The following is a 121896-nucleotide window of genomic DNA, read 5'->3' as shown; positions in this document are numbered from 1 at the left end:
GGTGCATTAAACATTTGTCACATAGAAGCTTATAGTATGGACACACTGCACTCATATTGTGTGTACTGGCATCCCATCTCGCCTTAATGTACTGTACCGATTCCTTACGTATTATTTCCTCGTCATATGAAGGCGGGAGGTCTGTGTATATGAATTACTTGCACGTCTATACAAGAAGAGCCTCTGAATGTCCCATGCAGTGGGTTGTGGACCGAGTGGGGCCTCTGGAATCGACGGCTTTAGAAGAAAAAATAAATAAAAAACGTACAGGAGTGGCGTGGATCGGTTATGTCGAAGCAACGTGTCCTTTTGGAAACGCCGCCAGCAAACCACCTGGCCTCGGTCCAACCGGTCACCGTACACTTCCACACGCTATACCTAGCCACAGACGTAGGGTCAGTTTCCCCCCCATAACCTTTGTACTTAATACACACCCACTGGCGGGTTTCAGAAATGTCTGACCGTAGATCAGTGGCTAGAGATAGTCAATATTATGTTCCATCATCGACAATAATGATACCACTTAAAAGTGTCACAATTACACTGTGTTGTACTAAGAAGCGCACTTTGAAGGAGTCACTGACTCCTTCCAAGTAGTATGAAAGTGTGGATAATGGAATAATCGCCAACCTCCACATTTTCTGACCCCCCCCTTCCCCATGGCTTTGCCCCCCCCCCCCCCTTTAGTTCAGAAGCTCCTCCTCCTCTTCTTCTTTGTTTTTTTGCTACTCCCTCCTCTTCCTCACTGCAGCTGCTTCATCCTGTTGAGGGCGGAACCTGCCTGGAACCATTCAATCTGTCCCTCGTTGAAGGTGTGGTTGAGCTGCATGGGCTCCTCGCTGCCATCAGTGTGTTTTATTACTGCGGTCAGAGGCTGTGGAGCACAGGAGAGCAGAAACAGAACAGAATCAGAACGGGAACCGAATCAGAACAGAATGGGAACTAGGGATGTCCGATATCATCAGCCTACCGATATTATCGGCCGATATTGGCATTCAAATGTAATATCGGAAATGATCGGTACCCACCCTTATTTACCCAGGCAAGCAAGTAAGGACAAATTCTTATTTAAATTATTGTCAAAAGTATGCATAATGTTGTGTTAATTCCACAACAAGAGATATGTAATGTTAATTACCTGAAATTATTCAGTTTTTTGGGGGGGGAAACCCAGCATATATCGGTAGATCGCTAATTAAGAGTTGGACAATATCGGTATATCGGATATCGGTAAAAAAAACAACATCGAACATCCCTAATGGGAACCGAATCAGAACAGAATGAGAATCCGAGAACAGAATCAGAACAGAATGAGAATCCGAGAACAGAATGTGAATCTGACAAACAGTGGGAATCTGAGAAGAGATTCAGAGAACAGAATGAGAATCAGAGAAGAGATTCAGAGAACAGAATGATAATCGGAGAACAGAATCAGAACAGAATGATAATCGGAGAACAGAATGAGAATTGGAGAACAGAATGAGAATCGGACACCCAACACTTGTGCACCAAGAACACAACCACAGTTGAGTGATATTACTTTGTACTAAAGTACATTAATATTACACGGTATTATCCCAGTGTCAGGAATATTATTAATTAATTAATATAATATATCATTACGATTTCTCATAGCCGGGATAGAAGCTTCTCCAGCCGTTATGAAACAGGATATGGTTTACATGCACCAACAGCTGAATATCCCCAATAATAATATGAACGTGAACCTGTGGTTTCCACTTCTACCCCCTTTTGTCAATGGAGTCACGAGAGGAGGACTGGAGCACCTCCTGACCTCCAGTTTCCTTACCGTTCCTGGAGTGAAGGTCTTGAGTCCTTGGATGGAGATCTTGTCGTCTGGGCGGATCTTGTCGTAGTCTGCCGGGTTGTCGAAGGTGAGCGGCAGCATACCCTGCTTCTTCAGATTCGTCTCTGAGAGCAGGTAGAGCAGAGACGACTGGTAAGTAGAGGTCTACAAGGCTTCAACTGTTAAGTAAACGTCTACAAGGCTTCTACTGTTAAGTAAAAGGCTTTCTCCACTCCTCTCTGGTGTTCAGGCCGTACCGTGGATTCTGGCGAAGCTCTTGACGAGGATGACCCTGCCTCCTAGATGCCGGGGCTCCAGCGCAGCATGCTCTCTACTGGAGCCCTCGCCATAGTTGTCGTCTCCTACCACCACCCAATACAGACCGTTGGCCTAAAGACAGAAAGGACGGTTAGAGAGGAATATTCAAAGTGTTCCCATGAAACATCATGCCCATCATCATCATCATCATTAGGTGGCTTCTTCGTTCCGAAGGTTGCCTATCACTCTCCAACCCATCCTGTCCCCACTTCTTCTCTCCAACTCCGTGACTCCGCCTCTCACTCCGCTCCAATCACAGATATAGTCTACCCAGCCTCTTCTTGGTCTTCCACTTCCTCTCTTTCCATCCACCTTCCCCATCACCACCCCCCCCATCACTATCGTGCAATGCCACTGGTTTTTCACAACAATGCAAAACTTTATAGCAATTTTATATTTTATAGATTCATATGTGGATGGCCGCACTGTGAACGTATAATTTTCAAAGAAGGTGGCCCCTTAGGAGTGAGGACTTATCTAGACTTAGAATATTGCATTGTCATCCCAAAATGAGTTTGAAGTTCGTTAGTATAGTTTTGATGCCCCCAGAAAATCTCCCTCTTTTTCACAGTCTAACGTCGGTAGGTGCGAGTGTTACAAAAATATAAATCAGCCGGGGACAGCGTTTGGATCCCGTCCTCACCTTGTAGTGACGGGCCACGTCCGGCACTCCCCCGAACTCCCCCGTCAGCTGGTTCTTGATCTTGTTGACGGCGTCGTTCTCGATGTTGATGGCGCCGATGAGCATGTTGTTGGAGATGTTGTCGAGGTGACCGCGGAACTTCAACCAGGGCCCGGCGGCGCTGATGTGGTCTGTGGTGCACTTGCCCTTCACCTGGAGGGGGGAGACGAGGGCGATTTTTGAGAGTGTTGGGTTGTGTCAAAATAAAAAAACGACTGCGATGTAATTTTAGTCATTTAGTAATTTTTCTGACACAAAGTCAGCAGGAAGGGTAAAACTCTGGCAGCTAAAAGTAAGATTGTTCATCAAACAGTGTCGGACTTGAGCGCTACAGTATTGAGTGCATAGTAGTAAAGACATATTAGCATAGTAGTATAGGGATATTAGCATAGTAGGTAGTAGTATAGACATATTAGCATAGTAGTATAGGGATATTAGCATAGTAGGTAGTAGTATAGACATATTAGCATAGTAGGTAGGATATTCGTTCCACCATTGTGGAGCGAGGACAGAGAATAACCTGCTTCTCTTTGATGACCCCCCAGGAGCCCGGATAGGAGTGGGTCTGAGGCGGACAGAAGATGCAGAGCGTAGGGGTCTTGAGGGTGTGTAGCGTCACTAATTCACTCACATTTAGCCAATCTGCCCCTAGTGGCGGCTCACAAGATGGTGCTTTGTTCCAATCTATGTGAGAACGAGTCGCATCTATGTACTCGTTTCTCCATGAGTGAGCAGTAGTCCACCCACCTCATCCGCTCTCTTCACTTAGAAAGTGAAAAAGAAGAGGGGATTCCAGGCAACGAAAGATCCCAGACTAGTCATCAACCTTTATTTATACTCAAAAAGACAATTGAGGTCACCCTCATTTTCAATGTCGTCGAGACTTTACAGACATGTCAATGCACACATTTCTACAATATAACATATAGTCAACGTGGTAGAACTGTATACCAGCCCACACATTCAAACAAGGGTGTCTCCCTCTCCCCTCTCTCCCCAGTCAAACGCCACCACTGACCTTGATGAGGACCTGCAGGCCTTCCAGATCTCCTCCGGCCCACTTATCGAAGGGCTCCAGCAGCTGCAAGCGGTTGCTCTCGGGGTTGACGTCCACCCGGAGGGCGCTGCCGTCGGGTGGGGGGTGCTGGTAAGTGTCCTGGCCCGGGTCAAAGTCCTTGGCGGGCAGCTCGTCACCGTGGGGGGGGTCCAGCAAGAACTTCTCACCGTTGGCGGCTGTGAGGTAGTCGGTCTCCGGGTTGAAGTCCAGCGTGCCGGCGATGGCCATGGCAGTGACGATCTGGGGAGGAAGAGGAGGTGGTTAATATGAGACCCTGTGTGATAAGAGTGGTTCTGTAAGTGGGGTTCGGGGACCCCTAGGGGTCCTTGGGGTGTAGTGTGGACTAGAAGTCGAGCCCAATGAGAAGAATGACTATCTCCACTATTACCTCACCATTACCTCCTCACATACAGTATAGACAGCTATGGTATTCTGGACCTTCTTGAATTCCTAATCTTCTAATATCCAACAACAAAGATCTTCTCAGATTCCCGAGATTACATTTTATGAAATGGGGTGTCTGCAGCCCATCAATTTGGGGGTCCCCGACAAGAAATGGTTTGAGAATGCATTCCATTACTGGAAACCCAAAGGCTGCCTTCAGTTTATTCAACGTGGGGCAGCAGTTCAACGGCCACTCACACTTTGTGTAGATGTGTAGCGTACAGACATCTCTATATGTAGATGTGTAGCGTACAGACATCTCTATATGTAGATGTGTAGCGTACAGACATCTCTATATGTAGATGTGTAGCGTACAGACATCTCTATATGTAGATGTGTAGCGTACAGACATCTCTATATGTAGATGTGTAGCGTACAGACATCTCTATATGTAGATGTGTAGCGTACAGACATCTCTATATGTAGATGTGTAGCGTACAGACATCTCTATATGTAGATGTGTAGCGTACAGACATCTCTATATGTAGATGTGTAGCGTACAGACATCTCTATATGTAGATGTGTAGCGTACAGACATCTCTATATGTAGATGTGTAGCGTACAGACATCTCTATATGTAGATGTGTAGCGTACAGACATCTCTATGTGTAGATGTGTAGCGTACAGACATCTCTATATGTAGATGTGTAGCGTACAGACATCTCTATATGTAGATGTGTAGCGTACAGACATCTCTATATGTAGATGTGTAGCGTACAGACATCTCTATGTGTAGATGTGTAGCGTACAGACATCTCTATATGTAGATGTGTAGCGTACAGACATCTCTATATGTAGATGTGTAGCGTACAGACATCTCTATATGTAGATGTGTAGCGTACAGACATCTCTATATGTAGATGCTTAGCATACAGATATCTGTGTAGATGCGTAGTGTATATATTTCTATGTAGTTGCGAAGCGTACATATATTTCTGTGTAGCGTACATATATTTCTATGTGTAGATGCGAAGCGTACATATATTTCTATGTGTAGATGCGTAGCGTACATATATTTCTATGTGTAGATGCGTAGCGTACATATATTTCTATGTGTAGATGCGTAGCGTACATATATTTCTATGTGTAGATGCGTAGCGTACATATATTTGTGTAGATGCGTAGTGTGCGAAGCGTACATATATTTCTATGTGTAGATGCATAGAGTACATATAGTTCTGTGTAGCGTACATATATTTCTGTGTAGATGCGAAGCGTACATACATTTCTATGTGTAGATGCGTAGCGTACATATATTTCTATGTGTAGATGCGTACCTCAGGGGAGGTTACAAAGGCGTGTGTGGCAGGATTGGCATCGTTTCTGGCGGTGAAGTTCCTGTTGAAGGATGTGACGATGGTGTTCTTCTCTCCCTTCTTCACGTCCCGCCTGAGACACACACACAGACAGAGAATCAGATATTCTCATCTATATAAAAACGCCTATATTACTTCTAATTGAGTTAATGTGCTGCAAGTGGTACTTCTCCATTAAAATAAGTAGCTCTACATTCCGACGGTCATGTGTTTGGTCAGTAACATAGGTTTCCTAGTAACTCTGCAGTAACTTTCCTGGTATCCTGTTCCCACTTTCTCCAATCAGGAGAGAGAACCCTAGATTGTAGATTCTATTTTTTTTCTTTTTAATACTTATTTCAAGAAATCTTGCCAAGCCAAATTAGCTGTTAATTATTTTACATGTTTCAAGCACATAATTGCTTAAAACTCTTTTATTAAGAGCATTTTTGCAGCGTGGAGTTCTCTCTTCTGTTAGTTTACTGTAGACCACTTATTTTAACAAAGAAAATACCACTTCCAGCACTTTTAAGAAGCTGCATGAACAGCGAGTGGCATGTTGGTAGCCTACCTGTCCCACTGTCCAATGCAGGGTCCACAGGCGTTGGCAAGCACCACTCCTCCAACGTCACTGAAGATCTTCGACTACAAGACGACACAAACCGATTTCCATTAAAATGTATTGACAATGACATCATACAGCACAACGAAAAGAAGTTTGGCATCCAACCAGAGTGCAAATGCTTTTGTTATTGTTTGTTTGTATTCATTGCATGTTCGAAATAAAGATTTCAAATAAAAAATGTAACAGTAAAGTGCAATAGTAATATACAATGTACATGTAATTAAACTGGGTATAAATTATTACTACCGAGTATAGTGCTAATCAGATTTATGTACAGAGTTGTAATGCCAATATGTACAGTGATACAGGTATGAAGACACTGTGGTAGTAAGTCATACTGGCCAGCAGCGCAACTAGTAAGAGTAGGTAAGGGTATGTACAGATATACATATAGTATCTACAGATAATGTAAAAAGGATTAAATGCAGGTATGTACAGACGGATGTACAGTAAGAATAAATATATATTTACGGTATATAGAGCATTATAGTGCTGACCCCTATTAGTCGAATAGTCGACTAATCGATCGAAAGGAGCCTGTAGTCGACTGCCAACCTCTTAGTCGAGAGATTTTTTTTTTTTTTAAATATTAGAATTTTTTAGGGATGCCCCGATCGATCGGCCAGTGATCGGTATCGGCCGATATTCAGTATAAATATGAGATCGGTGAATTCCGATAATGCTTTATTTTCGCCGATCGTGAAAACCGATCGAAAAACATGATCCAATTCTTAGCGGAGATCTCACCGCTGACTTCTGTCTCAGACACACAGAGCTGCAAACTGCCGCTCCTCCTCCTCCCCTGCCCCTTCCTTACCCGTGTAAACACAGAGGCTCCTATTGCCTCGGGCAATAGTCTGCTCTAGTCTAGTGCATGGGACCGTGAGCTAACGTTAGCTACCTAGCTATCGTTACTGTTTAAACAAAATTACCCAGTCAACTATTCACTTTTAGTTTAATACATGAGGCATTGTCTAACGGTATCTAGCCGGCTAGCTACTGATAGCTCCTGATATCAACAAATGCTCCAGCAATAGTCTAGTAGTGCTGTTGATACCTCCGTTAGCTCACGTTAGCTCACTGTTCAAAACTAAATATCCCATTAAACTAAATAGTTCACTGAGGCGTTGTCTTAACGTTATCTAGCCGGCTAGCAGTAGCTACAGATAGCTCCTGATATCAATGTCTTATAACATTGATTCGATGCGTATTCAAGCCCCGGCTTGCATCGCAGTCACGAACGGGGCTAGCTGAGGGAGTAGGGTATATCTGCAGAGCCGCAGATACCCTGCTGAGGGCATGCTGAATGTGATTTTACCAAAGCAGAGTATACACACAGACAGTGGAGATAGCGGGCATTTTGACTTGTTGCGTGGTGGCGATGTTGCGTGGTGGCGATGTCTCGCAGATAATACAACTACAAGTATAATTATATAATATATATATTTTATAAAAAAATATATATATATATTTCTTTTTAAAGATTTTTTTTTATATAAAACCAAAAACGATCGGTATCGGTCGATATGGCTCAAGACGATCGGTATCGGTGGCAAAAAACGTGATCGGGGCATCCCTAGAATTTTTTATTTCTCTTTTTTTTATCATTCTTTCCAAAAGAAAAGAGGCCTAGAAGTGTGGCTAACGCTAATGGCACGCATACCAGAGGCTAACTGCCTAAGAAAACAGGCACAGAGGCACTGAAAGAGAATTTCACCTGTCTAATGAACACACTAGACTAGACAAATATCAAGATGTATCCATCAGTGGACCAATTGCATGCTTTTGCAGAGGACAAGAAGCCTTCCATCGACTCCTTCAGACATTAACTCTTTCAGTGCCACGCCTGGTTTTCCGTTTTACCGCTTGAATGCCACCATCGGCGCCAATGTTAACGTTAATATCGCCTAATCTATGTTTTAAATTATGGCTATGTGTCTAATCTGCCCATCGCATTATCAAAGACTATTTTCCAGTCAGTGCTGTGAAGGCAGATTGTTTTTTTATCGCGTCGTTTCCGTTTCAGAGCAGTTAGAAAAGCCCCCGTTTTGATATAAAAAACAGCTCATTCTGGAGCATTCTATGAAAATCGTCTTTTAGTGGAATATTCCACAACGTTGATATTCGTCGGCCTTTTTATGAATCGTTTTCAAATAAACGCTAGATGATCAATATTATACGTGCACGCAAGCACATTACGGCCGCGCACTGATAATCGCTCCATTGATTTCCTCACAGACTTTTACAGTGAAAGAAGACATTTCACAAAACAGCTTATAACTTCATCAAACTTACTCCGATTATCCTACCACTGATAACATTGAGTCCTTACCTGACATCAGATGGTATCCAACTGGTATATTCCAATTCCTGATCACCATTCGAAAAAATCGATACGTGTATGGATCCAACGCGACACTGTAGATCTCCATGATCCGCGGGGATCTGAGGCTCCAGAATGAACTGTGGTAACCCCGGCTGGATCAGTGAACTGGAAAATGTGGAGTACCGGATTTTTTTCCCCATTCATTTTCATTGAGTCCATTCCAAAATCACTTATGTCATCTGGGAGACGACAGGGGGCGCTTTTTTCCACAGTGATCACCGGCGCAGCTCGGCTATACTCGGGTAGGCTCGGGTGATGCAATAATTTTTCAGATCGCAAAAAAAAAAAAAAAAAAATCAGAGAAATCTCGTGAGTGGCACGCAACCACCTATAAAAAAAAACGAGAAATCTCGTGAGTGGCACTGAAAGAGTTAAGCACCCCCACAGCCCAAATGGAATGATACAAAAAAAATAATTTAAAAAATATATATATATATAATTTCTTTTTTTTTAAAAACTGTCGACTATCGGCTAATTTCGGACAATCATAGTCGACTATCCAAATCCTTAGTCTGGGACAGCCCTACAGCATTATTGTACATGCCATCATACAGAGTTATAGCAGGTGTATAAGTAGGTATATAGAAGGATTATATTCAGGTATACTCAGACATATATATATATATATGTGGTAAATATAAATGTATATACAGCACTATTGTTCATGGTATCATACAGCATTATGGTAGATGGGTAGACTATAATATGACGTAGGTATTTACATATTGGTCGGGAGGAAATGGAAACACTTTCTACCAATTAAACTAAAAGCACAAAAAGCACTGGCACAGGAAGGGTATTGGGTAAAGGGGCGCTGGCACACTCACATATCCGTCTCTCTCGATGGTGGCGCGGATCTGCTCCGAGCCGGGCGTGATGGTGAACTGGGCCTTGCACTTCAGACCCTTGTCCAGAGCCTGCTTGGCCAGAGAGGCTGATCTGCCCATGTCCTCGTAGCTGGAGTTGGTACAGCTGCCGATCAGTCCTGCAGGGGGAGGGGAGGAGCAAGAGCTTAGGAGAAAATTAATTTAGAAGTTTACAAAAAAAACAAACTTGGATGGATATAAATGGTAAATGGTGCAGATTGCGTCAGATTCACACATTCACACACCGACGGCAGAGGCAACCATGCAAGATGGCAACCTGCACATCGGGAGCAGTTAGGGGTTAAGTGTCTTGCTCAAGGACACTTGGACGCGCTGCCTCCTGAGCCACTGACGGATATAAACTCGTGGCTCAAACGATTTGTGTAGATACACCACAAACATACACATGCAAATCAAGGCTCATGGTTACGCCGTTGTATCTTTCACCTCTGTATATATACCCTATACATATATTTATTCTTACCGTCTATCTATCCACATCCGTCTGTGCACACTTGTACATATTAATACTACAATTCTGTAGATACATCAACAATATTTTGCCGAACCACTGCTGCCTGGGCGCAGTGATTTCATCACCTCAAAAGTCCCATTTTTCAAAAAGCAATAGGGCTTTTGAAGCGATGAAATCACTGCGCCCAGGCAGCAGTGGTTCGGCAAAAAATTTAGTATATATCTGCATAGAAAACGAAAATGTCTAATTATTTTTATTCATTTCTCCATGTGGTAAATACACAGGTCACAACATATTTAAAGGAAAGTTTTGGAGTTGTATTTCGTGACTGTTGGGAACTAGGCTACACTGGCACACCTACTTCCAGTGAATGAGGCTAAGCTAGGCTAACGGTGCGGCTGTTTCCTAAGCCTAATGTATGCACAGAGAAGAAAAGGGTATGCATCTGCTTGTCTAACTCCAGGATAGATGGCAAATAAGCTAATTTCCCAAAAAGTTGCCATGTTCCTTTAATCACCTGTACATTGTATATTACAATGCACTTTACTGTTACATTTGCACTCTGGTTGGATGCCCAACTTCTTTTCATTGTGCTGTACAATGACAATACATCCCTGTGATCTAAACTCACTAAAGCTACAGCGTATGGGTTCGAGTCCCTGTGATCTAAAATCACTAAAGCTACAGCGTATGGGTTCGAGTCCCTGTGGTCTAAAATCACTAAAGCTACAGCGTATGGGTTCGAGTCCCTGTGATCTAAAATCACTAAAGCTACAGCATATGGGTTCGAGTCCCTGTGATCTAAAATCACTAAAGCTACAGCGTATGGGTTCGAGTCCCTGTGATCTAAAATCACTAAAGCTACAGCATATGGGTTCGAGTCCCTGTGATCTAAAATCACTAAAGCTACAGCGTATGGGTTTGAGTCCCTGTGATCTAAAATCACTAAAGCTACACAGCGTATGGGTTCGAGTCCCTGTGATCTAAAATCACTAAAGCTACAGTATGGGTTCGAGTCCCTGTGATCTAATATCACTAAAGCTACAGCATATGGGTTCGAGTCCCTGTGATCTAAAATCACTAAAGCTACAGCTTATGGGTTCGAGTCCCTGTGATCTAAAATCACTAAAGCTACAGTATGGGTTCGAGTGCATGTGATCTAAAATCACTAAAGCTACAGCACTAACTATTGCACTATTTTGCTAATCTTTTATAGTTTTAAAATGTTCTATATTATGTGTGATGATCGAGCCATAAACAGGGAGGCCTGTTGGGATGTTGGATCCTAATGTGAAGAACTGTGACTTGTTGGGATGTTGGATCCTAATGTGAAAAACTGATTTTATGTCTGCTCATTTTACCCTTGCTATTATTTTACTTATATCTCTACACCCCACTATCCACTGGGTGCATACTCTGACCTTTATCATGTTTTGTAACAGATTACAGAAGCCTATTGGAACGTGAGGTTCTGATATGATTTGATTAATATATCTGCATTATTTATCTATGTCACAGATACTAATAAACTACTTAGGTAGATTCTCTTGTAGTAAACTGCACAACACAAATACACAAAAGTTTGAGCCAGCCAATGGGCTGCACTTACCAACTTTGACCTCCAGGGGCCAGCCACTCTTCGCGGCCACAGCGCCAATCTCAGACACTGGGTGGGCCAGGTCAGGGGTGAAGGGTCCGTTGATGTGGGGCTTCAGCTGGAGAGTGGACAAAGAGCCTAAATGTCACTCAATATAGTGCAAGGAAATCTATTAAGGACATTTAAAAATGACTAGATGCAGTTATTTGGCAGGCGGGGCTGAAGAACCCAATTTCAGAGAATACCGTCCTCCCCCCACATTCGCTGGTCAGAAACACACTCTGGTTATTGTGTACATTATGTTCCGAGCCAACCTCTCATAATCTACAGAAATCTCACAAAGTCAGAATTTCTATCATAGCAGAGAAATGCTTATTAAGGAATGTGTCGTAATCATGTTATTCTTTTTGTCTTTTGTTCTTTTATTTTTATATTTTATTTTTTTATTCTTTTTTAAACAAACACATAAACATAAAATTAGATATACAAGCATTAATTAACAGTGCACATCCAATGAAATCACCATTTAAATAAATGTATTATACAAGATATACACCTAATACTTGCCATCTAATACCCTACACACATATGCTCTCGCTCGCTCCCCCCCCCCCCGGGCCCCCCCTTGGATAATCCATCCATTATCATTCGCTCCTAACCAGGCACTACAATTCATATGCTAGCTTTTATTCTCTCCACCACTTCTAACCACATTGTAATTTTGGATTCACTGAGACCCAAAATACTTGCTGTAGATATTTCTAGATAAATCACATCAAGATATGTAAGAATCCAGACCTTCCGGCACATTTTTTCCGGTTGAAACCATCGTGATGCTATCAGCTTTTTAGCCGCTGTGATACCAGATAAAACCAATCTCTTTAGCTGTAGGGACTGCGAACTCAAAAACATCATTCAACAGTAATACAGAGGGGTGTACAGGTATATTCAGAGTTAAGAGATTTGATAATTGCTGGGTCACTTCTTTCCAGAATATCTTAACTGGTGGGCAGTCCCAGTACATGTGCATAAATGTACCCTCATCCCCATTTGTACATAAGGAGCATCTGGAGTCTTGTTTAAGACCCATTCTGTTCAGTCTTATAGGAGTCAGGTATGTCCTATGAATATAGTTAAGAATGATTTGTTGATGGTCCGGGTTACGTGACGCAAGTCGAACATTTGCCCAGGCTTCTTGCCAATCAAAATGTATTTCCAGGTCTGGTATATCCCTCCTCCAGACTGAGTCTAGGTGGAGGATTTCATACGAGGATGTTAGTAATTGATGATAAAAGTCTGATACAAAACCTCTCGACGTCTCTCTTTCATAGAAGAATTTGTGGTATCTGTGGTGTACAATTGGTGTCCTTAATGGGACACCATGAGCCTTCAAACATAACAATAACTGTGCTTAAAAATAATATGTGGAACTGGTGAGATTAAATTTTTTGTGTATTTCCTCATAACTACAAAAACCCTTTTTGTTGAAAACATCTCCTAATGTGTGTATGCCCTGCTTTTCCCATCTAGGGAATCTTATAGGTCGTTTTCCAATCAGGAGTGCATTGTTATTGAATAAGGGAGTATGATTATGCCATTTATGTGGGTTAGAATATTTTTTTTGTGTTTCACGCCATATCCGGATCGCATGAGTAATAATGGGGCCAAATTTCAGTTCGCATTGCTTAATTGATAATTTGGTGTATACTATGTCCTGCAGTCTATGTGGTGCTACTATATTTACTTCTAAATTTCTCCAGGATACTGATGCTTGGGGATCAAACCAGGTTGTCAGTGGTCTTAAAGTGTACGCCTTAAAATAGTGGGAAAAATCTGGAAATGCCATACCTCCGTCGGCTTTGTTTCTCTGTGCGGTGGATCTTTTTATACACGGTGGTTTGTTATTCCAAATAAATCTGTATGCGGAAGAGTGTAATTTTTTCCAGTAACCATCTGGAGGGGGTAACGGTAGCATTGAGCTGATGAAGTTGATTCTAGGTAGGACATCCATCTTAACTATTGATACCCGTGCCTGTACTGAGTTTTTAAGTTTTGACCACCTGTCAAAGTCGTATTTGAATTTATTTTGGATTTTTATGTAATTGTGCTTCACCGTTTGGCTTATGGTAGGGAATACTTCAACTCCCAAACATCTAAAGTGTTTAACCATTGGTATTTCTTCTGGGAGGAGTATATTTTTTTTGCAGGGGCGTTAAGTGGAAGAAAAGCCGACTTTGGCCAATTTATTTTAAATCCTGATAGATCGCCAAAGTCATCAATCAACTTGAGAAGATGAGGCATTGCGGTGTTAGGGTTTTGCATGAACAGCATTACGTCGTCCTCATATAAACTAATTTTATGTTGTGTGCCCTTGATTACGATTGGTTCTATGGATTGGGATTGTCTTATATATTGTGCTAAAGGCTCTAATGATAAATCGAATAGTCCGGGACTAAGTCAAGTCAAGTCAAGAGTTTTATTTGTCACGGCATACAAGTATACAATGAAATGCGGGTGGTCTTGCCCGCAACGATGTGCAATACAGTGGTACAACATGTAATAGAATCAAATAAAAAACAACATTGTGCAATAAACAGGTAACAGGTAACATGGTGGGACATCTCGGTATCTGTACATAGTTATTTACAGGGCATATAGGACATGCTAGGTAGCTTAGGTAGTGCAATACACTGTTAATGTTGTTATACTAATATTAAAGTGACCTTTCCTTTTTGGCCATAAGTGTGGGCGTGTGCGGCATGAGTGTGTGTCTGCTCATGTTAAAGTGTTAAAGTGGCTGCTGGTGTGTGAGCGTGCGCAGCGTGCGTGTCGTGTGTGCTCATGTGTGCTTGTGTGTGGATAGATCAGTGTTCTGTGGCACTCAGTGTTCATTGGTCAAGGCTCCGATGGCCTGGGGGAAGAAGCTGAGCCTAAGCCTCTCTGTCCTAGTAGCTGGGGTTCGCAGGCGTCTGCCTGACCTCAGCAGAGGGCAACCCTGTCTAGAAGAGCGTGATACCGGAAAGATTTCGGAGGTGATACCTGTTGTAATCATGGCCGATGGGTCTTTGTATAATACTTTAATCATATCAATGAATCCTTTTCCTAACCCCATCCTTTCTAATACTGCCCATAGATACGACCATTCCAACCTATCAAAAGCTTTCATCGCATCCAGGGACAGCATCGCCTTAGGTGTGGTGTCGTCCTTGCTGGCATCTAGTACGTGTAGTAATCGTCTTATGTTATCCGTGATCAAGCGGCCTCTTATGAAGCCAGTCTGATCCGGATGAACTAAAGACATCATATGCTTTTGAAGTCTGATGGCTAATACCTTAGAGTACAGTTTGATATCGGTTCCGAGGAGGCTTAAGGGTCTATAACTACCGCACTCGGTGGGGTCTTTGTCTTTTTTAAGGAGGACTGTTATGAGTGCAATATTGTCGTTCTTATGGAAGTTCCCCTCCTTGACTGAGTATAAAATCATATTAAGTAATAGGGGTCCAATTATGTCCCAACATGAGAGGTACATTTCTGGTGGGATACCGTCTCTTCCTGGAGCCCTACCACTTTGCATTTCGGATATGGCATGGTAATCATGTTATTCTATATTGCTACAGTGTATAACAGTGAGGTTATATATAAAAAGGCGATGGGTATTGAAAAGGTGAGCAAAGGGCTTCATCGTTCTGCAGGACTGACCTCGTCCAGGTTGAGCTCGATGACCTGGTCGTACTCACAGCCCTCATCAGGAACCAGCAGGTGGGAGAACTCGTCAGCGAGGATACCGATCTCTGAGCAGAGCAGGGGAACAGAGGCGTTGAGCCAAACAGATACTCTATGGACCTTTAGTCTTTTAGACTGTTAGCTGTAAACTTTATTTTCGGACCACTAGAGGGCAGAAATGGGCACGTAAACAGAACTCCTTTCTCCCAAAAAAAAAAAGCCTCATCATAATATTGTTGTAACAGATTTACTGAAACAAATAGATCTTTGTGCATGGATTATTTACTAGAGTCCAACTACAATACATACAACTTTCTCCTGGGCATTTCCTCAATGTTAAAACAGGTAGGTAAATACTCTACTATAAAACATAATACAGTTCCGACAGCACAATATTGATGTAATTAAGAGATTTGCTGAAAGATACTGTTTAAATACTTACCAAGTATTTAATAATCTACTAGTGCAGTAACCTAATTAGTTTGTCAAGATGTCTTGAAATAAGTTAATAAAAAAAAAATATATCTAGGGTTCTCTCTCCTGATTGGATAAAGTGGGAACGGGATACCAAGAAATGTAATTTTCTGTTTACTGCAGAGCGGAGGGACTGGGAGACCCATGTTACTGACCATATGATCTATATCAGCGATGGCTGTCGGAATGTAGAGCTATTTAACACTTTTAACAAAAATATACCACTTAAGTTACAGCTCCTTTAATATTTGGCACCTCCGTTTTGTATCCATACAAATAAAACCTATAGGGGAGTATGTTTTCCCCAGACAGAAGTCCAATGAAATACAATGAAATGTTGATTCCTAAGGTCCAGGACGTACCTCCACGCCCAGTCTTATCCAGGTACGTCTTCATGCGGTGGTTGTAGGGGAACACTGAGGTTGTGGCTCCAATCTCTGCTCCCATGTTGCAGATGGTGGCCATTCCTGAAACACAACCAACAAACACAGTGGAGTCAGTGGGAGGGATTACCTTGTTAAGATCTGATCTGAGACCATGTGCTGTAGCAAGAAGACTGGAGACATGTACAGTATAACCAGTTAAGATCTGAACTGAGACCATGTGCTGTAGCAAGAAGACTGGAGACATCTACAGTGTAACCTGTTAAGATCTGAACTGAGACCATGTGCAATCAATCAATCTGTAGCAAGAAGACTGGAGATATCTACATTGTAACCCGTTAAGATCTGATCTGGGACCATGTGCTGTAGAAATACTGGAGACATGTACAGTATAACCTGTTAAGATCTGATCCGAGACCATGTGCTGTAGAAATACTGGAGACATGTACAGTATAACCTGTTAAGATCTGATCCGAGACCATGTGCTGTAGAAAATACTGGAGACATGTACAGTATAACCTGTTAAGATCTGATCTGAGACCATGTGCTGTAGCAAGAAGACTGGAGACATCTAGAGTGTAACCTGTTAAGATCTGATCTGTTCAAACCATGATGGCATGTTGAAGCAATATAGGATAACATGTATATAAAAATACTGGTTAGATCAGTTGAAAAGTAAGCCGCGGCTAGTTGCTTTACACCAAAATGACAAGTCTTGCACAGTGGGCGGGGCAATACACTGGAGGTGTTGGGAGTAAACTGTGGTTGCTTGATTTGATGGTAGGGTAGAAAGGCAAGAGCCAAGTAGTGCCTGAAGACATTCACATGAAGCCAGCTGTCATCATGTAGTGATATCACTCTAACAGACGACCTGTAGAGCAGACTGGGGAGGGTACAAAGAAAAGTTGCGTTTCAAGAGGATTAAGACTTAACATTTAGCTGACGCTTTTATCCAAAGCGACTTACAAGTTCTGTACGACAAGTCATCAGGAAGGGCACACCTCTATCAGCTGAGTAACAATGTTCATCAAAGTGTTGAGTGCTACAGTGTAGGTTAGTATATTAGGACAAGTGCATGACAGTAAGGTTAGATTATTATTTCTTTAACTTAAAACAGTGGTAGAATCTGTAATGCCGTCAAACAGCGACTCTTAATGGCAAAAGTGCCCCTCTTGGTATTGCACTTTGTTTGCGATTTCTCATTTTGGTCTGATGTGTGGGTCGGAGTCGAGTGGGGACAGTGGTGGGGTTGTTATTGCTGGACACACCTCAGCAATGGCAAGAGAAATCTGGAGAAAATACTATATGGTATAGTATAAGCCATATATTATACAATATATATAGTTATAATTAGGGCTGTCAGTTTATCGCGTTAATTAAATTAATTAATTACACAGTAAATTATCACGTTATGAAAATTAACTCAAAATTAATCACACACAAAAAAAAAAGAAGCATTTTTTTAAATCTCATTCATTCCATAATAACGTAGAATACACATTTACAGACTTTTTTTTTTATATGGTCCATTTGCATGTTCTTAGTATCTGATTCTAGGGACATCTATGGATCTCAGGGAATGTATTCCCAGTGTCAGAAATACTGTGTCTGTTACTAGGCTTGAGTAAATTGTAATGAACCAAATGAGAATATCAATAATATTTTTTTTTTTATCTTCGACTGTGAATAACACTATGCTCAAATTGACCAGACCTGAAAAATCTAAGCAAATTAATAGATGGAAGATGATTAAACACAAGGTTTGGTAGATACAGTACTGAATTCTGCCATCCAGACACATGTAATTTTAAATATGATTATAGAATATAGAATATCAGGCATAAAATGGTTATGCGATTAAAATGTGATTAATTAATTACAAATCCTGTAATTAATTAGATACATTTTTTTTAATCGCCTGACAGCACTAGTTATAATGTAATATAATATATATATATTACATATATTAGTAATATAATATATATATAGTGTGCAGAAACATGGAACGTTTTGCAATGCACCTAAAAACTCAATAGTATCTACTGGTCAGTTTAAATCTTATTAATGGCAAACCATTTTACCACAGTCTACAGTTGTTTAAGTATTTTAAATGTTTAATTGATTGACTGTTTCTATATCGGTTTATTTTTTTGTACTTATGAGTTGTATTTCTCAACGTCAATGTAAATGAGCTTGCTCTCAATAATCCTTCCAGCTTAAAGATTGAATGAATATATATAGCTATAATGAAATATATATTATAATAATAGATATAGTGTAATAAATATGTATACAGACGGATATATAGATATCTTACTGACCAGTGCAAGAGATTGAGTCAACTCCAGGTCCAAAGTACTCCACGATGGCTCCAGTGCCTCCCTTCACAGTCAGGATACCAGCCACCTTTAGGATGATGTCCTTAGGAGACGTCCAGCCAGACAGTCTGCCAGTCAGCTTCACTCCAATCACCTGAGAAGAGACCCAGGTAGGGAAGCTTGTTGGTTTAGTGAATAGTTTACAAAATGTTGTAATTTCTTAAGATTTGTGCATTCTTCAGGACAGCGGGAAAGGAGGGCAGGGGGGAAAATGTGGGAAAGAGGGTGTGTGTGCGTGTGAACTCTAGAAGGCCAACAGTCGCATGGATGTCAATCATGTAAATACAATGTAAACAAGGTGTGTTCCTCACATTGGGGCACTTGAGCTCCCAGGGGATCCCGGCCATGACGTCCACGGCGTCGGCTCCTCCCACTCCGATGCAGATGGAGCCCAGTCCGCCGCCGTTGGGCGTGTGGGAGTCTGTGCCAATTAGCATCACTCCTGGGTAGGCATAGTTCTCCAGGATAATCTTATTTGGGGGGAAATTTGCCACGTTAGCATAAAAAACAGCACTTTTACCTACAGTGACTGCGGAGCAAAAAATAAAAAAGAGAAAATGTGTTGTACCTGATGGATAATCCCAGAGCCTGGTTTCCAGAAACCCACGCCATACTTTGCTCCAGCGCTGGCCAAGAAGTTGTAGACCTCCTGGTTGACTTCCTAGAGTAAAATACCACGACAACTCAGTTAAACAGTCCAGAGTTTTTGTTGACCCATCTAAACATTTTTAGTATACGCAAGTTCTCGAAGAGCTCGACTTGTAATGGACGATACGTTTTACGATACAAGTTCTTAACCCGCTTTTTTACCCCAATGTTTACAAACATTTCACGTGTAAACAAAATAGTAAACCGTGCAATTTCATGTTTAGCTTTCATATACGGTCAGTCCCTGTATCAGGGGCTTAGGTATTCCATTTGAGAACTTCCTCCAATACAGAATTTCTTTTAGTAGAAGAGCTACCTTTATATTCATGTTTGGATTGAGTTTTAAGTCAAATTCAAATGAATGTCACAGCTATAGATTATGTATATCTTAACTCAATGAGCGCCTAGAGGTCGCTGTTTACCGTCTGGTAAGAAGGCCAGCGCTGTAATGCAATGGGGATAATGCCGGTGTTTGCGAGTGCTAAAACTATATTAAATATTATAGCTATGGATCTAATAAAAACGTCGATTGTCAGTGAGTTTCTTCCGGTCAACATGCAAAAAAAAACAGATAATTTTCTCATACATACATTTCCGTTTTATACCGTGGTGAATATGAGTATAGTTTTAGAGTAGGGATGCTCGATATTGGCTTTTTTACCGATACCGATATTGTCCAACTCTTAATTTCCGATACAGATATCAACAGATATATGCAGGGTCCCCCCCCCCCCCCCAAAAAACTGAATAATTTCAGGTAATTAACCCTTTCTCTGCCACGCTTATATCCATCCTTATACCGTCCTCTGCCAGCTCTATTTGTCTATGGAGATGTTCCCCTTCTTTGCAGGGCTATAACTTTTTAAATTGTATTGCTAAATTGACATTACTATGGCCCATTCAACGTCAAGTATCTATCGTTTAGGATGTAGCAACGTTCTACTTTTTCATTCACATATTCATACTAAAATACGGTCTAAAGTATAAATATGTTTTTATCGTTTTCTGCAGCATTCTGCAGAACGTGAGTTATAGCCCTAAATACATATATTAGATCATCAAATGTAGTTTGATACCGATTGACGTCAGATAAAAAATATTCAATTGTACAAGGTCCTACACGTCATGCCTCATCATCTGCTGGTGACCGGAGGGGGGGGGGTTTATAAGTCCATGGCCGACGTTAAATCATTTATTTAGTATGGGTGATATGTTGATCGGAGCAGTGTGTATGTTTAATAATAATCAAACACGCTGAAACTCACCGCAGCTTCCTCGTAGCGTTGGGCGATCAGCGTGGAGCAGAAAGTTCGCTATTATGGGATGTTGATATATGCGATCCATTTCCAGGTTGTATAATACTATATACGTCCAAATCATGTTGTTTATCGAGTTGTTGGCAACGGATCGCTATCCAGTGTATCAAGCTGGAGTCCCGCTAGCGATAGTGAGTGGCCGGACGAAATATGGGTGAGCACCACTTCCGGCGTGTCACTTCCGGTTTTGGCGATTCGCCGATCGGCCACCAGATGGCGGTCTTGAACCGTTGGAGAGTTGAGAGGAGATCAACAGCAAGTCTCAAGTCTCCGTGGGTGAAATATGATTGCCATGACAGATTTTTGAAATATTGATCTCAAAGACGCTGTACGACATCATTGGCAGATTACGCATGGCGAGGAATGACGTCTAAAGTCGTCCTTGGCGATTAAAGGGTTAACATTACATATCTCTTGTTGTGGAATTAACACAACATTATGCATACTTTTGACAATAAATTAAATCAGAATTTGTTCTTACTTGCCTGGGTAAATAAAGGTTATAGAAATGTAAAAAAAAAAAAAATACAGATATTTTCCGATATCACATTTTAATGCCAAAATCGGCCAATAATATCGGTGGGCCGATAATATCGGACATCCCTAATTAAGACGTAACTAACATAATTGCTAGCATTATCTGTTGTAATGGAGTTCCACAAATCATGTCCAACCCAGATTCGGCTCAAACAAGGGACTAAACACGTTCTGCCACATCAATGTGGAACGCCCTACCCACAGCCGTAAACATTTTTTAATCTCAAACTCAAAGGGCACCTACGGCAGACTGCAATTCGAAACGGGCCCTGTAAATGTCTGAACCACCCACCCATCCCCTCCTAATGTACAGTTCCCTCCCCCTCGTATGTATATATTTACTGTTAGGATCTGTTTAACAGTACTGTATATTTACATATCTTGTATGTCACAAATGTCATGATTAGATTATTACCGGTATATCTGTATGTTGTGTATGTCATAAATGTCATTATGAATTGAAAATGGGGGACCCTGATGTAAACAAGACAGAAGTCTTTCTCTGGTCTGCATCCACTTAACAATTGTGTGTATTGAGTTGTACTGTACTCTACCCATTGTGCAATCTCTTAATTAAAGTTTTCAATCAATTGGGATGGAGGAGATAGCAGCAAACAGGTCTCGCCCACGCAGAGGGGAACACATTCTATCCTCTGGACTGGGCAGGATATTCCTGGGTAAATAAAGGTTATAGAAATGTTAAAAAATATATATATATATTTTTAAACCGATACCGATATTTTCCGATATCACATTTTAATGCAGATATCGGCCGATAATATCGGTAGGCCGATAATATCGGACATCCCTATTTTAGAGTGATCCTGTCTAATCCCAATAAACTCCAGCAACCGGCGCTTCAATGCATTTCCTTAGAAATCGTGCCATTTGTCGCTTGATTTATGAATCGTTCTGAAATAAACGCTAGATTATCTGTATTATATGTTTAATCATGCGCGCATGGAAGCGGGGGCTGAAAAGTCGCCGCTCCGTGCTTTGGTCGGCGCCAACAGCACGCACACACACACGCACGTTGTGATCGTTACGAAAGAAACATCGGATTAACCCAAGATTGGTAACATAGAGTCCTTACCTCACATCTGATGTACTGCAAAAAGATTCATCCAATTCCTGATCGCACTTCCAAATATTGATCGTGTTTATTGATCCAACGTTTCTCAACCAAAACACATGAATCCACGCTGCTCCAGTGTCCCCCAATCCGTGTGTTATAACGTTACTCTTGCCCGAGAAGGAAAACCTGGACCTTCTTAGATCGATGCACAGCCCCAGCCAGAGGGATTCCAATGATGTGCAATACCGGCCGCAAGGCGTTAGGCGGCGGTATTGGCCTTTTGCGAGCTCAGACCCATTCCTAATGATAACATCAGGCTGGATGGATGGATGAAAAATTAATAGATATAGCGAATAAAATAAATAACGATTAAAACCCAACTTTTCTCGTGATTGTCGGTCAACCGCTGGCGAGATAACCCGACTTTTTTCATGATTGGCACAATCTGTAATGCCATTAAACAGAGACCTCTAGGGAAAAATAGTCCCACTTGGTATTGCACTTTGCTTACATTTGATGTGTGGGTTGGAGTTTAGTAACTTATTACACAGCATCGCATTCCACTGCATTTCTCCAGACCTCTCTTGGTAGAGCCTGAGGTGTGGCCTTACACACACAAATTGTGCAATACCAAGCCAGGCTCTTTTGCCTAGACGTCGCTGTTTGATGGCATTACAGATTAAAGGTCAAATGAGACTTACCCTTTAAAGGTTAAAGGTGACATGCATTATAAATGTCTTTTTTGAGTCTCTAGCATTGTATTATAGTAATAGGAGTTAGTATCAATGTGTTTTTGTCTCTAAATACCATATTGGCGGATTGCCGTCATTCAGGTCATTCATTTCCTGGTCCATTTTAATCAGGTCGTTCTGATTTGACACGCATGGTGACGTCACGTGGCGCTGGGGAAGCGGATAGTGATTCGATTGGCTCTGTGGTTGGAGCCAATGCCCGCCCACAACCTAGGCAGCCCACACAGCCCTCCCTCCCTCCCCCTCCCTCTCCCCCTCTCTTTCCCTCTCTCTCTCTCTCTCTTTTCCTCTCCCCCCTCTCTCTCTCTTTCCCTCTCCCCCCTCTCTCTCTCTATCCCACCCCCTCTATCTCTCTCTGTCTACCAGTCGCAGACTGTGTGGATGACTGTCACTCAGTGCTTATGGGCGGAGCCAGGCCATCACAGCCTGAAATACTGATGCTGTGAAATTAGGCTTTTGAGTACTTTATAAGAAATATAAAACAATGAATTTTTTTTTTTAAACCTTACAGATGTCTTCAATAGACTCATGAATTGTGTAAAGTTGCCCAAATGGTGCTAGGAATAGCAATGCAGGTCCCCTTTAATAAAGATTTTTTTTTTTTTTTTTACCAGGTCAAAATCATTGAAGTGGTATTCGTGACAAGTCATTTCCTGAGTCTACATGTTAAAATAATAGCTCTACATTTCGACAGCCACCACTGATAGTGTTTGGTCAGTAACATGGGTCCGCTCTGCATTAAAAGACAAAATAAATGTTCTGGTATCCCGTTCCAACTTCATCCAATCAGGAGACAGAACTCCACACAATGCGCTGACAAAAATAAGAAATAAAAACTAATTTTAAGCAAATATGTGAAACAAGTGTGAAATATGCTTGAAACAAGTCAAATAATCTGCCAGTGTAGTAGATTCCAGGATTTCTTAAAATAAGTGAAAAATATTCTCTCTCCTGATTGGATAAAGTTGGAATGAGCCATGTTACTGACCAAACACTACATCAGTGATGTCCGTCAGAATGTAGAGCTATTTAACACTTATTTTAACAAAAGATACCACTTACAGCACCATTATATTTAAATTAATAAAGGGCTAGTCACCTTTGCCCTGGCGAGGTCATTGGGCCCGCCGGCCTGGGCCTCGATCAGGTGGTCACAGTGGATGGTGGAGGGCACGGCCACCTTTGGAAGCCCGCTGCTGATGAACTGCAGCATGGCCATCTGGGCCGTGGCGTCCTGCATGGCCACACGGTCGGGCCGCAGACGCAGGTAGGTGCGCCCACGGCCAATCTCCTGGTTGTGGGGGTCATCGAGGTGGCCGTAGACGATCTTCTCTGACAGGGTGAGAGGGCGATTCAGCCTGGAGGGAGGCGAGGAAAGAGGATTATGATATATAATACAATACCTTTGTATTAGTTTTCAAACCCAAGTAGGCTTGGAATTCTGTGAGGTCCCTGGTGATTCTCATTCCAAACGCTAGTGGATCCCTTTCGTAGGACACCGAGCTGCCGGGGACGCCCGACTGAGTGAGTGAAATAGTAGGGGATTACCTCAGCTGTTCATCTTTCCATGTTGTGCAATTATAACAAGTCTACGAGGCAAGCTTAAAATAAGCATTGGGCAGTGAATGCCACACACACACAAACAAACACACAAATGTAATTTGAAGCACGGGGTAGGAAGCTAGTCAGACTGGGGTTTTGGCAAAGCCCATCGGGAGAATATAAACTACCTTCACTACCATATCGAAAAGCAAATACGAATAAATTGCGTGGGCGAAATCTAACACCGTAGAACAAACGGCGAGATAAGCGAGCGCGTGGAACAGCGTGGTGATAAGAGCCAGTGTAAACACAGTGAGGGGGGCAGATTTAAGCGGAGCTGACCTTTTCCGTACGATGTCGATGTTTTCCTGCAGCTTGTTGTAGTTTACGTAGTCGGTGGGTTCAAAGCGGCTCATGGACACCTTAGCCTTGGCGTTGAAGGCTGCGGAGACATGGAGGCGCCGTGCGCCGTGGCCCAGGGCGAGCTGGAGGAGGAGCGGCACATGAGTTTAGCACAAGGATCACAAGAGAAAAGAGGAAATGATTCATATCTCAGTGTGTATACGGGGTAAACAAGGACGACTGAGGAGGAGGAGAGATGGGGAGTTCATGGAGGGGTCCTACAAGGATTCTATACGTTTAGTCAATAATCTGAGCTAGCAAGTCATTCACTGAAGTCATGGGTGGTAAACAGTTGAATCAACTAGGGCTGTCCGTGACCAAAGACATTGATAGTCAAGATTTTGCAGACTAATTGTTAGTCGATTTAAAATCGACAAATCTGTAAAATTGTGATTCCCACATGCAGTCATGTAACTGTACCGGTAGTACTTAGAGATGTGCTTATCGTTTTTCAGGTTAAAACTCATTTTAACCTGAGCAGGTGTGGTGGTGGGGGGGGGGGGGGGGGAGCAGCTACAGCTACAGGCGACCCTGGGCAGCTAGCTAACCCTTCAAGCAGCCAACAGGAAGATCAGTTGCCCGGCCACCCCTCCAAGAAGCCCCTGCAGGCTGCTGCAGGCTGCGGCAGGATACATGGTGTGGGGATGGCTCATTTAAGCAGCTACACCTGCCCTGGGTCAATTAGACCTGGGAACAGGGGTGGCTGCGCACCCGTTGTGCATTGAGGTAATCAATGTGCACAGGTTAAATCTGCCACCCACACATGGGAGAGCCTTTGTCATGACAATATTCTGTCTGTTCCTGGCTCGTTACATCTTGCTTGTTGCTGCCACTCTCTTCAATGAAGAGGTTTGTTGTTGTCATCATAATCGACTGTGTCCCTGTGTCAGAGAGCCCCTAGTAAAGCCACTGAAGTGGTGTGTGGCAGGTACAATTACAATTACCCTTTATGATGTCACACCAAGGACAGATTTGGGAGGATGCAAGCAATACATTAGCTGTCATTAATCAATTAGCTGCGCTTTTTGGAGCCAGGAACTAGGGATGCCACGTTCGATCTACAGATATGCAGTATGAATATGAGATGGGGGAATTCTGATTAAGAAAATGATCGATGGTGGAAAAACAAGAGCCAATTCGCAGCAGAGTTTATATGTCATTGTCTCATGCTAACTAACCTAAAACATGTGGGTGGAGTGGAACTATAACAAAGTGTCTGAAATGGATGTAACAAATGCCATCTGCAGTGTAAACTGACCTATAATACTGCTATACCAGTTGCTATGACAAAACAAAAAGACTTAATTTGGTATCAGCCAATTTGGCTCATTAGACAATAGTCATCAGTGGCAAAAATAATACATCAGGGTATCCCTATCAGGGACACTGCATACCTAATGTACTGCCCAGTTTGTAAATTTTTTATTTATTTTTTACTTTTGGGAGTGGGGTAGCCAGGCAGGGGAGGAAATTTACTCATTTAAAGTGTGCTGTGTTGCTGCACCCACCAAAAGTGTTCAATACAATGGAAGAAAGAGGGTCTGGAAAATAAATAGGCAAATTCAAATTTGATTTAGACAAGTTTCTTCACAACAAACATGTTCCACAGATTCAAGGAACTTGTATAAAATTGTTGAAAAGATACATAATATGTCCCCTTTAAAGTTCTTTCAGACCACTGGGGCCTTCGTCAGGTCTAAAATCCACACATTAGCTGAAAAATACATTAAATAATTGGCAGGTGTGGTTACTTTCAGTCGAGGAAAACATAGTTATCATTTAAACTTAGTAACTAAGGTTTCAACTTAGTGACCATAATATTGCAAGGTAAACATTTGAAATCTACCCTAAAAATAGAAATCACATGCTATTTCTATGACCTTGGGATGTTGTCTTAATTAAGACAAGTACACATCTCTCTCATAAAGCTAGACAAGAGAGACCTAATGATGTCATCAATAGAAACAATGTGGAGTTGCTCCATTGACGGTGAACAGGAAGCTTGAGACACTGACTTTGTGGACTCATAAACTGTCTGAGCTTTTACTGTCTGTCATGTGAGCTTTACATTTTTTATTTTTTTTTTTACAGTCATTAGTACTTGGGAAATACACCAATATCCCTGTAAAATAGCCAAGTGCGTCAACAAGTCATTCTCACATTTATAGTTAGTGGGGGTGAAAGCTTGGTCTTGTGATGACCTCTCAAGAGTCTTGCCTTGGCTTTAACAGAGACTTGTTGTCCCATGTTGACAAATAAGGACTGAACAGAAATACCAATATAACAATGTGAAATGGCTTTTTTAGTAAGTCTAAATAATTCAAGACTGTATTCGTTACACTTACTTTTCAGATCTCTACAAATAGGACAAAATAAGAAATCCTTATTAACCATTAGTCCATAGTGTTTTTCAAGGAAGACCTTTAGGTCTAGGGATTAGTGACTGTGGTGCAGCCTGCCAGCGCCCAGTGTGGTTGCTATGCGTCCTAACCTTGCGTTAACCTTGCAAATAAAATACATATCTCCGGTTTAAAGCACACATAGATATGAGTTATACATAAACAAGGACAATAATTTTCAACAGTGACAATTAATAATTTGATGACCTTATCCCTTATTTGCGATGCGATTACAAACTTGATCCCCATCATCAGCGACGGAGTTACCTCGGGACACGATGACCTGCCCGGTCGGCAAGCATTTGATCGCTCTCATCTATCGACAAACAAGTCCAACACTTTTCGCCATTTCAGACAGACGCGAGTCTATTCTTCAATAAACTCATCTTGTGGGATGGCAATATGTTTAATGGACACTCATCTGCTAATTTGTCACTTACCTGAAGCCGGGCGACAGTCAGACAGTAGGTTGCCATTTTGTTCACTGACAAAGATGTGTCGTCGCGCACTGTTGACGTCTGTTTTGTTAACCGTTAACGTCACGGTGTCCTAACAGGGGGAAAAAGACACGTGCGAGTTATATTTTATTTGAGATCACTTGTGAAAATCTATAAAAAAAATGTGATTCAGATATTGTCACTAAATATCATATCTTAATTTTCCCAGTAAAAGTTGTGCCACGTATAAACGAATTTATTTGTATAATTCATTATTTTATATAAAGCTGAAAGGACTAGCTACGTTTCAGCGACATTTAATTTAGAGTTTTAAATTATTATTTTCCTAGTTATGGTAGAATTCATCCATATCTATTTTCATAGCACAGTCATTTTCAATCAGAAAGGGAAATTAATGATATACCCTTAATATAAACAAAAAATAATAAAAGGTAAAAGTTGAAACGGTTTGGGGTCAAAGGTGAAAGTTGAACAGCCACCGCTCACCAGTGCTCGCTCTACGTTTGCTAGCAGCAATGGCAAAGCATCATCCAGATTTGATTTTTTGCAGAAAACAAGCGGGTGTCGGTATGTTTCATTCACATTGATATGTTTTGTATATCAGTTAATTGTTTTGCATTCATCAGAAGCGCATCCGTCAAGCTTATGCTTGTAGATATTCCGTCTTAGCTATAATGCTAATGATGCTATCACATGCTATTCATTCATAGCCAAGCCTGGACGGCTAGCCCAGGAACTACTAGCTTTAGCTTGTGTTTATTGTTGTCATTATGTTATTCTTTATTTATTGTGCTTTCTATGCAATAACAAAGCTAGATAAAATAGTAAATTAAAACATATTCAAATCTAACGTTAGCTCAACATCCCATAAAAGGGACAAACAATCAAGCCCAGTGCTTAGAAGTAGTATCCAATATGAACACAGTATTAGTGCTAACTAGCTACAAACTGCACTAGAACCATGACGACAACATTACAGAGCAGTAAACTGAGCAGTAAACTAGACTATCATGGAACAGTGACATTTAACTACGTTTAAGAGTGCAATGTATATCTAGAGCATGTGGTATAAACTAGCTCCTATCCGAAGAGCACATACCTAATCATTTCTTTGTTTTGTTTTTCAGCTATTGGAAGACTTTGTGAGAAATGTGAGTAACTTATGTCTCTTAACTTATCGTAATTGTGTATATGCTTTTTCACCAACCTAAACTGTAATGTACGCCACACCACTGCCTTCTACTATGTCAACAGTATGTGTCTGCATGGTACTCTGTAATATCAGTCTAAACTTCTGTTGTATACTATTTGCACCTCTCCCTTTGCTTCTTCCTCCCCCTATCCCCCCCCCCTTCCTCTCAGGTGATGGAAAGTGTGTCATCTGTGATTCCTACGTGAGGCCTTGCACACTAGTCCGGATTTGTGACGAATGCAACTATGGGTCATACCAGGGACGCTGTGTGATCTGCGGAGGACCAGGCGTATCCGATGCCTACTACTGTAAAGAATGCACCATCCAGGAGAAAGACGTATGTTTCCTCCGCTGTCCTCTCATACTCTGCTGTTAGGCCCAGAGGGGAGTGGATAGTCTGGTCTGATATAGCATGCCAGGGCTGGGTTAGCTGGTTGTTGAAATAGTCCAACTTCTCAAAATTTCAATGGAAAGTGTCTGTTTACTGGGGGCTGCCATGATGAATCGAATGCGACTTGGAGTGAAAATAACGTCAACCCCCCCCCCCCCCCCCTGCTCCCATAGGGTAACACTTGTTATTCTGGCAGGTGATCCATTGTTTTGTATGACCACATCGATGGGTGTAACCTATGTTTTCTCATAAATGAAGAACAACTGAACCTGTTCGATTCACTGCATACATGCCTGACAAAGAGGCTGTTGTATTGTCTAATGTAATAAAGCTAAACGGGATATATTCTGTATCTTTTCAACTATTTTATGACTTCCTTCAATCTGTGGAACATGTTTGTTAAAGATCCCCTCCACTCAAAAACAAGTTCTATGTGTATGGTTATTGGTTAACCTTTTAAGCCCTAACCGCAGGGCTGTACGTAAACTTTTTAGGCTAACCCCATTTTCTGAAAATCCACCTAAAAATACATACCTAAGTAAATGGAAGATTGCTCCACTTCTACAAGGTCCATTTGCATGTTCTTGGTATCTAGGGAGTAGGGACATCTATGGATCTCAGGGAATGTATTCCCAGTGTCAGAAATATTGTGTCTGTTACTAGGCTTGAGTAAATCGTGATCGTGAGAATATACATTTTTTATTTTTTATTTGTGCCCCCATCTTTGACAGTGAATAACAACATGCTAACAATGACCAGACATGAAAGAGTGCCACTGAGCTCATTCAGCACCTTCTTGAGATCACGTGTACAAAAAATCTAAGCAAATGAATAAAGGAAAGATGATTAAACAGGAGATTTTGTAGAGATGGTACTGAATTCTGCCATCCGGACAATTTGAAATATGATTATAGAATATCAGGCCTATAAATGACCTTATTATGGCCAAGTTACACATCTATGTATCGGGCCAAATCTCCCCTTTCCAATGGCAGAGTTCAATCTGGATGTAGTATCATCAGGCGTGATTCACAAACCGTGAATGAAATCTATTGTAAGTACAGTAACTTTTTTATAATGTAAATTTCTCTGCCATTTTTCATCAGATTGCAACGCTGTTTTTTGCTAGACGTTCACAGAAAGGTAGAGCAACTAACTGTTCTGTTTTATGGCAATAACGTTCAGATTTGTGGCATATGATTGATATGATCCTGAAAAATAAGAGAAATTAAGTAAATCCAGAAGTCAGATGATTGACAGGGGCTGGCATGAATGGTAAATGGCTGCTTTTTAAATCCGCTTTTATCCAAAGCGCTTTACAATTTGTTACTCACATTTTACCCATTCATTCACACATTCACTCACACATTCACACACCGATGGCGGAGGCAACCATGCAAGGTGCCAACCTGCTCATCGGGAGCAATTAGGGGTTAAGTGTCTTGCTCAAGGACACATCGACATGCTGCCCGGGAGGAGCGGGAATCGAACCGGGAACCTCCGGATTGCCAGACGACTGCTCTACCTCCCGAGCCACTGTCGCCCCTAAAGTGAGCCAGGAAGTGTTGTTTTTTTTATTTATTCGAAAGTCCTGTAGTACAAACAAAATTGCGGCATTTCCTCAAGTCAATTGTCTTTTTCCGACTAGATTTCTATAACTCATATTTAACTAATAACACTTTAAACCATTGGTAAATAAACGTATTGCTGAAGTGAACATTTACACTTTAACTGCTGTTTTGACAGGGTTAGGGTCTTTACTCTTGTCTATATTTGGGGGGGGAAACGCAATTAATTCATACATTCTGTAGAGATGGATTTATGGCGTGATGTCATTGTCGGTCCAGTACCGGACCACTAGGGCTTAAGAGGTCAACTCCTCTTGGAGGCATGACTTTTGACTATACAGATTGTAATTCATGGTTAACTCCTCTTGAATGCATGGTTTTGACTATACAGATTGTTATTGGTGTAAAACCTTTTTTTAGCTTCTTCCCCTGAAGAGAGAGCTTCTCTGTACTTCCCTGAAATCTGAGTCCCATGTATGATGTTACGTATAGGTTGAACCTCTCATGGTTCAATATGTGGTAACTTGACACCTGTTGGCTTCAGCGAACACAGAAAGCTGAGTAGGTACTAACGTAAACGGCTGACTTGGTAAATATCCGTGGGTGCTAGTTTACCATTTGCATTTCCAATTTTTCCATAGATTCTGCTAAGACATTTTGATGGATCCTTTCATTCTTAATGGAGATAAAGGTGTAGAGATGCTGCTAAGACATTTTCAGTAGTTGGGACAAAACCTTTATACAAAGTCTTATTCAATGCAGAACATTTTTAAGGGTTTAAAATGCATCTGGAGGGGATATTTTTTTAATCTTTTTTGGCAAGAAACTAGTCTAAATCCAGCACATTTATTCCCTTGTTGTACTGAACATGTTGATTGGTGGGTGAGGCACACCACATTTGAACCATTTCCCTGTTCCTATTTTTTTTACGAACTGGGCAGTACATTAGGTAGCCAGTACATTAGGTAGGCAGTCTTTCTGGCTCCAAAAAGCACAGCACAATTGATTAATTAAAGCTAATTTATAGTTTGTGCCCCCCTAGCACAGGGCTGTACACTGCGACGAGATGATCGCAAATTGCCCCTTAATTTGGCCGGTGCGAGTGGAAAATTATATCTGGGGGCAAGCTTGCGAGTAGTGATTTCAACCCTTCATTTGCATTTCACTCCTAAATTAATCCATACAAATTGGATAAAAAAAATAGTAAAACATTAGCCTACAACCAGGGCTGTACTGTACAGTGCGACACAATGTCGTGGTGCTATGAAAGAATCTGTCGGCAACAGCGATAGCCTGTGTGGAAAAAATATTTGCGTGTGGAGTGAATCTGGGCCACTTGGTAGTTGTAGTCTATCATGCGATAAAATCCATGTCCCTGTCTGCGTAGAGTCTATATACATCCAACACCAAATCCCATAATTCCTAGCGAACAATCAAATCGAAACTGAATGTGGCATCTTCCTTTCAATAAGTTTAAGGCACTAATTTTGCTCTGCAAGAAGAACGGAGTGGATATCAGTCCATCTTATGACAACCACGTCCGATGTGGAGAGATGATAAGATGATGATGATTGACGTGATGATGTGATGATTGATTGACACGGACACTTCTAACGTTCAGGTTCAGCCATGCATTAGGTGAGTAGTAGTAGCCCACTTGTAACTCCTTCAAGCACTGCAGACACAAGTGGTTTCCTTTCGACGGGTTTATTAAAGGCTTGGTCCTCCAATCCACCGTGAAAACTTAAACAGAAACATATACGTTGCGTCAGGTCAACACAAACAATAATATACACGATATGAAAACAATACATCAGAAAAGCAAAATACAAATAAACATTAATTACCTCGTTGGCTGCATGCTACATAAAAAAGGGGTCTTGTTCTTCTGTTCTTGGTAACAGTCTTAGTGGTACACTACACATAGTCGTACACTCTTCGAATCTAGAGAGCCTGTACAACTCGTCTCACCATTCCTGCCGCTGCAGGTGTCTTAATGAGTCCCAGTCTCCCAACATCCCTGCCGCTTGCTCGCAGGTGTCTTAATCAGACCCAAATGTAACAACACAACAGCAGCCTAACGGGACACCATATATGACCAGACGTCAAAATGAATATATTATAAATTGTAGCAAATTAAATAATAAAGAAAATAAGAAATGAAACATAAATACATTCTCAAATATTACACTTACAAACTGAAATAACATAAATGATGAAACCATATAATGGCCACAGTTACACTCCCACCAAATCGCACACACGTGGGATTTCTCTGAACATAATTTGGTTATCTTCTAAATTAAATATTTCTTGTGGTCATTCAGCCGCTAGTTGTGCCCCTCCTGGGGACCTGTACAGAACTTGTAAGTCGCCCTGTATAAAAGAGTCAGCTAAATGACTAAATGTAAATATCATCATTAACATAAGTTTTAGGCAAAACATTAAATTAGTCTGCTTCGAGTAGCGTTATAACCTTCTGTACAGGTATCAAGGAACACTTTTAGTTATAGGTTTACCTTTTAAGGTGGTGTCACTCACCCGCAATTTCAATTTTCTCACCCTACCATCTGACCCCGTGTATGGCCCTTAAACATAGCCAGGTAAGTAAGAGATCATATATTTTGAGATCCTTCCTTCCTTCCACATAGATCGGATCAAAGCAGTCTATGCCAGCGTAAGTGAAGGGTGGAGTTGCTTCCGATCTTGTGGTAAGTCACCCCCTCTTTGTCCTTCAGTACATCTTCTGTACTTTCTACACTTGACACATTCCGAGAATCTCTGTAGGCGATCCAATGATGATCTGTTTTCCTTTGCTTTAGTGTTGCACACAAAAGCCTTGTGGAGTTCAGGATCATCTTCCTTAATTTCTCCCACCTTGAGTTCTCTGACAGGTCGTTTTTTCTTCTTTTTTCTTTTTCCTTTTCTTTTCTTTTCCTTTTCTTTGAATGGTAACGGCATGTCGTAGTGACCATTGTTCTTTTGCGTGATGGTCTCTCAACTTCGACAGGCACTTGATATGTTCTTGAGACACAGGGTCATGTTCTCCAGTTCTTTCTGAGAAGTCTGGTTCAAGAACTCTTATGTCTGAGGGAGTCATTTCTTTTACTTGGGTTCGGCTCACACAGTGTACTTCAGTTTTGAGATTAACAGAACGTTTCACACCTGCTGTTACTCGTCTCAATACTATGCGATGGCTGATTCCGATGTCTACACAGGGATTCCCATGGCCAACAATACTCCATCCAAGGTCTGTACGCTGTGCATAAGGCTGACTTTCTTCGCCAGACACAACTTCCCTTGGAAGCAGGGCTTGTGAGCAGTCGTACACCAATGAGCAGACCTACTTTACAGTCCTGCATAGGTGCAATCTTTCCTTGGAGGTGCTCTAGATGGGACCACGCTTTTGCAGTTCCATCTGTTGGTATGTGTGTTCTGTTGGCTGGAATGAAATCCCGAGTATAGACTGGTGGTAACAATATCTTCTTACCAGAGTAAAAGCCACGGATTTGTAAGTTGTCTATTCTTTCAGAGCTTACTACTGTCGTTCTTGAGGTCATAGTAGAGAGCTTGACTTTGACCTTGACTTTGGTTGCTTCCAACGCTTCTGCTACTTCCCTTATAACAAAGGTTGTGTCGCTTTGAGAATCCAACAGAGCGTAAACAAGGACTTCTTGTGTTGGTTGATCTGTGGATGAAAGCCAGACAGGAATTATTGCAGTCGTTTGTGTGTTAGCTTCATGAAGTATTACTCTATGTGAAGTAGAGTTTGTGGTTGTTTCTTTGCATTGTGTCGATTGAGGTCTTTCTTTGTACCATTGTTGACTTGTACTTGGCTTTTCTTCATTTAGCTTTAGCTTGGCTTGTGGTGGTCTTTGTCCTTCTTTGGCTCGCTCCTCATGCAGACATGTAGGATGTTGCTTGTGGCACACGTCGCACACATTCCTACTGTTGCAGCTCTTTGAGTAGTGACCAGACTTGAGACAACCAAAGCATAGCTTTCCAGCTTGAACAAACTTGACTCTGTCTGAAACAGTTTTCTCCATGAACGTCCTGCATTTATGCAAAGTATGCCCTGACTTCTCACAGAAAATACATGTTATGACAGTCTTTTCATTGGAACATGTGGTCAGTGCCTTTGCTTCAAAGCTTTGATATCTTGGGCATTTTGGTTTTTCAGTCTCACCTTGTTTTAGTGACTGTAGTGATGTAACAGGGTTGCAGGCAATTTTCGCTTCTCTTGTCAGAAACTTTACAAATTGGCTGAAGGAGGGGAATTGGTTACGCTCTTCTTCTTCTTGGATAACCATCCTGTTCCATCTCGCTGTTAGCCAATCAGGCAACTTTAAAAGAATTTTCCTGTTTTCATTACAGTCATTTAAAATGTCCAATGCCTTGATGTTGACCATGGCAGCCTCACAACTCCTGAGAAAGTCTGCAAACTCTCTGAGCTCAAAGCTGTCCTTAGATCCCATCTTGGGCCATGCTTGGAGCTTGTCTCTGTATGCTTTTGCTATTGTAAATGGATTACCATATCTCTCCTCCAAAGTCTTCCATGCTGCAACATAGGCAGATTTGGTTCCGAGTAAGAAATAGCCATCAAGTGCTTTCTTAGCTTGTCCACTTACATACCTACGGAGGTAGTATATCTTCTCCTTGTCTTCAATGCTCTTCTGATCAATCAGTATTTCAAAGGAAAGTTTCCAGTCATTGTATTTCAATGGGTCCCCACTGAATGATGAAGGATCAGGAATTGGAATTCTGTTGACACTCAAAGCACCTGCCAGCATCTTAACAAGCTCTGCTGTACTGTCATTTGAGGAGGTGGTCACAACTTGTGGTACGGGAGACGTATACAGGGACAGAGGACTTGTGGGAGCAGGCACTTTGTTGTCTGCTACCCTCTCATGTTCTAGTACGTCTTTCCGCTCTTCTGTGGCCTCCACTTGATCGTACACAAGAATTCTTGCTCGTGCTGCATTAAGACCTTTCACTGCCTCCAAATGCTGTATCTTTCTCCGCTTTTCCTCCAGAGTCCTTTGTATAGCTCCATGTTCTTCTTCCAGTTGAGCTTTAATTTTAGCTTCCTCTTCCTCTCTCTTTATTCTTCGTTCAACCTCTTCTGTTTCTCTTTCTAAACGTTCTGCTTCTCGTTCTAAACGACGCTTTATGCCTGCTGCCTCTTGCTCAGCTATCTTCTTTTTAGCTTCTGCTTCTAGGCACTGCATTTCCAATTGTTCTTTTTCTTGTTCTTTTAACACTTCCAGAACAGCTTGGCTTGCAGCAGCATCAGCGACAGCATCTCGTCGCTTTACAGAAGAACTGCTTGAATGCACTGAGGTGCCTTTTCTGGAAGAAGTGGCAGAACCAGATTTATAAGCACTTTTCCTGGAAGAAGTGGCAGAACCAGATTTATAGGTGCTTGAGTCAAAGAGAGAGCCTGCTTCTGGCCACTCTTTCTCTCCTTCTTCTAACACACTTCCCCCCAGTCTAAATGTGGCTCTGGACACAATTATCTCAGAAATCCCTGCACACAGATCCACTCTTAGACGCGTGTCCTGGTCTGGAGTTGAGATGTCACGTAGTTGATCATAAATATGCTGCACATCATTAGAAAGACCTGTGACATCTGTAATGATATCAGTAAGCAGCTCATTAGACAAATGTTCTGTTGATTGTGATAACGGACCTTTAGAAGATTTAACTTGTGTCCTCCATTTATTGTAAATGTAATTAAATCTTTGTTGTAGCGCTTTGATCTTATCCTCCTCCATTGCTTTACCCTTCTCTGTTAGAGTTTTGGTTCTTTGAGATCGTTTTGGTACCTCTTGCTGGGCTTCAGCACCTTCTTCCTGACCTTCTTCAGGTCGGTCTTGGGAATTTGCACTATCCCTAACACTGTCCCCTACTTCAATTGCAGGCCTAATTGGCTCTGTCATTGTAAATCACTACTTTAAATTTACCAAAATTTGTAAAGAAAAAATAGTAAATACACCTTTAAACCTTTAGCCTGTTTTGTACTCAAATTTGAATTAAATGCAGTACTCTCCGAGCAAATCAAATTGCTTAATTCAATTGGCTTTCAAAATAACCTCCACATATATATTAAGCGCTTCAGAACGCTTAGGAACATAAATATTAGATGCCAATAATAGCCTTCACCTATAAATTATACGTGCCTTTTATAGGTTATAATTTCCAAAACACACTTTAAATTAGAAGTTAATTCAATCAGAAAACATATTTATACTTTAACGTTGACACCTTAATGTGTGTACAAATGGTTAGCGTCAGTTAAATTATATAGGCAAATAAGTCAAAACGTTTTTGCACGCACACCACAGTAATTAGAATTCGCAGTCAAATATATTATAGAAACGTTTACAAAGCACTCTTCTTGACCTGACCACTCTTAACTTATAATGTCCAAGTCCTTTATGGCTTTATCTTGAAACGCTTCTCATTATACTGTGTGCATCTTCTTACTTCTTGTGTTTATGCGTGTATTGTTTGTGACTCATCTGTCCTTTGATGACGGCGCGCCGGCAGCGCAGCAAACAATTGTCGGGGAAGATCCGCTGGACGCCGGCCTTAAACTTGGACTTGCTTCATCGCCCACTTGCATCGATGAACAGTCGAGTTTTCACTGTAACTCCTTCAAGCACTGCAGACACAAGTGGTTTCCTTTCGACGGGTTTATTAAAGGCTTGGTCCTCCAATCCACCGTGAAAACTTAAACAGAAACATATACGTTGCGTCAGGTCAACACAAACAATAATATACACGATATGAAAACAATACATCAGAAAAGCAAAATACAAATAAACATTAATTACCTCGTTGGCTGCATGCTACATAAAAAAGGGGTCTTGTTCTTCTGTTCTTGGTAACAGTCTTAGTGGTACACTACACATAGTCGTACACTCTTCGAATCTAGAGAGCCTGTACAACTCGTCTCACCATTCCTGCCGCTGCAGGTGTCTTAATGAGTCCCAGTCTCCCAACATCCCTGCCGCTTGCTCGCAGGTGTCTTAATCAGACCCAAATGTAACAACACAACAGCAGCCTAACGGGACACCACATATGACCAGACGTCAAAATGAATATATTATAAATTGTAGCAAATTAAATAATAAAGAAAATAAGAAATGAAACATAAATACATTCTCAAATATTACACTTACAAACTGAAATAACATAAATGATGAAACCATATAATGGCCACAGTTACACCACTATTAGGACGTGAAATACTGTCTACTTAAATTTCCCTCCGGGGATCAATAAAGTATCAACCTATCTATCTAATAATGAGACAATATGCAAATAAGATAATACTAATAATTGTCACGGTTCCCCGTATATGAAATGAAAGTGGCTTGCAACTATACTGCTGGTAAAATCACTGTTTATTGCTCGTTTTGCATAGTATTACATTCCACTTCTATAAACAATCAAAGTCCTACCGTAAGAGCCTCATACGGGTCAATTAAACCTTTTTGATTAGAGTCTTCCTTTGAGCTAAGTTGGACTGAACATTTCACTGTCAAAAGCGCAAATGTAAATAAGGTTGCGTCGCAACACGGTTTTCAAAATAAAGGTCACATATACAAATACCTCTCAATTCTTATACAAAAAAGTCCCGGATATACATAAACATTAATTGACATAGATCTCTATAAACGGCCCAACACATTGATCACTTTAGGCACACACTGAAACCAGTAACATCACAAATATGAAGCAGGTAATTACCCATAAAATAATAAACCTTTCATGGGGTTATTTACAATAATAATAATTCATTTGATTTCTAAAGCACTTTTCATTGTGAAACAAATGTATGCAGAGTTTCTTGTCGTCCTGATTAATGCAATGGTGATCTCGCACACAGTTTGTTGTTTTTGTTCTATTAGTGATTTACACACTTTCTCAGTTGGTTCATTATAAAAGATACAAACCTGAAAACAAACGCACTTAAATGTTAAATAAAAGGACCACAGTAATGAGGCAGGAGGAACATATTTTTTTAATAATGGTAAAATTGTTATTTAAAAATGTGCCCCTAAAAAATATTCTTTGCCCCTAAATTTCTCATTTAGGGGCAAGTGTGCCCCTAGTGAAAAAGCTTAGTGTACAGCCCTGCCCTAGCAACATCACAATGACCAATAATTTTCAACAGCTGGTTGAGGTTTATCAAGTGTTCATTTTTATTAATCCACTTGGGGAAATTCAAGTGTCATAGCAGCATGGGTTGGGGGGGTACAGGGCCCCGTTCCATGTACCTGGATAACTGAGTTAGCCGGATAACTTTAGCTGGATAACTGGGTTAGCCGGACTTTCCGGTTTCATGTACGTGGATTTTCCAGATCACCATGCCAACAGATCCAAAAGTTTGAGCCTGCTCGAAAGCAGAGTTCAAGTTCAAGTTAGCCCGATCACGCAGAGCCACGCCCCCGCAAAGAAGTGACAGCTCGTTTCCTGAAACTATTCCCACAGTCTACGATCTGCATTATACCATTCTGAATTACGTTTTTGTGCTCCATTCTTCCAGAGGGGGCTTTTGAAATGTAAAATAGACCCAAAATGCTGATATTAAATTCACTTTGTCCTAAATAATGCACGTTATATATACCGTGGCGACGGTGGCGCTCGCTCGTGCGATGTACACAAAAATGTGGTTATTTTAATTGTAACTGGGATTAAGATGTCTGATGAGATGCGCTGTTTGACGGATTTGAGAAATTGAATGAGCCGTTGACGTCACATGAATGAATGAGGATAAAGAAATAAAACTTCATTCAAAATAAGGAATATTCTAAACACGGGTCTCTCGTTCATTAATGTATAAACAATGAATTTATCCCATCTGGCACAGTGGCCCAGCGGTAGTGCTCAAGCCTGCCAACCTTGCGACCCGGGTTCAAATCCCGGTGTTTCCAATATGATTTTTTTGAATATAATATTAATGATTATACCAGGGTTTCCGTTAGAAAAAATTGTTGCCGGTCTCCGTGACCTGCAAGATTTCAATCTACCGGACAAATGAGATTAATTCCGGTCATAGTTTATTGAGTTTTAAAACAATTGATAGGCAGGCTATATAAAGAATGTCATCCTCAAGGCATGTAGATTTATAATATTATTACTTAAAACTAGGCTACTTTTGCGTATACAGTCATTAATTAATATATTCCAAATAAAATAAGTCCCTCGATACTCCGTGCTGCTGCTGACTTGAAATAAAATAGACCGCGTATCTGTGGGCAGTCGGTCCGACACTAAACAGCAGTCTGTTATAATCACATTTTTATGAGCTAACGAATTCCGTTATATTGGACATTTGTATTAATTATATCAAGCGAAGAACTGAGAAAGCAGAGAGACGGCAACATTATCGTGGTTTGCGTGACGACTCTCTCCACCTCGCAACGACTTATTTGCAAAGAGTATGGCGCTGCAGAGAAGCTGATTTAGCTGTTATTGGCTCTTTTCTGGGAACCGCACAGCAGCGCCCCCCACCCAACATTGGCTGAAAATGGCTGAATTGGAGTACTGCTGGAATACTGCATTGTGCTGTTGCCTCTCTGGCTCTGCAGCTTCACATGCACTCGCACACCCAGCACTAAGCTCTCGCTGACGACGTCGTTGTCATTATTAGAAGCAACGAGGAAACAAATGTAATGATCGTTTCGTTCATCGCATAGGCTATTTAATTTTAGCCTATTTTAATACAATTCAAATAATCAAATTGTGCTTAGACTCAGGGAATTATTTTCACCGGACATTAAGACCGGAGATATTAAATATGTCTGACTTAAACAGATTTTGGCGGTCAAATACCGGTAATTACCGGCTAACGGAAACGCTGGATTATACGCCAAAGTAGCCTGGTTTTAAGTTAAAATATTATAAATCTACATGCATTGAGGATGTCATTCTTTATATAGCTCTCAACGTGCACCAAATTGAATTATTCCTATATTGCAAAAAAAAGGAGACAACTAGGGTCTTGAACCCCGGTCGTCCGTGTGAAAGTCAAAAGAACAACCCGTTAGACCACATTGGAGATAAGTTAAAGATTGACTATACATCAATCAATGGCCAAGAGGGCCGTATCGTAATTCTGTATAACAGTTAACTAGTTATTTTCGCTAGCAAGATCTCATTTGATTATTCAATCCAGCAGGCAAGTTTAAAGAAATATAATCTGATTGATTGAGGTAATGAGGGACTTAGAATTAGCCTATAGATAACGCATTTAACTTGTCGGCGAGGCGATTGAGCCGTATTGCAATCTGTCAAAGTCTTAAATCAATTAATCAATCAATGCCGTTGAGAATCAGGGTCTCTGCCATCGATACGTGCTGGCTTTTCACCTAAAACGGCCGCGCGCATTTAGCCTGACTCGCAAGTCTGGCTTGAGTTAACGAGACTGAATCCACCTTTGTGAAACAGGAAAATCCCGGCTTCGAACATCGGGTTAACTGAAGCTGGATAATGGACATCTTGATCGACTTAGTTGAACCACGTACATGAAACAGGGCCCAGGTAGGATAGGTAGTCATAATAATAATAGAAGTTCAAGTTTGTTTATTATTTGTCATAATAAAATACAGAATTCACTCCTTTGTAATGTGTCTGGATGCCTCTGGGGAGTGAGTTTACTTGCAGTACCGCTTAACGTCCACAGTCACTTCACTACACTGTCCATCGTGACTGGGGATAGACACGCGGTACCTCTGTTGTGTGTGTGTGTGTATATATATTAAAGGGGCTATGTACTGCTATTCCTAGCACTATTTGGGCAACTTTACACAATTCCTGTATTGAAAACATTTGTAAGGTTTAAAAAAAAAAAAAAAAAAAAAAATGCATTTTATATTTCTAATCAAGTACTCAACCATAATTTTTCAGCCTCAAGATTTCAGGCTGTTATGGCCTGGCTCCGCCCATAAGCACTTTGAGTGACAGTCAGTCCACACAGTCTGCACTGGTAGACAGAGAGGGTGGGGGAGAGAGGGAGGGAGGGGGTGGGAGGGAGGGGGTGGGAGAGAGAGAGAGAGAGACCGTTATTGACAAGGCCCCCTCTCTCCCTCCCTCCCTCTCTCTTCCTTTCTCTCCCTCTCGGTGATGAGAGTCCGCGCGGCAGCTTGTGGTTTTTTTCTTTTTTCTTTGTTTCAATCTCCCGTTTGCGGGTGTGCGGCAGGCCCCCCCCCCCCCCAAGTCAGTCTAGGTAGAATGTGGGCGGGCATTAGCTACAACCACAGAGCCAATCACATCACTGTCTGCTACCCAGCGTCCGAATGACGTGACTCAGCCGTTCAAATCAAAATGGCCTGATTTACTGGAGGAGGAAAGGGGCTGAGCTGAATCAGAGCAATCCGCCAATATGGTATTTAGACACTAAAACACATTGATACAAACTCCTATTACTATAATACAATGCTAGAGACTGAAAAATGACATTTATAGTACATGTCACCTTTAAGGCGGTCAAAGTTAACGCGGTATTAACGCGTTATCGCCTGATTCTATTAACGCCACTATTTTTTTAAACTCACGATTAACTAAAAAAAAATATATATAATAATAAAAAAAAAAAATCTAGACTTCACTCGGGTGTATCATTGATACTATGTTTGTTTCTGAAGTGTGTGTGAGAGATATATATATAGAGAGAGGGGGGTGAGAGAGATGAGGAAGAGAGCTGGGAGAGTGTGTGAGAGAGGGGGGGGGGGGTGATTACTCAGCCCTTGTGTGGGTGAATGTAACAAGTTCCTAATTTTCTTTCCGCTATTATTTCATGCACACTTTATTCATTGTTTTAAATTATTTTCTTAAGTTATTTTGTGCATCACTCTGTTTTGAATTTGATGCAAATTTGCAATGCATGAGGGTCATCCTTTTGTGTTAAATAGCTGCATAAAGCAAGCATTTGTTGACTCATGTTGATAAGAGTATTACAACTTGGAACTTGAAAAAGATCTGTTTAAGGTAGAAAAAAAATGCGATTAATTTGCGATTAATCACGAGTTAACTATGGACAATCATGCGATTAATCGAGTTAAATATTTTAATCGATTGGCAGCACTAATATATATATATTGACTACTTAAAGTCAAGATTGTGAACAAGAGAAATGTACATTTTGGAAGGGATGCATCAAGATAAATCCAAGTACTGATCCAATCCATTACAGAGTTGGATCATTTGTTTTTGGTAACTGGGGGGAAATGGTTAGACATAATCTATTTTCTCAACTAGAGAGCTGGCATTTGTTTGTGGGGGGGGGGGGGGGGGAGGAGAGAGGAGTCAGAAAATCAAGTCACTTTGGAAATTAGATTTGGAAAATTCTCACGTATCATATCTAATGTTAGCCTGGTTATCAGCCCAATATCCACTACTACTGTGTATTGGTTAACATCTAATACTTGAGGTTTGAGTCAAGTCCTTGTAAGATTGTCTTTCAGTTGGAATTGGGTCTAACATGTTCCCATCCCTTGTATTCTCTGGGTTTCTCAACAGCGAGATGGCTGCCCTAAGATCGTGAACCTGGGCAGCTCAAAAACGGACCTGTTCTACGAGAGGAAGAAGTATGGCTTCAAGAAGAGGTGAAGCCACAACGACCGACGGTCATCTACTGCTTTACTGCAGTTTTCTATCCAACCCATTTTTTATGACTTTTTTTTGATGTTTCAATAAATCTGTATTTTATATTGTGTTCTGTGTAACTTCTTACCAGTCTTTTGAATATGTCTACGTTCACACACTGCAGACGAAATTGGACCAAATCTTTATTTTTTTCACAACAGTGAACAGCACAAATCGCATGGATTCTGATCTTTTCAATTATGATTTGGGCCACTTTCATATGTGATCCTAAATCAGATACCGGTCTGAAATCATTTTTTTTTTTTGCAATGAGACCTCAGTCTGAACAGTCATGCGATTTTCATGCAACTTTTACGTCACTCTAGAATAGATTGACATTTGTCACAATTTCTTACATCTTCTTTATTGTTAATTTGCGCATTCGGATCAAGTTCAGGAGCGTGACCAGTAGGGGTGGGAATCGCCAGAGATCTCACGATACGACACTATCGCGATACTTGCGTCACGATGCGATAGTATCGCGATACGCTGAGTATTGCGATATTAATATCGTAAAAAAAATCACATTCATTTACCTTTTTTCAACTGCAAAGTAAAACTGTCAACATGTTTTATCTAATAAAATCTGTTCATCTCACTTCAATCATTTTTATTGCAGAACATGGTATTTTCTCAAGCAGACAGATGTAAACACTGTAATCTGTGTTGCATGTACCTGACAAACTGAACTGTTTGTATTAGTCATATTCCAATTTAACTGAATGTGTGTGTGTGGACTACTGTACTATTACAGGTATTGAAATGAACAATGCAACTTCCTTATACAAAAAAATATATAAAGATAAATAAAAAAAAATTATGAATAATTACCGGTAAATATCGATATTTGGCGTCCCTGTATCAATACAGTATCGCCACGCAAGTATCGCGATACTACTACGTATAGATTTTTTCCCCACCCCTAGTGACCAGTTCACACTGGAATCTGATATTGGCAGTGTAAAAAAATTTATTAAATAAAAATCTGATTTGAGCAATAAATCAGAATTGAGCACAGGCTTGCAGTGTGAACGTAGCCTATTACTCATATTTGCTATGGCATAAGCCTGTTATTTTTCACAATGATGTAGTTTCCTAGTTCCTACAGAAGAAAATGACTTTGTCAAATGAACCATCAGTTGCAGAAATATTCCTGCACTGTTTATGAATCTATGGCCCTGCAAAATGTCATCTGGCCATTTAGACTTGTTTTAACTACTTCAAAAGAGTCAATATTTTCAGTAATTGCACCTGAGGAAGGTCACTTTCTTATAAAGCGGGCATCTCTACAAGCAGGAGTGGGGAGAGCTCACCTGTATCGAGGGAAATGTACACGCTTTCTGTCATTTGACCACAAATTTAGGAGGAACCCATCATTTTACTCGGGCAATGATGGAGGGACCATGTCAGAGAAGTGTTTTAAAAACACATTGCACTTTAAAGTAATTTTTTTTTTACATGTAAAAAAAATTCTGATGTAAAGACCCTTGTGTCAACACAAAATCTGCAACATTTGAAAAGATATAGCAGACATGTGTTGATGAACTACCAAGGTAACTAATTACCAAGTGTTTTATTTTATTTTGTATTACTCTATAGGGCAATTGCTTCCAAAATGGTGGCTGTGGGGTAAAATGAGCCAGTGGTTCAATCTATGATACAGAGAGGACAAGAGCATCAATATGACTTAAAGAAGCAGTTTGCTGGTCATGTTAAACAGCTATACTCCCATCTTACATCTAAGAAATGCAGTGAGATTATACTTTTAACATAGTTAAAAGTAAAAATGTCAAGACTTTTTAGAAAATTAAGGCGAATGTGCTACTCAGTTGTATTTGATAAAGCAAAGATAATTAAGAAAGGAAAGATGTCCAGATTTTGGAAAAGTCAGTTTACATACGTTTTCTCAATTTACCCCTAGCCTGAATCAACTGACCCCTAGCCTGGATTAATTTACCCATAGCCTGAATTAACTGACCCCTAGTCTGGATCAATTTACCCCTAGCCTGGGGCTAGTTGAGCCAGAAGACCAGAAGTCATATTTTTTCATACCTCTTTAATACATATGGATTCTTATCGGTCTTCATTTTTTCTTGCCGAGGTTATTGTATGTAACTGATAAAATAAGATAATCCTTTACATGGGCTATGGCGTCCTCCGTGGACCTGTTGGGGCGATATGAAAATTGCAGGGGATCCAGGTTGATGGGGAGGGAGGAACAGATGTAGCCCTTCACTAGCTTCTCAAAGCACTTCATGGCTATGGAGGTGACAGCTACAGGGCGGTAGTCGTTGAGGCAAGCGGGCTTGGATTTTTTGGGTACAGGGATAATGGTGGACTTCTTCAGACAGGTGGGGATGACAGCCTGTTCTAAGGTCAGGTTAAATATGTCAGTGAATACCGGAGCCAGTTGGTCGGCACAGACTTTTAGGACGCGGCCGGGGATACCGTCCGGTCCTGCTGCCTTCCTGATATTCATTTTCTTAAAGGTCCTCCTCACCTCATGTTCTGTTATCCTGAACACTGAGTCTCCATCGGCAGTGCCCACGCCTCGCATAGAAGGTATTGAGATCATTTGCTAATGAGATGTATAAAGACAATACAATTACGTTACAAAAAATATAGGCAACTGGCTCATCTAACCCCACTCTCCCCACAGTAATAAATCAATACCCTGTTATATAATTTCACAATGTATCACTCCTGATACACTTCCATGTCAACTTCTTGTAGCTGAAACGGGTCCATACACACTTCCTCCACCAGAGGGCCACGCTTCTTCACACTCTCTGTGCGACCTTGTGTGTGAACGTTACACATCACATGACATGGCCAGAATTCTCCTCCAGATTGAGCCGAGCTCACGTTGTGTCCCTGTGTGATTACTCACCGTTTTAAATTGTTTTGGGGGCAGCGGTGGCCTAATGGTTAGAGAAGCGGGTTTGTGACCGGAAGGTCGCCGGTTCAATCCCCGGGACCGGCAGGAAAAATCTGCCGCTGAAGTGCCCTTGAGCAAGGCACTTAACCCCCAACTGCTCCAGTGGAGTTGCTCAGTGGCCAATGGTGTCAGACTGTGGTTGTACTGGGCAGCTCCCAGGTGTGAATGGAACTGTGTGAATGTGAAGCAGGGCGTAGCTGAAAAAGAGCATCTGTGCTCAGCGAACCTACCCTGGGTAAATAAAGGTTAAACAAAAAGTATTTCCGTCGGGTTAGCAATAGATTACGTAAAGGGAATATTGATGCAGACTGTGTTAGAGCTGTGACTCAACAAAGACGTCTGGCTGAAAGAAAACACCAGACTGGCCTCGATTAGTCAACAATACTTTATTATAACTATACTATATACAAGTCGGGACACAAAAGGTAGACACAGAAACCCCATGTACATCGTTTGTTTGTGTTGTTTGTGTGGGGCCTGCTGAAAAATACAAAGATGAACAATATACAAGATTTCAAACCATCCCCTCAAAGAAAAGGAAAAGCGATGCACCAGCCGAAGGGCACGTGGAATCTGCAGAGAAACCAAAAAGCAAGGAAGCGTGCGTCTTGATTGATTGAAAATTGTATTAACAGATTGCAGAATGGGTACAATACAGTACGTCGCTTTTTGAGGTAGATCGGGCACTCTTATCCCAACCGGTAATTCTTGATTGATTGATTGAAAACTTTTAACAGATTGCAGAATGGGTACAATACAGTACAGCTCAATACACACAATTGTTAAGGATGCAGCCCAGAGAAAGATTTTCGTCTTGTTTACATCAGGGTCCCCCATTTTCAATTCATCATAACATATATGACATACATGACATACAGATAGACAGTAATGCTACATCTAGACATTTATGACATACCAGGTGGAGTGGGGAAACTGTACATTGGAGGTGGTTGGGTGGGGTTGGCTAGGCGGGGTGGGGGGGAACTGTACATTGGAGGGGGTTGGGTTTAGACATTTACAGGGGCCAGTTTAGAATTGCAGTCTCCCGTAGGTGCTCTTTGAGAGTGGTTTTGAAAGTGGGTAGTGATTCACATTCATTTACAGCTGTACTGGGTAGGGCGTTCCACATTGATGTGGCATAATTGCGAAACGTGTTTAGTCCCTTGTTTGAGCCGAATCTGGGTTTAACATGATTTGTGGAGCTCCCTCTGGTGTTGTGGTCGTGGCATTCACTGACCTTTGGGAAGTATTTTGTCATGTACATGGGTACCTAACCTTAGTGGTGTAGTGTATCTTGTAGACCAGGCCCATTGCAAGTTGCTGTACTCTGTCGTCTACTCTAAGCCATCCTAGGTTGTCAAAGTGGGCAGGGGTGAGGTGGGTTCTAGGTGTAAGGTCAAGCAGTAGTCTGACCAGTTTGTTTTGTGATGTTTGTAATTTTGTTTTTAGCGCCTTTGAGGTGCTTTGGTACCATGAGGTGCAAGCATAGTCGTAGTACCCTTGAATGAGTGCTCCTGCCAGAGTCTTCAGGGTATTCTTGTTTACCAGAGAGGAGATCCGGTACAGGAATCTAGTTCGTTGGTTGACTTTTTTTTATTACATTGGATGCCATTTTGTCACAGGAAAGATTTGCCTCTAGGATGGAACCCAGGTATGTAATTTCATCTTTCCTTGTGACAATATTGTCACCCACTGTAACTGAGAAGCCGTCGGTCTTGCTGAGTTTGTTATTTGAAACGAAGAGAATGGACTCTGTTTTACCCAGGTGTAATGATAGTTTGTTATCAGCGAGCCAGGTGCAGATTCTGCCTAGTTCCGAGCTTTTTGTCCACTTTTTCTCCTCCTTTTTTCTATTTTTCTCCCATCCCAATTTAGCCGTGCCAATTCTTCCCTCCCCTGTCTTGATCGTTGCTCGCATGTGCCCCCCACTGGTCGGTTGTAGGGAGGATAGAAGCCCATCACATGTCCCCTCCGATACATGTGGAGGCAGCCAGTCACATCTTTTCACCTGCCAGCGCAGACTCTCATTTGGTGAGGAATAACGTGTAGGAGGCTCACACTGCCCCCACCATTTTCTTGTCTTTGCTGTGCAGGCTCTCCAACCGACCTGTAGGAGTCGCTGTTCACAACGACCAGACTACCACCCATCGACTTCCCTCCCGCAAAATCTGCCAATTGAGTCAGTATGACGGCCGGCCCAAGCCGGAGGCAACGCTGACAGCCGGATTCGATACCGGTGTCTCTTGCGTTGGTGACGAGCGCAATGTCCGCTGCGCCACCCAGCCGCATTGTCTATATATCTTGTCTATATATAGTCAACATTATTCTTACTTGGTCTGTCTATTCGTTCAAAGTTCCACTACAAAATGTCTAGTGATTTATTCATTTGAACGGGGGGGGGGTCAGTAGTAAACATTGTAAGGCTAGGAGCGCTTCAGAAACGTAGCGTCCCCAGAGAGAACCCAAAGGACTTAGCTGAAACTACACAACCATTACTGTAAAATAAAAGGTCTCCCGGTCTTTTAATTTCAACAGTAGATTTAGGGCCAGTCCCAATAACCCCACCTCGCGAGATGCCTAGTTGCCATGCAACCAGTAGCCAGCCTAGCCAGCTTTCAACAAGCTGGCATTCTTAACTTGACTGTTTAGCCCAGGGGGTGCAGTTTTACCCTTCTTACCCAACCTTAACACCACAACGGTGTGGTGTTGTAGGTTGGTTGCTACCGGACTAAATATACTAGAACAAATGCATTTACACCTCAACAACTTTGAGAATCCCTCCAAACAGTGTTTTCAGATGCTGATCCGAAACAGAGGGGTAGAAGGGAGGACGTAAAGGACTTAGGTTTTCAGTTTCCCTTTGAGGAAATACACTGGATCTCACACGGCATATTCTCAGGTTGGGATTCCTTTCCACCCTGTTCCAACCCATAAGAGCAAAATGGCCACCGTGCGAATACAATCAATAGGCACAAGGTCACTTTAAAGGGTTGTGCTCCGTGTAGAGCTGTAAAATAAGTCACCACCTCAGCTGTCAAGAGGGGTCAAAGTTCACATACATGGCTCCAGGTTGTAGAAGGTTCCATATATATTTGTGAACAATTCTCAAAAGCAGTTTGGGTAAACAAGTAAAGATAGGTGATTATCAAAGTTTGGTTTGGAGAACATATTTTATTAACTAAAATTAACTAAACTATAACTAAATATTTATTAGTTATTACACCAGATGTACAAACCTGGTTTTATTGTGTTATTTTGTACCGTATAATTTGTAAAATGACTAAACAAATTTAGAAAATATTATTCTGCGAGTATTTACATACGTCAGTGCATTCTACACACAGGACATTTCCAAACGCATTGTGGACAACAAGGGACATGTCATTTGACAACCTGGGCAAAATTCAGGTTAATTCGTCATTAACATGACTCAACTACCATCACAGACTAACACCAGACAAGAGCGACAGTGAGACAGAAAATGTGAGAAACACATAGAACTATATACAATATTACAGAGCGTCATGTACAATTGACCTATCTCAAGCCCCCCCCCCCTCCTTTCTTGATCCTCCAATCACAACTGTCGCTTCCCTAGATCAATTCACACTCCTACACAGAGCTGTCATATCACAGCCCTGCAAATAACCCCAAATCAAGCTTGTCTCAACATTTATGAGTTAGGCACTAATAGGCAGGGATTTAATTATCATAAAAGTAAACAGACTATAGTTCTATTTGTTTTATGCATAAAAAATATGTCCGGGGACCAATAATATAATATTATTTATTCAATATGGGTTTTCTTTATTTAGTTTTTGGTAGATTTTTACTTGTTTGTACTACCGGGCAGTCCGGTAGAGAGAGAGAGAGGAGGAGGGGGAGACAGAGCGGGGGGGAAGACAATAGGACGCCGGGTCCGGGAATCGAACCCGGGTCGGCCGCTTCGCGACGCAGCACGTTACATGGGTCGCCACTTGGGTGCCCAATATTTATTCAATATGTGAATTGAGTTTATAACGTGCATAAAAAGGTAGCACCGGTTAGTTTACTTCCTGTTTGGGCAGAGATGTTTTGACAGTGGAACGTCGTCCCAACTCTCCATAGGAGAATGAGGTCAATTCGGGATCATCCCTATGTTCCCCGGGTTCTATGTTCCCCGCTTTGATTGATTAATAGATTGAACATTTTATAAATATTTATTATTTTATTAATTATTAATGTCCGCCTTGTTTCGAACGGTTAAGATTAGGCCCTCTTTCGAACTGGTTAAGGTTAGAGTTTGGAATCAGGGCTGGTGGTCTAAAATGTTCAATCAATCAATCAATCAAAGCGGGGAACATAGAACCCGGGGGAACATAGGACCCGGGGAACATAGACATGCTCCCGTCAATTCTGAGCCGCCACTGGCGAGGAGCGCTTGTACAACAAGAGCAGCGTGTATGATGGTTCTATTGTCAGTGTTGCTATGTTGCTGTAATTACCTGAAGAAGTTTAAATGATCGGAATCTGACTCATCACAGTCAAGAGAATCTTTTTCAGGACAGAAGTTGTACACACCATCATCACCACTCACACTTCCTCTTCGTCCTCGTCGTCTTCGTCATCTGATCGTTCTGCCGTTGCCTTCACGTACCAATCTGGCCGTTTGATTAGATTTATTTGCTCCATTTCACCATCCAAAAATTAAATCAATCAAATGAATGAGACGTCTACTCGTCGTCCGGTAGCCCGCTTGAAAAGAGGAGAAAGAAAATGAGGATGAGTCACGAAGGAAGGAGGGAGGGAGGGAAGGGTAACATGAAGCAGCAGGGGGAAGTTAAGGTTAGTCACTATATCAAGATATTCATCTCCTCTTATGTCACATGTCAAACTCAAGGCCCGCAGCCCAAATATATTTTCACCCGGCCTCTTATCAATTAATTTTGGCCCGTTGTCTCTCCTAGGCACATTTCAACTGGCCTGTGATGGAAATCAAGCGCATCTCTGTCCCCCTGCGCGGCAATACAAATCACTTTTGCTTTTGTCCTACCATGCTCTGTAAATAACTCATGTACAGATACCGATATGCCCTACTTTGTTTACTTGTTTATTGCACAATGTCGCTCTATTGGTTGGATTCTTATTATATATTATTACTATTGTATTATGCACATCGTTGCGGGCAAGACCCCCCGCATTTCACTGTATACCTGTATGCCGTGACAAATAAAACTCTTGTATCTTGTATCTTTTAAAAGCTCGTCAGTCATCCGTTTTCACTCGGCTCAAGCCGCGGTATTATTCGGTTGCATCCAATTTTACTTTATCAAGTGGATTATTGCTAATTCATCATATCTACTCTGAAATCAAATTATTGGTTTTGTGCAAGATAAATGGTGAGAGATTTTTTCTGTGTGTTGACTGTGTATGTTCCACAATGCGTGGAGAATCGTGTGTGGAGAATCGTGTGCGCATTGCCTGGAGTTGCCTTTTCGGACATGTAGCACACAGTTTGTTATTCTCCGGGGCAGACATGTTTGGTGGACATATGGAAATACTGTGCTTGGTTTAAGCGAGGGGTGGCGCCCAGGTAGAGAGGGCATGACGCAGAAAGCCTCTGCCTGTGTACGGAAGAAACATTTATTTGAATGGCATGTAACTCGACATCTCCAAGTCCAAGGCAATTATCCATAAATGATGCCTCCTTAGTCCTTACCGATTTTTTTTTTTTTATTATCTTTTTCCCCCCTCCTTTTTCCGATTTTTCTCCCATCCCACTGTTAGTCGTTATGCCAATTCCCAATCCCCTTCCTGGTTGTTGCGCACTCCCCCCTACTGTTGGTCCGGGAGGCCGGAGACTGTCACATGCTTTCCTCCGACACATGTGCAGCCAGCCGGCAGCCAGCCTGGCAGCGCAGATTCTCACCGGGAGAGTGTAACGTGTGGAAGGTCACACTACCTCCCTCCAGATCCTACCCTCGCTGTGCAGGCGCCCCGACCAAACTGTAGTGGTCGCTGTCCACAACGCCCAGGACCCACCCATCAGCTTTCCCACCCCTAACACTGCCAATTGTGTTAGTATGAACGACCAGCCAAGCTGATAGCAACGCCGAGAGTTGGATTCGAACCCAGCGTCTCCAGCGTTGATGGCGAGCGCCTTGCCCACTACACCACCTAGCCGCCCTACCGATTTTTTTAAACAGCCCTCATTGTATTCCTTGAGATGCAGAATGAACAGAAGTGCATTTACAACAACATATTGAGCATAATGCATATTGAGCTATGAATACCTTGTTGTTGTTGAACTGATGCGATGTTGACTGCAGTAGGAATGGGCAGTTTCCCTGTGCGTGTGTTAGGGATGGGCACGAGTAATGCTTTCCCAGATCGAGTACTCAGTCAATTTGGAAATGCACAAAGACGAACCTCTGTTTTTATCTTTTAGATAACGCTAACAATCTGTTTGCGGTAATGTTAAGTGTACTACTATCCATGCTCCACAGCTTTCAACTTCCTGCAACAACTCACGCCTTGCAGTGATTTCAAAGCGAGTTTTCTGTTTCATTGGTACTAACAGGCACTTTTGGGGAACGTATTTAGTGGTAACCAAATAAAATACATACATAAAAAAGAAAAACGAGCGTCCTCAAAAACGACTCAAGTTTAGTTGAAACAGTGAGTACTCAAGTAATCTATGACTCACACCCATCTCTAGTGTGTATGTGCGTGTGTTTTCTTTTGTCCCTTACAGTGGTCCGTATTTGTCCTCGTAGCGTGTTGTGATATTCTTGTAGCGGCCGAAGTCCTTCCGTAGCTCTGCGACCTCCGTTCGCAGCGCCACGTTCTCGCGCTCGAGAAACGCCGCCCGGACTGTGATCTGGTTCTCCTTCAGCCGCCTGGCGTCACGGGAGCGTTTAGCCGCTACATTGTTCTTGCTCCTCCTCTGCCAGTACTTTGCATCCTGGAGAGGTGAGGAAGCAGGTAGGCGAGAGAGGAAAAACAATCATTAAAGAATTACCTCCAGAACATTATGTTCTCCAGCCAATGTGAAAGTAAAGGCTTCTACCAAAATAACTGAATAACACACACAACATATTTTAACCCTAGACTAGAGCATATGGCGTGGGTCAAAATGTATGTTGTGTTGTTCCTAAAATAAAACAAAACAAAAAAACGTGTTTGTGACCCCCATCAATGTACATTTCTTATTAATCTCTTAAACCTTTTGAGAAATTGAAAAGATAAGATCAGATATTCCTTTATTGATCCCCTTGGGGAAATGCGGGCGCCATAATATAAAAATATGAGAAAAACAGTATACACAAGGTGCAGGTGAGGGTCTGTACCCTAACTGGCATTATATACGTCATACGTTATAGTAATTATATGATCATTTTGTATCACATTATTATTTTTTTTGTTTTCTGCAGTTTATTCCATTTGTACGGAAAACACAATGCAAGTCCCACTTTTTCATATAAAACACAATGGTGAGTGAGAAAGGCATCTCTAGTGATAAAACACAGTGCACTGTGATACACAGCGTCCAGGGGTTGCAAGGTGCAGGGAGAGGCATGCATGTACAGAATGTCACCGTAATCAAATACAGACGGAATTGTTGATTGTACAATGGTCTCCATCAGGGGCGGATTTAGGATTGTAGGAGATCCGGGGCTTAGCCCAGATAGGTGCCCGCTTTTTTTTTTTTTTTTTTTATTATTATTTATTTTTTGGCAGGCAAGGGGTTGTTTGGAGGGGGTCAGGCACGACCCCCTCCACGGCAGTTTATTTTTTTAATTTAATGAACCTGTACGTGCAATTTCCTGCAATATAGAGCCTTCAATCTTGACCAATAAAGCTGCTCTTTTCACTATAAAACTCAGTTAACCATAACGTAGTTATGGTTAGATTTATATATTGGGGGCGGATATATCATATTTTTCATATGATCAAAAAGTGGTGGAGCAAGAGCATACCTTTGCTCCCCCAAGTTCAATAGTGGGAGAGCAGAGATGCTCCGAATGCTCTTATGGCCAGGCGTCTATGATTCACTGATACAAAGTAAAATAGTGCAGTGCAATAAAATAGTTAGGAAAATAGAATAAAATAGAATAAAATAATGCAATAGTGCATTGCAATAAAATAGTTATCATCGTATTCTTTCGGGAGGCCGGTAAGGAGTGCATTACAGTAGTCGAGTTGGCTTGAGATAAAGGCATGGATCTGGTTTTCAGCGTCCTTTTGATTTATAAATGGCCGTACTTTAACTATGTTTCTAAGGTGGAAGAATTAAGTTTTTGTCAACTTGTTGATTGTGATTTAAAGCTTAGGTCTGAGTCTACCATAACACCAAGACTTAACTCACTCAAATACAGTTAGCAGCTGGATAGACCACAGATGGAAATTAGCTTCTGCTAAATCTGGTGCAAACATATTTTCATGTAACAATGATGAATAGTCAAAAAGAAAATAATAATTTTTTTTTTATTTATAAATAGATTCTGGGCTTTTCAGAAAACATTCAGGGCTTGAGCCCAAGTAGCCACCCCCTAGCCCCGCCCCTGGTCTCCATACTGGTGGGAGAAAAGCACGATTTATTTCTATACAATAATCTCATTTTTAGACAGGTGTTCCACATGGGTGTACAAAGAAAGTCCTTAAGTAGTTTTATACTACTGTTAGTTCCGACCAAGTCCTTTGATTGGAAAAGAGGCATTTTATATTTTTTATATTATATGATATTCAGTATAACAGCATTGGGACTTTTGACTATATGTATCTGAGCGTACGTGGTGTTGAAGTGACATAGAGCATATAGCCAAGGGATACAGTATTAACAACTTGTTGATTCATAGAGCATACAGCTAATGGATACAGTATTAACAACTTGTTAATTCATAGAGCATACAGCTAATGGATACAGTATTAAACAACTTGTAAATTCATAGAGCATTTATGCTCATTTTATAGCCTATACTATTTTATGTTCATTTATGTCTACTTTACTGCTGTGAAGCACTTTGGGCTACAATTCTTTGGGCTACAAATAAAGTTTATTATATTATCACACACAGGTGTTAATAATTAGGCAAAATGAATGGTCGTTATAAATATCAGATTGTAACAAACTTGCAGAGTATCAAAAAGCAGGGTAGTGTTAGAACTTATGAGCGCGGTCTAACTTGACTATAACAAACTTGCAGAGCAAAGATGGATATATTTTCACAAATAACATTTGAGTTAAATTACGAGTGGTCGTCAGGAGAGGACGAAGGCCTACTTCAGTGCAAACCTGCAGGTGTGCTGATACTATGACACCAGCCAACCTGGACGCATCTATTCGAATCCTAACACATGTATGCTTCCGCGTCCGCGTTTTGCGCTCTGATTGGCCACTGACGTTTCTGGTCGCGCCAATCGTGTGACGGCAAGTTCTTTCGCCGGTTAAGCTTAGGCACTCTTTCGAAGTTGGTTAAGGTTAGAGTTTGTCTTAGAGCAGGGCGATAGAACGCCAGCCCGGATTCCAAACTCTAACCTTAACCAACTTCGAAAGAGTCGCCTAAGCTTAACCAGTGATAAACTAGGCGTTAGGTAGTTTGCTGCTGGTCGAGGCGGAAATGGGCGCGTCACGCAATTGGGCGCACATGTCACATGACCAGAAACGTCAGTGGCCAATCAGATCGCACCAGAAACGGCAGTGGCCAATCAGATTCGCAAAACGCGAACGCGGAAGCATACATGCGTTAGGATTCGAATAGACGCGACCTGCACAAACTAGAGGAGAGCAGAAATGAAGCTAACACCGTGAGGCAAACAACACAGGCTTTGAACTGCCTTCAGACACGCTACCTCTCAGAAATATGAATAATCAACATTCACAGAAGATCGAGCTGAATACAGTCTTGAGGATCCATCCAAATGACTAAAGGGGAGCGCTATGGCATTAGCAGCTACCATGGGCTTCAGGCAGGTTTAGACTGCTATATCAACGAGCCTTCGCTTAGCCGTTCAGGTCTAAACCCTGACTGCTGTGGTCGGTTGTGAAATCATATAAGCATCCATAAATCCTTAAATTTACTATGGGAATTGTAACAGAAGCCATCATTACTAGTCCACTTCTCCTCGTCAGCCCATCCTCACCTTCTGCTCATTGGGCACATACACCTTCTTGGCCTTCTTGATCATGGGCTGCGGCTTGAGTTCCTCATCAGAGAACTTGTGCTTGCGTGGGTCAAACAGCTCTCCTCCGGGCACGCTGGACAATACCAGGTCGGTGGGATCTGGCTCGAAGTTCACCTCCACCTCAATTTCGTCAGGGTTGGTGGGTTCAGGGGTCACTCTGTCTGTCTCTGTCGTCACCTCTGTAGTGAAAGAACGGAGACTGTTGTGAAGGGCCAGATTAACACTGAGAATCTACGTTTATTGTTTTATATAACTTGTATATTATTTATATATATAAGCTATATCCCTTTAAGCCTCCGTTTGAATCATAGCATTATTCGCTTTCCTCATTGGATAATGCCCTTGACGTTCGCGGCGCCAAGGACCGCGCCCCTGAGACAGGTTCAAAGGCGAGTCTGGACAAGTTGGGACATGCCTGGTGCCAGCGCATTGATTCCAGACAAGAGCTGAGGCTGGGCACTAGAAAGCCCTCTAAGTATATATATCGTGGAAGGCGCGAACAGTAGCAGTTCGGTGAAACAGTGTGTTCGTCTAAGTAGCAGTTGTATGAAGTAACGTGAAGTTCGTCCGGAGTAATGCAACAGCAGTAGCTGCACCTAGCGTATAGCAGAGTCAAGTTCGACCTAACTTAATGTGAAGAAAAGAGTCGTCATTTAGTGTGCATCGTATTACAGCAGTTCGTTCGGTGTGCAGCATTAACAAGCAGTTTGTTCGTTTAGTAACTAGCGTGAACCTTAGCAAGTGTGTGTGGACTTAAAGTAATTAGTGCCAGCACACGAGGTGGGCCTAGTAGCAGAACTATTGGACATGTGCGCATTGGAACCTACCGCGGCGATATTGTAGAACCATTATTGGTTGGATTATAGTGATTGTGGAAACGTAGTACCGTGGAGAAGAGCATAGTTAATACCCACTGTCGTTTGGATTTAACTACCCTGAGGATTACATCGGGCTAGCTTCGGGGATGAAGCTGGCTGGCTATCATCATTGCTATCGGGCATTGGATTACAGCTATTACCTTGCTACTGAGCACTTGGATTATAAAGACCGGATCCGTATGAGAACCCCTTTTCTTCAAGTGAACAGCCTGAGTATCCGTACCTTCTTCCTTCCTCTGGAGCTTACAACTCTGGGAGGATATCACCTGTCTCCAGCGGTACCCTCGTTTGCCCCCCTATATTGCCATCCCACGCCAGGCGGCGTTTGGTCTAGTATACCTAGCTTAGGAATTATTCATTCCCACTGACTTTGCTACTCGCTGACTTTCTAATATCATTCGCCATAAAAGAGCGACCAAGTCATTCCCATTTGTATATTGGCTGCATAATAATAAATACTGTAAATGATATCTCCTTGTCACCGTGCCGTCTATTCTGAGTGTCTGCCATATTTAACTGTACTGTCTGGCAAGTAATAATAATAATATGTAGTAGTGGTTTAATCTATCACAATCTTTAATACAGTCAGGGTTTTGTAACCCCTCAGTTACAGAGACAAAAGACTTTAGTGGATTGTCTAAAATTGTGGCTCTCAAAATCTTTCGGTTTATGGTCCCTAAAAACAGATACAATAAAATTAATAAAATAGATTTGCCCCCTCCCCCTCGACATGGTCAAGAAACTTTGACACTGAAGAATGATTTTCATCTTCCCTGTTCAGGCTATGTAACTTGACTAATGATTAGAGGACTTGAAATATTAATTATATCACAAGAAGAAAGCATCCATACTATTAGATATAAACACCATAATGCATTTGTATATGTTTTTGCCATCCCCCAAAATGATCTTGCGACCCTCCTTACTAATTAATTTCTTCCCCTAACCCTCTGAGACACACATACATGTAATCATTTCACCAGGGGGCCATAGAGCAGGATAGGCCATTTCACCAGGGCGTATTTAGAGCAGGATAGGGCCATTATGTTGTACGAGCACACTGCAGGTTTAAGGGTAGCCTTTGCTCAAGCTTTCCCCCCCTTTTTCCTTGAATTCTTCATATATTTGTGTAAATAGGAATTCCAAATTAGCATGATTCTCACAGTCAGTATTTCACAAATAATCCGTTGGATTTTCCTTGATGAAGCAGAAATGGCTAAGAAATGGCTGTTTATAAAACAGGCCCATCGGCTTACTGCCCATCAGCAAATTGTTCACACAATTAAATAAATGAGTGGTACTGTCTGTAATTGTCTCACTCTAAAGTAAATAATCATTCCTGGAAGAACCAATAGGGTAATCAATGAGGCTGCTGGCTGTGGATAAAGTAGTTGGCCTCAAGGTGACAAACATGAACTTAAACCCAAATAATACAGTTTATTTGACTATGACACACAGACAACTTGTTGACAAGCCAATAGTAAACAATTCTCACCTCATAGCACTGGCCTCCAAGAGCAGGGTCTATTTTTGCCACACCAACTATTCCTACACGGGGCACATACGTGAGACGAGTGACATGCAAAAGACTTCAGTGCAGGTCATGTGGACCTGCTACCCGTGACAGAAGAACCAAATTAACTCAAATTGTGATCTAGTATCAGTATAGTATTTGGGGTTATAGTCTTTGGCAAGTCTTTGACTAGATGTTCAAACCGATTAAGTGTACTAGACTATCTCTACAGCCCCACACAGGAGACACAGGATCAAATTACAGACTGAAGCCTCAAACCCCAAATCGCTCCTACTTGGTAATGGCAGTGTAAGCAGAGACCTTTCAAAGGGAGACTAACCACGTCCTTTTTCAGACCAAACCTTCCTGAGGACTCCCTGAGAGGAACTATCCACTGGGGAGCTCCCCCGAGAACTACATATCGTTCAGACTTTTTTTCTGTTTGCATTTGCACGGCTCTCGTCACTTCCTGTATGGCAGCAGCATTGGTGGGCTTACTGGTAAATGGACTACATTTATATAGCGCTTTTATCCAAAGTGCTTTACAAGTTATGCCTCACATTCACACACCGACGGCAGAGGCGACCATGTAAAGTGCCAACCTGATCATCGGGAACATTTAGGGGTTAAGTGTCTTGAAGTGCTCAAGGACACTTCTACATGTCCTTGAGCACGTCAGGAGACAAGAGCGGACACAGGCTCCGTTCACCTCAATAACAGATGTTGAGGTTTTGGCAGATTGTGGCAATTCTTTTTTTGCTTTACCATAGAAGCCAAGGAAAATATTGGACTGTATCCTACAAGTTGAAGGTGTTCCAAACATTTTGACACTGCGGCACGGTGGTGTAGTGGTTAACACTGTCGCCTCACAGCTAGAAGGTCCAGGGTTTGATTCCCGCTTGGGGACCAGGTTTCCGTGTTGCCAGGTACCCAGGTGGGGTATCTCCCAGGCCTTTCTGCGTGGAGTTTGCATGTTCTCCCCGTGCTCGCAAGGGTCCCCCCCCCCCAATAAGAGAAACCCAATGGAAAAACATGCACAACAGATCGCTAACTAGGACTGTACCGAATGTAATTTTTTTTACATTAGAAGCTTCTATTTTATGACGTAATCCAATTTTTTGTTTGTTTGTTTGTTCTCAAACTAAATCCTCAATTTGAATAAAGTGATTCATCTGATTAAATTAGTCTTTTCTTTAATTAAATGAACTTTCTTTAATGAATATAACTCATCAGTTTCATCAACATAAATAATCCAATAAGGGCACGGTTGGTACGAAAGTGATGGTGACGTCTTAATGGAGCGCCGAGTGCCAAGTGGATGCAGATAGGCTACATCATTTATGATAAATGTTTTATTTAAATTTTTATGACAAGTCATATACTATAATAGTATAATACTATAATATTAGTGTAGCCTAATTTTTATCTGCAACTGTGAAGAAAAACCCCATTGGTTTTAACAGAATGAATAGACACATACAAAATATATATAAAAAATCTTTTTTATAGACATTTGTATTAAAAATAAAAAAATTTAATGTTGATTTAGAATTCGAATGTCAACATTATGAACGAAGCTTCGAACTATTCGGTACAGCCCTATCGCTAACGCTGTCACGTCCCTGACGAAGACGGACAGGAGCACTCGGATTGGTCCCCGGGGCGTGGCCCCACGTCACAGCCCCTATCTGCTCCCGGCTGACCTTGGGGGGGAAGGACGACGGGATGGGTCAAGTGCAGAGACTCAATCCCATCGGCGACCCAACTAACATGCATGTGTGTGTGTGTTCCTGTGTGTGTGCCGCCCATCGCATGTGTGTCTGCCTGCATGCCAAATAAAGACTTCTCCAAAGTCCAGTTTTTAAATTAAATGTTTCTGACCTGTAAACCCAGCATGAAACAAGTTTGTTTGAGTCCAGTGATGTCGCAGTTTTAACGACCATTTTGGCTCAGCTGTGGAAGGCGACCATCTTCCTTCATTGGAGTATCTTTGGTGTAACTACCTGTCCTCCCCTCCTACCACCCCTTTGCTCTCCACTCACCTGTGCTGACATCAGCGCTGATGTCCGATTGGTCGACGGTGATGGTGACCACGTCTTCTCGACACTGGTCCAGCTCCAGAATAGGCAGCAGAGACACCGGACTGGCGGGCTTCTCTGCCCGGGCAGGTGGAGTAGCTGTCGCTTTCCCATCCTTTTGAGCGTCTCCTCTGTCCATGGTCTTCTGGGAGTCCTCGTCGGAGGTGGTGGGAATGCCGTTTTCTATGAGGAACTCCTCCAGGTCCATATACTCCAGGTGGAAGGTCTCGCCATTGTAGGGGATGGTCTTGTCCCAGATAGCCGGGGTCAGGGCCGCCGACGGGCCCATCCCGCTGCCCCCACTCCCCATGTCCACATTGTCCCACTGCAACTGTTTCTCCTTGTCCGTTTCTGAAAAGACAGCAAATGCATGAATGCTTACACACACACTCGCTCTGCGTTGTGTGTAGATTCGACCCCTGGGATCGCCCTGAGTGGGAATTGAACCCCGGTCTCCCGCGCCACGGGCGACATCGCAGACCACTATACCAAGAAGTGAATTCACTCCTTGGTAATGTGTCTGGATGCCTCTGGGGAGTGAGTTTACTTGCAGTACTGCTAACGTCCACAGTCACTTCACAACACTTTGAAGTCCATCGTGACTGTGGAGTCTGGATATACTCGTGGTACCTCCGTTACACACACGCACTGAGTTTAGTCTATATTTGAAGTTCCATGGTGAGGGATTTTCATGGACATTGAGAAGGTTATGTGGCATAAATGGTAGGCTAAACGGTGCATTTATATAGCGCTTTTATCCCAAGCGCTTTACAATTTGTTCCTCACATTTTTACCCATTCACACACCGAAGGTGCCAACCTGCTCATTGGGAGCCGTATGGGATAAGTGTCTTGCTCAAGGACACTTCGACACGCTGCCCGGGAGGAGCGGGAATCAAACCGGGAACCTCCGGATTACCAGACAACTGCTCTACCTCCCGAGCCACTGTCGCCCCACATAGTGACTTAAGCCAGAAGTCATTGGAGTCCAGAGCAGAGGTGAGAGGTTTTCATGGGCATAATATAGGTGACATGGAGCAAGAAGTTCTTTGTGAACACCAGAGCCTCCAGAGGAGCATATAGGACAGCTAGTTCAGTAACATATTTTGTACTTTTATGTGTCTTGTTTTTTTTATTACATTTCGCCTCTTACCTTTTTGTATTAATTTCATACTACTGGCGTTTTAAAGTAATTTTTTCCCTCACCTCCTCATAATCTTTTGGGCTTCCCTGCTAATCAATGTTTTTTATTATTTTGTATGATACTCTCACTGTTTTGGATGAGTGTTTATTATAACAATGTTATTATTATTATTATTATTATTATTATTATTATTATTATTATTATTATTATTATTATTATTATTATTATTATTATTGGCACCAATGTAAGGGGGGAATTCACATCATAGATCAGGCATAGTCTTTGCAAGGTAGATAACCCATGATTGTTTGTAGTTGTAGCCTACTAAAACCTCCTTCCTCCAAAGTATTTTATTGTAAAATATATATAGTACAATATATAATATATTCCAATTCATCCACTGTTTATATATTTTTTTCAGAATTCCAGAACTAAACCAAAAGCTCATGTTCTAAAGACTAGAGTTTTACAACTGTTCTGTCAGTGCCTTAGCAAGCACTTTCGTGTTTTGTTTTGGGGGGGTTTCGCGGTAAAAATACAATATATATAAAAGTCATTACTCTACAAGTCACTCGTCCACACGCGAAGCTGCTGGACTTACTTACCATCGTCGCCCTCCAGCAAATTCAGCGGGGGGATTTCCATTATTTTCTTCAAAACCACGGGGATGCCGCCCGGGCTGCCCGTAGTTGTTTCCAGCGTAATGGTTATTGGTTCTCCAGACATTTTGTCACGTTGGAATCACGGAATCATAAAACACTTCCACAGTAATCCTGTTTGGCCAACGACGAGCGCAGACTAGTATCCAGTTTATTTCACTGTTGATGGAAAAAGGTCCGCCAAGATCCAGTAGAGATAAATATCGTTCAAGTATTCAACAAATCATCTCCGACTGAGCTGGCCGAATTCTCTAAATATAATACACAAACGTCTTGCTATTGATAATAAGTAAGCGCACCTCTTTAAAGACGTGCTACACGCTGACCGGACCGGTGTTGATAGGTAGCTCTCGTGTCATGAATATTAAGTTACCCAGTGCAAAAGAGGCGGGGCATCTATAGGGGAACCAATGGCTATCGGTCTCCAAAGCAGAGAGCCCATTGGTTGAACTGAATTGGTTGTTATATCTCGAAGACACTCGGACGTCACGAGACCGCCGCCATCTTGGTATTGGGGAAACAAACGGATTTCTACGATCAAATAATGCGTTGAGCTCCGTTTTTATTACATATTTGTATCACATTCTTGTTAATGTCATAACCTTTTCATATAATTTGTTTTGAAAATATTGAGGTCAACATGGCATTTCACTATTTCAGCCTTTCTGGTGATTCTAAGTGCATGTTTCCCCCAAGCCATAGACATGCACGTAGACAGAAAGTTTTGATTGAATTGATTGAAAAGTTTATTAACAGATTGCAGAATGGGTACAGTACAGTACAGCTCAATACATACAATTGTTAAGAGGATGCAGACCTGAGAAAGACCTTCGTCTTGTTTCCATCAGGGTCCCCCATTTTCAATTCATCAAAAAAGTTAAAAAGACAGGAAGTTGACTTCGAGGACATTACATTACGTTACAGAAAAAGAGAATGAAAAACAGTCTAAACAGATTCTACTCAGATCCTCGATGGAAGAAAGTATTTTACCTCGACAGGTATGCAGTTTTTTTTGGCACAGATTTTTTATTTTTTTTGCCTTGAAATAGAGAAGCTGAAAAAGGTAGCAGCGTATGAAACTTTTGTATCACAAACAGTACTGTATTTGCAAATCTGGTATATGTCATAAATGTATAGATGTAGCAGTATACTGTCTATCTGTATGTCGTGTTCTATAAATACCTCCACATCACCATCATCAGTAGATGCCTATTGCAGTTTTATGCTATTTGAGAAATATCCGCAAATAATTAGTTTAATGCCTCAAGGTCACTTAAATTTGCCCAAGTATCCTATTGCTCCCATTATATCACATGTCCCCAATTTCCTCACATGGCACAACATGTGCTGTATCTGTTGCTGTTCATATGTGTGCACGCACTAGCCAATGGGGCTGCAGCGCCACGGTTGATGCAAGGCGTTATTTGTCAGATTTTGGTCAAGCTGCAATGCCGCAAGTCGTTATAATTTTAACCTTAAGTGTTGTTATTATGAACATATACCAGGGGTGTAAAAAGTACCCAGAAATTATACTTAAGTGAAAGTATGGGTACTGTCTCAAAATCTGACTCAAGTAAAAGTCAGAGTATCTGGCTAAAAACACACTTGAGTAAAAGTCAAAAAGTCCTACTTTTAAATGTACTTAAGTACTAAAAAGTAAAAGTAATTTTTAATTTTTTTTAAAGGATTCCATCATCGGCCAAGTTTTCATTTTAACTATACATTGCACCAGGTGAGTTAGTTGAAGAGGTGAGCCAATTAGTGAAATCATCAGCTGGTGTTTAGGCAAGGCTGGAATGAAACCAAGCATACACTCTGCCCACAATGGAATGTGTTCTGCGATAGACAATGCTGAAATGAAAGAACAGAGGACATTTAATTTAATAATGTCATTTATCAGCTATCTGTGATAGGAGTGCACTCCCTGCAAGAAGAATCACATATTAGTTGTTTCTCATGAGTGGGATTCATCCAAAAACTGAGATAAGAGTGTTCTTCATTACTGGAAAAGATTCACTCGGAGGCGCTTTAACAATGGTCACTAGAAGGCTTGCCAGGGGCAAGGTCATCTCTTTAGACTGAGGAATTTAACAGTCAGTTTTCCAAACACCCCACCCCACACATCAATCCCCACCACATCCCCATCCAAGACACACACCCAGACTTGTCACTGACTCTATTCTTCTGATAGCAGGTGTTTAATCAAAGATCCCCGCTTTCTAGTCTTGCACAAGGACCAATCAGCATGGGTATGGGCGGGTTCATTTTCCATTGATGGGGATTTGATTGGCTGTTTACCTGCGGTCGCAGGATTAATAACGTTAGTTTGACCAGATAAACAATTCAAAAATACTCATTAAAATGGTTGGACCTGCAAGATTTGTACTTTGTACTTTGTAGGTCTGCATTTTAAATGTAAGGAGTAAAAAGTATGTTTTTTTTCTCTGAAATGTAATGGAGTAAAAGTACAAAGTATACAAACCTAATAATACTCGAGTAAAGAACAAATCCCCCGAAACAGTACTTAAGTATTGTAACGAAGTACAATTACTCAAGTACTTTACACCCCTGACATATACCCTAATCACTCCCAGTACCTAAAATGTTAAATAAATGTAAACATTTTCTTCTGTCATCTAGCATCTACCATGCGATAAAAAAGCGTGCTGCGCTCACATGTAGCCAGGCCATGATGAGAGTCCCACCCGCTGGCGGCAGAGATGCATAGTGTGGACGACAGGTGGAGCAGGATCTCTTGTCTCTTTTACTCATGCACCTACCGCTACCGCCTACCGGTATCATCACTGACCAGGACACGCTCACTACCTGCTGCATATAAACAGGGACTGTTTATTTACTCTCCATTCCAAGTCAATTTCCTGTCGAAAAGGACAATAGTCCTATGTAGAGTCTATTAGAATAGACTGGAGGAAAGCCAGAACCGAACCCAGAGCTCCAGGTTCCTGGCCTCACGTTACTCCTGGAAGATGTGACACTTAATTCCCTGCGTAACGGTTAACCGTGGTGGTGGGTGGAGCAGGTGCCCTTACGGATAGTATTGATCACAGAGGAGTCAGTTACATCTATCCTCTCCAAATTTGGCCTTGGCTTCCAGCATCCAAGCCACCAGTCTCTGCCAGGAGGATGGAATGCCGTGCTGTGCGGTTTGGATAGGCACAATCTATAGACCACCAGAACAGAGTGGCTTTTATGACACACTTGATGGGTGCTTAACTGGGGTGGAGGGCGTAGAAAAAATCCTTATTGGGGACTGGAACACGGATATGCTACGTAAAGCAGCACCCGTCTTCAAGGCCTTCAGTAGATTTTCTGATCTGCACGGTTTCAGCCAGCTAATCACCCAACCCACAAGGGTGTGTGAATCAACCCAGACTACCATTGACCTCATCCTGACCTCCGACAAGTCCATGATCTCCAATAAAGGGGTGATAGCATGCAGGTTAAGTGATCATTATATGATATTCTGTTCCCGCAAAAAGCTAAAGCAAAAGGCTGGCTGTCACAAAATGGTCACATCTAGAGACCTCAAAACGTACTCTAGCGAGGCCTTTAACCTTGAACTGAAGAGCCTGGACTGGTCAGATGAACTCAATGGTACACTGGTTGAAGAAACCTGGCTTGGCTTCAAAACCAAATTCTCAACAATACTAAACAACATGGCCCCCCTAAGAACCACCAGGGTAAAAAATCGCGCTGAGCCGTGGATGCACACTGAAATACTGACCGCTATGAAAGCCAGAGACAAAAAATGCTCTGAATTTCATAAAAGTCAGTCAAAGCTTACCAAAAGCACGAGCAGTGAACTCCAAGCCCACGTGACTGAACTCAAACTAGAAAGAAACAGACTAAGAAATGACGTAAACTCCATGATAAAAACTGCAAAAAAAAATTTCATCAATGACAAAACTGAGGAAAACAAAAATAAACCACGTGAACTTTGGAAATTACTCAATAATCAACTAGGCTGCAGTAAAAAACGTAAAACCAGGTTCTCAAACATAAACATAAAGACGGACAACACGCTCATCACAGACAAACTGGATGTAGCCAATTACTTAAACACTTTCTTCACAAACATAGCCACAACACTGGTAAACAAACTACCCTCCCACTCAGGGCAGTATGGGGTAGAACACATAGTAGCATACTACAAGAACCTAGGCGTCCACAAAGACGATTTCAAACTGGAAATGGTAACTACAGATGAGGTACTCAATAAACTGAGCGCCCTCCAACCGAACAAGGCCACTGGCCATGACAACATCCCCTCCAAATTCCTCAGAGACTCAGCAGCCGCCATCACCCCAGTCATCACACACATAATAAACCTCTCCATAAAACAGGGACACGTCCCCAAGGACTTCAAAATAGCGAGAGTAACACCCCTGCACAAAAAGGGCAGCAAATTAGACCCAGGCAACTACCGCCCTGTTTCTATCCTTACATCCATCTCGAAGGTCATGGAAAAAATAGTATACGAACAGGTCGAAAAGTACCTTACGGATAAAAATCTAATCTACGAATTCCAATCTGGCTTCAGAACATCCCACTCCACTGACACATGCCTTCTCTATTTGAACGACCACATCAAGCAAGAGGTGGACGCAGGCAAATACTGCGGCATGGTCATGCTAGACCTACAAAAGGCCTTCGACACTGTCAATCACACCATTCTGATTGACAAGCTAAAAGCAATTGGTTTTGATAGTTTCAACACGTTTCGCAATTATGCCACAACAATGTGGAACGCCCTACCCAAAGCTGTAAAGGAATGTAAATCACTACCCACCTTCAAAAACACTCTCAAAGAACACCTACGGGAGACTGCAATTCAAAACTGGCCCCTACAAATGTCCTAACCCAGTTGTACAATAAAGACCAAGCATGGCTTTGTCAGTATTCCAATGTACAGCCCCACCCAACCCCACCCCACCTACCCAACCTCCTCCAATGTACAGTTTCCATGTCAAATGTATGTCAGTATTCCAATGTACAGTGTCGTCCCCCCCTACCCAACCTCCCCCAATGCACAGTTTCTATGTCAAATGTATATACTCTTCTTCTGGATTTTTTTAGTATCACAAACAGTACTGTATTTGAAAATCTGGTATGTCATAAATGTATAGATGTAGCAGTACTGTCTATCTGTATGTCATGTGTGTCATATGATGAATTGAAAATGGGGGACCCTGATGGAAACAAGACGAAAGTCTTTCTCAGGTCTGCATCCTCTTAACAATTGTATGTATTGAGCTGTACTGTACTGTACCCATTCTGCAATCTGTTAATAAACTTTTCAATCAATCAATCAATCAATCAATCAATGGAAAGGCCTATGTTTCTATGCTCAATATTGATTTCGATGGACAATTTGAGCCAGTATTCGGGAACACGCACCGCTCTCCTAAAGCTTAGATATTAGAGATTTCTGAATTACGAAGTCAAATCTGGGAGTGCTCCATAGAAAATTAACGAAGTCATAAAATGTCTCTCAAATTTCGAAGTCATAAAATAGCTCTCAAATTTCACCCAAATTACGTTTTTGATTCTGGCTCAGACCTTCTAGCAATGTGAGAATATAAACCTAATTTGGGTGTAAGAGCTCATAAAAATTGTATGACCTCATAAAGTCATAGCACAGGCTAGCCCCTTCCGTGACTGCGATGTGCAAGCCAGGGGCTTTTGAATCCGCAGTCACTCGCAGCTATATAGCTCATTTGGACCACCAAGCACTGCTTATAAGCTCGGGGTGGGTCAAAAATATATCAGATATGAATTTCAACGGTACCCAGCGTACAATTAGGGTTTCACACACCGACGCGCTGGGGTCTGAAAGCTCGAAGTTGCTAATAAACATTTAAAATCATTTTTATAAAACGAGTGGTACTCAGAGCGAGCCGTGTATTTCCGTATTTGGCTGCCTGGTGCGCCTGCGCTGTGATGTGATCAGCGCAGGCGCACCAGGCAGCCAAATACAATCAATCAATCTGCATGGTGATTGATTGAATGAACATTTTATTAACAGATTGCAGAATGGGTACAATACAGTACGGCTCAATACACACAATTGTTAAGGGGATGCAGACCAGAGAGAGACTTTCGTCTTGTTTACATCAGGGTCCCCCATTTTCAATTCATAATGAATTGTAAGTAAGGGTGCAATTTGCTCCGTGCATTTGTGTGGAATTGAGATTAGAGATCTGATCTTGTAATTCTTCCCAGTATGGGAGTTGTAACTGAGGGGTACAATTCCCTGACTGTATTGATAAGTATGGTATCATTAAACCACTACCGCTTTATGTACTTTAACTTCTGGCCATACAGTACACGATATCTAAATATGATGAACACTTTCCCACAATGAAATCGGGTCCACACAAAGGTAATAATCAAATATTTAATATATAGCAAAAGGTACATATAATAGTTACTATTACATTTATGATTTGAATGCACTTGTAAGGCAAATGAGTACTCGTAGGCAAATCAACACTGAATGTCCAATCTCTGGTTACGCAGGAAGCAAGTATACAACCTGGCTCTTAGGGAATTAGATCTATGGTACTCTTAATGATATAGCAGGATATTCTGGAAGGGGTCCTCCCGGTTGTAGGCCGGTAGGGGGGGTAGGAGAGCCGTCGGTAGTAGACCGTCTGGTCAACGATGTCTAGGGAGACTTCAAGTACAGAAGACAGTGCAGTAGACTCTTGATCCGCAGATGAATACACCTTGGTTCTCTCGTAGGCTGTAGCTCCACAGTGAAGAAGAAGCTAGGCGACCTCAGTCTCTGAGCGCCGACTCAACTTGACTCCTCTCGGGGGTAAATCCAACACTCACAGGCGTCGGCGATTATCCGCTCCACAAATCACAGTACCAAAGCAAATATATTCCAGCCGCATAGGGCTCAGCAGTCGTCGGGTAGGTAATCCAGTGTACATGTCCCTCGGTCCTCGTCTAGATCTCCTCGGAAGAAAGCGCCATGTGTGGTCGGCCCCAGCCTGGATAAGACTCTAGATAACACGAGGAAGCGTTGGAGATGCTGGTCACTTTAGAACTCTAACCGCACGATGCACCATACACGATAGACTATTATTACTTAATAGAAATACGTCGCACTCGACGGTACAGTGCCAAACTCTGACAATTCAGCTATTAATTCGCACGAGGTCTCAATGCTATTCTAAGGCCAAACAGGCCATACTACACCGCACGCGGTATCGTGGGTGAGGCTTCACGTTCTGTTACTTAGTTGGGTAGAAGGGTAAAGGACTAAGGGTCTTCTACATTTACTTGCGCCATATTTATATGCACGGTGAACAAATAGTGCCACTCTCTTTTCGGTAGCCGTATTCCTGCGCAGAGCCGGGGCTAGTAGAGACATGTATCGTCGGTACCATTGAACTTGGCTCCAAGGGGCTTGTCCCCTGGCGCCAGGTCCTTGTCCAATAAGAGAATGAACTATTATGGGCTATAGTAGGCTAAAGGGATATTCCGTGTATATGTACAAGGAATATACAAGGGATATCAAACGATATACAAATACTATTCAATATATATCCATAAATAAATATATATATTCGGTTTAATCTGATCCTTCGTAACAGCCGCCCCCTAATTAGTCCCACCTAATTAGCTAAGCAGAGACAGATTAACCGCACTGTCCACTACTCAATGTCCGCTGTGAGGGTCAGTCAGTTCACAAAGTCATGGGGTCATGGTCGTCATCGATAGTATCGGGGAGCCTTGGCAGTTCTATTAGCCTCGCCACGGGTCGGGTGTAGGTCCGCCCTTGGACGAGCACTTCAGCTGCTCGGACCTTTCCATCGGCACCGGTGATCACTTTGCTTACGCGGCCAGCCGGCCACATAGCTCGGGGTAGTGACTGGTCGATAATCATGACGACTGTTCCTTCTGTCAAATTGTCTCTCTCTTTCACCCACTTCTGGCGGGTCTGTAGAGACGGTAGGTAGTGGAGTAGGAAGCTGTTCCAAAACTTGTCAGCCAGTACTTGACTGTACCTCCACATTCTTCGGCCGTTCGCTTCTTCAGGCCTGTACATTGTCTGTGGTAGCGTGGGGTCCAGCCGCCCCATCAAGAGTGTGTTGGGGGTGACTGGGTCGACATCTGCTACATCACTTGAGACGTAACCGAGGGGCTTTGAGTTCAATACTCCCTCGATCTCCGTGAGGACTGTCATTAAGACTTCTTCCGCCACGGTCTGGGCCCCAAGCACGGCGTACAGGGCTGTCTTTATGGAACGTACTTCTCGTTCCCAAGTTCCACCGAAGTGAGGTGCGTTCGGGGGATTAAACTGGAAGTCAATCTGGGATGGAGCGAGGTGGGTCTTAAGTTCTGGGCCCATAGCTTGGAAGCTCTCTCTCAGCTCTCTTTCTCCGCCTTTGAAGTTTGTCCCGTGATCAGACAATAATGTAGACGGTTTTCCTTTCCGTGATGTGAATCTTCGGAAGGCCATAAGGAATGAGTCTGTGCTCATGGTTGGGAGGAGTTCGATATGTATCGCTCTGGTGGTCATGCATTTGAATACAATACCCCACCGCTTCTCGGTTCCTCTTCCTTTCTTTATATACAGCGGGCCGAAACAGTCCATACCGGTGGAGTGAAAAGGCTTGTCGCCGAGTCGGAGGCGACAGGGAGGTAGGTCAGCCATCCGGGGTATACTGGGCTGGGCTCGCCACTTACGACAGTCTAGACAGGTTCGCTGGAAGCGCCGCACTGCTTCTCTCCCTTGCAGTATCCAATAACGACGTCTGATCTCCGCGAAGACTCTCTCTGCCCCTGCGTGGTGCACATCCTCGTCGTATTTCTTTATGATCAGCTCTGTGACCTTGTGTCGGCTGTTCAAGACTATCGGGTACTTGACGTCATCTGGTAAGTCTGGGGCTCTCCGCAGACGACCACCCACTCTGATGAGATTATGGGCGTCGCTCTCGGGGGCTAGGTGGAGCAGTCTGCTGTCTGATGGGACGGGCTTTGCTCCCTGTAGACAGGCTAGCTCATCGGGGAACGAGTCTCTCTGGGCTCGTTGTAGTAGAAGAAGTTCTGCTTCTTCGTAGTCAGCTGCTGAAATGTCAGTTGTGGGCTGAATCTCTGGGTGGTGCCACAGAAATGTCTTTAGCTGCGCACTCTGTAGGGTGAGGCAATCGTCTATGTCGGGGTCTGTGGAGACAAGTGTGTTCAATCCACAGAACATAGGTTTCTTGTTTTCGGCCTCCTCTTTACTCGCCTCCCGTGGGGTGGGTGTAGGCCACTCTTCTTCGGGGAGCTTGAGAAACTCTGGTCCGTCACTGTAGAGGTTGTGACGGGTGAGGTCATCCAGGGACATTCCCCGGGTGATGATGTCAGCTGGGTTGTGTTTGGTGTCCACATACCTCCAGCTCGCTACTTCTGTTAACTCTTGAATCTCGGTGACTCTGACTCCCACGAAGACCTTGTATCTGCACGAATCAGACCGGATCCATGTGAGTACGGTCGTGGAGTCTGACCACAAGATTGTTCTTTGCACCGGGATGGTGAGTTCACGTTGGATTAACGTGGCGAGCTGCGCTCCTGCTAGGGCTGCGCAGAGCTCTAGACGCGGGATAGATTGTTGCTTTCGTGGGGCTATTCTTGAGCGAGCCAGGATGAAAGCAGTATGTATTTCTCCTCCCTCCTCTCGGGCACGCAAGTAGGCCACCGAACCGTAAGCTACTTCGGAGGCGTCGCTGAATACGTGCAGGTCGATCTTGCATGTCTCTGGCCTCACTGTGGGTGGGAAGTAGCTGCGGCGTATATTAACACCTGGGAGTGAGCGGAGTTCCGTCTCCCACTCTCTCCATGTGGATGCAAGGTGTTCGGGTATGGGATCGTCCCAGCCCTGGTCCTTGTCCCATAGCGCTCTTACAATCATCTTTGCCCTGGTGGTGTAAGGTAGAATACATCCCAACGGGTCATATTGTCTGGCGAGTGTTCTGTATACACTCCGTCTGGTGGTCGGTATTGCCGTCGACCTTCCCTGCTCCTTGGTCAGGGGTTTGTGTCTATAATGGAGCGAGTCTGTTTTGAAGCGCCAGACTAGTCCTAGTGTCATTTCTTGGGCTTCTCCTGGGATGGTCGCCATCCAGGTGTCGCTGCTCGCTGCCTTGTCCTCTGGGGAGAGGCTGCGCAATACTGGGGGGTCGCTGCTGGCCCGCTGCCGGAGATCAAAGCCGTCTTTGATCAGGGAGGCGCGGAGCAGCGCACGACGTCGCCAGTCAATTTTCTTTATGTGTCCCGCTGTGATTAGCTTGTTAATCTCAGCGCGGTACACAGCCTCTTGAGCGGGGTCTTTGGCTAGGCGCCGCTCTGTGTTCAATAGATACCGCTCCGTCGCTTCCTTTGTGGCGTGAAAGGTGGGCATTCCCTCTCGCCTCAGGAGTGGAGTTGCGTATCTCATCACTCCGTTGACTGTGACTCTCTTTGTCCCTTGCTCGAGGAGGGCTATAGCGTAAATATCTTCCTTAGAACGAATGTCTTTCTTTTCGTTCTTAAAGGGCATTGTCTCTAGTGTCCATAGCCTCTCGACATGCTGCAGGAGTGTGGTGTCTTCTTCTGTCGCTCCGGAGTGGAGGCAGCCAGTGGCTGCTGTTCGGTTAAGAGACTTGGCGAGGGGGCCTTGTAATGTCCATCCTAGGCGGGTCTCGACTGCTGCAGGACAACCTCTGGGTCCTGTATGGACCTGGTCTATCGGGACTATGAGGTCTGCATGGTCGGAGCCTATCAGCAGGGTCGGGGTGGCACCGTCTATGAGCGGGATAGGGAGTTGACGCAGGTGCACATATTTATCCATCAGCTTGGCGATGGGGTAGGTGTACTGCGATAGTCCTATTTCTTGGCTGGTGAAAGCATTAGTAATCCTATACCGTCTCTCGGGCTGCCCGCTTGCTGCGATAGTGAAGGAGACATTCTCGCCCTTTATCGTCTTTAGATCTCTTCTTATTGTCCGAATCGTCATCTGGTTCTCGCTCCCCCGCAGCCCCAGCTGGGCCGCAGCGAACGCGAGGAGAAGGGTCTTCTCTGACCCGTCATCAAGGACGGCGTAAGTGTCCATGACCTTATCTTGGTAACTCAGTGTTACGTGGACCACCTTTAGGAGCACCTGGGCGCCGCTGCTGCTAGCGGGGTCAATGTACATAACACTTGCCTTTGTGCTGCTGGATGGTGCAGGCTTTCTTCTGTTACTGTCGTGTAGGACATCTAGGTGGGCTCCGTCACACCGACTACACCTCTTCTTGAGGCGGCACTCGGCTGCCATGTGACTGCGCGCACATCGGTAACAGCGCCTGTTGGACTTTATCCAGTGACTCACTTCTTCAGCGGTCATCTTCTTGAACAGGTCACATTGTGACAACCAGTGTTCCTTCTCGCAGTACGGGCACACCATCTTCCACTTCTCTTTCATCGAGGGGGTACTGTGGTTCTTGCTGCTCGGTACTGATTCTGATTGGTGCATGACAGTCACCGATCTTCGGCCATCGTTTGCTCTCCTAGGTCCCTCTCTGGAGCTTGGTGTGCTCCGCACGAACGTATCCAGCCGTAGGCTGCTGACTTCTCTCGCCAGGAAGTCGGCTAGGTCTAGGAGGGATGGCTCGGGATCGTTAGGATCACGGTGGTCTCTTTGCCGCCTGAAGCGCTCCTGTCGGGCGGGCGGCAGCTTCTCTAAAATCCTCTCGACGTTCGAGTTTGCGTATAGTTCGTGCATACCCTTTTCTCGTTGCGCCCCCAGCATCGCTACCAGGGATTGTACTTTGATAGACAGGTCGTCTAATGAGCGATTGTCTGTTGCTGGGGGTAGGCGGTCAATATGCCTTATCTCTTGTATTACGTAATCCCATATACGTCCATATCTTTGGTCTAGTGCTGCTAGAGCCGCTGTGTATGGGGTAGTAGAGGTGGCATAGGCCAGCGCTATGTTGTGCGCTCTGGGCACTTTCAGGTGCTTCAATAGGATAGCATACTTGTGGCGTTCATCAGCTACATCCACCATCATTGTCTCTAAGCACATCCGTAGCTCCGTGTACTGTGCTCGGTTCTCATGGGTGAAGTCTGGAAACGTCGGTGTGCCAATGTATGACGCCATGGATGGCTGGCACATCGGTGAGCGTTGGAAGAGAGGCCTCCTGGGCGAGTCTCCTCTTACGCCTCTCGGTGGGCTGGTACCGGCAGGGTACCATGGCCCGCTGGTCCAGGTACTATTTCTCGGGACTGGTCGTGCGTCATGCTCACCCGTGAATAGAGTCGGGGGTCTGTAGCGCAGAGCCGCGGGGGTATAGCCTGGGCTGTACTGGACCTCCTGGTCCTGTGGAGTAATGTGCTGCTGTCGGGCTTGACTCTCCTCTTCTCCCTCTTCTTCCTCTGCCAGGTCTTCTAGATCCTGTAGTCGTCTATTTAGCCTCTCCGCGGTGTCCGCCGTTCCTTCCTTGTAGCTGGGTCTCACTTGGACCGGTCGGGGAAGGAGTTCGGAGGGGGGTGTAGGCTCTCTCTGGTGGTCGGGCTCAGGGTCGCTTAATCGGTTAGGGGAGGGTGCCCTTGACCCGTGTCTTGACGAGGCCCTGGAACCCCTTGTGGAGGGAGGGGGTGTTGCCCTGGTGATCAGCTGCTCCATTAGCTGCGCTTGTAGTCTGTCGCGCTCGGCTTGTAGTCTGTCGCGCTCGGCTTCGCGCTTGGTGAGATCTGCTTCTCTTTGGGCACCGGCAGCGGCACGCTGGGTGTCGGCCCGGTCTCTTGCCATATTCTCTTCCGTCTGAAGGCGTCTCAGCTCCAGACGTATGCGCTCTTCTTCGCTCCGTTGCTGCGCTTGGAGGCATTCTCTTTCAATGGTAGAATGTTCGCGCTCGCTAAGCGTCTGTGCTTGGAGTCGATCACGCTCCGTAGAGGCTGCTAGGCTGGCGAGGAACGCCTGTGCCAGCATCCTCTCCGCCTCGCTGGGGGAAGACGCAGGTTGAGGTGATCCGCGCCTGGCAGTACCCGTTGGGGATGCGTTCCCCTGCGGGGAGTCCTGGGGCTCTATCTCCTCGGCGCTCTCCTCATCTTGTTCCGTGCAGAGTTCCATCTCTGGAGGGTTGTCTTCCTCCCGGAGCTCTTCAGGGACTACTTCTTCGGTCTTGGCGGGGGGTAAAGTCGTGTCAGTTCCCTCCTGGTCCCCACCGTGAGCTTGGTCAGTTACATTAGAACCCACTAGGGCCTCTGTGGTCGGGGTATCCTGGTTGATAGGGTCGGACATAATTTTACTTTCTACTTTTACCGCGTTTACCGTTTGTAGAAGACTAGGTAGTATACTGGCAGCGTAATCCTCTAAGTACTGAGGTGGCTGCCGTCTACGCTGCGGGCGATCTACTTTAGGAGGACCATTTCGTGGAGTGTTCATCATAGGCCATTTCAATATTAATACCACTATATTAATATTACACTAATTACCCTCCGGCTCGAAGGACCAATTGTAACTGAGGGGTACAATTCCCTGACTGTATTGATAAGTATGGTATCATTAAACCACTACCGCTTTATGTACTTTAACTTCTGGCCATACAGTACACGATATCTAAATATGATGAACACTTTCCCACAATGAAATCGGGTCCACACAAAGGTAATAATCAAATATTTAATATATAGCAAAAGGTACATATAATAGTTACTATTACATTTATGATTTGAATGCACTTGTAAGGCAAATGAGTACTCGTAGGCAAATCAACACTGAATGTCCAATCTCTGGTTACGCAGGAAGCAAGTATACAACCTGGCTCTTAGGGAATTCGATCTATGGTACTCTTAATGATATAGCAGGATATTCTGGAAGGGGTCCTCCCGGTTGTAGGCCGGTAGGGGGGGTAGGAGAGCCGTCGGTAGTAGACCGTCTGGTCAGCGATGTCTAGGGAGACTTCAAGTACAGAAGACAGTGCAGTAGACTCTTGATCCGCAGATGAATACACCTTGGTTCTCTCGTAGGCTGTAGCTCCACAGTGAAGAAGAAGCTAGGCGACCTCAGTCTCTGAGCGCCGACTCAACTTGACTCCTCTCGGGGGTAAATCCAACACTCACAGGCATCGGCGATTATCCGCTCCACAAATCACAGTACCAAAGCAAATATATTCCAGCCGCATAGGGCTCAGCAGTCGTCGGGTAGGTAATCCAGTGTACATGTCCCTCGGTCCTCGTCTAGATCTCCTCGGAAGAAAGCGCCATGTGTGGTCGGCCCCAGCCTGGATAAGACTCTAGATAACACGAGGAAGCGTTGGAGATGCTGGTCACTTTAGAACTCTAACCGCACGATGCACCATACACGATAGACTATTATTACTTAATAGAAATACGTCGCACTCGACGGTACAGTGCCAAACTCTGACAATTCAGCTATTAATTCGCACGAGGTCTCAATGCTATTCTAAGGCCAAACAGGCCATACTACACCGCACGCGGTATCGTGGGTGAGGCTTCACGTTCTGTTACTTAGTTGGGTAGAAGGGTAAAGGACTAAGGGTCTTCTACATTTACTTGCGCCATATTTATATGCACGGTGAACAAATAGTGCCACTCTCTTTTCGGTAGCCGTATTCCTGCGCAGAGCCGGGGCTAGTAGAGACATGTCTCGTCGGTACCATTGAACTTGGCTCCAAGGGGCTTGTCCCCTGGCGCCAGGTCCTTGTCCAATAAGAGAATTAACTATTATGGGCTATAGTAGGCTAAAGGGATATTCCGTGTATATGTACAAGGAATATACAAGGGATATCAAACGATATACAAATACTATTCAATATATATCCATAAATAAATATATATATTCGGTTTAATCTGATCCTTCGTAACAGGAGTCATAGAATGTGTTTGTTTTGACCATGTGGCTACAAGATATGCATGCTCTATGGGAAGCTTCCATAAATAAAAGGCTCTGGCCTTGAATATGAGTCCGCTCTAACGAGGCGGCCCCTCAGGTTAGTAGACCTTTTATGCATGAAAGGGTTAACCATTTGTCGTGTGACAGTGAAAGGGTTAACCCTTTGTTGTGTGGAAGTGAAAGGGTTAACCTTCTGTATTGTCGCAGTGAAAAGGTTAACCCTTTGTCGTGTGGCAGTGAAAGGGTTAACCTTCTGTATTGTCGCAGTGAAAGGGTTAACCATGTGGTAGTGAAAGGGTTAAGTTGCAAGTGAGTGGAAGAGTTGTGTTCTCTGTATACTCAACACACAGAAACCAGGTTGTTTTGTGAATGTGTTTTTGGAATAACAGTACGCCTGCAGAGCAACGTCTCCGACGGCCTTCAAGGTCAGCCGTGAGTGTGAGAGCGTTCGTGTGGATAATTGGTTTCACAATCTTTCTACACCACTAACCAAAGCGCCTTGTGTAAACCGTTTAACGCTAAACACTAATTTAATGATGCACCCGTCCCATTAACACAAATGAGAGAAACCCACTGCATAACATTCCCTTATGATTGCGCCTTGCATTAAATGTCAGCCGTCATTACGTATTATTATCATTACTTAGCCTACACGTCAAGAGATGGAATAACGTCACCGCAAACCGTACAATACACAAAACCGCACCTGTAATGTGCACTCAGTACACATCTTAAAACCTCACCTGTAATGTGCACTCAGTACACATCTTAAAACCGCACCTGTAATGTGCACTCAGTACACATCTTAAAACCTCACCTGTAATGTGCACTCAGTACACATCTTAAAACCTCACCTGTAATGTGCACTCAGTACACATCTTAAAACCTCCCCTGTAATGTGCACTCAGTACACATCTTAAAACCTCACCTGTAATGTGCACTCAGTACACATCTTAAAACCATACAATACACAAAACCTCACCTGCTGTAATGTGCACTCAGTACACATCTTACATACAATACACAAAATCTTAAAATGTAAAACCTTTCCTCCATAGAGCTCCATTATACTTCTAGTCAGGGGAGTGCCATGGTTTCTCCATAGAGCTCCATTATACTTCTAGTCAGTGGAATGCCATGGTTTCTCCATAGAACTCCATTATACGTCTAAATAAATAAACAACTCACTGTAAACAACTGACTGTAGCACCCACTTTACACACTTTAGACACTAACACACTTTATATTTATTGGCAACTTATACCTCATTGCACATAGCCAAGCCTTGCACCTTACCACCACAAGCAACCCCATACCATTTATATTGTATTGTAACTACTCTGCATTGTATATTGTACATTATGTATATTGAACATTTTTGTCTTGTTTACACTTGTTTAAGTACTGACTTTCTATTTTTATACTTATTTTATCTATTTTTACCTAGCACACTCTCAGGAGCAAAACAGAAAGAAGCATTTCATACAAAAGTATCCTGTATTTCTGTATGACAACTAATAAAGAAACTTGAAACTTCTAGTCAGTGGAGTGCCATGGTTTCTCCATAGAGCTCCATTATACTTCTAGTCAGTGGAGTGCCATGGTTTCTCCATAGAGCCCCGTTGTACCTTTTCAGCGCCGCAGCTCAACACAGGTAGGGGGCAACTCAGTCGCGTGATACAGCGGGTATTGCCGATTGGCTCGAACATAGTGTGTTTACAAACAAGAAAACCCCCATCTATAAGAATGTGTTCTTTCTTAGTCAACAAAATTGTGTCCTGGGTCCCTGGTCTCTCTGTAATATGATTAATCTTTAGCCTCTAAATTACCTGAGGCCTCTCGCACCCACTTCATATTTTTGGAGTTCCTACAAGGGGGACGGACCCCAGGTTGGGAGTCACAGTCCTGTAGTGTTTTGGACATGCTGTCTTGCCTGAGCTCCCCCGTAACATTCCGGTACACACAAGGCTGGTGTTGATATTAGACTGGTGTCAGTGGGTGAGGGGCGGGTCAAATCTATATACGTAGGCCGGATACTATGTATAGCTGGTGAGAGAACCCTGTAAAAACCAATGTCCCGACCAAGCTGACGTACACCTCACGCACGTCTATCTTGCTTTAAAAGAAGTCAATATCAGAAATTGTTCACAATACCAAATTAGATGAAGTGGGAGACATACTTGCATATATTCAATAGTAATACAAGCAGCTGCAATAGAATCTACATCCGTTTGACATAGCAGCCACATAAATTGTCTATAGACCGTAAGCAGACCCTCCAGTCATTTTCAGGATAGCCGTGATATACATCATGTGGTATACATTATGACGGTGATAGTGGCTCAGGAGGTAGAGCGGTTGTCTGGTAATCGGAAGGTTCCCAGTTCGATTCCCGCTCCTCCCAGGCAGTGTGTCGAAGTGTCCTTGAGCGAGACACTTGACGCCTAATTGCTTCCGATGAGCAGGTTGGCACTTTGCATGGTTGCCTCTGCCATCGGTGTGTGAATGTGAGGAACAAAATTGGAAAGCACTATATAAATGCACCACTTGGGAGTGGAAATATTCCCCACCATAAGACAAACGGTGAAGCACAATTACACAAAAATCCAAAACAAAATCAAAGACGACCTTGATAGGTGGGCAAAACTTAAAAACTCAGTACAGGCACGGATATCAATAGTTAAGATGGACGTACTACCTAGAATCAACTTCTTCAGTTCAATGCTACGGTTACCCCCTCCAGAGGGTTACTGGAAAAGATTACACTCCTCCACATACAAATTTATTTGGAATAACAAACCACCACGTATAAAAAGATCCACCGCACAGAGAAATAAAGCAGACGGTGGCATGGCATTTCCAGATTTTTTCCACTATTTTAAGGCGTACACATTAAGACCATTGACAACATGGTTTGATCCCCAAGCATTAGTATCCTGGAGAAAATTAGAAGAAAACATAGTAGCCCCACATAGACTGAAGGACATAGCATACACTAAACTACCAATCAAGCATTGTGAACGGAAATTTGGCCCCATAATTACTCATGCGATCCGGATATGGCGTGAAACACAAAAGAAATATCCTAACCCACATAAATGGCACAATCATACTCCCTTATTCAATAACAATGCACTCTTGATTGAAAAACGACCTATAAGATTCCCTATATGGGAAAAGCAAGGCATACACTCATTAGGGGATGTTTTTAACAAACAGGGTTTCTGTAGTTATGAAGAATGTTACATCCCAATGTATATATTCCCCAGTGTGTGTCTCCATGTGTGTGTGTTCTCCATTTTTCTTTCCTCCCTCCAGCCATTGTTCCCTCCACCATTGGTCCCTGCCAGGCCTGCCCTTCCATTACCCAGCACAGCACCGATTGGTGGATGGTTTTCCAGACTCCAACACTCAATCAACACCACCCAATCATGGATCACCACACACCTGTTAAAACATGGCTTCTCCCTTCAGTCTTTCTCTCTCTCTGGCATGAGGCTAGGCCTAGTGTTATTTTGTGGCATTGTACTTTGATAATATCCCTTTTTGTTTATAGGCCTTTGTAATAGTGAAAGTGCCTTTGTGATTGTATGGCCGCAGAGAGAGCATTGTTACCTATAGATTGTTTTATGTTTCCATTTTGTTGTATGTATCATTAATGTGTTTTTCTCTCTTTCTCAGGAAGCACAGATGGGGTGAGCTGCCATTTCCTTTGGATATTGTTTTCTCCTGTTTTGGTTAGGTAAGAGTAGTTTACAGTAGGTAATGTAATTTCTTTTACCATAGATTAGATTGGGTTTATTTGGAGTATAGTGGTGCTTGTTTGTTGTTTTGGCCTGGGCTCACCCCTGAGCTACATGTGCTTCCTTTGCATCTCTCAATAAATATCATTGTTGTTTACAAACGTGGTCCATCTTTTCTGTCAACCAACTGTTATGTTACAGCCCTTAGACACACAGGGGTCGTAACAAAGAAATACAGAAGAAATGTAATCTCACCAAGTCCACACATCTTTTCTACTTACAGTTATTGTTATGTTTGAAGACTCAAGGTGTTCCATTAACTAAACCAATTGAACACCACAGATACCACAAATTCTTCTATGAAAGAGAGGCATCAAGAGGTTTTGTTTCAGATTTTTATCATCAATTACTAACGTCCTCATATGAAACCCTCCACCTAGACTCTGTCTGGAGGAGGGATATACCAGACCTGGAAAGTGATTTTGATTGGCAAGAAGCCGACTCACATCAAGGAACCCGGACCATCAACAAATCAATCTTAACTATATTCACAGGACATACTTGACTCCTATAAGACTGAAAAGAAATGGGTCTTATACAAGACTCCAAATGCTCTTTATGTACAAATGGTGACGAGGGGACATTTATGCACATGTACTGGGACTACCCACCAGTTAAGATATTCTGGAAAGAGGTGACCCAGCAATTATCAAATCTCGTAACTTGGAATATACCTGTACACCCCACTGTATCACTGCTGAATGATGTTTTTGAGTGTGCAGTACATCCACAGCTAAAGAGATTGGTTTTATCCGGTATCACAGTGGCTAAAAAGCTGATAGCATCACGATGGTTCCAACCGGAAAAAATGTGCCGAAAGGTCTGGATTATTACATATCTCGATGTGATCTATCAAGAAATATCTACAGCAAGAATTTTGGGTCTCAATGAATCCAAAATGACATTGTGGTTAGAAGTGGTGGAGAAAATAAAAGCTAGCATATAATGGTAATGTCTGGTTAGGAGCGAGGGAAAATGGATGGATTATCCAATGGGGGGTCCGGGAGGGGGGGGTACGAGCTGGAGCATATGTGTGTAGGTTTTTATATAACAGGTATTAAGGGTATATCCTATATATGACAATTAACTAAAATGTGATTTCATTGGATGTGCACTGTCAACTAATGCTTGTGTATCTTATCGTGTGTTGTCATGTTTGTTTAAGTGTTTGTTTAAAAAATAATAAAAAAATAAAATACAAATAAATGCACCATTTACCATTATGATATGCAGAGCCTTACATTTAGGGTGTGGTTGGTTGGAGGTTTGACTGATTATTTGGTATGGTACATAATGGTACTAACTATTGATGTTGCAGTCAATTTCAAAGAAATTTTATTGGAATAAATTGTCTGTTAAGCTTCATATTCCATGGAATGTAATCCACAAGTAATCAGAGCACATTACTGAGTTGGTGTAAGATCACACTTTCTGTCAGGTAGTCAGTAACGGATAACACAGGGTAGTAATGAAAGTAACCTTCTCAACCCAATCAACCCAGGTTACTAGGCTTTCCAGGGAGCCACATGTGACGGTCAGTGTGCGCGCCAGGTGGGTGGGGGAGGTGGATTCATGGCAGTCAACATGGAGGCGGATGGGCCCCACTGCCAGTGACTCTGCACTTTCCAATCACACGAGAAGGGACACAGTCAGGAGACAGGAGCCGTGAACACATGATGCTCCAACAAATAGTATATCAGGGGGCGTTTTCTCTACTACACTGATCATGACAGTTGTGTGTGCAAAATATTTAGCCCCAAAACAAATATAATGAAAGGGCAGGATTGTATTTACATCTGTGTTCAGGGTATTCATTAGGTAGTGGATTATTTTAGTTAGAACCCCCCCCCCCTGTGTATTGTGCTTTATTAATCTGTGTTGTTGTGGGACTGAAAACAAAGGTAACTATGGTTGTTTGAATATTGGATGTCACCTATAGGTTATTACTTTATTGCAACAGTGGCTCAGGAGGTAGAGAAGTTGTCTGGTAATTGTAAGGTTCCCGGTTCGATTCCCGCTCCTTGAGCAAGACACAACCCCTAATTGCTCCCGTTGACCAGGTTGGCACCTTGCATGGTTGCCTCCGCCGTTGGTGTGAATGAATGGGTGAATATGAGGAACAAAATTGTAAAGCACTTTGGATAAAAGCACTACATATATGCACCATTTAACGATTAGATTAGATTCAAATGTATTGTCATTATACAGCACAAGTAAAATACAACGAAACCAGAGTGCAAATGAAACAGTAAAGTGCAGTAGTAAAATACAATGTACAGGTGATTAAACTTGGTACAAAATATACAAATTAGTACTACTGAGTAGTATTAATCAGATGTATGTAGGGGAGAACAGGGGACATTGTCACACTTTTTACTCTAGTGTGAATAGCTCATTATCAAAACATATTTCTTTTTTTTTAAACTTAAATTTTTATTTTCATTTTTTCAACAACATACATAGACAACATTCATAGACAATACACAGTACATAAATTAAAACAAATAGACAAAAAATGGGTAAAGAAAAAGTGTGACATGGGTCCTTCGGTCCCTTCTACATTTGCATTATTTATTTAAATTTTTATTAATTTCCTTGTATCCTTTTCAAACCTCTGTGATGTCGTTACTTCCCCTCCTGTATTCTTCCCATTTTCCCCATTTCCATTCAAACTTTTCTTCTTGCAGCCTCAGCAGATGTGTGATTCTCTCCATTTCCTGTATCCCCTCTACCAACTCTATCCATTGATCCTTTGTCGGCACTTCTACCTTGTACCACAGTTTAGTTAAAGCTTTCTTGGCTGCCACTATCAATATCTTAATCAAATATTTGTCTTCCCCTTGGATTCCTTCCTGTGACAGATTCCCCAAATACAACACTTGGCCTCCCTGGGGTATTTCGTATCCTATTATTTCATTTATTATCCCTCCTATCTCTTCCCAGTAGTGCCTTATCTTCTGACATCCCCAGAATATGTGTGTATGGTTCACCCCTTCCTGTCCACACTCCCTCCAACATGTTTTCTTTGCTGGTGTGTAATTGCCCTGTATTTCTGGTGTTATACAGTATCTAATTATATTTTTCCACCCAAACTCCCTCCATATCCTTGATCCTGTGGTTGTTTGTTGTGTCTTACATGTGTCATACCATTCCTCCTCTGTTATCTCTATTTCCAACTCTCTTTCCCACCTTTCTTTCACATACAATGTTGTATTTCCCTTACTGTCCATTATTGCCTGATATAGTGCTGATATCACCCTCCCCTTCCGTCCTTCGTATGACTTTACCATTATCTTAATTACCCCATTCTGTTCTTTGTCTCTATCTTGCTTTATTTCTTTGTTATAGTAGTCCCTAATCTGTAAATATCTAAAGTGGTCCCTATTCTCTAGTCCGTATCTTTCTTTCAATTTTTGTAGAGTCTGCATCTCCCCTCCTTCCGTCATCGTGCACATTGCTGTTATACCCCCCCGTTCCCACCTCTTGAACCCATGATCTTCTATCCCTGGTCTGAATTTGTTGTTGTGTGCTATCCATCTCAGTATCTTAGATTCTTTTTCTAGCTTGTATTTCTTTACTATTGTGTTCCATATGTTTATAGTGAATCTGGTAATTGGATCTAGTAGTTGTTCCTGTCTTCTGAACAGCTCCCTATCTCCTATCAGTGTCTGCACTTTGAATCCCTCTCTTTTGGTTTCTATATCTTTCCATTTGGCCTCATAGTTCACATTGCACCAGCATGCTACTGTTCTAAGCTGTGCTGCATAGTAATAGCTTTCTAAACTGGGTACTGCCATCCCTCCTTTCTCCTTTGGTAATTGTAGAGTCACATATCTGATCCTTGGCCTTTTCCCCCCCCAAATGAATCTTGATATCTGTCTATCCCATTCCCTAAATTGTTTTTGTGGTATTAATATAGGTAGGGATTGAAATAGGTATAGTAACCTTGGTAATATGTTCATCTTAATGATTTCGATCCTTGAACTGAAATCTAGGGGCATCACTGTCCATCTTTCTAGATCTCTCTTGATTTTCTGATTTATCTGTGTATAGTTTGCATCGTATAGCCCCTCCCCCCCTCTTGTGATGTTCACCCCTAGGTACTTGATCCTGTCCATGTCCCATTTGATTTTGTATTTTTCTTTGATCTCTATCGTTGGTGTGTAGTTCAGTGCTAATGTCTGTGTCTTTGTCACATTAAGTCTATACCCTGAGTAATATCCATATTCTGTCAGCAGATCCATCAGTGTCGGGAAGCTTATGTCTGGTTGTCTCATATATACTATCACGTCATCTGCGAATAATCCCAATTTATGTTCCGTCCCCCTTATCTCCACCCCTTTGATGTCTTTGGTCTGTCTAATTAGTTGGGCCAGTGGTTCGATGAATACATCGAAGAGCGTCGGCGAAAGACAACAACCCTGTCTGGTAGCTCTCTCTAGTTTAATCCGGTCCGTCAGACTACCATTCACCTTAATCCTAGCCGTCGGTTCTTGATATAATGCCCTAATTGTTTTCATAGCGTTTTTGTCTAATCCAAATCTCGCTAATACTTTATATAGAAATAACCAGCTTACACTATCGAAGGCTTTTTCTGCATCTAGGCTAACTAATACTGCACTTCCTCCTTCCTTTTGTATCTCCTCTACTATCTGCACTGTCTTCCTTATGTTATCCTGTGTCTGCCTTCCTTTAATGAATCGAGTCTGGTCTTCGTGTATTATATCTGTCATAAATGTCTCAAATCTTTTGGATATTATTGATGTATACATCTTGTAATCTACATTAAGTATGGACACAGGTCTGAAACTACTACACAGTTCTCTATCTTTCCCTTCTTTTGGAATTGTAGTAATTATGGCCTCTTTCCATGAAGGTGGCATTGTGCCTTTTTCCATTGTGTGTCTGAATGCTGCTTCTAACATGGGGCTCAGTTCCTGCCTAAATGTCTTGTAGAATTCCGAGGGGAATCCGTTGCTACCCGGTGACTTACTACTCTTTGCCCTACTGATCGCATTCCCCACTTCTTGTTCTGTGATTTCTGCATTTAATATTCCATTCTGTTCCTTCCCTAATCAAAACATATTTCAATAGTCATTCCTACATTAAATTGAAGCTTAAGATGTTGGCTTCAAATGTGTATCCAACATATTGTAACAAAGAGTTAATCACCTATCAAAGACACTCTGTGACAACCAACCCCATCATGGGGATGGTTGTCACACACTATGGGGTTGGTTGTCACCATGTGTTTTAATGGGGGAAAATCTTAAAAAGAAGACAAGAAGGCAGAACTAGATTTGAAAGTTTAATTACATTGACAAAAAAAAAAAAATGGTATACAGCATTATTGTATGCTATCATACAGAGCTATGGGTTATAACTAATATGCAGATGTACAAGCAAGTATATAGAGGTTTTATAAAGTATATTCAGACAAATATGTATATACGTAAATATAAAAATTAAGGCTGTCAAAGTTAACACGTTATTAACGCGTTATCGCACAATTCTTTTAATGCCACTATTTTTTCTCTCGCAAGATTAACGCTTTAAAAATTATTTTAAAATAAATATATATTTTTATTATTATTATTATTTTTTTTTTTTTTTTTACTTCACTCAGGTGTATTATTGATACTCTCATTGATACTATGTTTGTTTCTGACTCAATATTTTGAAATTCTTAAAAAATATTGAATTTGATGCAAATTTGCAATGCATGAGGGTCATCCTTTTGTGTTAAATGACTGCATAGCAAGCATTTGTTGACTCATGTTGATAAGAGTATTAAAACTAGATTTAGAACAGATAAAAAATATGCGATTAATCGCGAGTTAACTATGGACAATCATGCGATTAATCAGATTAAATATTTTAATCGATTGACAGCCTTAATAAAAATGTGTATGATGTAGTCTATATGAGTTTCAGATCAGAACCTATACTTATAGAATCAGCATAATGGCAAAACCATGATACGGATAGTTGAATTTGACAACCATCATAGTTGGACAACACAAAAAGTCAGCATCACAATTATGGGAATAACTTCCTCTGTAAGCAAACTATAGGCTATATCATGGGGAATTCAAAGGTTGTTCCTAATAATACAATGTTTCCCCCTGGTGGATGCTCAAAGTTTTGCTTTCCTCAAATAATACCATACTCTCCTCCTCATTTGGATATGGTAGCAGCCTGCCCTGTCATCATCATCATCAGGTGGCTTCTTCGTTCCGAAGGTTGCCTATCACTCTCCAACCCATTCTGTCACCACTTCTTCTCTCCAACTCTGTGACTCCACCTCTCACTCTGCTCCAATCACAGACGTCGTCTACCCAGCCCCTTCTTGGTCTTCCACTTCCTCTCTTTCCATCCACCTTCCCCATCACCACCTTCTTGAACATCTCCCCGCTGGATCCTCTCAGAATGTGCCCGCACAACTCCATCTTTCTCTTTTTCAACATCTCCAGTAGCTGTCCTCCTTGCATACCCGCTCTTCTCAGTACCTCCTCATTCTTGATCTTATCCTTCCATGTTATCTTCAGCATCTTCCTCAGCGTCCACATTTCAAAAGAGTCTATCATCCTCTTTGCCTCTTCATTCAGCATCCATGCTTCTGCTCCGTATGAAAAGACTGACATAACATACGTTTCCAAAATCCTGGTCTTCGTTTTCCAACTTCGTCTCTCAATAATTCTTTATGATTCCAGAATGGACTCTTTGCAATTCCCGGTTCTTCTCTTAATGTCCATGTTAGCTCTTCCACCCTCACTGATCCAGCTTCCAAGGTACTCCTTCACTTGTTCCAGTTTGTCTCCATCCACCTGTATTTTACAAACAGTTCCTGGTGTTTTTTCAATGATCATTACTTTTGTTTTCTTTGTGTTTAGTGACATTCCATAGTTTTTACATTCGACATTCAGCTTATTCATAATGTCCTGTAGATCTTCTTGACAGTTACAGACTATAGCGGTGTCATCAGCGTATCTTATGTTGGTGATGTTCTCTTCGCCAAGTTTTACTCCTTTCCCTCCTCTCAGACCTTTTTTCATCAGTGATTCACTGTACATATTAAAGAGTACAGGGGACAAGATGCATCCTTGTTCATATTAAAGAGTACAAGGGACAAGATGCAGTCTCTTGATTTCTCGTTTCCTATTCTAACATTAGCCTTCTGCCTCCAGTATAAGTTGGCAATTATTCTTCGGTCAGAAACTGGTATTTCCAATTCTTCCATTGTTCTCATCAATATTGTATGTTCAACTCTGTCGAAGGCCTTCATGAAATCGATGAAGCAAATATACAGCTTCTTCTGTTGGTCTATCGATTTTTCGCCAATGATTCTGAGTTGGCAGATTGCATCTCTTGTTCCTTTTCCTTTGCGGAAACCCATTTGGCTATCCGAGAGCTGATCTTCTATTATGGGTTCTATTCTGTTCTTGATGATTTTCAGGAGTACTTTTGATGCATGAGATATCAAACTGATAGTCCTGTAATTGTTGCATTCTGTGGCTCTTCTGGTCTTTGGGATCGGAATGAACATTGATTTTAGGAAATCATCTGGAATATTTCCTGAGTTGTAGATGTTGTTTACCAGTTTCACAAGGAGCTAGCACTATTTGGGCAACTTTACACAATTCCTGTGAGTCTATGTAACACATCTGTAAGGTTTATTCCAAAAATAATCATTGTTTTATATTTCTAATCAAGTACTCAAAACCAGCATTTTTCTGCCTCAGGATTTCAAGCTGTTATTGGCTTGGCTCCACCCATACTAGCAGAATGCTTTGAGTGACAGCCACCCACCAAATAGCTCCGCCCATCTCCCCGTCCTTCCTTCCAGGTGAACACTTTATACTACTAATACAACATGGCTGTACCGTATATTTGGGATCCAGAGAGCGACCCAGACTATGATTCGGAAGAAGAAGCTGAGTTGCAACAGCGAGGCTTGCAAATAGTTTCCGAGTGGTAAGTTTATGTTGTATGTAACGTTAGTATAATGGCTTGCCGAAAAGAGCGAGTAACGTTAGTACTTACTTCTGACCAGCTTGCTTCGATAGCTTGCTATAAGCAACGTTACCTTGTTTACCTCTGACTAGTTGTGTTTGTATTGAGCAGTTTTTAATTATGACTAGCTTGCTTCAATAGTTTGCTATAACGTTACTTTATAAAGAGCAGCTACTGTTATATGCAACAGTTCTGTACGTGCGACCAGACCTTTGGTAGTACTGCACATTTGACCTAATGTCCCCCCGCAATTATAAAGAAAAGTTATTTGGGAACATGCATGCATCCACTGTATGTCAATTGTAATAATGAATTTCAATAGTTTGCTTTTAATTATATACTCCAACGTCGAACACACACACTAACGTTAGATTGTAATGATGAAAACATACCTCACCCCACCCCCCAAACAATGGTTCCCCCCCACACACACACACAGTGAACGTAGCAACAGTTAGTTAGTTAGCTGACTAATTACGACATATCTACTTACTACTTCTGTCGTGTCCCGAATAGTAGGCACAACTCTTTTCTTTAGAAGAATCCAGGATGCCGCCCCAGCATCAAAAAGACCTTCTTCGGCGGAAAAATGTGCAGTACAAACCCGAGTATGAGACGTTGCGACAGAACTAGGAGGGTCCCCAAAAACGAACTTTGTCCATTGCTGGCGAAGTTCGGCATCCACGGGAAAAGCGTGCAAAGACGTATTAGTAGTAGCTTTACAGCCAGGAACAGAACATGTCCTGTAAGGCCTGCAGGGTTTGCTCATCGTGGAAGATATGCAAGTGACCGCACTCCGGTTTCTAGGTACCTCTCTATTCTAGGTAGAATGGGGGCGGGCATTAGCTCCAACCACAGAGCCAATCGCATCACTGTGCGCTACCCAGCGGCCGTATGACGTGTATGACGTATATCGGCCGTTCAAAAAAAAAATTACCTGATTTACTGGAGGAGGAAAGGGGCTGGGCTGAATCTGAGCAATCCGCCAATATGGTATTTAGACACTAAAACACATTGATACGAACTCCTATTACTATAATACAATGCTAGAGACTGAAAAATGACATTTATAATACATAGCCCCTTTAATCAGTTCAGCAGGGATCTCATCCTCCCCGGGCGATCTGTCCATGGCCAGTGACTTCACAGCCTCTTCAACTTCTTTTTCCGTGATCTGGACTTTTTCTAGCTCTTCTAGACTAATTCCTGTGTCTGATGTTCTGTTCTGCTCTATAGTGTTTCCACATACTCTGCCCATCTGTTGATTATTTCCTTCTCGTCAAGGAGCAGTTTTCTTTCTTTGTCTCTGACACCTTGAGTTGTTTTTTCCTCTTCCTTGTTAGTTGTTGGTTTTGATTATACATAAATACACAACAGAGAAAAAGTGGGAAAGTGACACACCTATGATCACCAGGGGTGGCTGGGTGGGGTAGAGGCGTAGGCCTACCTTAACATAGGAAACACGTCGAAGTCTGTGTGGGCAGGTGCGGTCACTAATCGGTGACGGTAACATTCGTAGCCTGGAGCACTGACGAAACTGACAAAAGGACTTGGGGTTGGGAAGACGCACAACGCTGTCACTATCAACCTATCGAAGTTTAATCAAACGTTTACCAAAATGACGCGGGATTTCACGTTATATGTTTGTGTGTTAACTTATTGGTAACTCAACTATTTTACATTTGACCTTGTTGTTAGTGTAATACAAAATGCTTGATATGCTACTTGTTGTGAAGGATCAGATTAAACCGAATATATATGTTTATTTATATATATATATTTAAATAGTATTTGTATATCGTTTGATATCCCCTGTATATTCCTTGTACAATATGCACTGAATATCCCTTTAGTCTACTAAACAGCCCATAATAGTTTCATTCCACCATTGGACGAGAACCTGGCGCCAGCAGCCATACCCCTAGGTTCAAGTTCAATCGTGCCGCCCAACATGTCGTGGCAAGCCCCGGTTCCGCGTAGGAATACGTCTGGCGAAATACGAATGGTACTATTTGTTCACAGTGCATATATATATGGCGCAAGTAAAGTAGAACTTGCTTTTAGTCCAGTTCTTTACCCTCCAACCGAGTAACAGACGCGAAGCCTCACCCACGACGCACGTGTGGTGCAGTAAGGCCTACTTGGCCTCAGAATAGGCATTGAGATATCGTGTGGATTAATAGTTGAATAGTCATAGTTTGGCACTATACCGTCGAGTTGGACGTATTCTATTAAGCTAATAATAGTCTATTTATGTATGGTGCATCGTTCGGTTAGAGTTATAAAGTTATCAGTACCCCCATCGTTCCTGACGTTATCTGGATGCTTAACCAGGCTGGGCAGACCACTAGTGGTGCTTGCATCCGAGGAGCTCCGGGCCAGGGCGACTGGACCTGTATATTGGATTACTCTACCCGGACGACGGCGAGCCTTCCACGGCTTGGATTATGCTTTGGGTGCTTTGATTATTCCATGGATAACGGCCAACACTGCGGAGTGTTGGAACTACCCCCCGGAGAGGAGTCAAGGTGAGACGGCGCTCTACACCAGTGAGGTCGCCTCACGTCTCTCCGTTGTGGACCGGCAGCTACCGTCCACCAGAGGGTCCAGCTGTATTCGTCTGCGGACCGAGGTTCTGTGGGCACCGTGTTCAAGACTTTGAATTCTCCCAAGAAATCGTCGGCCAGATGGGATACCGCCAGCGGCTTCTCTAACCCCCCCCTCCTACAGTCTTACAACCAGCGGGACCCCCCCCCCCCCCTTAGTGTATCCAGCTATAATCATTTAGGTACCATCGCTATAGTTTCCTAAATATCCGGGTTGTATACTTACTCCCTGCGTAACCAGAGATTGGACATTCAATGTTGATTTACCTACGAATACTCATTTGCCATACAAGTGCATTTCAAATCATAAGTGTAAACAAGTGAACGTTGTATATACCTTTTGCTATATTAAATATTCGATTTGTACATTTGTGTGGACTTCGTTTCATCAGGTGGGAAAGTGTTCATCATATTTATATCATGTACTGGATGGCCAGAAGTTAAAGTACAAGAGGTAGTGGTTTAATAATACCATACTTAACAATACAGTCAGGGAATTGTACCCCTCAGTTACAATTGGTCCTTCGAGCCGGAGGGTAACTAGTGTAATATTAATATAGTGTTATTAATATTGAAATGGCCTATGATGAACACTCCACGAAACGGTCCTCCTAACCTAGAACGCCCGCGGCGCAGACGACAGCCACCTCAGTACTTAGAGGATTACACTGTCAGTCAACTACCTAGCCTTCGACAAACGGTAAACGCGGTAAAAGTAGAAAGTAAAATTATGTCTGACCTTAACGACCAGGTTTCCCCGACCACAAAGGCCCTAGTAGGTCCTAATGTAACTGACCAAGCTCACGGTGGGGACCAGGAGGGAGCTGACATGCCTTTACCCCCCGCCACTACCGAAGAAGTAGTCCCCGACCAGCCCCGGGAGGAAGACAACCCTACAGAGAGAGAACTCTGCACGGAAGAAGAGGAGGAGAGCGCCGAGGAAATAGAGCTCCAGGACTCCCCAACGAGTACCCCCAGGAGCGGCTCACGCAGGAGCGGCTCACCTCCACAACCGCCTTCCCCCAGCGAAGCGGAGAGGATGCTACAACAGGCGTTCCTCGTCAGCCTGACAGCCTCTACCGAACGCGATCGACTTCAGGGTGAACGCGATCGTCTCCAAGCACAGGCGCTTAGCGAGCGCGAACAACTCCAAGCACAGGCGCTCAGCGAGCGCGAACAACTCCAAGCGCAACAACGGAGCGAAGAAGAGCGCACACGCCTGGAGATGAGACGCCTTCAGACGGAAGAGAATATGGCAAGAGACCGGGCCGACGCCCAGCGCACCGCTGCCGGTGCCAAAAGAGAAGCAGATCTCACCAAGCGCGAAGTCGAGCGCGACAAGTTACAAGCGCAGCTAATGGAGCAGCTGATCCGCAAGGCAACACCCTCTCCCTCCGCCAGAGGTTCAAGGAACTCGTCGAGACAACAGTCAAGGGCAGCGTCTCCTCAACGAGCAAGCGACCCTGAACTTGACCAACAGACCGAGCCTATACCCCCCGCAGACCCCCTTCCCAGACCGGTCCAAGCGAGACCCAGCTACAAGGAAGGAGCGGCATACACTGCGGAGAAGCTAAATAAACGATTACAGGATCTGGAAGATCTGATAGAGGAAGAAGAGGGAGAGGAGGAGAACCAAGCCCGACGACAGCACAGTACTCCACCGGACCAGGAGGTCCAGTACAGCCCAGGCTATACCCCCGCGGCGCTGCGCTACAGACCCCCGACTCTATTCACGGGTGAGCACGACGCACGACCAGCCCCGAGGAATAGCACCTGGACCAGCGGGCCATGGTACCCTGTCAGTACCAGCCCACAGAGAGGCGCAAGAGGGGACTCGCCTAGGAGGTCTCTCCCCCAACGCTCGCCGATGTATCAGCCATCCACGGCGTCATACATTGCCACGCCGTCATCTCCAGACTTCGCCTATGAGAGTCGAGCACAGTACACGGAGCTCCGGATGTGCTTAGAGACAATGATGGGGGATGTCGCTGATGAACGCCACAAGTATGCAATATTACTGAAGCACCTGAAAGTACCGCGAGCGCACAATATAGCGCTAGCCTATGCCACCTCTTCGACACCATACACAGCGGCCCTAGCGGCGCTGGACCAGAGATATGGACGTATATGGGATTACGTAATCCAAGAGATAAGGCATATTGATCGTCTACCCCCAGCAACAGACAATCGCTCATTAGACGACCTGTCAATCAAAGTGCAGTCCCTGGTAGGGATGCTGGGAGCGCAACGGGAAAAGGGCATGCATGAGCTATACGCCAACTCTAACGTCGAGAGGATTTTGGAGAAGCTGCCACCCGCAAGACAAGAGCGTTTTAGGCGGCAGAGAGACTACCGGGATCCCAACGGCCCCGAACCATCCCTCCTTGATCTAGCCGACTTCCTGGCGAGAGAAGTCAGCAGCTTACGACTGGATACATTCGGGCGGAGCACGCCAAGCTCCAGAGAGGGACCCAGGAGAATAAATGATGGAAGAAGATCGGTGACTGTCATGCACCAATCAGAGTCAGTACCGAGCAGTAAGAGCCACAGTACCCCCTCGAGAAAGGAGAAGTGGAAGATAGTGTGTCCCTACTGTGAGAAAGAACACTGGCTGTCACAATGTGACCTATTCACAAAGATGAATGCAGAAGAAGTGAGTCAATGGATAAAGTCCAACAGGCGCTGTTACCGATGTGCGCGACCACACATGGCAGCCGAATGCCGCCTAAAGAAAAGGTGCAGTCGGTGCGACGGAGCCCATCTAGATATACTACACGAAAGTAACAGAAGACGGCCTCCACCTGCACCACCGAGCGGCACCAAGGCAAGTGTCATGTACATTGACCCCGCCAGCAGCAGCGGTGCCCAAGTGCTCTTAAAGGTAGTCCGTGTGACATTGAGCTACCAAGATAAAGTCATGGACACTTACGCCGTCCTTGATGACGGGTCAGAGAAGACCCTTCTGCTCGCGTCCGCTGCGGCCCAGCTGGGACTGCGGGGGAGCAAGAACGAAATGACGATTCGGACAATAAGAAGAGATTTAAAGACGATAAAGGGCGAGAATGTCTCCTTCACTATCGCAGCAAGCGGGCAGCCAGAGCGACGGTATAGGATTACAAATGCTTTCACCAGCCAAGAAATAGGACTATCGCAGTACACCTACCCTATCGCCAAATTGATGGATAAATATGTGCACCTGCGACAACTACCTATCCCGCTCATAGACGGCGCTACCCCGACCCTGCTGATAGGCTCCGACCATGCAGAACTCATAGTCCCGATTGACCGGGTCCATACAGGAACCCGAGGCTGTCCTGCAGCAGTCGAGACCCGCCTAGGGTGGACCCTACAAGGCCCCCTCGCTAAATCTCTCAACCGAACAGCAGCCACTAGCTGCCTCCACTCCAGAACGACAGAAGAAGACACCACTCTCCTGCAGCATGTCGAGAGGCTATGGACACTAGAGACAATGCCCTTTAAGAACGAAAAGAAAGATATTCGTTCTAAAGAAGACATTTACGCCATCAACCTACTCGAGCAGGGGACAAAGAGAGTCACAGTCGGCGGAGTGATGAGATACGCAACTCCACTCTTGAGGCGAGAGGGAATGCCCACCTTTCACGCAAAGAAAGACGCCACGGAGCGCTATCTACTGAACACAGAGCGGCGCCTAGCCAAAGACCCCGCTCAAGAGAGTGTGTACCGCGCTGAGATTGAGAAGCTAATCACAGCGGGACACGTGACAAAGATTGACATTAAAGAGGCCGATCAGACGACCGAATCATGGTACGTGCCGCATCACAAGGTCCATCACAACGGCAAGGATCGCATTGTGTTTAACTGCAGCTACCAGATCGGATCCCAAAATCTGAATAAAGAGCTCTTGCCCGGCCCCACACTCGGCCCCTCCCTACTAGGCGTGCTACTGCGCTTCCGCCAGGACAAGGTGGCTATCAGCGGGGATATCAAAGGGATGTTCCTGCAGGTGAGACTAGTGGAGGAGGACAAGCCCTTGCTGCGGTTCCTATGGAGAGAGAGGATCGGAGATGAGAACCCAGCCATCTACCAGTGGGAGGTACTCCCCTTCGGAACCACATGCAGCCCGTGCTGTGCTACATTTGCACTACAGAAACACGTCGCAGAGGACCCAACAGCAGATGAAGAGGTCCGACACAGTGTGAAGAACAGTTTCTACGTGGACAACTGTTTACAAAGCGTTTCGACTCAAGAAGAAGCCGAGGCTCTCCTTATCAAGCTACGCGCCTCCCTGATCAAAGGCGGCTTTGATCTCAGGCAGTGGGCCAGCAGTGACCCGCACGTATTGCGCAGCCTCTCCCCTGCGGACAAGGCTGCCAGCAGCGAGACCTGGATGGCGACCATCCCAGGAGAAGCCCAAGAAATGACACTAGGACTAGTCTGGCGCTTCAAAACAGACTCGCTCCACTATAGACACAAACCCCTGACTCCAGAGCCGGGGAGGTCGACGGCGACACCGACCACCAGACGGAGTGTGTACAGAACACTCGCCAGACAGTACGACCCGTTGGGATGTATTCTACCTTACACCACCAGGGCAAAGATGATTGTACGAGCACTATGGGACAAGGACCAGGGCTGGGACGACCCAATACCCGCACACCTTGCCTCAACATGGAGAGAGTGGGAGACGGAACTCCGCTCACTCCCAGGCGTCAATATACGCCGCAGCTACTTCCCATCCACAGTGAGGCCAGAGACATGCAAGATTGATCTACACGTCTTCAGCGACGCCTCCGAAGTAGCCTACGGATCGGTGGCCTACTTGCGTGCCCAAGAGAAGGGAGGAAAGATACACACTGCTTTCATCCTGGCCCGCTCAAGAATAGCCCCACGAAAGCAACAATCTATCCCGCGTCTAGAGCTCTGCGCAGCCCTAGCAGGAGCGCATCTAGCCACGTTAATCCAACGTGAACTCACCATTCCGGTGCACAGAACAATCTTGTGGTCAGATTCCACGACAGTACTCACATGGATCAAGTCTGATTCATGCAGATACAAAGTCTTCGTGGGAGTCAGAGTCACCGAGATTCAAGAGTTAACAGAAGCAGCGAGCTGGCGGTATGTGGACACCAAACACAACCCAGCTGACGTCATCACCCGGGGAATGTCTCTGGATGACCTCACCCGTCGCAACATTTACAGTGACGGACCAGAATTCCTCAAGCTCCCGGAAGGAGAGTGGCCTACGCCCACCCCACGGGAAGCAAGTAACGAGGAGGCTGAGAACAAGAAACCTATGTTCTGTGGACTGAGCACAGTCGCCTCCACAGACCCCAACATAGATGACTGCATTACCCTAGAGAGTGCGCAGCAGAGGACATTCCTGTGGCACCACCCAGAGATTCAGTCCACCACTGACATGTCAGCAGCTGACTACGAAGAAGCAGAACTTCTTCTACTACAACGAGCCCAGAGAGACTCGTTCCCCGATGAGCTAGACTGTCTACAGGGAAGAAAGCCTGTCCCATCAGACAGCAGACTGCTCCACCTGGCACCCGAGAGTGACGCCCATAATCTCATCAGAGTGGGTGGTCGCCTGCGGAGAGCCCCCGATCTACCGGATGACATTAAGTACCCGATAGTCTTGAACAGCCGACACAAGGTCACAGAGCTGATCATAAAGAAATACGACGAGGATGTACACCACGCAGGAGCAGAGAGAGTCTTCGCGGAGATCAGACGTCGCTATTGGATACTGCAAGGGAGAGAAGCAGTGCGGCGCTTCCAGCGAACCTGTCTAGACTGCCGTAAGTGGCGCGCGCAGCCCAGCATACCACGGATGGCTGACCTACCCCCCTGTCGCCTCCGACTCGGCGACAAGCCATTCCACTCCACAGGCATGGACTGTTTTGGCCCGTTGTATATAAAGAGAGGAAGAGGAACCGAGAAGCGGTGGGGTATTGTATTCAAATGCATGACCACCAGAGCGATACATATCGAGCTCCTTCCGACCATGAGCACAGACTCATTCCTTATGGCCTTCCGAAGATTCACATCACGGAAAGGAAAACCGTCTACATTGTTGTCTGATCACGGGACAAACTTCAAAGGCGGAGAAAGAGAGCTGAGAGAGAGCTTCCAAGCTATGGGCCCAGAACTTAAGACCCACCTAGCTCCATCCCAGATTGACTTCCAGTTTAATCCCCCGAACGCACCCCACTTCGGTGGAACCTGGGAACGAGAAGTACGTTCTATAAAGACAGCCCTGTACGCCGTGCTTGGGGCCCAGACTGTGGCGGAGGAAGTCCTAATGACAGTCCTCACGGAGATCGAGGGAGTATTGAACTCAAAGCCCCTCGGTTACGTCCCCAGTGATGTAGCAGATGTCGACCCAGTCACCCCCAACACACTCTTAATGGTGCGGCTGGACCCCGCGCTACCCCAGACAATGTACAGGCCTGAAGAAGCGAACGGCCGAAGAATGTGGAGGTACAGTCAAGTACTAGCTGACAAGTTTTGGAGCAGCTTCCTACTCCACTACCTACCGTCTCTACAGACCCGCCAGAAGTGGGTAAAAAAGAGAGACAATTTGACAGAAGGAACAGTCGTCATGATTATCGACCAGTCACTACCCAGAGCTATGTGGCCGGCTGGCCGCGTAAGCAAAGTGATCACCGGTGCCGATGGCAAGGTCCGAGCAGCTGAAGTACTCGTCCAAGGGCGAACTTACACACGACCCGTGGCGAGGCTCATAGAACTGCCCCGACTCCCAGACACTATCGATGATGACCATGACCCCATGACTTTGTGAGTTAACTGACCCTTACAGCGGACCTTGAGTGGTAGACAGTGCGGTTAATCTGTCTCTGCTTAGCTAATTAGGTGGGACTAATTAGGGTGCGGCTGTTGTGAAGGATCAGATTAAACCGAATATATATGTTTATTTATATATATATATTTAAATAGTATTTGTATATCGTTTGATATCCCCTGTATATTCCTTGTACAATATGCACTGAATATCCCTTTAGTCTACTAAACAGCCCATAATAGTTTCATTCCACCATTGGACGAGAACCTGGCGCCAGCAGCCATACCCCTAGGTTCAAGTTCAATCGTGCCGCCCAACATGTCGTGGCAAGCCCCGGTTCCACGTAGGAATACGTCTGGCGAAATACGAATGGTACTATTTGTTCACAGCGCATATATATATGGCGCAAGTAAAGTAGAACTTGCTTTTAGTCCAGTTCTTTACCCTCCAACCGAGTAACAGACGCGAAGCCTCACCCACGACGCACGTGTGGTGCAGTAAGGCCTACTTGGCCTCAGAATAGGCATTGAGATATCGTGTGGATTAATAGTTGAATAGTCATAGTTTGGCACTATACCGTCGAGTTGGACGTATTCTATCAAGCTAATAATAGTCTATTTATGTATGGTGCATCGTTCGGTTAGAGTTATAAAGTTATCAGTACCCCCATCGTTCCTGACGTTATCTGGACGCTTAACCAGGCTGGGCAGACCACTAGTGGTGCTTGCATCCGAGGAGCTCCGGGCCAGGGCGACTGGACCTGTATATTGGATTACTCTACCCGGACGACGGCGAGCCTTCCACGGCTTGGATTATGCTTTGGGTGCTTTGATTATTCCATGGATAACGGCCAACACTGCGGAGTGTTGGAACTACCCCCCGGAGAGGAGTCAAGGTGAGACGGCGCTCTACACCAGTGAGGTCGCCTCACGTCTCTCCGTTGTGGACCGGCAGCTACCGTCCACCAGAGGGTCCAGCTGTATTCGTCTGCGGACCGAGGTTCTGTGGGCACCGTGTTCAAGACTTTGAATTCTCCCAAGAAATCGTCGGCCAGATGGGATACCGCCAGCGGCTTCTCTAACCCCCCCCTCCTACTGTCTTACAACCAGCGGGACCCCCCCCCCCCTTAGTGTATCCAGCTATAATCATTTAGGTACCATCGCTATAGTTTCCTAAATATCCGGGTTGTATACTTACTCCCTGCGTAACCAGAGATTGGACATTCAATGTTGATTTACCTACGAATACTCATTTGCCATACAAGTGCATTTCAAATCATAAGTGTAAACAAGTGAACGTTGTATATACCTTTTGCTATATTAAATATTCGATTTGTACATTTGTGTGGACTTCGTTTCATCAGGTGGGAAAGTGTTCATCATATTTATATCATGTACTGGATGGCCAGAAGTTAAAGTACAAGAGGTAGTGGTTTAATAATACCATACTTAACAATACAGTCAGGGAATTGTACCCCTCAGTTACACTACTGAAGTCTGGGCATAGTGTTGTCCTTAAAATCTGATTTTAATAACGTTACCTATTACAAAAACAGTGAGGATAGAGTTGGTTATACATGAACTCAAACTAGAAAGAAACAGACTAAGAAATGACGTAAACTCCATGATCAAAACTGCTAAAAAAAATTTCATCAATGACAAAACCGAGGAAAACAAAAATAAACCACGTGAACTTTGGAAATTACTCAACAATCAACTAGGCTGCAGTAAAAAACTCAAAACCAGGTTCTCAAACATAAACATAAAGACGGACAACACGCTCATCACAGACAAGCTGGATGTAGCCAATTACTTAAACACTTTCTTTACAAACATAGCCACAACACTGGTAAACAAACTACCCTCCCACTCAGGGCAGTATGGGGTAGAACACATAGTAGCATACTACAAGAACCTAGGCGTCCACAAAGACGACTTCAAACTGGAAATAGTAACTACAGATGAGGTACTCAAAAAACTGAGCGCCCTCCAACCAAACAAGGCCACTGGCCATGACAACATCCCCTCCAAATTCCTCAGAGACTCAGCAGCAGCCATCACCCCAGTCATCACACACATAATAAACCTCTCCATAAAACAGGGACACGTCCCCAAGGACTTCAAAATTGCGAGAGTAACACCCCTGCACAAAAAGGGCAGCAAATTAGACCCGGGTAACTACCGCCCTGTTTCTATCCTTACATCCATCTCGAAAGTCATGGAAAAAATAGTATACGAACAGATCGAAAAGTACCTCGCGGAAAAAAATCTAATCTACGAATTCCAATCTGGCTTCAGAACATCCCACTCCACTGACACATGCCTTCTCTACTTGAACGACCACATCAAACAAGAGGTGGACGCGGGCAAATACTGCGGCATGGTCATGCTGGACCTACAAAAGGCCTTCGACACTGTCAATCACACCATTCTGATTGACAAGCTAAAAGCAATTGGTTTTGATAGTTTATCAGTGAGCTGGATACAATCCTACCTGGAGGGGAGGGAACAGATGGTGGAAGTAAACGGTACACTATCCCCCCCCCTCACAGTGAGCTGTGGTGTTCCACAAGGAAGCATACTAGGACCGCTACTATTCCTAATTTATGCAAATGACATGTCGTCAGCTTGTGACTGCAACTTGTTCCTGTTTGCGGACGACTCAGCCCTGCTGGACTCTGACAAGAACAAGTTACAGGTTGAAAAAGCCCTCAGCTCGGAACTAGGCAAAATCTGCATATGGCTCGCCGACAACAAACTATCATTACACATGGGCAAAACAGAGTCCATTCTCTTCGGTTCAAATAACAAACTCAGCAAGACCGACGGCTTCTCGGTTACAGTGGGTGACAATATTATCACAAGGAAAGATGAAATTACCTACCTGGGTTCCATCCTAGAGGCTAATCTTTCCTGTGACAAAATGGCATCCAATGTAATAAAAAAAGTCAACCAACGAACGCGATTCTTGTACCGGATCTCCTCTCTGGTAAACAAGAATACCCTGAAGACTCTAGCAGGAGCACTCATTCAAGGGTACTACGACTATGCTTGCACCTCATGGTACCAAAGCACCTCAAAGGCACTAAAAAACAAATTACAAACATCTCAAAACAAGCTAGTCAGACTACTACTTGACCTGACTCCTAGAACCCACCTCACCCCTGCCCACTTTGACAACCTAGGATGGCTTAGAGTAGACGACAGAGTACAGCAACTTGCAATGGGCCTGGTCTACAAGATACACTACGCGACCAAGGTACCCATGTACATGTCAAAATACTTCCCAAAGGTCAGTGAATACCACGATCACAACACCAGAGGGAGCTCCACAAATCATGTAAAACCCAGATTCGGATCAAACAAGGGACTAAACACGTTTCGCAATTATGCCACATCAATGTGGAACGCCCTGCCTAAAGCTGTAAAGGAATGTGAATCACTACCCACCTTCAAAAACACTCTCAAAAAACACCTACGTGAGACTGCAATTCGAAACTGGCCCCTACAAATGTCCTAACCTAGTTGTACAGTAAATGACCAAGTAAGGCTTTGTCAATTCCAATGTACAGTGTAAAATGTGTGTGTGTCCCCTTCCCAACCCCCCCCCCCCCCCCACCTCCAATGTACAGCCCTCACCCAACCCACCCAACCCCACCCCACCCAACCAACCTCCTCCAATGTACAGGTTCTATGCCAAATGTATATACACTCCTTTTCTGGACACTTTTGTATCACAAACAGTACTGTATTTGCAAATCTGATATGTCATAAATGTATAGATGTAGCAGTACTGTCTATCTGTATGTCATGTATGTCATATATGTTATGATGAATTGAAAATGGGGGACCCTGATGTAAACAAGTCGAAAGTCTTTCTCTGGTCTGCATCCCCTTAACAATTGTATGTATTGAGCTGTACTGTACTGTACCCATTCTGCAATCTGTTAATAAACTTTTCAATCAATCAATCAATGGGTTATGAAGTAAAGTAGCCTACTACTTATCTGAAAGTTGCTCATCAGAAAAAGGAAATGAGGGCAGGAAATCCCGACCTTGTTTATTCACTGTAAACTTCAGTCTGGCTATTCTTTAATAGCCTGCTATGCTATTGTATGATGAGCACTTTGTCTATCATACAAAGTGTCATGTTTCACAAATGGATTAACTACCATTAAATACAAAGTCAAACTGGCTGAAATAATTGATAAACGGTGCCGTGTACGTTTAATCACATGAATTAATAGCTAGTTAAGCTAAGCTAACACTCACTACCTCACTAACTTTAGCCTGATAGCTTTCTGTTTTTTTTTCTCACTCCAAAAAGTTGTCGGAACACCAGTTATATATCGTATGGCTATCGCGTCCCGCTCTAGCCTAATGAGATACCCCTTATCTCCTAGTACCTACTGTACACCACCACGAACAACTTTATGCACCCATACCTGACCGGGCCCCGCCCCTATGGAGGCGTAGCCTATAAGACCATGGTCATGGTCACCAAACACCCTTCCTCTATTTTCGTTCCATCATATCGGCTGCGTGCACCGTATGTAACTAGCAGTATGAAAAAAGATTGGAGGAATTGTGTAATGTTGAAAGCTTACCGGAGGTTGCTGGCCCCTGGCATCTTCGAAGCATGTTTTCAGCGACACGACGGGCCTATGTTGATGTTTCCTCGTCTGATGGCAGCAGGCCAAGGATCAGCTGTGCAAGGTTGGCTGTCGGGCCAGCTTGCACCCAGGTAGGCCCTGTGTCTTCAGGCATGGGTATTCGTGTTAGTAATGCTGGTTTGTTTTGTTACACAACCATGTTGTGTGTCGGCGCCGGGGGCAGGATGGTTTGGTGAACGTTTCACTGCAGTGAACGGTTTCCAAAGGGTCCTGGGCGTGATGTTAAACAACTAATGCTATGCTACATGTCGTGGCTTCCTTCCATTGTCAATCAATCAATCGATCAGTCTTTCCATCAAGCCAATAGACGCTTTAAACAGACAGTTCTAACTCGTTTCTTTCCTTAGATTACTCACAGTTCGAAGTGTTGCTTGGCCTCCGATGGTTTCGATGATGTTGCGATGTGTTTGCTCAAAATAAAGTACCAAACATTTGCACATGCAACAAAGAAAATAGGCCTTTACAATATTCAAAAGAAAATATGCAAAACTCAAAGTAAATAACAAACAACTTAGGTATTCTTTCTTTCTTGGTAATGCTTATATAACTTTATAACTTAAAGGGTATTTGTACAAGTTGTATGTACGTATAATACGAAAAGGTACGTTATGAAAAGGTAGGAAAAAGTATGAAACGATATGAAACGACCGCGTCTCTCAACAGGTTGCCTTCAATGCGGCTTTAGCGCAAGGCGCTGTGGGATTTGTAGTCCTTTGTAGTGCGTTGACTACAGACGTCACAATTAAGTGGCTTTCTTATGAAAATCAAAATACTGGCTCTAACATACCGGCCCCTATTGTTATGGGCATCTTTAATAACAATAAACAAAAATTCAAAAGAGCCAGACAAAGTAAAGTCTTCATATTCTATTTGAGATAGACAGGATGTCTTAATTGTCCATCTTCAGTTATTTCCCTATTCTAAGGCGGGCACCAGTAGGCATATTTTGCTTATTGGTCTTTCCAGCGTGTTGGTTTTTGTTTTAAGAAGAACCCTCCGAATCAGTCCTCCAGATCCAGGACGCGTCTCCATAACTCTTGCCATTAACCAGGATCCACGAGGTGCATTTGAATCCATAATTAACACAATGTCTCCAGGTATGAAGTTCCTTTTGACGCGATTCCATTGCTGTCTTTCTTGCAAAAGTGGTAGATATTCTTTGATCCATCTGGTCCAAAACAAATTCGCTATATACTGCACTTGTCGCCAGCGGCGTCTTGAGTATATATCTTGCTGATGAAATACACCTGGGGGCAACAAAGGTTTGACCTTGAGCTGTAGCAAATGGTTTGGTGTGAGAGGTTCCAAGTCATTTGGATCATTTGACACTGTAGTTATAGGTCGGCTGTTGAGAATTCCTTCAACTTCACACAGAACTGTTGAAAGGCTTTCGTCGTCAAGTGTTTGTTGTTTTGTGATAGATAGCAGAATTTTCTTTACAAGCCGGATTAGTCTTTCCCATACTCCGCCATGATGTGCTCCGTAAGGAGGATTGAAGGTCCATTTGACATCATTTTGCTGGAGAGCTTGTTCTATTTTGCTCAGATTCCACTCTTTTATAGATTCCTTCAGTTCTCTTTCAGTGGCAACGAAATTAGTTCCATTGTCCGACCTCATCTCCAATATGTCCTCTTCTGCTGATGAAACGTCTGCAGGCATTAATGCACGAATCTGTATCTAACGAATGAGCTACTTCCAAGTGCACCGCTCTGGTTGTTAGACAGGTAAAGAGAACTCCATATCTTTTCACAATGCTTCGTCCTCTTTTCACTTCCATTGGGCCAAAGTAATCCACTCCAACATATGTGAATGGTGGTAGGTCTGGTGTAATTCTGTCCTTTGGCAGATCTGATATCTTTTGTTCTCCTGCATTTCCATGCATGCGTCTGCACACAGTACATTCAGATATTATTTTTCTGGCTAATGCATTGGCACATGGTATCCAGTATTTTTGTCTTAACCTGGATAACATATGATTCCTTCCACTGTGACCAACTTGTTGATGAATATCTCGAAGTATGGTTTTAGAGACATGGTGGTGTTTGCCAAGAATGGTTGGGTGCTTTGCTTCCTCAGGCATTGCCAATTTGTTTAGCCTTCCTCCAACCTTTAGTAATTCATTCTCGTACACTGGATCCAATTTATACAGTGTACTACTTCCTTTGATGGGTTTTCCCCTTTTCAAAGTGTCCACTTCCTCTGGAAAAGACTGTTTTTGACAGAAACACAACACTGCTGTTTCAGCCTTATCCAAGTTATCCTTAGAGAGTGTGAGACCTCTCATAGAGTCTTTAAAAACTTTCATCTCCTTCTCAATCATCTTTATTCGATTTGGTTCTTGTGCTTGAGTAGAAGTAAGTAGTTCCTTCCTCTTCTTACTTAAAAGCAGCAAGAGGTGTTTTACTTGAAGGAACCATGCAACTGCTCTTTTCAGTTTCCTCCAATCAGAGTAGTGATGCACTAGCTTGCTTGTGCCATTTAGGTCAGTTGCAATGGTTGGGTTCACATTGACTTTTCCCTTCTTTACCTCCGGATCATCAGGATAGCTGTCATTGACCAGTTTAAGTGCGTCCGGAAACTCAGGCCATTTGTCCTCAGGTTCTTTCAGAAACAATGGACCATTTATCCAAGTCTCACATTTCAAGAATGATTCTGCTGTCAATCCCCGAGATGCATAATCTGCTGGGTTCAGTTTAGTGTTGATGTATTTCCACTGTGATGTTGCTGTTGCTTCTCTTATCAGACTGGTTCTGTTGGCTACAAATGTCTGAAACCTTAGCGTTTCATTCATGATGTATCTCAGAACAGATGTACTGTCAGTCCAGAAAACAGATTTGCATAATGGGATTTGCAGCTCGGTTCTGATCATCTTGTCCATGCGTACTGCCAGTACTGCTGCTGTGAGTTCCAATCTTGGGACAGTAACTTTCTTCAGAGGCACGACACGTGACTTTCCTGACATGAAGGATATGTGAACGTCTTCATCTTCATTTGTCATCTTAAGGTAGGTGACAACACCGTATCCAATCTCGCTTGCATCACTGAAATGGTGCAATTGTGCAGATTTGATTTGTCCATAATTCTTTGGTTTGATACATCGATCAATCTTGAAGCTTTCTATCTGCTTTAATCCCATGAGCCATCTTTGCCACTGTTTCTTGAGAGCTTCCGGGATTTCTTCATCCCACCCACAATTGAGTTTGCACAACTCTTGTAGGACGTGCTTTGCAGTGAAGATAAATGGTGAAAGAAATCCAAGTGGGTCATACACAGAGCAGACTGTTGAAAGGATGCCTCTCCTTGTGGCTGGTTGAGATTTTAAGCAGACTTGAAACTTGAACACATCTTCCTCCACATGCCACTGTATCCCTAGGGCTCTTTCTATTGGAAGACTGTCTTGGGTCTCTAAATCCAGGGTTTTTACCTCTTTGGGTTTTTCACTCTTTAGGATAGAGGCCAGCACAGTTTTACTGTTGCTTGTCCACTTTGTTAGATTAAAACCTCCCATTGCACAAAGATCTTTGAGTTCTTCACATAACTCCACAGCTTGATCCGCAGAAGCGACAGATTTTAAGCAGTCATCAACATAGAAGTTTCTTCTGACAGTGTCAACAGCCTCTGCAGAGAAATCATCTTTGTTGTCTTCAGCGGTTTTAGTGAGAGCATAGGTTGCACAACTTGCTGATGAAGTGGCACCAAACAGATGTACTGTCATCCTGTACTCAGCGAGAGGTAAACTGACATCTCCTCCTGGCCACCAAAGAAAGCGAAGATAATCTTGATCGGCAGGAGCCACCTTGACCTGATGATACATCCCCTCGATATCAGCCATGAAAGCTATCTGCTCTTGTCTGAATCGAATGAGCACACCAAGTAGCGTGTTGGTAAGATTGGGACCCTGAATAAGCTTGTCATTTAATGAACATCCTTGATAAGATGCAGAACCATCAAACACTACATGAATCTTGCCCTTCTTTGGGTGATGAACCCCATGATGTGGTATGTACCACACCTTTCCACTCTCAGGTTTGAGCTGCTCTTGGGGCACTAGCTGAGCGTGACCCTTTGCTATCACAGCCTCCAAGAAAGTTTTATATTCATCCTGGAAAACGTTGTTCCTTTTGAATTTCCTTTTTAATGATTCTGCTCTCTGCTCTGCAAGTTTGCGATTGTTTGGCATCATGATATTCTTCTGTTTAAATGGAAGTTCAAGCTGATAATGTCCATCTTTGATTTGAGCTGAATCTGACATGATCTTTAAAAATTGTTTGTCTTCAACTGACATTTCTTTCTTCTCATCACAACCTCGCTCTGGAAAGTCATGATTGTATTGCTGCTCCAGCAGCTCACCTATGGCTGTCACCGATATCCGATTAACAGCAGCACATGAAGTATTCTCAGATTCAGAGGTTTCCTGATTCAGTCCATTCACAACCCAACCTAGGACTGTCTTAACAGCAAAGGGTCCTCCATTCTGACTGTTTATTATTTTCCACGGCTCCATCAGCTTTGGTGCATTTGTTCCTATAAGCAACCCGATTTCACAATCCAATTCAGGCAACTTAATCTCTCTTAGATATTTCCATTTATTTATGGCCTCTTGAGTGGGAATATGCTCTTTTCCAGCAGGAATCTCCTCTTGTGTGTACACTTTAGGCAGCTGATAAAAATCATTGCCTTCGATGCAACTCACTTCAAGACCTTTGACAAAGGAAGTGTCAATCATTTTCTCCTGACCCATTGTTTTTAAGAGGATTTTTGTTCTCTTGGCTTTGGCATGCAAATCTTGTTGAAGGGCTTCTGTACAAAAACTTGCAGTGCTTCCCTGATCCAAAAATGCATAAGTTTGCACAGTCTGGTTCGAGTTTGATAGCTTTATTTGAACTGGAATAATTGGTAGGGTTTGTTGATCACCGGCCCCAGTGTGGTTTCTGCCATTTAAAGAGACCAATGCACTACTTACAGAAGCTGCTTGGGCGTATTTATCAGAGTTGTCCTTTTGTTCCATCCTTTTCTTGTAGATGTGCAGTATTGTTGGATGTTTCATTGAACAAACTTCACATTTCATTCTTTTCTGGCAGTCTTTGCTTAGATGTCCTTTTGTTAGACAGCCAAAGCAAATTCCTTGTGCCTTTAAGCAGTCAATCTTGTCATTGTGAGATTTTGTGTTTATCTTGCATGTTTCAGAGGTGTGTTCTCCTGCACAAAATACACAGCGCTTCTGAACAGTAATGCCTTTATGGTCTGACTTGCTTTTTTGGAAAGGTGTTTGTTCTTCATTGACTGGTGGGCTTGTCACAGTAGCACAACATCCCTTATAGCCATGAGCAGGCTTATTGCTGGGTGGTTTGTACACTTTGGTATCCCTTTTTGGCATGACATCCTGTATGTCTCCAAACATGGGGTCTGACACAATGCGTGCATGCTTTTCAATGAAGTCAACCAATATTGGAAACTTTGCTCTTCTCTTATTGTGTTCGTAATATGCATATGCATTTGTTCTCCACTTTTCCCTAAGTTGAAATGGGAGTTTCATGATCACATTTCTCATGTTTGATGTGCTATTCATTTCATCCAGAAACTCAACATCTTCCATTGTGTTACAACATCCACGAAGAAAGATAGCATAAGAATGAAGTGCTTTTCTATCTTCACTCTTAATGGCATTCCAGTTCAGCATTTTGTCCAAAGTAGCTGCTGCGATTAAGAGTTGATGTCCATAGTTCTCTTGGAGCAGTCTTTTGGCTTCCAAAAAGCCCTTTTTTGGCTCCATGTATTGACAACCTTTTACCAAGTCTTTAGCTTGGCCTTCTGTGTACTGCTCTAGAAAGAACAGCCTGTCTTTGTAATTGTCAGTTTTGTCTTCTATTGTATGTTCGAACATTCTGATGAATGAAAGGTACTGTAATGGATCTCCTTTAAAGATGGGTATTTCTCTGGATGGGAGTAATGTTAAGCGTTGCTCTTTCATTAGCATTTCAGTTATTTCATTTTGTCGCTGCATTACTTGGATAAAGTCATTGCTTTCTGTCCGAGAGCTTTGTCTGACTTGGATGGAGTGATGCTGCTGTGCTGATGCTTCTGTCCTTGTTGTGGGCCTTGGCTGTAGTACTTCGACATGGCCACTAGGGGCTGCATGACTTGAGTTAATTGAATTGAAGTCTATGAAACTCCTTTTATTTTCCTTCTCCACAGGTTTTCCTTGGTTCTCTTCATCCAGGAAATCATCATTTACATCTGGCTGACCAGTGTCATACTGCTCCTCCCCCTGGTTAAGGTCAGGATCAAAGCCATCATCCTCAAAAGCTTCCAATGTTTTAATTTGGGCTGTTGCTGCATCAATATCAGTTTGAAGCTCAAGCCTTTCCTTTTTAGCTCTGATATTGGCTTTCATTGCTTCAAGATCAGCTTCCTGTTTTTCAAGCGAGTGTTTCTCGGATAAGGAAGCAGAACGTGAAATAAGCCCAGCTCTCTCTATCTCTATTTTTCTTCTTAGTGTTGAAGCTGTTGAAGATCTATTGCTGCCACTATGGCTTTTACCTTTTTTGCTTGTCATGCCCACTGATGTTGCTTTATGTGGGCTTGGCATACGTGCAACATATGAGCCATGGTCAGAAGGAGGCACATGCTCAAAAGAGGCAGCGCTAGCTAACCATTTCTTCATCACATCTTGAAACTCATTGAAATATGCCATTCTTGGGAGATACCAGTCAACATGTGTCTTTCAGTTCCTGCTCTAGTCTGGGGAGGATCGCCTTGAGCTTCTCAGGACTGTCACAGCCCAGCTCCGCCATGCCGTCCAGGAACTCTTTCCTGCTGAACTCGCACTGTGTGGCTGCTCGGAACTTCCACGCTACCACCAGGACGCTCATGCTGGCCGGGTCCAGAGTGAGGTCATCGCAGAACTGCTGGATCCCATCGATACCTATCTTGTTCTCATCCTGAGGGTCTTTGTATCGGTTGTAGAGCTGTTCCAGCCTCTTGCGGTCCACAGAGGTTTTCATGGATTCTTTATAGTAGAGTTCTGGGTTCTGGAAGTAGTTGTCTGTGGCGACTTCTAGTTTCCAGTCATTCTGTGACAGGCAGTACACAGCAGTCCTCTCCCCTGCCTGTGTGAAGGACATGAACTGCCGAACCTTGTCCTTCTGCGATGACTTCAGCTTATGCATTTTATCACCCGCTGTTTTGGCCAACTTGATATCCAATTACCCCCTGGTACAGTAGTGCGCAGTGCCTCTCGCGCAGACGTACCAGGGGGTAATTGGATATCAAGTTGGCCAAAACAGCGGGTGATAAAATGCATAAGCTGAAGTCATCGCAGAAGGACAAGGTTCGGCAGTTCATGTCCTTCACACAGGCAGGGGAGAGGACTGCTGTGTACTGCCTGTCACAGAATGACTGGAAACTAGAAGTCGCCACAGACAACTACTTCCAGAACCCAGACCTCTACTATAAAGAATCCATGAAAACCTCTGTGTACCGCAAGAGGCTGGAACAGCTCTACAACCGATACAAAGACCCTCAGGATGAGAACAAGATAGGTATCGATGGGATCCAGCAGTTCTGCGATGACCTCACTCTGGACCCGGCCAGCATGAGCGTCCTGGTGGTAGCGTGGAAGTTCCGAGCAGCCACACAGTGCGAGTTCAGCAGGAAAGAGTTCCTGGACGGCATGGCGGAGCTGGGCTGTGACAGTCCTGAGAAGCTCAAGGCGATCCTCCCCAGACTAGAGCAGGAACTGAAAGACACAGGGAAGTTTAAAGACTTCTACCAGTTCACCTTTAACTTCGCCAAGAACCCCGGCCAGAAGGGCTTAGACCTGGAGATGGCCGTGGCTTACTGGAACCTGGTTCTGACGGGTCGCTTTAAGTTCTTGGACCTCTGGAACCGTTTTCTACTGGAGCACCACAAGCCATTCTTGGGAGATACCAGTCAACATGATCACTTTCTTGTTCTTGCTCTGACAGCATGTCTTGCACTGAGTCATGTGCGTTTGAAAACTCTTTGGAGAGTAATTGAAAAACCCCATAACAACCTTGCACCTGGCTGATATTCCCATAATCAATCATGAGTGAATCAATCTCATTTTTCTTTCTTGAGACTTGACCCAATTTCGTTTTCCTTTTTTTAATTAACTGCGCCAGTTTACCTTCAAAAGCCTTTTCTGTAAGTTTTATATTTCTTTTTGGTCTGACGTCAGCATTTTCAACAGGCACTTCTGGCTCATTCACGTCTACCGTTAGGTCCGTATGAGTTTCAATATCCACATTTTCCTTTTCAGCCATTGTTATGCTTTATTGTCATTAAACATCCACTTGTAAAAAACAGCTGTCCTTGTTCTAATGTTGCGCTTTGTTGTTGTGCGGCCCGAATCCGTGTCAGCCAGACAAACAACTGTATTAAGCGCGCCCCTCAAGATGCGCTCCTGTTGCTGTGCGGCCCGAATCCGCGTCAGCCAGACAAACAAATGTATTAAGCGCGCCCCTCAAGATGCGCTCCTTGAATTACGTTCCACACTTTATTCATAAGCAAATTTATTCCACTGGCAGCATTTGACTGTACTGTATTGCGACATCCACAGCATGCGGCATAATAATTAAGCCTTTTTCATAGAAATCCACTTGTCACAATGCAGAAAGTCAATGCGGTCCGGTCCTTTTATTCATAAGCGAATTTATTCCACTGGCAGCATTTGACTGTACTGTATTGCGACATCCACAGCATGCGGCATAATAATTAAGCCTTTTTCATAGAAATCCACTTGTCACAATGCAGAAAGTCAATGCGGTCCGGTCCTTTTATTCATAAGCGAATTTATTCCACTGGCAGCATTTGACTGTACTGTATTGCAACATCCACATCATGCGGCACAATTAAGCCTTTTTCATAGAAATCCACTTGTCACAATGCAGAAAGTCAAAGCGGTCCGATCCTTTTATTCATTCTGAAGTCCGTGATTTGTAAACTCACGATTCACATCCGCTCCATTGATTCATTAATCATTTCCAATAGTATTTAATTCCTTCTATTTATGGTGGCAACCATTTAATTCCACACGGATTTGTCCGTCTCGAGAGTTTTTAACAATGTCGTGGCTTCCTTCCATTGTCAATCAATCAATCGATCAGTCTTTCCATCAAGCCAATAGACGCTTTAAACAGACAGTTCTAACTCGTTTCTTTCCTTAGATTACTCACAGTTCGAAGTGTTGCTTGGCCTCCGATGGTTTCGATGATGTTGCGATGTGTTTGCTCAAAATAAAGTACCAAACATTTGCACATGCAACAAAGAAAATAGGCCTTTACAATATTCAAAAGAAAATATGCAAAACTCAAAGTAAATAACAAACAACTTAGGTATTCTTTCTTTCTTGGTAATGCTTATATAACTTTATAACTTAAAGGGTATTTGTACAAGTTGTATGTACGTATAATACGAAAAGGTACGTTATGAAAAGGTAGGAAAAAGTATGAAACGATATGAAACGGTTAAAAACTGTTTCCCGACCGCGTCTCTCAACAGGTTGCCTTCAATGCGGCTTTAGCGCAAGGCGCTGTGGGATTTGTAGTCCTTTGTAGTGCGTTGACTACAGACGTCACAATTAAGTGGCTTTCTTATGAAAATCAAAATACTGGCTCTAACACTACATGCTAACGCTAATGCTACATGCTAACACTACTGCTACATGCTAACTGCTACGCTGTTCTAATGTCTCCGCCGTGAGATGTTGTCACTTCTCCCTCCTCTTCAAGTTTCAAGTTCAAGTTCAAGTTCTTTAATAGTTGTCATACAGAAGTACAGAATACTTTCATACAAAATGCTTCTTACTGTTACGCTCCAGAGACTGTGCTAGACAAGATAGTATCAAATAACATAATAACATAATATAGCATGAATTTAGAAGAAGAAAATGAGGTCACAGTGTTCGGTATAGACATATGTACAATGTTCTGAGTTACCATATAATATACAATACACAATACTATGCAGTGTACTAATGTACAGTACTATCTAGTGCAAAGCAGAAATGGGATGAGGTACAATTTTAGGTACAATTTACAGTAAGGTGTACGAGTTGTAGTGCAATCCTTCATCCATAAATATAAAGTGTGGGGAGTGGGTGCTACAGTGTGTTTGTTTAAAGTGGGTGTGTGCTATAAGTGTGTGGAGTGGGTGCTACAGTGTGTTTGTTTAAAGTGAGTGTGTGCGTGTGGATGTGTGTGCTATGTGCGTTTGGTGGTTGTTGTTGTGTAGTGTTCATTCATTGTTCGTTTAGCAGCCTGATGGCCTGGGGATAGAAGCTTCTTCTGAGTCTTTCTGTGCTCGCCTTGAGACTCCTGTATCGCTTGCCTGACGGCAGCAGTTCAAAGAGGCAGTTGTTCGGGTGACTGGAGTCTTTAATGATTCTCTTAGCCTTGCCCTTGCAACGCTTGTAGTAAATGTTCTGGAGGGTGGGGAGCCCCCCTCCAATTGTGCGTTCGGCTGAACGTGTCACTCTTTGTAGTCTGCTTTGGTCTTGTGCAGTGCTATTCCCAAACCAGGAGGTGATGTTGCCGGTCAAGATATGTTGCCCGGTTCATCAATGAAGGTCAGTCGGTAGCTGTTGTGGGGGTTTGGCTGAGTCCTATTTACCTTTTTTACGGGTAAATGGGTTGACAACAGGGTAGGCCGTGGCTAGGTAGCCTAGCCAGTTACGTTACCTTTGTGTTCCGGCGGGGTCTGTGGAACGGTGTCCCCATCTGGGGCCGATGCGTGAGCTCGGCGGTGTAGCAGTAGAGCTATATTACTGCAGGATGGGACTTAACGGCGGGTTATGGCTCAGCTGGCTAGTTCCTATCCACATTGGCGTCGGGTAGTGGGGCTATGGGTCCAGCCGACATGGTAAACATGTTGCGTATCTGTGCGCAGGCAGTTGTTGATCTGGGTCCGACATCGCCTCACGCTAGGCTGTAGTAGTGTAGTGGGCTACTGTTTCGTTCTGTCGCTCTGCTATGAGAAGGTCTGTCTTTGCTACAGCTTTCTCTCCTCTCAACCATTTCATACTGACGGTCAATCGGTATACTGGGGGAGTAGTGCGGGGGGGCTTTGTTTACCTTTTTTGGTAAATGGGCTAAGCTAGGGCTGGTGTGCTGTTGTGAATATTTTGAATGAAGGCGGGACTAGTTCACTCTGGTCCGCCTCCCCTTAACGTTGTGTATATGGGTTTGCTCATTCTACAGTATTTTGTGGTTTAGTTCTTTTATTCATTTAACCCTTTCATGGTGCACACCACAGTGGAGGTTGCTGTTTGCAACCACCACTGGTGCTCCGTGTTAACATCAGTCCTTTGTTTTTGACATATTGAAACAGTGCCCCGCCCGGCCGACGCCATGGGCTGTTAAAGCCTGTACCGACACGGTATGGAATTGGCAGCGATTAGAACTGTGTTCGAATTGCTGTTTTTTTCTATTAAAAAAATGGTGTCTGGTGGCGGGGCCTTGAGGGCCAGCCGACGTCGACACATCGCGCGAGGTTGTTGACGTTATTAGCTTTGACCCAGCCGCAAGCTATAACCGCTCAGGGTTCCCCTCTCCGCAGGGGATTTTGGTCTTCTGCTGGAGCGCGGGCGGTATTGTCCTAGGCCCCACACCGCCTCACACCGCGCAGCCAGAAGAAGAGAGAGCACGGCCTCGTCAGCGGCGATGACGAGGCCCTCGACAGGTGGCCATGTTTTCCCCCGCCAGAGGTATCCTGGGCGTTGAATCGACAGGTGTCCACAAGGCCGACAGCCTTGGCGGCCGAGGGATCGGCCATGTTGGATGGGTTCGGCTTGAACAACAAGCCGTCACCGTCCTGCCGCGAACAGCCCGCTCTCCGATCACTCCCTTCCCCAACACCAGCGGAAAAAGTGGGCTCTGATTGTTTCCTTTGGCTGCGGGCCGCGTGCCTTCGTTGAAGCGTGGGCGGCCCCACTTCTCGCTTCTCATGGGGACAGGGGCTGACACCCAGTTGATGGCTGAGCCTGGGTCTGTCCGTGAGAATGTTGTGCTGTCAAGCGGCTCCCACACCATAAGCTGTGTTGGTTGAGCCTGGTGTTACGTCTGTCAACTTAAGTGTTGTCAGCAGGGGGGCTCGAAACCTTTTGAGGCACACAGTGCGGGCTTCCCCGGCCTCGCCTTCGCCAGGCCAGGTATCATGTTGGTGCCTCCCACTCCTGAAAAATTGGCAGTGGTCTCGCAGGCACGCGTGATTTGGGGTGGTAGTAATATCACTGCAGGGCTACGGTGTGTAGGAACCCATGGGGTCCTTACACCTTGCATATCCGGCTGCAGAACAACTCCTCAGCATGTTCTGGAGGGGTGTTCAGTGGGGGGGCTTTTTTCATAGGAAGCCCCCCGTATCAAACCGGCCCTTTCTGTCGGGGTCCCCCCTTGGGTGCGATTGCCTCGTGGGTGGTGTCAGGGTCAGATGTCCCGACACGGAACGCTCTGCTCGCACGTTTCCAGGGTTGGCTACGCACAGCGGGTTGGACCGGGCCAACTATCTACAGTTCCTGGCGGACCTGCGCCACATGGTGGCGGGTACGTTGGGAGTGTCATCACATATGACTACGGCAGTACCATATGTCGAGGTGGATGGAGAGAACGCTGAGGCGGGGACTTGTGTTTACACAACCCCACCCGTTTTCGGGTTTGGTACAGACCCTATTGTCAGGGTCTCCAGCAGTGACAGCTCTGGTCAACGAGATCCAATCTCTGTGGACAAAGCAAGCCATCGTCGTGGCGTTCTCCTCCCGGTGTTCTCTGGTGCCTGAAAAATCGGGAGGGGGGGGTGTCAGACCCAAGCTGGACCTGTCCCATGGGAAGGTTCAGCATTTTTTGGATCGTCTCCTACCTGTTGAACACTGTCAGGTGGGGGTCTGGTTCTCCTCCATAGACCTGTAGGATGCGTATGCGCATCTCCGATCTTCCATCCTAGGGCTTACCTACGCTTCCTTTGCAGGGTTAGCGTATGAGTACCAGAGGCTGCCGTTCGGTTTTCTCTGGCTCCCCGCATCTTCACCAAGTGCGTGGAGGCCGCACTGGGGCCTCTGCGTCGTCAGGGGTTACGGAGTGTTCTGCCCTGACGACGTTCTGGTCCTTCGCGGTCAAGGTGGATCGTCAGGTCTCGTACCAGGCAGGTCTCTACCAGCCTGGGGTTGCTGTAGACTGGAAGTAGAGTACTCCTCTTCCCAGTCAACGGTTGGAGGGCTATGGGCATCCCTCTCAGAGCGTGTTGTCAACTAGGACGGTTACGGCGCTGTCTCACGTCACGTTTTTCACCGACGCCTCCCTCGCTGGTGACTCGTCGGGCCAACGCAGTAGGGGGCAGCTGGAAAACCATGCTGCCCGGTCTGCGCTACGTTCAATGTGTTGGTGTTGAAAGCGGTCCTTCTGGTCCACAAATGGTGTTGATCAGGACGGACGATACGACGTCAGTGTCGTGTATCGACAGACAGGGAGGAGTACGCTCCCCCCGTCTGCACCAGGTGGCGGGCGGCTGGCTATGGGCGTCCTCCATCTGCGTGGCCTGAGGGCTCCCCACATCCCCGGCAGGGAGAATGTGGGTGCAGGTGTACTGTCGCGGGGCGGTCCTCATCCTGACGGGTGGGGATTACGTCCGGACATAGCCAGGCAGGTCTGGGACCGATGCCGTGCCGCCTGGGATTCTTCCCCATACATCTGTTAGGTCAGTTGTTGGGACGGGCACGTTGAGGGGCGCAGGTTCTTGATCCTGATGGCGCCGGACCGGGGCGCAGCTGTGTGGTTCCCGGTCCTGATCCAGCTACTGGTAGTCTGGAGAGGATGGACCCTTCTGTGGTTGATACCATCCGGAATGCGCATGCTCCCTCCACTGTCGCGCTTACGCGGGCAGATGGCGTATGTTCCAAGTGTGGTGTAAGGCGGGGGGCCGGGACCCAGTCTCCTGCCCCCTGGATGCTGTCCTTAGTTACCTCCAGTCTCTCCTTGGTAGACTGTAGGCTTCGACGGTGAGGGTATATGCAGCAGCTATATCCTCCTATCATGAGGGGTTTGAGGGGATGTCTTGTTCAGCCACCCTCTTGTGAAGCGTTTCCTGCTTGGCGCTCGACGCGTTAAGCCGGTGCAACGCTCCTGGGCTCCGACTTGGGATCTTCAATTGGTCCTCGGTCGGTTGTCCTTGGCCCCGTTTGAGCCGCTCGAGCAGGCGCCGTTGGAACAGCTGTCGTTCAAGACCGCGTTCTTGCTGGCCGTCACCTCCGCTGACGCATGGGTGTGCTTTGTGCTCTCTTGGTACGACCAGAGTGCCTGTCTTTCGTTCCGATTGCGGTGCCACTCTGCGGCCTAATCCTGCCTTCGTGCCTGTAAATATCCGGAGTTCTTCCGCTCCAGGGATATTGTGGTTCAGGCGTTTCATCCGCCTCCTCACGGTGGTGAGTTAGATGCGGGCCTTGACCTGTCATGTCCGGTCCGTGCTTTGGGAATTACCTCAGCCGTACTCAGGACCTCGGGGTCACCGTTCAGCTTTTTGTCTGTCACGGTGGTTCTCATGCCGGTAAGGCACTATCGAACAACGCCTGTCCCATTGGTTGTGCGAGGGCATTGCCCTCTGCTACACGTTGGCTGGGCAGGATCCCACTGGGGGCGTCAGGTCGCATTCCACTCGTGGGGTGGCTGCCTCTGCCGCTCTCCTGGGTGGGGCCTCGGTGGAGGACATCTGTGCTGCAGCTTCATGGTCCTCCCCGGGCCCCTTTGTAAGGTTTTACCTCATGGACATGACCGGGGGTTCTGTCTCCCAGGCGGTTCTGGGGTCTGTGGCCTTTCCTGCTTCCCGTCCTTTGGTAGGGTAGCAGGAGTGTGTGGGTATGGGCCACAGTGTGTTAAGTCACACGTGGTTCCGCCTGTGCGGTGTGTTCAAGGGGTTCTAGTTCCCCCTTGTTCGCATTCAGGTGGAGTTGACTGCGCCCCCCCTTCGTTAGGAAGGATGGGGTGACAGGGCTCTCCGCACCCCTTGATGTGGGCTTACGGGTCCTCAGGGGTACATCTGTCGGGTCTCGCGTCCGCTCTAACCCATATCTCATTAGGCTAGAGCGGGACGCGATAGCCATACGATATATAACGATAGGTTATGTATATAACCTAGTTATATTAGTATTGGCTGAGCGTCCCGCTCTACGCGGCCCTGAGTTCCCTTTTGAGGGATCTTTTACTGGAACGAGATTTGGCGAGGAAGGGTGTTTGGTGACCATGACCATGGTCTTAGAGGCTACGCCTCAAATAGGGGCGGGGCCCGGTCAGGTATGGGTGCATAAAGTTGTTTGTGGTGGTGTACAGTAGGTACTAGGAGATAAGGGGTATCTCATTAGGCTAGAGCGGGACGCTCAGCCAATACTAATATAACTAGGTTATATACATAACCTATCGTTACATCAACCCGTTACACCACCACAAGTCTAGACGAATTGGCAACGACCATCCAGCACAACGAGCGACCACGACCAGTTCGCAAATCTGCGCAATCTGCGAACTCCCTTAGTTGTAACCAGTAGTCCCGACAACTCAAATAATATAGAATTTTTCAACTATTTATAGGTAGTCTTTCTTTATAAAGAACTTTGCTAATATACTGTAAAATGCCACTTCTCTCTCAACAGTGCTACCTCAAAAAACAGTGCACAATAACTAACTATATACAGTGGCGGCTGGTCCATAGAGGGCGCTAGGGTGCCCCCCCCCCGGTGGAGAGAAGAAGAAAGAAGAGGATTTTAGATTTCGACCGCTAAAAATATAATAAACATTTTTAAATAAATAATAATTACTCATTTTAAGTATGTTTGTGTTTAAAATGCACAATAACGTGTAATATATCAAATATAAATCATTGTTTGTGTGTCCTGTTCATCCCCCCTCTGCCCTCTCTCTTCTCGGGCGCTAGAAATTATAGCCCCACTGACTTGGTGTCAGTGCACAACGCAGCCAATTGAAAAATTCACAGGGCAACATAAATGAACCTAGCACCTAAATTTAATCCCATCAGCGTCTTCAAATATGATGCCTGAAGGGCGTTTTCTCTAGCGCCCGAAGTAGAGTCATTGTCGAATTGTCTATTCACTCTATTAGCTGAGTGTGGCATTCGTGTGACATCACGTCCCGAATCACGTCCACAAGGAAATCCCATTCAGACAGTGTTGGATCTAACAAAATGGATTTATATGGACACGTTTATGGAAAGTTCAAGCCCGGACCACAAAGCTTCTTGAAGGGTTAAGTCAAGAGTCAAGAGTCAAGAGTCACTTTATTGTCCCATCAGCTGGGAAATTTGTCTTGGGCTTACACCCACAGACACATACATAAAGACATGACACAACACAACTGACTCCAAACAGAGGAGATACACAATATAAAAGATACAGTAAAGTACCTGCACAGCAGGATGTCTGGCAACACATTAGAATAGTATACACAAATAATATAATATTAATATTATAGTATACACGATAATATAACAACCAAATATCCATTATTCGATAGTTGCCCTTTATCTGGCACTATTTAAAAGTTTAACTGATATCGGAATAAAGGAGTTTTTAAACCTATTTAGTCTAGAGCGTGGAACTCTAAACCTCCTCCCAGAGGGCAGTAGCTCATACTCGGCATGTAAGACCATAGATATATATAGAACACTAGATAGCTTAAGGCGGAGTCACCAGCGTTGCTGAACCGCCGCCATCTTGCCCCAGTCAGCCTTGAGTGAGGGTGAGTGATCTGCACAGACAAAAATACTCATAACTCGCTGAAATATTGACGGATTTACAAACTGTTTGGTTAAGCATTATTAACGTGGCTATGATTCAAGCGGTTTGTAAAAAAACATCTTACATTTTTTATTTTTTTTTTATAAGTATGCAGTATCATAACTACCGTACTTTTCGGACTATAAGCCGCGGCTTTTCCCCCCATTTTTCGACCCTGCGGCTTATATAACGGTGCGGCTTATATGTGACTCGACGTGACCAAACCCGAAAATGTAAAAATCAAAATATTGCTTTTTTGACTGCATTGAAATGTTATTATCTGTTCCCTTATTTGCTAAACTTAATACAACTTGTAAATGAGTTAATTCTTGTTATTTGTCCGACAGTATTGTGTCCCAATGCTAATTACATATGGTAATTAAACATTAAAACACCTGCGGCTTATAGTCCAGTGCGGCTTATATATGTACACATCATTCAATTTAGCTGCTGCGGCTTATAGTCAGGTGCGGCTTATAGTGCGAAAAGTACGGTACATCTTTGATGTTTATAGCAAACCAACCCGTTTGAAAATCTGTAAAGAATTGAGCAATCTATGGTTATTTAAATAGTACATGCACCATAGACATTAATGTTATCAGTAGCTGAGCTGCCTGGGGCAAGATGGCCGCCCTACAACGACATCGCTCTCCATTGGCCGGCAGCGCGGGTAAGCTATCTAGTGTTCCATATATATCTATGTGTAAGACATGGGAGGGGTCCAAGACTATTCTATTGGCTTGCCTTAGAGTAGCCTGTTCAAAAATAGACTGCACTGTGACCTTTCACCCCTATGATCTTCCATGCAGTCTGCATCAGACGGACCAGTTTGGACTTTAATTGTACAGACAGGTTACCAAACCAAGCTGTAATACCGTATCTGATGAGACTCTCTAATATAGATTGGTAGAAAAGTAACATACATTTTTGATCTACACCTCACCATGCACTCTAAGGCGACGTAGAAAGTGCAGTCGTTCCCAATATGAAGAGACCTGTGAGATGACCTGTGTGGATGACCACAGGCCTGTGGTCCCCAACACCTCTGGGGTCAAACACCATCTCCTCAGTCTTCTTAACATTTAAAACCAGACAGTTATTGTCGCACCAGTTTACAAACCTCTGGATTTCCGAATAATAGTCAGCTAGGTCACTGTCATTCTTAATTAGAGCAAAAATGGCAGTGTCATCAGAAAATGTTATGAAGCGGTTGTTAGGATAGATGCTTCTGCACTCATTTGTATATAAGGTAAAAAGCACAGGTGAACTTACTATACCCTGGGGAGCTCCAGTGCTCAGGGTTCTAGATTCTGAAAGAGTGCCGTTAACAGACCCGCTGTGTACGGTTAGTTAAAAAGGAATGATACCATTTTATAATGAGAGGGTGGACATTAAGCCCATTCAGCTTCTCAATTAAAAGGTGCGGCTGTATCGTATTAAAAGCTGAACTAAAATCTACAAATAAAAGTTGGACACAAGAGGTAGGATCCTCTAAGACTTAGTGCTTAGA

The 121896-nt window shown here is 43.7% G+C and overlaps 5 protein-coding genes across 5 annotated transcripts; 2 read left to right on the top strand and 3 right to left on the bottom strand.

Moving 5' to 3' along the window:
- Positions 1-674: 674 nt before the first annotated feature.
- On the bottom strand, positions 675-27691 carry aco2 (aconitase 2, mitochondrial). The gene is made up of 17 exons (XM_084323592.1): positions 27622-27691; positions 24723-24865; positions 23938-24196; positions 19079-19171; positions 18822-18980; positions 18454-18604; positions 16112-16216; positions 15252-15343; positions 11565-11670; positions 9442-9599; positions 6175-6248; positions 5586-5697; positions 3826-4104; positions 2769-2960; positions 2065-2197; positions 1811-1932; positions 675-874 (listed from the first exon to the last, which is right to left on the bottom strand). Exons 1-17 carry the CDS (start codon positions 27655-27657, stop codon positions 743-745), a joined length of 2346 nt encoding a protein of 781 aa, XP_084179718.1. The 5' UTR covers positions 27658-27691; the 3' UTR covers positions 675-742.
- A 415-nt stretch (positions 27692-28106) lies between these two features.
- phf5a (PHD finger protein 5A) lies at positions 28107-43507 on the top strand. Its single transcript, XM_084322436.1, has 4 exons — positions 28107-28206; positions 28767-28790; positions 29002-29168; positions 43319-43507. The coding sequence occupies exons 1-4, from the start codon at positions 28155-28157 to the stop codon at positions 43406-43408; spliced, it is 333 nt and encodes a 110-aa protein (XP_084178562.1). The 5' UTR covers positions 28107-28154; the 3' UTR covers positions 43409-43507.
- A 7519-nt stretch (positions 43508-51026) lies between these two features.
- Positions 51027-62884, bottom strand: tefa (TEF transcription factor, PAR bZIP family member a; the record flags this gene model as incomplete). Its single annotated transcript, XM_084322869.1, has 5 exons — positions 51027-51116; positions 53114-53325; positions 56505-56725; positions 60980-61366; positions 62764-62884. The coding sequence occupies 5 exons, from the start codon at positions 62882-62884 to the stop codon at positions 51095-51097; spliced, it is 963 nt and encodes a 320-aa protein (XP_084178995.1). The 3' UTR covers positions 51027-51094.
- Positions 62885-110304: 47420 nt separating this feature from the next.
- Positions 110305-110801, bottom strand: LOC311235507 (DCN1-like protein 2; the record flags this gene model as incomplete). Its single annotated transcript, XM_084322975.1, has 1 exon — positions 110305-110801. Exon 1 carries the CDS (start codon positions 110761-110763, stop codon positions 110305-110307), a length of 459 nt encoding a protein of 152 aa, XP_084179101.1. The 5' UTR covers positions 110764-110801.
- Positions 110802-110853: 52 nt separating this feature from the next.
- LOC311235506 (DCN1-like protein 1) lies at positions 110854-111644 on the top strand (the record flags this gene model as incomplete). The annotated part of the gene is made up of 1 exon (XM_084322974.1): positions 110854-111644. The coding sequence occupies exon 1, from the start codon at positions 110892-110894 to the stop codon at positions 111642-111644; it is 753 nt and encodes a 250-aa protein (XP_084179100.1). The 5' UTR covers positions 110854-110891.
- Between the last annotated feature and the right edge of the window lie 10252 nt (positions 111645-121896).

This window comes from Notolepis coatsorum, assembly GCF_963971535.1.
Source record: "Notolepis coatsorum genome assembly, chromosome: 10".
Classification (NCBI taxonomy): domain Eukaryota; kingdom Metazoa; phylum Chordata; class Actinopteri; order Aulopiformes; family Paralepididae; genus Notolepis; species Notolepis coatsorum.
The sequence above is the reverse complement of the archived record's forward strand: the minus strand, read 5'-3'. Positions and strand labels throughout refer to the sequence as shown.

What these genes read in the sequence shown, in the direction of transcription:
- aco2 (XM_084323592.1), bottom strand. Translation starts at nt 27,657, where the DNA reads ATGGCAACCTACTGTCTGACTGTCGCCCGGCTTCAG. An exon ending in TGACTCAATCTCTTGCACTG is followed by an intron (nt 16,217 to 18,453) that starts GTCAGTAAGATA and finishes GTTGTGTTTCAG; the next exon opens with GAATGGCCACCATCTGCAAC. An exon ending in GGATAAGACTGGGCGTGGAG is followed by an intron (nt 15,344 to 16,111) that starts GTACGTCCTGGA and finishes TGCTCTGCTCAG; the next exon opens with AGATCGGTATCCTCGCTGAC.
- phf5a (XM_084322436.1), top strand. Translation starts at nt 28,155, where the DNA reads ATGGCAAAGCATCATCCAGATTTGATTTTTTGCAGAAAACAAGCGGGT. An exon ending in CAGAAAACAAGCGGGTGTCG is followed by an intron (nt 28,207 to 28,766) that starts GTATGTTTCATT and finishes TTTGTTTTTCAG; the next exon opens with CTATTGGAAGACTTTGTGAG. An exon ending in TGGAAGACTTTGTGAGAAAT is followed by an intron (nt 28,791 to 29,001) that starts GTGAGTAACTTA and finishes CCTTCCTCTCAG; the next exon opens with GTGATGGAAAGTGTGTCATC.